This window comes from Saccopteryx leptura, chromosome 1 (genome assembly GCF_036850995.1).
Source record: "Saccopteryx leptura isolate mSacLep1 chromosome 1, mSacLep1_pri_phased_curated, whole genome shotgun sequence".
Classification (NCBI taxonomy): Eukaryota; Metazoa; Chordata; class Mammalia; order Chiroptera; family Emballonuridae; genus Saccopteryx; species Saccopteryx leptura.
In genome coordinates this window covers 209,746,149-209,890,327 of record NC_089503.1, presented here as the reverse complement: position 1 = coordinate 209,890,327, position 144,179 = coordinate 209,746,149, and the positions used below count along the sequence as shown (strand labels likewise).

At 38.4% G+C, this 144,179-nt stretch overlaps 1 protein-coding gene across 1 annotated transcript; it reads left to right on the top strand.

The window, feature by feature from the left end:
- The first annotated feature begins 46,314 nt into the window (after nt 1–46,314).
- Nucleotides 46,315–121,240, top strand: SLC7A11 (solute carrier family 7 member 11). The gene is made up of 12 exons (XM_066385231.1): nt 46,315–46,839; nt 50,677–50,803; nt 54,426–54,541; nt 62,548–62,673; nt 67,229–67,328; nt 76,065–76,109; nt 101,499–101,622; nt 103,495–103,598; nt 104,788–104,884; nt 106,724–106,873; nt 108,073–108,250; nt 118,201–121,240. The coding sequence occupies exons 1-12, from the start codon at nt 46,563–46,565 to the stop codon at nt 118,266–118,268; spliced, it is 1,512 nt and encodes a 503-aa protein (XP_066241328.1). The 5' UTR covers nt 46,315–46,562; the 3' UTR covers nt 118,269–121,240.
- The last annotated feature ends 22,939 nt before the right edge of the window (nt 121,241–144,179 follow it).

The window sequence follows — 144,179 nt, the reverse complement described above, 5'->3', positions numbered from 1 at the left end:
TCTCAATCCACTATTTTTGCTGTTGGGTAAAAGTGGTTGACCTCTGTTGGCCCGAATCTTCTGGACTATTAATTGATGCTAATAAGCCTGAACTCACAGGCTCTTTCAGAGAATTACACGAGATAACCAATGTGACAGTCCATCTACCTTCGTGAATGCTCAGTAATTATAAGTTCCCTTCCCCTACTCAACAAAGTATAGGTCATCAAAAATTGGGATTGTCAGCAGAAACTGCAGGTTACTGCCAACAAATTCTAGCCTAAGAATCCTAGATAATAAGAATGACATATGAAAGAGGCTATATTTAACTACTTTTGCCACTCATTTCTATAAATCACACACGTCCACCAAAAGCTTTTGATACTTCAACGAAAGGTGAAAAGTTGTAATTAAGTGGGAGGAGCCATGCTTTCAGAATTAAGCATGAGTAAGGCTTGTAAGAGCCCACAGATGGGTGAGTGTTAAGAAGCTCGTTAGCTAAGTGGCTCACTACGGGCAGGCACTTGGGGGAAAAAGCTCTTTCGTAATCCTAAACAATTTGTGATTTCCCCTTCAAAGCAGGATTTTCAAGGGGAGCTGAATATAACCTCTAATTCCACTCAATGTTTCATTTCTATTTTGTTTGCAAGGTATTAATTATTAAATGTGGTTCATATTGATAATTATCCTGCATCTTATTTATTAATGACTATTAAAGCTTAAACCTAATATCTTCAGAGGTTCTCAGGTCTCTGTTTTGAAGGTCATTGCCCTTTTTCTCTTTGCAGAACTGAGTACTGAGAAGGGTTCATGGCTTTGGGGCTCCAGGTCGATGGGTCCTGACGGTGTGATGACCCACGACAGTTCATTACCATTGATGGAGTTACTCATACGGCCACAGAGAGAAAAGTGGGCCTGCGAAATAGTGAAGTAATAGACAATAAATTATTACAGCAGGGTAGGCAATCATACGGAAGGGCAGTAAGTGACCAGAACCTAACAATAAAAATACGTAAAGTTTTTATATTGCTGATGTGTGTCTCCTTTTGGTTCTTTTTAAGAAAGACGTGTCATATTCAACCCAAAGTTTATTTTTTCATTTCTCCTTTGTGCCCTATCAGTGTAGACATGGCAAAAGAGGCAGGGTAATTGAGGTAAACATTGAATTTAAACCTCATCAGGCTGCTTCCTTTAGTCCTCATTTCTTCATCTGGACTTCACACAGGTTGAGAATTATAGCTGGTTCTTTACATTCAAGACCTCAGTGACATACATCGCAGATGGGTTGGGGAATAAGTTCGTAGCATTTTTACCGAAGACTTTTATTTAAACAAAAAACAATAATTATATCAATAAGTTAATCAATTATATATTCGCCGTTGCTGTTTACAACCTCTTCCCACCTCTCGACCAATTTGTTGATGCCATTCCGCCAAAAATCGCCTGGTCTGGTGTCAAAGAAGTTGTTGAGCCAGTTTTTAAGGGCCTCTTTGTTATAGAAGGTAACGCCCTTCATATGGTTTGACAGGGAGCGGAAAAGATGGTAATCGGTCGGTGCAAGGTCCAGAGAATACAGCGGATGCTGAAGGACCTCCCATTCGAGCTTTTGGAGTGCGGCTTTGACGACTTGTGCAATATGGGGCCTGGCGAAGTCGTGAAGGAGTATGGTTTGACCATGTCGATCAAGTCTTTTCAGTTGAATAGCCTCATTCACGCGGTGTAGCTGGGCAATGTAGAGCTCCTTGTTGACCGTGGCATTCTTTTCGAGCATTTCCCAGTTCTTCATCGAATTCAGAAGGCCTTCCACTGCGGCACGTGTCATCGACGTCAAAGTCGCCATTTTTGAACTTTGCAAACTATTTCCATGCTGTAGACTCGCCTATGACACCTTCTCCATACATGTCGCAAATGTCCCGGGCTGCTTCGGCAGCTTTTTGACCTCGATGAAAAAGCAAAGAAGAGCAGGTGTCGAAAATGTTGATTTTTACCTCCTGGGTATTCCATTTCTAAGCCTCAAAACTAATAAAAAATTAAATAACTCAAAAATACAATTAACATAGTTTTGTAGAGCAGAAAGAGTTTTATCGAATGAATACTTACCCTTTGCCAAACAGCAAACAAATCGTTGTAAAATAAAAGAAAATATAAAAATGCTACGAACTTATTCCTCAACCCAATACATTATGAGAGGCGAAAAGCTCACTGGTTTGTCCCACATGAGAAAAAATATATCATAATTCGCAAACAGTGTGGATACTGGTTTTAGAAGGAGAGATTTACTTAACAACAATCAACCCCTGTACACCTCAGGTGTCACAAGGCCCATATGGGCCCCATGGGACTACAGTGAGTGCCTCTGGGTCCTGGTCTCCCTCAGTCAGGAATGAACCCTCACAGTACTCAGCCCCATGCATGCGCTGGGCAGACATGCTTTTCTGCCCTGGGGTCCCCGAAGGTTCTCCAACAATTGTTTACCTGTGGGTTCCTGCTCCCAGAGCGCCCCTCTTTTGGGTCTACTCCCAACATCTCCAAAGTGACCCCTGCCTGACTTTTACCTCAACTGACAAAAAATCCGTAATGAACTTTTTCTCATGCATAAGAAAGAAAGCTTTCCTGGGGCTCCAGGGCTCAGCTGAGATTCTGAAGCTCCTACCCATCCTTGAAATTAGAAAAGCCGGTATCTTTCATCCAGGTAATTAGACTTTGCAGCTGCTCTCCCAGGCTTAGCGGATAGTCATCCCCACTCATCCAAGGGAAACCACGGCCCGTGGTGGTTTCAGTTTGAAGATCTTGGACTACATTTTCCATCATTTGTTGTTGCTGTTTGGGGCTGGTAAGTGCTCCTGAGAGTGTATCCTTTTGCACTTTTGTCTAGGAGGTCAAATATACTTTCAAACTTTGTAATGGTTTTACATTTACATGAGGGTTACGAAGGTAGCACAGAGAGTTCCTGTCTATTTCCCATTTTCCCTTATTGTTAACATTTATATTACTGGGTACACTGTCACAGCTTAAGAGCCAGCATGAGTATATTATTCTTGTTGGTTTTTTTGTTTTTCCCCCATTGGGGTTTTAAAATAATTATATAGAAATATAGTGCACGGCATGATAATTCGACATCGCTATACATTACAAAGCGATCACACCCCCCAAATGTAGTAACAATCCATCACCATACAATTGACCACCTCTGCCATTAGCATATTATTATTAACTGAATTCCACACTATATGGATATCACTTTTTTTCCCCTAATGTCCTTTTTTCTGTTTTAGGATGCACATTACATTTACACATTATACCTCCTTAGCTTTCTGTGTGGCAGTTTCTCTGACTTCCCATGTTTTTGAGGACCTTGACAATTTTGAGGAGGACCTGTCAGGCACCTTGTACACTGTCTCTCTGCTTGCATTTGTCTGAGGTTTTTTTCTCACAATTAGACTAGGGTTATGGTTTTTGGAGGCAGACCACAGGGGTCAAGTACCATTCTCATTGCATATATCAAGTATACTAGCTCTCCACATGAAATATCCCCTGGGATGTTCACCTTGGTCAGCTGGCTAAGGAAGTATTGCCAGGTGTCTTCACTGTGAAATTACCCTTTTTACTCTTTCCCTTTCCATACTCGACTCATTGGAAGAAAGTCAGTAGAGACTTAAGCTGCACCTCCTTAAGAAGGAAGTATCTATTTAAATTATTCTGAATTATTCTGTAAGTGAGATTTGTCATTTCTCTAGGTCAACTTTTATCATGAGAAACAATTAGACTAACACTATTATGCTCCCAGAAAATATATTCTTCAATATCTAAGAAAATTATAAAAAGAAACTCTGATATTCATGACCCATTTACTTCCATAGTTGGACTTACTTCATTCTTTTAAAGTGTTTTGGTTTAAAACAATCTTTAATTTTTTTTTTCTGCAAGCATTTATATACAAAATGTGCAAGGATCCTAGATAAAGTCAGACATTTTCTTTCTTATCCCACATTCGGGGTTCACAGAAGCCTGTGTTTTCGTTGGAGCAGACATTCAGGTTTTCAAAGTAAAGGCAGATTATTTTGACCGTGTGGTATGTATCTACAGGGAGACATGTTTTGATAGGTTATGCCTACTGGGAGCTCCAATGTCTTCCCTGCAGAGATCAGACACCCCAAGGGGTGTCTTCTTTGTGAGTCATAATCACTATATTTGGATTGGAACAGTGTGGCCCATGTTGGTGTGTGTGTTTGTGTGTGTATGTATGTATAATTTAATTTTAATTGTGGTCAGTCATTTTACTTGGTTGAGGTTAAGAAGACTTGATGTGTCTTTGGGAACAGTGATAAGTAAATATTTTTAAATGACATTGGGTTGATGAGGCTAGGCCAGAACTTGGTCAACTGGTTTTTTAATCCAACATTATTGATTTTAAAGATAATTCTGTACCATCAGTCAAGTTTCAGGTGTGTAATAGATAATTTTGAAAATGGGAAACATAAAAAGTTAATGAATTTTGAAAGAAAGCACAAGCTGTCCTAAAGCAAATGTTTTTCAATAAAAGAGATACTTTAAAAAGTTTTTAAACTACAAGCATTCTGTAACATGTTTTTGTATGTGCTGTTCAGGTAAACTGGCCCTTGGGGAAACAAAGGCTATTTGTGGAGTTGCTGATTTCTGTGTTGCAGAGACTTCCACTATGACCAATTTCACTCTACTAACAATTTAACAGCTGCTTCATAAAATTCCTGAAAATTTAGCAATCAACTTTAGGGAGTCCATAAGAGTAGGTTCCAGCATACAAAATATTTATTTTCTTTCTCTGGAAAAATGTGGATATGGGACCTACGTTGATGAAAGTATGAAATGTTCAAATTCTCTCTTCCAACGTACTTCTATTACTTTTCTGGTCACAGTCAGTATTGCACGGACAGGGCAGTGCCCTTCTGACTGTATGGGAACTGAATGAACTATCAACAGTTGTAACTTTGGGATTGTCCAATCACTTGTTAAATTAAATGCATACATTCTAAGTGCTCAGTTGATATCATGCTGATTTTCCCGCAGTTTTTCTCTTGACTTCCAAGGGATTTCCTCTTTCTCCAGCACTAGGCTCACAGCATCAGTATAACAGTCTCAAGTAAGCAGAAAAACCAAACATGAACTACATTTGGGGTTTGAATGCAGTATTTCCCCAATGCTACCATACCATCAGTTGCAAAATATAGCTTTGATTTATTAAAAGTTCTCATGGAAAATAAAATAACTACACTAAATATACTCATCAATCCTAAAATGCATCATCTTTCAGAAATGTGTGTGTGTGTGTGTGTGTGTGTGTGTGAAAATTAAGAATATACATCTTGGAATTAAGGACATAAAGCAGGTGATATATGGATAAGTTTGAAAGTTTTGGTGTCATGTGAGTAGACCTGTCCCAGGATTCTGCTTTTTTTTCAGTTGGGAGAAATAGATGTTTCCTCCTTCAGTAGTTTCAAATCATTGAAACTCTTATGTCACATCATTCATGGGTACTGTGTGGACTCTAAACTTCTCTGCTACTTTTTATCAGAGAATGAACTTTGTCAACAATTTTCCTATTCTTAGTTTTTTTTTTTAAAAATGCCTTATACCAGCCTTGTCTGGCTGGCTCAGTGGTAGAGTGTTGGGCTGGCATGTGGAAGTCCTGGGTTTGATTCCTGGCCAGGGCACACAGGAGAAGTGCTCATCTGCTTTTTCACCCTTCCGCCTCTCCTTCCTTTCTACCTCTCTCTTCCCCTCCTGCAGCCAAGGCTCCATTGGAGCAAAGTTGGCTCCGGTGCTGAGGATGGCTCCATGGCCTCCACCTCAGGCACTAGAATGGCTCCAGTTGTAATGGAGCAAGGCCCCTGATGGGCAGATCATCACCCCGTAGTGGGCATGCCAGGTGGATCCCGGTTGGGCGCATGTAGGAGTCTGATTGATCACCTCCCTGCTTCTAACTTCAGAAAAAAAAATGCCTTATATCATCTCAGTTTAAGCAGAGTTGATGACCCAATTTAGAATCTCATGCACCGATGATGAATGAAAATACCAAAGCAACCTTCATTCTGTCAACATATGAACCAGAAGCACGTAATTATATGCCCCAAACGGGCATTATTACCTTTAAGGTAAAACAACAAATCAGTATTTTACACTGGAAAATCTGTATTTCCCTTTCTTTCTTTCTTTTTTTGTTATTGGACATTCTTTTGTGTGATATGTTTTAAATTCCAATACTCCTTGGTAGCTCTATATTTCTCTATTTTTTTTTTTACCTCTGTCTATGTCTATCTGTGAATCCACCAGTTGATTGCTTGATCTATGTAGTATTTAAGGTGAATGCAAGAACACAATAATAGATTAAAAGTTTCAAGCATAAAAGCAATATTTTTTCGGTTAATTGTGCTGCTGTTACTAATATTATCTTATCCATTAATGGTGTAAGAACTTATTTATTCAATATATACCCTTGTTTTCCCCTTTCTTTACTACTAATTTTTTTCTCTCAATTGAGATCCTTATTTTAGCTATTTCTTAAATTTTCTGCTTATTGGGCAGGATGAGGAGTGTGTTAGTCATATAAAATATATCCTACCAGCATTGTGAGGACTCATTTAGGGGCAGCAAGGTAAAAATTAGATTAAACTATTTTTTTTTGATAATTTTGAATTTATGAAGGCAAAAGGAACAGATACTACATGGCAAACACATCATTAATTATTGCAGTACACATGCCAGCCTTGGGGTTAAAGAAGCCAAAAGGAGTTGGTTCTTAATGTATTATGGGAACTGTACAAAGATATATACATTTCAGAGTTCTACTCAGACCAACTACACTGGAGTCTCTAGCGTTTGAACCTAAGCATATATTTTCAGTACACCTACAAATCTGTTTCTAGTGATTTTTTTTATATAGCCATGTTTAGAAATCTCTGATGTATATCATATATAATCCATGGGATAAGTCAAATTAGCATTAGAGTTACCTGTTTTCTCTTTATTTAAAAGGCAAATATATTTCTTTCTTTAAATCTTTTTTTTCCCAGCCTGAGGTTTTTCAACAGAAAAAGTGCTTTCCATTTCTACTCTGTTCACAACTCTTCGGAACATCCACTCTGACACACTTCCCAGCTTTCCCCAGTCCAAACGTAGATAAACCATTTCCAGTTAGGGCAACTCGACAAAAGTAATTTATTGAGCCCTTAGCCAGTTTGCTAAGGGCTTCTTTCTGTATTGCTTCTTACGTTGAAACGAAGATCATTTTCATGGAGTCTTCCTGATGCTCTTGAAATCCTTTTCCTCCTTCATTTAAAGGGCCCCGCTCTGCAGTGCACTAAGCTTGGTGCAGGAGAAATATAAAGATAAATACCACAGGTGTGGCATTCTACTGGGGAGGTCGCTCAGTGTAAACTAAATAAGACTAACACTAGGAAAAATTCAGATCCATAATAAAAAGTGGAAAATTTTCACATCCCCAAAGCTTCTGGGGTGCTTTCTCTTTGATTTCCAGGGAAAGCTACTCAAGACCCTCATCCCACACATGGTGAGGAGTTCGGGTAATTTCTAGTATATCCAAGGATTCCTGCCTGCTGGCACGTGCAGTCTCCTGGCCACCTGCGTCTTCACCTCCAATTCTGTTCTGATAATCACTCCTCATCAACTTCCGCCTGTTTCTTCCTTGTTCTCAGGGCTTTACCAACTAAGTGTTGACATTTCTCCTAACATCAGGCTATGGTGTTGGGTAACTTGAAAATCTAGAAACAATGGAAGTTCAGTATAATACAGAAGAAGAGATCAACTAAATTTCAGTATCAGATGTTATTCTGTAATGCCTCCCTTTGGTCAGACATTCCTGGTGTATGGAAATCACTTATCTTAGATTTTTGGGGGTCCCAGACTTTCTACATGTGGCTGGATTTGCCCTCACTTGAACCAAAATCTACCTTTTGTCTCTATTTCCCAAATGTTTGAGAAAAGTTTCCAAGTCGTCAGGTGTAATTAAAGGTTGATGATACCTATTTCTGCAGAATAAATTTGACCCTTTTAATTCTAACCACTCTTCTCGGGACCAGCTTCAGAGCCAGTCAGGTTACAACCAATGAGCCCAGACAAATGTTATCTAAATCAGGCTGTCCTACTCCAACATCGATTGTAACAGTAACGACTTCTATGCTTCTCTCTCTCTGTCCATATTTGATTATAGAGAGAAATACAGAATAAAATAAATAGGGATATGTAGCTTTTAGAATGAGACCTAAAACATGAGAAGAGTTGAGAGCAAGGGAGGGTGAGCAGCTTTGTGAGGTTGGGGACCATCTTTCTTCACTGTATTCCTAAATGCTCACTTAGTTCCTGACACAAAATTGTCATCCGTTATATGCTTGTAGATTGAATAGATAACCAAGCACTTAAAAAATATTTCTGGCTGTTCTGGCCATTAAATATGAGTGCCAAATCCATTTTCCAAGTCTGGGAAACAGAGAACACCTGTGTGGGCTGAGCAAAGATATGTGGTGGGGTGTGGTCTTCTACTTAAGCAGGCAATTAATTTTTCAACATAATTAGTTATTTAATTGACCATTCACGTAGTGTTAATTCATTTGAATTCCTAATTAATCTCCATTTTATTTAAAGCATTTTATTTTTATACCTCCAATTTCTAATTTAACAGTAAGTGGTCTTGACTTTTGAAGTGCATTTGCCACTAAGCACACACATGTGCATTCACATAAAGAACTAGGGAAATTAGAGTCGTAAAGTTAGCCACCATGGTTTTTAAAAAAGACATTAAAAAAATAAGATGAATTTCATGTGACAGAATTTGATTAAAATACATGGATTATTCAAGTTTTTAATTTGTTTTTCTAGACTGAGGATCACAAAGCTTTTCCTGTAAGGGGTCAGACAGTCGATATTTTGAGCTCCATGTGACACCAGTCTCTGTCCCAACTGCCTCATACATGAACTGATGGACTTTGCTATGTTCTACTGATGCCGTATTTACAGAAATCAGCAGTGGGATGAATTTGCCCATGGGTCTAGTTTGCCAACCCCGACTCTAGACCCTGTCATGTGATTTAGATTTGTCTGTTGCCAGATCATGAGAACTCTTGCTTTTACATTTCTCTTCCTTGATTTACAGGTTCTCATTATTTCTGTCTTCACATATATAGTATATATAGTCTTTTGATCTTGAAGAAAGTTATTCTGGAATAGAATAGAAAATACTATTCGAACAAAGATATCTTCTTGCCTATCTTCTTTCGTACCTGTAGCCTTTCTCTTCTTCCACCCACTCTTATTCTCTAATAGTTCCAGGTATTAATTGCCTAGAACCCTGTGGAAGCCAGCAGTCCTGGTTTTATATTCCTCTGGTACCTAGAACTATAGAAATTCCCATAGCTCTTTTTTTTTCTATAAATTTTTAAGTAAGATTTTATAATTAAATATACAGTGGGGCAAATGCAGGGTTATAGTTGTTTGTTTAGAAAATAATGTGATAATAAATAGTAATACAAGAATAAACTCTGTATTTTGCACACTCACAACTGTAAGCCTACTTTTGTCCCACCCTATATAACATATTTTGACATAGAAATATGCATATATCATAAGTATACAACATAAAGAATTTTCACAGAATGATTTTTTATTTTATTTTTAAAATTCCTTTATCCCAGATTTTTAGAGATGGTCATACTGATTAAGAGCATAGACTTGGGAGCCAGATTACTAGGTTAAAGACCCAGATGTACTGCTCACTAAGTTGGTGACCTTGGGCACATTATTTAATCTTTCTCTGCTTTTTCTCACTTGTAATCTGCAAATAGCAATATTACTTACTTCATAGCATTCTTTCCCCCCAGCTTTATTGAAACATAATTGATATATAAACTGTGTACTTTTAAGGTATACATGTCGATGTGATACACTTATAAACTTCCAAATGGTTACCAATGCAGTATTAGTTAACACATCTGTCATCTCATGTAATGACCTTTTCGGTGTGTGTGGTGAAAGCATTTAAGATCTACTCTCAAACATTTCCCAATATACAATATATAGTATTGCTAATTATAATCGCCATGGTGCACATTAGATCTCCTGAACTTATCTTTTTTAAATTTATTTTTTATTTTATTTTACTTTTTATTGATTTTAATTTATTGTTTACATAGATTCTAGTGTCGACCCCAAATGCACCCTCCTCCCCTGTATTCCCCTCAACATCTCCCTTGACCCCCTCACCATAGTGCCCTCCCCTCTTCCCTTCAGGTTTATCCCATCCTACCATTCCCTTCCCATCTGTCCTCTTTTGTCTCTCCTCTGTCTGGTCCCTTTGATTCCTCCTCTGTCTCAATTCCATTCCTCAGTTCACATTGTTCATTGAATTCCTCAAATAGTAGGTCATATGATATTTTTCTTTCTCTGCCTGGCTTATTTTACTTAGCATAATAGTTTCCAGGTCCATCTATGTTGTCACAAAAGATAAGATTTCCTTCTTTTTCATGGCCCCATAGTATTCCATTGTATAAGGTCTACCGGAAAGGTCTGTCCGTTTTTGGAATAAAACAAAATACAAATTTTTCTTACCATAAATAAACTTTATTAAACAATATAATTGCCATTATTATTAATGATTTCTTGCCAGCGTGAGGGCAATTTGTATATCCCATTTTTGAAAAATGTTTTATCTTTTGATGCGAAAAAATGAACCAGTGCTTGTTTGAGATCTTCTTCATTTTTGAATTTTTTGCCCTTCAAAAAATTTTGTAAGGACAAAAACAAGTGATAGTCGGAGGGTGCTAAGTCCAGAGAATATGGTGGATGCAACAGACATGCTTCTGTGCATTTCTTCCTTGTTGAAATTCGTAAAAATTACAGTGGCATAAATGAACTTTATCAGTAACCATGGGTACACTATGGATTCACACATAAGACTAACGTGAATCAACTTTGTTTTAGTTAATTTGCTACATCTGTATGTATACATTAAGTGATAAAAATAGAGAGGCACACATGTGCCAAATAAACGTGCTTACGTGTCAAAACTTTTTGTGATAGAAACGGACAGAACTTTCCGGTAGACCATATATATATATACAATTGCTTTTTAATCCACTCGTCCACTGACAGACACTTGGGCTGTTTCCAGATCTTCGCTATTGTGAACAATGCTGCCATAAACATGGGGGTGCATTTCTCCTTTTGGAACAGTGATATGGTGTTCTTGGGATATTTTCCTAAAAGTGGAATGGCTGGCAAAAATTTGAACTTATTTATCTTATATCTTTAAGTTTGTAACCTTCGACCAACATCTTCCCATTTCCCCCACCCCTGTGCCCTGTGGAACTACCTTTCTGTGTTTCTGTGAGTTTAACTCTTTAAGAGTCCACATGTAGGTGAGATCACACAGTTAGTGTCTTTATCTGGCTGGCTTATTCCAGTTGGCATCATGCCCTCCAGGTTTATCCATGTTGTCACAGATGGAAGAATTTTCTTTTCTCTCACAGCTGAATAATATTGTGTGTGTGTGTATCTGACATCTCTTTTATCCATTAATTCACAGGTGACTACTTAGCTTGTTTTTATACCTTGGCTACTATGAATGATGCTGCGATGAACATAGATATGCAGGTATCTCTTCAATATCCTCATTTCACCTTTTTGGGGGTATGTGTTCAAAGGGGGATTGCTGGGATACATAGTAGTTCTACTTTTAGTGTTTTGAGGATTGTCCATAATATTTTCCATAGCGGCTGCACCATGCACATCCCACCAATGTTACACAGGGGTTCTCTTTCATTTCCTCATCAACAGTTGTATTTCATCTACTTTGATGGTAGCCATTTTAATAGGTGTGAGGCAATCTCTCATTGTGGTTTTGATTTCCATGATGATTATTAGTATAGTTGAGACACTTTTCATGTATGTGTTGGCCATTTATAGGTCTTTTTTTTTTAATTTATTTATTCATTTTTAGAGAGAGAGGAGAGAGAAAGAGAGAGAGAGAGAGAGAGAGAGAGAGAGAGAGAGAAGGGGGGAGGAGAAGGAAGCATCAACTCCCATATGTGCCTTGATCAGGCAAGCCCAGGGTTTTGAACCGGTGACCTCAGTGTTCCAGGTTGATGCTTTTCCACTGGGCCACCACAGGCCAGGCTATAGGTCTTCTTTAAAAAGATATTTATTCAGTTTTCCTGCCCATATTTTAATCAGCTTGTTTTCTTTTTCCTATTAAGTTATTTGAGTTCCTTGTATAGTTTGGCATATAATACTGCTTGCCTCATGTTCTTTTAGAAACTAAGTTTATTTTGTTGATTTTATTTTGGAAAGTATGGCATGAAATTGTTGAGAAGTTAATTTCCAAATTCAATTTTTTTTTCCTTAACTCCAACTTATTTAATATTGTTTACAAACCTGGATAATTTTGTATTCCCTTGTCATATGTATTAGTTTTCTATGACTGGCTGTAACAAATTATCTTACTTGCTAGCTTGAAACAATACAAATTTATCATCTTACAGTCCAAGTGTTGTACTTCTGAAGGTTAGATGTCCAAGATGGATCTTCCTGGGCTAAAATCAAGATGTGGACTGGGCTACATTCCTTCCAGGAGGCTCTAGGAGAGACTATTGTTTCTTGTCTTTTCCAGCTTCTAACAGTTGCCTACATTACTTGGCTCCTGTCCCCTTCCATCTTCAAAGCCAACAATGGCCATTCAAACCTTTCTCATATTACAGAATTCTGACACTTACTCTTCTGGCTCTTATTCCAAAGTTAAGGACACTTGTGGTGAATTGGGCCCATCTGGATAATGTAGGATAATCTCCCTATTTTAAATAAGTCAGCTGATTAACACCCTTAATTTTGTCTGCACACTTAATTCCCCTTTACTGTGTAATCTAAAATAGTCACAGATTCTGAGCATTAGGATGTGGACATCTCTTGGTGGGAGGGTATTCTATGACCACATCTTTTTGTTGCATAAGGAACAGTATATTAAAATGGATTAGGAAGAATCAGAAAGATAATAATTTTTTTAAGATCACACATTCTACGTCAGTGATGTGTTCATAATTTTTAAAAATTTTGTCTTCAAATTTTTCTGATTGTGGAGTAAAGACAATTGAAATACAAGAGCTGATTATTTACAAAGATATTAAATATACATTGAGATATAGGATTTTGAAAATTTGCATAAGAATTTTGACATCTAAAATATTGGGAGTCTCAAGCTCTTGAATTTTTTATTTGAGTAATTACTACTGAATTATTTCTGAATTTTTGTTTCCTTTTCAATAATTTTTATTATAAAAATATCTTTTCTTTTACTGTTTATACAATAAAAGTGAATATGCTTGCCCTTGAAGTAAAAGCATCATTCAAAATTAGTAATTACTTTCTCTGAAATATATTTTGTTGGCAAAGAATTTTATAGACCTATATCTCTGAGTCCTGAGTCTTTGATCACATGGTTCCTTAGGCAGCATCGTGAGTGTGATTTAGAAGTTAATCCCTCTACAAAATACTATGTAGTCTCAAAGAAGAAGGTGTTAAGCCCCTCACATTTTTCTCTTGCAAGAAATCAATAGATGAAGACTTCCATTCCATGTATTTAATTCATGAATGGAAAGGATATGTGTGGACATATTCTTACTCTTCAAAGATCTTAGGAGTTTGAGGACTGAAAGAAGAGGAATGGGAAAGGTGCACTGAATTCGTAGTCATTGACCCTGTGATCGCTATCCTTAAATCACTTACTTTTATCTTTGTTTCATTTTCCGAATTTACAAAATAGAGAGGTGGATGACTTGTACTTCAAGTTACCTTCCAGTTTCAGAATTTTATGATTTAAAGATCTCTTTTCTTGACTAAATGCTATTTAATCTCCAGAAATTGTCAAGATAGTTGTAAGTATCTATATAATTCTTCTCACTACTGACTACATCATGCTTACGATTGTCAGTGGGAATGACTATTAACTCAGAAAATGGTCACTGAGGAGCTATCCTGTGCCAGCTCAGAAAATCCTGAAGCACACAGGATATCCCTTAACACCCATTTGAGTATCAGTCTTCTTGCATGTTTATGGAAAGAAATGAGGGAGCATTTCTTTGCTTTGCTTCATCAACTTCCTTGGAACGCGGGGAAGAGGGGGTCTCTCTTACCACAGATCCTTGGTTCTACTTCTCATATTCCTGTTGACTTTCCCCAAGACTTGAAATTCCTAACTTTACTCAGTTCTAGACATTCCTTTTGCTTTTCTTTCTTGTGTAAAATAGCTATTCTACTTACTTTGTACCTAGAAGATCCTTTCTTCACAAATCTGGCTGGTAAGTGGCGTGCAAACACCCTTCATAGCAGTCACATGTTTATTTACTTATTTATTAATTTTCTGGTTCAATTTATGAGTTTACTTCCCTAACTTCACTGATCCATTTACCTTCTCTCTATGCTTCAGCTAAATGGATTTCTGTTCAGTACCTCCAACCCACTGAACTCCTTTTCACCATGAAGCCACAGCATATATTTAAAAGTTGACAAATGCTGAGGATATCACAACATTCCCGCATCACTAAGACACTTTTCTCTCCACTTTTGGACTGATACTCTTTGAGCACCTTTTCATATAAGAAAGATTTTATAGTATTTTCTATAAAGTATAGAAAGATAATTCAGTTCTTCTTTTGGGATGGTTGATTAAAATTTGTTTCCTATTGGTATTTTTGCTACTTACCCTTAATACCATCATGCCAATCTTTAGCATTGTAACATTTAAGAAAATTGCTTTAATGCATTTATAATTATGCATGCTCCTTTCTCAAGTGCATCCTTGACAGGAATCAATTCTTTTGACTAGATGTCAGTGTGTATCAAATTCTCTGCCTACAGTTTTAATTTATATAGTGACTGGAATTTTTTCCCACAGTTTAGCTTCTGACTCTGTTCATTTCATATCTCACTGCTTTTCCACCCACATGCTCTGGTTCCAGGTACCGGTGACTTTGCTCACACTCTGATCTGACGTCTAGACCTATTTGTGTCATGAAGCTGGGTGTGACCACATAGTGCAGTGCATTCCTGGAAGTCTCTTTCAGCTGGCAATAACTTTACCACACACATTAATGACTGAGAACCACAGAAATAGATCTCATTAAACCCAACATAAATATACCCCTGATTCAATTTCCACCTCCCTGGGTCCCAAACATGCCTGCCATTACTACGACTCCAGAGAAGACATTGGAATGAAGAGAGTTGGTAGTCTTTAGAACATATCTTATGTTTGCGAAATTTCCAAAAATTTATGACCATACAAACACTTTTTAAAACCCTGTTGGCACGTGAAGAGTCCTTGAAGCTGAAACTTCATTTGCTTCATGGTAAACCCAACCCTACTTCCCGACCCCTTCATCCTGAAGCACATTCTGCTTTCGGAGCGGTTGGATGTAGATAGGTTCTCCTCTGTGCTCAGGTCCCCTCATGAAATGTAGCATCCTGTGCCGTCTCCTTCCTCCTCTATAAAATATGCTCTCAGAGGATTAGCCTCTGCGAATATTGAGTCCTTTGCTCCCCCTCCCTCAGTCCAGGGGCTTTAGCAGATATTGAGAAAGACAGAGTTGTAAGTTTCATTTTTTTCTCCAGGAGATCTTTTATCTCTCAGGTAAACCAACAGGTGCAACTTGATATTTGGGGTGAGGTCACCCATATACTACAAATATTTGAGTCCTGGCCTTTCATTGGCCAGAAAAACCTCATGATGACTGGAACAATCTCTTTCCTCACTTGACAATCATCAGCAATGTCCTTAAAATAATATTGGCCAAAAAATTTGTTTGTATATTGAACATCTATATATTTATTTCATTTTTAGTCATCTCAATAAAGAATTACATTTTGAAATCACTTTTGGGCCACTGACAACTTTATTGTCAAGGTATTAGAAAGAGCTGATAATGCCTGTTGTATTAAATGAGGCCACCTTTGAGTAACCCCAGGTCAAAATTTTTGTGTGTTTTCTCTCTGACAAAGTGTGGGTAAAACATCAAAGTCAACAGGCCATCTCCTCAAGTCTGGGAATAAATGTTCTACCTCACATTGAATTCTGCTGCTGCTTATTTTTCACTTTTGAATTTATAATTTCAAAAGCATTTACCACCTGTGGTGGTGCAGTGGATAAAGCCTTGACCTGGAATGCTGAGGTTGCATGTTCAAAACCCTGGGCTTGCTCAGTCAAAGCACATACAAGATGCTTCCTGCTCCTCCCCTTCGTTCTCTCTCTCCTCTCTCTAAAATTAATAAATATAAAATCTATTAAAAAATTATAAAACATATACATATATACATAGAGCATAGAGTACTCCTATTATTTTCAGGCATTATAACAAAAACAATATCATGTCCCTACCAACAGTGAATGATTTTCCCCTACAAGTGGATATACGAGTGTTCAGATATTTAAATAGAAATCAAGGTTAGCTTGCTAATGCTTCAACTATAAGTTAGGACATAGATGCATATAAAATGAATTCTTTATGACTTCCCTACCAGGTTAAGCTCAGGTGTTTTTCTTCTGTTTTCAAGGAAAAAGAACAAAAGGAAATGCTGACTGAAAAGAGGGAGAGATCTAGCTATAGGGGGATGCTTCGGGGCTATAAAAATAACTAATTCACCTCTGCTATGGGGTTGTTGTGACAACCAATAAGGTGGAGCACATGAAAACACTTTGGAAAATATAAAATGTTGTAGCCTATTATAATTATGTTTGTATTTTATAGCTCTATGTCTCTCCATTTAAATATAAATATTGACCCAATAATCTTTGTATAGCAGGAGTTCTTATTTTTAAATTTTAAGTCGATTTGCTAAAATTTTCTTGGAAGCCTGATGCTTCTAATTATTTCCATTAAGTTAAATGTAGTTTTCTAAAAATAGTTTGCTCTGGGGCCATGCAGATTTTAGCAAACAGTACATCTGAGGACAGTTATTACTGAGAAACTAATTAAGAAGGCCAATGAATACATATTTATTCATAGCCTTGAATAAATTCAATAGACTAAAATGCAAAATAAAGATTTACTTGATCAGTGTTAGCTTACGTTATACCTTTCCTCTCCCTATTCTTACCTGCCTGTTTGTTATATTGACAATGACATTTTCTTATAAATTTCTATTAGAACATTTTCCCCATACAGTGGAGGTTATGATTACAGAAGTTGGTAGCATGTGTTTCCCCTTTCTTTCCAAAATTCACTTCAATATTCTAAATGAATCTCACATAATTAATGTCGAGGAAAAAAATGAGAAAAAAAGCCTTCCCCATTTCTGATAATTATGGATGCCTGTTTGTGGTTTGCAAGCCTAGAAGTTGTCAAACCTTGTGTTCAATTACAGACTTTGAATAGAAATTAAATGTGACAATGTATTAATTTTTAGTTATGTGACTTGTAATTAACACACATTCACATGTGGGTGGATATATAAATAAACAATAAATATATACATATATATATTTAAAGATTGGAACACAAAAGACTAGATTTCTCTTTTGCCATTTTATCATGTGATATATCCTGGTGGTAACAGTAAGATATAGTGGATAAACCAAGTATTTTATTTGTTAGATTATTTGAATTATGAAGAAATAATCCCTTTGCTTAAAGTGTTGGAGTCGCACACCTGTAAATACTTTTTAAGCCATAAAAAACATAGCCTCAAAGTTGCTGAAGATCAAGGGTACATATCAAAATAAAAAACAGACATAACATCTGAGTTTTCATTCTAGCCAGACACAGCCCATATTTCAGTTTATGTCTTTTCTAATTGATTCAGCAGGCCTGACACTGAACAGCACATAACAGCGCCAGTTTGATGAGGTGCGACCTTTCCTAAGGTCACTCACTGGGTAACGATAAAAACGCGCACATATGTTCCCAAGTCTAGGGCTTCAAAGTTAGACAGTGTTCCTCGCAAATATATTCAAAACTAACGTTTCCAATTCCTATACACTTTGAAGGTTTACTCTGCTGAAAACAATTTTCTTTGGAATAAATAGCAATATTAGAGATAGAATCAAGAAATTGTTGTAAGAGGAAATATGGAATTACTGCAAGTGCAGCAATGATTTTGCATTTCATTAATGAAACAAAAAAATATTGGACTGTAGAACGGGGGTGGTGAGTTAGAGAACTGGGGCATTTTCTTTCTAGCTCTGAGAGTCTGTAAGTAAACAGTAAAGATCAGTGCCCACAATGCAAAGCAGAGGAGCCAAATAGAGGCCCCCTTCTGGTACTCCATACGTTTATTCCTGTTGTGGTTTTCCCTTTCAAATCGTGTTCTCCTTCTAAACAATAAGTATCCTAAACAGGACTCATCAGATTTACATCAAGCAAATCCTTACTGATGAGAAATAAAGAGGACAAATCCAGAAAGGCAGCCAAGGTGCACGTAGGGATACCATCCTTGCTCCTTTTCCTTAGAAAACGAAGGTATTTGCATGTCGCCAGCAAATTCCTTAGCAAAACAACCTCTGAATCTGTTTTAAAGTGGTTCAAAGAGAAGAGCAAAAAATAATTTGATTTCCACTCTCCTGGATATTTTCCCTCCCACTGCAAAAAATAAAAAATCTATTTGGAAAAAGAATGTGTTTAAAAGCTCTTGTTTCTGCAGCCACTGCAGAGGTGGGGCCACGTCTGCACTCTCGCACCTTGGTCAGGCGTCAGAACCCAGGAGCCGCTAGCTGGAATAAATCTCCGCTATTATCCGAATGAGTTATTAATAATAATCATGATTGCCCCCGGACATCCTGGTCTTCAAAGTTGAATGTCCCCCCTGTCTGAGCATGTTTTCTAAAACCATTGATAAGCACAGTTGATGCGGACAGAGATCATTACAAAGAAACATTCCCTTCATAAAGTCTGTGCCGATGTTCGTGCTTGGAAAAGGGGTGTGATTTTACTGTGATGTATTTGTGTTTGATTTCCGCTTTGTCTCCTGGCTCACACAGCGTTTCTACATGGAGAGCAGAAAAGAGAGGCACAGACGCAAAGCGGAGAGAGAGAGACCTTGTCAGGAAACTGGGTCCCCTAATAACAAAACAAAAACACTCCTGCTTCTCTGAAATATATTTAATTTTTATAATTCATTTAAAGAAATAGTTAGTTTTTAAAAATACCCACTTGAAAAGCTATGTGCAATATTTGTATATTATTAGTTGTCCCCTAAAGTTTTCTTAATACAGAGATTATTTTTCTATAAAGATCAAGGAAATGTTTATTATAGGAACATTCTAAGTAGGAGAAGTTACTAAACTGCTTAAAGTAGCATAAGCTATAATTTAATTCTATCAGGAGTGTAGTTCTGTAGCATTAATTTTCAATTATGAAATATGAACACCATAAATATTAAATATACAAAATGGTGACTAAATTAAATTATTCTTATGAATAATATTTTACCAATTTTATGAAAATTATATAGAATGATAGAGATTTTTGACAGAATTTAGTAACAAGTCAAGATTATGTCAACCCACCCATTTGTAGCTAACAAAATAGAGATGGAGACCATTTGCCTAATGTCTCATTAGTACTTGGTGTGGAATGGGCAGTGAGGGTTATTCTTAATCAATTACACTTACTCTCCAGTGTAGAAGTCTTTCTAGGATGTATGATTGTCATAGGAATAGTCATCAAATATAAATCTAGTATAAGGATATTTTTGCATAACTTCATATTGGAAATGTGTGTAATATTTCGCAGTCACTCTGATGTAACATAAGTAAAATATCTTACGATACTCATGAAGGTTTTGATTCATGGCACAATACTTTCTAAATACCATGGTGATTTGTTATTTGAACACTGTGCACTCCTTGTGTAATTGGACACTGTACTTCAGTTATTAGACACCCAGCATACAACTTGTCAATGGATAGAAGGTATGCTTTTGTTTTTGAACTTCAGACCCATTAAATGGAAAGAAAAGAAGTAGTTTGAATATTGAATACTGCACTTCACAATTGTGTAATATTTAGTGTAGTTAGGAATTTGAATATTATAATCAAATTTTTAAATTAATTCCATTTGATAACAATGTCATCCTTTGGAGTATGTTGGCCAATGATGCAGCTTCTTGGCACCGGCATCTGTAGAAGCTCACAATTTGTAATAAATTGGGGCTTTGGAGAGAACAACTCAGCTATACAATTCCTGCTTCCTAAGAACCCAATGGAGAGAAAAACAGATACTTCTGAGCATACTTCTCAATATAAAGAAAAAATGAAGATGATTAAGAGGTCAGGGATTTTATAGGGAGGTTAGAGATTGAAAAGAGAGAGAGTAAACCCTTGAAAGCTACAGATAATAGGTAGACCTTGAAAGAAACAATTAGACACACCATGCAATATGCTTTCCCAGAAGTTGTTCCAGAAGTGAGAAAGGTTTGGGTAGGGGTTCAAAGGTCACTCTGAAGCAAGGAAACATACTGGCAGAGAGGGCATATAGTGCAGGTTAGTGTGAAATGAGATCAAGGGAGTGGAATTGAATGAATATTGAAGAGACGTGTGTCATCTCCTATGCATATGATTTATAATTTCATACGGTTCATACTAAACATGGAATTGTGGACAAGACAAGAGCATAGCTTCTGAAATGCTATAATTTAAGGGTTCTCTCTAACTGTAAAATGTGAATAATATTTCCACTTACCCAATGGTTAGCACTATTCAAATTCTTATTATGAGCCAGGAATTAGACATTTTTCATATGCTACCCCTTGAAGTAAGTTCTGATGCTCTTGTTGTGAGGATTACATGACGGGTAAATGCCAAACACTTAAGTGAACTTAGCAAACTCTCCAAAAAGTTAGCAATTAGGGCCATCTTAATGATACAGCCTTCAAATTAAAATAAACATAAGTCTAATCAAGATCTAGTTAAGTCATTGTTGGTAGTGATATCACCAATGTCAAGAGAGAAAACGAACAGTTACAGCTGCAATTATTGTGAATTCAAACCTCATTATAGTATCTGAAGATCAGAATGATAACTTTGTCAATGTTGTGATGCTTCACTATTATAGATAAACAAGTATTTTTATTTGTTTATTGTCTTTTGGGAGGTGCCTATTTTTACTGCATACAGATATGCCTTAAGAATGGGTTCCTGATGAGCACATATTTGTTTTTAGCCACCTAGTTCTTTTCAAAATAAATGTAATATAATAAAATTCATTGAGTATAATGAAAGCTCAGATACTGTTGATTTTAGCGGATGCTTTAAGAATTTCTACCTCTCTTCCACAGTGGCTTTGAGTGTCTTTGTTCCCTGTGTCAAGGGCTCCCAATAACCTTATCCTTCATAACCACTTTGTAGAAATAGTTGGGGACAGGGTTCTCTAACGTGTTGAAACAGGCAGTGATTCCAGGAGCCTAAAAGTTAATGATTTTATCTAAAGCTGAAAGTTGGCTTCTGTGTCTCCCTGGTCTGTGACATAGAGCAATTAGAGTTCAGCAAGATTGGTATCCTGATTCTGCTATCACCGGCAGGCATACATGGTGTTTCTTACCAACTGCAGGTGAAGAAAGGCAAAAGGTCAATGCCTATTGAGTATTCCCCCTAGAAAATGAGGAAACAGGACTATCTTTCATATTAGTTTTTGTAGTTGTTGATTAAAGTATAATTGTTAACTTAAAATCTTTGTTTTTTTTTCTACATTTCAAATATTATATTTGTGTATTGCAATTTAGTCAACTAACCAACAAGCTCAATATGAATACATGATAAAGTGATTTGCCAATTAGGCACAAGATTACTGTCCTAAAGAAACCTGGAATTGGGCAAACTTTAAGGATAAATACATATATTTTTGAGTAGGAGAATGACATGACTCCTCAGCTATTAAATATCCTTGGAGATTGTTGGAATTTATTTATATAATACATTCAACTCAACCTGATGGGCTTCATCTGTTATGATTAGGTTGCAACATTTTAGACGTTATTGTTAAAGATAATGTGTTAAACCAAAGGCCATATTTTAAAAATGGAGAAGTTGAGCTCTGACACTTTTCAGAAAACTCAAAGGGGAAGAGGTGGAGGTAGATTGCAAAAAATACTTTTGAGGCAAAAATAATAATCTCCATAAAAATGCAGGAATAATATATAGGCTGTGCTCCTATATACTTGGCTGGGGTCTAAGTAATTGTCTTTCAGACTGAGCATTTTTTCTTTTTGTTTTTTTCTTTTTCTGAAATGAGCAGTGGGGAGGCAGAGAGACAGACTCCCACATGCACCCGGCCAGGATCCACCTGGAAAACCCACTAGGGGGCGATGTTCTGGCCATCCTGGCACTTGCTCCATTGCAACCGGAGCCATTCTAGCGCCTGAGGCAGAGACCATGGAGCCATCCTCAGTGCCCAGGCCAACTTGGCTCCAATGGAGCCTTGGCTGTGGGAAGGGAAGAGAGAGAGAGAGAGAAAGGAGAGGGGAAGGGTGGAGAAGCAGATGGGTGCTTCTCCTGTGTGCCCTGGCCAGGAATCGAACCCAGGACTTCCACACTCCAGGCCAACTCTCTACCACTGAGCCAACCGGCCAGGGCCATTTTTTTTCTTTAGGAAGAGGCAGTATGCATATTGCTTTTTCAGGAAAATGAGCCCCTCAAGAATTCATTGATGGCAATTTAACTCTAAGTTCGAGAGCATTATTATATGCGATTTGATATTACTCATACAGAAGACTTTTTTTTCCACACATGGGAGATTTTCTTCATTTTTATTTTATTGCTTTCTTAGTATAGAGAGTCTGTGTTGACTCAAATATTTTATTCTCCCTTCTTTTGTTTTTAGTTTGTATTATTTTGAAAGTGGCTCACTGCCAGTTGTTGACTCTGTTACTTAGTTAACTTTTTTTACTTTATATTTTATTTATTAATACAGAGAGAGGAAAGGAGAGAAAGAGAAAGAGAGAGAGAGAGAGAATGAGAGAGAAACATTGAGCCATTGTTCCACCCATTCATGCATTAATTGTTTCACTCTTGTATGTGCCCTGACCAGGATCAAACTTGCAACCTTGTCATGTCGGGACTATGCTCTAACCAACTGGGCTACTAAGCCAGGACTTAGTCAACATTTTTATTTATTATTATTTTAAAAAATATTTATCTATTGATTTCAGTGAGAAGGGAAGGGGGACTCATTAATGTATGCTCATTATGTCTTGTAAGTCTTACACCAGTGCAGGCGAAAAGTAGACCTGATGTTTTTTAATGTACAGTTTAACTTCCTAAATAAGTCTTTTCAGGAAAATAGCAGCTTTTGAAATGGATTGAAATAAATAGATATTTGCCTTAACTCCAAACTCTCTTCTCATCCTTGATTTTTTTCCTGCCCAGTTTCCCGCGCCAGATAGTTTAAGTCCAACGTTCATTGATTGTTTCCAAACTGAACGTTTTTTGAGAGCCCTGAGGAACTAGTGTCATTTAAGCTCCAGTGGAAATATGATCATAATGACCAATCACAGCTTTATGCAAGTACATGGTATATCTTGCTTTGCATTTTATCCAGAAAGACTCATCTTAGTTTGCTGACTGTGATAGGCTAAAAAAAAATATCCCCTCAAAGATGTCCTTATTCTAATCTCTGAAACTTGTGGATATGTCACCTTATATTTCAAAAAGAATTTTGAAGTTATTGTTAAGGATTTTAAAATGGGAAGATTATCCTTGATGATCTAGATTATCTAGATGGACCACATAGAACAACAAGGGACCTTATAAGAGGGAGACAAGAGGTTGGAGAGGAGGAGATATAACCAAAGCAAGAAGTTGGAGTGATGAGAGGAAGAGCCAGGAGCCAAGGGAAGCAGGCAGCCCCCAGAAGCTGAGTAAGACAAGGGACCCAGATCATTCACTAGAGCCTCCAGAAGGAGCCAGCCCTGCTGACACCTTGACTTTACCCAGGTGAGGCTGATCTTGAGCTCACCTCCAGAAGTGTAGGACAATACATTTGTGTTATGTAAAGCCACTATGTCTGTGATCATTTGCTAGAGCAGCACCTGGAAGCCAGCACACTTCCTTACTCCCCTCAGATTTCTGCTCCATTGTCATCTCACAGGTAGGACTCTCTCTGAATCGCCCTGTAAAACCACAGTGCTCTGCCAGCCAGCCTGCCGCCTCTGTTGTCCCTGGAGCGTCAGTTTACGCTTCAGTCTCTCCGCAGTGCAGGGCTTTATCTTGGAGGGCAGCTTCACAGTACAGTTTCCAGGAGTCCGTGGTGCCCATCATGGCCGCGTAGTGATCCCTCACAGTTCTCCCTGCGCCCGCAGCCATAAATTGCAACCTGCAGAGCCCACTTGCAGTAGAGATGGCTGCTTATAGCTGGCCCCACTGAGCTTTTCGCCGAGCTCCTCTCGGCACTACATGCCTCCTCCAGCTCTCAGCGGTCCCCTCAGCCTTCTCTCTTCTTTCTCCTCAAAAGCTGCTCATCTATGGGGATTTCTGCTTTGCATGTCCTGCAGCCACTGACTCATATTTTTAGATTTGTAAGGGAACTTTGTTACTTAATTTAAAAAATTATTTATTGATTCTAGAAGGCGGGAAAGGAGAGAGAGAGAGAGAGAGAGAGAGAGAGAGAAAGCACCACTTTGTTGTTCTACTTATTTATGCGTTCACTGGTTGATTTTGTATGTGTCTTGAGCAGGAACTGAACCCACAACTTCAACGTATTGGGATGATGCTCTAAATAACTGATCTACCTGGCCAGGAGTTTGTTACTTAATTTTGTTGTAGGTGTTGTCTGTGTGGGTTTTGGGTCTTGGCTTGTTGTTTATATGGGAGATTCAGGGAGATCCCAAACCTATGCCCCCCACGCCACCTCTTCAGAATCTTTTAGTATCATTTTAAATATTCACAAATATGGGAATGTATTTTTTTTTTAAAAAAATAAATAAGGTTTGGAGAACCACAGAAAAAACAAAAATACATTCCTTATGGGTTTTGAAACCAAAATTATTAACTGACACATATTAAATAAATGACTGGCCTGGTACAAACTTCTATGGAATATTTTCCTATGACAGCCCTCTCTTCTTTAAGAGGGAAGTCGAAGACATTTCACGCACTATATGTTACGCACTGTGCTGATAATGTACATTGGATCACATATCCCTCCTCATCTCATGAGAGTGTGTGAGCTCCACGTGACAGGTAAAGAGACTTGGGTGAGATCAGTGTGTTTGACAACTAACGCTGTCAGTTTGGAGCGTTAGTAACAGGGTGGGCATGTGGGTGACCAGGAGCTGTCTCATTGCCCATGGGGGAAATAGCAACAAGACTTTCTCATCCTAACTCCAGAGTTTGGGAGGAAAAGTCATTACCTGTCCTCAGTAAAAACTGGGTTGAGTGACAGGGGAAAGAGTGCGATGAAGTGAAGAAGAAGCCACTATACTGCAAACAGAAGATACGTTGTCAGTTTTTAGCAAGAGTCAGCAGCCTATTAGAAAGTTTATGGAACTATTATTCAATCTATTGATATTATTCAAAATCTGTTGAATATTACTCAGCATTCAATGATTCTTAAAATACATGAAATAAAAGGATACTCTGAGTAAGCAAGGAGTACTTTGAATGTTCCTATACACAAAACCTTCCTATACACATCACCAATTGATTTTAACTAGAAAATGCCTTTTAGGCATTGAGACTTAGCCACTCACATGAAATATAAATTTCCCCAATAAAATTGCTTTCAAAAGTTGTTATCTATAAAAAGAAAGGGCATTTCCATGGAAGAAAGTATTATTTGTGTTATAAGGTACTTTAGTAAAAAGTAGATTCAGTTGTGGAATTCCAGTAGACCAAAAACATAGCTAAAAAAAGAGAGAAGGATGATTGAAGGATGCCAACCATCCATTTTTTCTAATTTATCATTTTCCCAAGTGTGCCATTAAAAATGTTCTCTCTGAAACTCTGAATGCCATAGATTACCTAGACCTAATATTTTTTTAAATGACAAAAATATTTTGATTGTTTAAACTCACAAAAAGGGCTGACTCCAGTTTCCTATTCTCTCTTCTGTTTAAAATGTGTCAGAGAAACAGGACTTAATGTGCAGGTTCTCCCTGCTGTCCAAGAGGAGAGTGTTCCGGTGAAACCTTCTGTAAGCCAGGATGACATGAAGCGAAGAAGCAATTACCCAAGGACACATCTTGCTAACAGATGACCACAATAAATTGAGATAAAGCACAGATGCTCACAGACAGAGTTCAAAGCTGTGGACTTGAGGCTGAGATGCTGCTGCAGTTCCCAGGGAGGGGCTTGGTGAGGCCACTCTAGCTGCCCAGGGTACGGCTACCTCTGTGAATGCTCTCTGCAGAACAGAGGCCATTAAATACTAGTCTCTGCAGACCATTATTTTCATTTTTCACCGTTGTTTTTCATAAAATAGAAATCCTCTTCAGATTTCTTCCAGTTAGTGAAAACAAGTACTAATGTAGGTCTTTCATGAAAGCCAAGTGGCATATACTGCATATTATACAATGTTATGTACCGATTTCACCTCAATTAAAAAGTTTCTTCCTTAAAAGATATGCTGTATCACAAAGCAAACTCTCATAAATCAGGGAATATAGTTGTTTGCTTTTTTGCATATGGCCTTCTCCAACTGTAATTGAAAAATAAAAATGTATTTTAAAAAACACACAAAAATTTGACTATCAAACACCCAGCTATGTAGATATTTTAAAAAATTTCTTTTTTCATCTTTTCCTTCCTTCTTTTTTCCTTCCCTTCTTCTTTCTTTTTTTTTCAAAATACAACCCAGTATGGACTCACTTTGGTAGGAAATTACATTTGACACTAATAGGTACAGTGTGAATCCTTCTTTCATTGGCATGGTGAATACCAAAACTTCAGAGCTCTTCTTGGTCCAGTTTCCAACCATTCTTATCAAGAAATCTAAGCTACAACAATGTGGTCAGATAACTGGCTGTGACAAATGTTTGTTCCGGATTCACTGACATGTTCCCAGGACTGACGCATGTGTTTGGATGGCTCCAGCCTGGCTTCCCTTTCCGGTTCTTTCACAAGATGTGCATTTGATCACCAGAGGGTTGGACAGGACCTATTGCCAGGTTACACTTTGCTTGTTAGCTTGGCAGATTGACCAGTTCAGAGTTTTCATGGGAGGCGCACAAATGTATGTAGTGTTTTGTATAGTTGTCACTTGAGTGGCCACTTTAGCAGTTCTTGTGTTTACTATCCCCACCTTTTCAACCAACATCTCCCCAGCACAAATGCACACACGCCCAGAGACTTGCACCATCTTGCTGATTTTTAGGGGTCACAACTGTGCTGCTCTTTCTGAGGTTTCTCATAGTCCTTGCCCATTAGCCAAAGTCTTAAACATATTTTTTCCTTTGTCCTCACATTGTGTTATGCCATATATTAGACTTCTAATTACTATTTTAGGAACTGGTAGATACACACACACAGATATATGTGCATACACACACAGAGAGAGGCTGAACAAAACTTGTATTTGTTGGACAGAATTTCATTATTATTGTACTAAAAGGCACTAGCCAGGACTTTAAAACTCTTTTATTCCTGCATATTTTACATTTCCATATAACCTCCTCAAGATCAACTGGTTCTGTTCGCTTTTGCTTTATTTCTTATTTTTATTTACAAAAGGCTTTCAAGATTGCAATAAGGAGGAAAAAAGAACCTGTTAGTTTAAAGGCCAGGAAAGAATTTTTCTTCCATGGAACAAATGCGTTTCTTGAGATGAGTGTTGGGATGGGCCGTTTGTTTGTGGAATGCCTCCAGTATGAGCACAGGCTGGGCTGGCAGTGAGGCAGGCAGCACAGAAACCCTGGTTTCTCTACACAGACCGTGAATAAGAGAGAAGCTGAAAGCAGGAAAGGCAAGACGATCAACTAACAACTTTCCAATAGTGGACATTTGGTAGGGGAGGAGGCTGTCCGCATAGAAGTCTCCAGTGTCAGAAATGGCTGAGGATACAGTGTGTCCGTAAAGTCATGGTGCACTTTTGACTGGTCACAGGAAAGTAACAAAAGACAATAGAAATGTGAAGTCTGCACCAAATAAAAGGAAAACCCTCCCAGTGTCTGTAGGATGATGTGGCAGTATGTGCGCATGCGCAGATGATGACGTAACACCGTGTATACAGTGGAGCAGCCCACGGCCACGCCAGTCGAGATGTGGATGGTACAGAGGAAAGTTCAGTGTGTTCTGTAGCTTGCTAAATTCGAATCCGTGACCAAAGTGCAACGTGAATATCGGCATGTTTATAACGAAGCACCACCACATAGGAATAACATTACTTGGTGGGATAAGCAGTTGAAGGAAACTGGCAGTTTGGTGGAGAAACCCCGTTCTGGTAGGCCATCAGTCAATGAATGATGAGTATGTAGAGGCTATATGGGATAGCTACCTAAGGAGCCCTAAAAAATCTGTGCGTGAGCCCACATTGAACTGCACTGAATAGGTATGAAACTGGGAGAGTTTTCCTTTTATTTGGTGCAGATTTCACATTTCTATCATCTTTTGTTGCTTTCCTGTGACTATTCAAAAGTGCACCATGACATTATGGCCACACTGTATATCTAATTTTTAATTGCAAGTTGTTCACATACTGCTTTGATCCGTGGACTCCTCTTCCAACTCCCATTGCATCTCAATTTCACGCTAATCTGCCAGACATGTGTACGTCTGTCAGCTGTGAGTGGTTGCTATTTGGGTGACTGGAAGAGGACTGGGGCAAGGTCCATTGGGGTGAAGAGGTGAGGAAAATCAAGAGAATAAGCCAGAAACAAAGGTGGAATCATGATATTAAATTGAGCAGAAATAAAATTTCAGTGCCAATAGTAGCTGGCAGAAATAGAGGCACTTCCTCTTCTCCCTTCAAACCTTTAGCATCTGAGTTAAGAGGTTTGGTGGCTTTACCGAAAAATGAAGGGATAAGGTGAAGTCAGTACCATGGACTGCTTCCCAGGGGCTGACAATTGCAGTACAATGCAATCTGTATGAGGAAGGAGCTGTGAGTATATTAATACAACAGTGTAAGTTTTAAATTGTGCACTTACGTTTATTGAGAACCAAAGGAGATAAAAAGGCATACAAGGGAAAGATAAAAGAGAGAAAAGAAAGAAATGCTAAGTGTTGAGAGGGTGCGGAGAAAAGGGAGCTCTCGTGCAGTGTTGGTGGAAATGAAAATTCTACTCTGGAAGGTAGTATGGAGGCACCTCAGAAAACTCACAATTGAACAACCATGTGATCCAGCAATTCTACTTTTGGGTTTTTATCCAAAGAAAATAATGACACTAAAATAAAGATATATGCAGTGTACCCCCAGGTTAATTGCAGTGTTACTTAGAATAGTCAAGATATGGAAACTAGTGTCTGTTGATGGATGAGAGAATAAGAAAGATATGGTATATATACATTTTATATTTTAATATATATATATTCCACAATATACATCTATATCTATATCTATCTATAGGGATATGATAGAATGTTATTTAGTCATAATAAAGAATAAACACTTGCCATTTTCAACAACATAGATGGACCTTAAAGGGCATTATGCTAAGTGAAATAAATCAGAGAAAGTCAAATATCATATGATCCCTCTTGTTTTGTGGAATCTAAAAATAAGAAATAAAGCCAAGCTTATAGATATAGAGAACAGATTGGTGGTTGCTAGAGTCAGAGGTGGGAGATGGGAGAAATGGAGAAACTTTTGGTTTGTTTGTTTGTTCTTAGTTAAATAAATCAAATTTGAAAAAATAAGAGGAAGAGGAAAAAAAGAGGGAGAAAAAAGGCATGTCAGAGTTTTCCTCAAGAGATCAAGCAACCTTTCTACCAGAACTGTTCTCATCTCTTACTTCTTTCTCTTCTTTTTTTCCCTTATTCTCTGCCTCCATCCTGTGTCCCCGTTCTTATTTTCTTTCTTGCAAGGAAAGAGAATGGCTGATGGTAGGAGTGCTATGTAAGGATTTGGAGGGAAAGAAGCTGTCAGTCAGTAATGCCTGCGTTCTCTTTGGTTTTACTTGTATGATGCAGAGAACTAACTGCGCATGAGTGCTGTGTGAGTTTTTGCATATTCAGTGGATGAAGTGTATTTGCATAACTGTGGAGGTGGAGGCTGAGTATGGGCTCCTTACTGAAGAGCAGGTCAGGACACAGTGGAGAAAGGGATAAGAAGGATGGAGGGAGGAAAAGGCTGAGTAAGGTTCCCAGGGATACAGCATTGGTTTTCAGGGAAAAGCAGTACTGGACCAAGATAAAGAGCACTGGTTGGCTTGACCAGGCAGTGGCCCAGTTGATAGAGCATCGGGCTGAGATGCAGAGGACCCAGGTTTGAGACCCCCAAGATCGCCAGCTTGAGCGCGCGCTCTTCGGGTTTGAGCAAGGCTCACTAGCTTGAGCCCAAGGTCGCTGGCTCCAGCAAGGGGTCACTCGGTCTGCTGTGACCCCCCGGGTCAAGGCACATATGAGAAAGCAATCAATGAGCAACTAAGGAATTGCAACAAAGAATTGAAGTTTCAAAAAAAAAAAGAAAAAAAAAAAGAAAAGAAAAAGAGCAGTGGTTGATGGTAACTGAGAGTGTGTCTGGACTTTCTTGGGGACATTATCACTGCCCGTCAAACCATCTGACTGTCATTTAATGCTCCTGTAGGTTTCCTTCCTAGTATTTATTGAAATTGCAATGAATTTATTTGTTGCTTCTTTGCTACTAGATTATAACCTAGACTGTAAACTCCGTGCAGGCAGGGATTATAAAGTGCTTATACAGTATTAGGCATATAATATTATTATTATCATCATCATTATTATTAACCACTAAGTATTCCCACTTAGTATAATGCCTGGCACATGATAAATATTCATTAGATATTTGCTGGAGAAAGGAATAAATGGACAGATACACAGGAGAAAAGCATAGATTAAAGAGATCTATGAATTGGGGTAGTTCTTCCAAAGTGGATGTTTTTATCTAACAGCTAAATACAATCAAGTATATGACTGCATATCATGTATATGCCTTCAATGGATGGTTGGGTAGAAAGAGAATTTGGTCAGCAAAATTAATTCTAATATTTACAAACATAAACAGATTTGAAAATCAATCCAATTTTAGCAAAATTGTACATATTTTTATTTTGCAATTTATTTTTTATTAAGTGAGAGGTGGGGAGGCTGAGAGACTCCTGCATGCGCCCCAACTGGAATCCACCTGGCAAGCCCACTAGGGCATGATGCTCTGCTCATCTGGGACTACTGCTCCATTGCTCGGCAACCGAGCTATTTTAGCACCTTAGGCTAGGCCATGGAGCTATTCTATGCCCAGGGCCAACTTGATCGAAACATTCAAGCCATGTATGTGGGAGAGGAAGAGAGAGAGAAAGAAAATGTAGAGGTGTAGAGAAGCAGATGGTCGCTTCTCCTGTGTGCCCTGATTGGAAATTGAACCCAGAATTTCCACACATGGGGCCAATGCTCCACCACTGAGCCAACTGGCCTGGGCCTTATTTTGCAATTTATTTATAGTTCTTTGTGATACCTGCTATAGTAGATACAGCCATCTTATAGAAATTGTTTTGGTGAGTTCTGGTCCTGAATTTTACATTAAGATTTTTATCTGACTCATAACTGAATTAACTAGATTTGATTTCTCAATTTATTACTTTTTTTTAATAGAGAAAATATGTGAATTTGTTTATGTTAGAGACAAAGATTCTACCCTCCCCTACGTTCGGTAATACCTTTTATTGTATTTGCAACTACCCTCTGGGAAGTTCGTTTAATAAGCATTTTCCCAGCACAAAGTGTGAAGTACAGTGCCTTTACCAACTTAGTCTAGTGAATGTTGACATAAATCATATTGTAGATATGCTGTCAGTAGTGATGAAGGGTGTATCCTTTTTAGAGATTATAAGATTTCCCCCTTCCTAACAGCACAAGGAGTGGAAATCCAAGTTGAGACTTGCCTGTGGCTAATACTGTAATGACTCAATACATGATTGAAATCAAGGCACATGATTCTTTTATTGCTTGAATTTTTGAAATGAAAATACCATACCAATTATGGCATTTCAGTTGTACATATGAGCCATGTTTACATTTATAACATAATTATCCTTCACTGCTTCTGAATATTTTCTCCAGAGTTTACACATTTTTCAAAAGAAATCACAATATAAAAAATTAAAAATTTTAATTACTGTACTCTAGGTGTTTTGAAATTGCTCACTTAAGAATGATTTTAGTTTGTTTGGGTTTAATATAACCTCAACCATCTGTTACACAAGAGTCCTTTCAGGCATTCCAGGGTGATTAATAAAACTTTACATTACAGGAGGTTAAGTACTCTCCAAAGTTCTTCCATGTCACAATTTAGGCTTTGTTGATAAAATAATTTCCGACAAGACTGAACACATCTTATGATGCCAAGTATTCCACTGATTACCTGACTGCTGTGTGCTATGAATCGTTACTGAAAGTGAAGGCGCTCACTGGCACTTTGGGTAGAGTTTGAGATGTCAGTTTATTCTGTCCTGTGATTCAGTCGAATTTTATTCAAACCTACAGAAAAGAATATTAAATAATACAGCAAATGCAGGTGGACAATTTAAACTTAGCAGATATTATTTTGCCATGTTTCCTTGATCTTACACTTTATTTTTATTTGAAACTAAACATGAAAGAAGCCAACAAAGGCTCATCATCCCCATAACTCTCTCCTCTCCTGCCTCTCCTGTGGTCACCACTCTTCCGGAGTCAGTTATATTGTCACGTGTATTTTTGTTCTTTTGCTACATAGAGGATAAATTCATAAACGATGCAAAATTGTGTTATGTACTTTTCCTTTACGTAAATGGCATCACACTGTGTGCATTCTGCTGCAACTTGCTTTTTTCCACTGAAGCTTGTATTTTTATGATGCTGATACATGCAAATTTAGTTCATACATTTTACCAATTGTATTGCATTTTATAGGAATAAAACTGCAGTTTATTCATTTCCCTCTGGGGAATAGTGAGGACGTTTACACATTTTTGCTGTTATGAACATTAGTCCGGTGAAAGATCCTTGGAAGTACTTGTCTCCTTTAAGCACTTGCGTGGGAATTGCTTTAAGGTAGACTGCAGAAAGTGAAAGTTAAAACTCATAGGCCAGGTGCAACTTCAACTTTTCTAGATATTTCTAAATTGTTCTGTATAGATTTTCACTCTTAGATCAATATTTAGGTGTCTTTTCCCCATATCCTCACCAACCTGTGCATGTTATCCATCTTAAATGTTTGTCAGCTTTAAAGTGGTGAAACATTAACTTTTCTTTTATCTCCCTGTGTGAAAGAGCTGGTTAAGATTTGTTACTCTAAGACCAGAAGATACTAATAGTTCTTTTTATTTCCTTTAAGATCTCAGTCATAAGGAATTACATTTATTGTACTCTTAGGTTCTTGATGCAAAATCATTATTAGTCCATAAGTGCCCATTTTTAAATTTACCTGTTTATAAATAATGTACTGGACAGTCATGAACTCTCAAACCTCCCTTTGCATTCTATAACTCTGAATTTTAGTGTTATCATTTCCTTGCCTCTTAGAAACTTAGTGTGTGTGTTATTGTTTCTGCTTGTTTTTGAACTTCATGAAGACAGTATCATATTGCAGAGCTTTTGAATCTATTTTACTTAACATTATGTGAGATTAAACTTGGTGTAAGCAGCTGTAGTTTCTTCATTTTCATACTCAATTCTGTGAATAAAACACTAACATTTGCCATTAGAAAGGAATTTGTTTTTTTTTGTTTTTTTGTTTGTTTTTTTTTTACAATTTTTGCTTTCTGTTTGTTCTTGCGGACATCTCACAGTGTGCATGGGTAAGCCTTTCTCTTAGTGCATTGCTAAGAGTAGAATCATGGATTGTAGGGTTTGCAAATTTCCAACTGCAGTGATCTTTGAAAGCCACCTTTTAAAGAGTCACCTGTAAAAGCCCCTGGAGCTGTGTCTGTTACAATTTTATAGCTCTTCCATTTCTTTCAGTGTCATTCAGGTATTCTCTGTCTTCACAGGTTAGTCTCAGTAGGTTAACTTTCTCTAAGGCTTTGTCTGCTTCACCTAGGTTTTCAATTAAATTTGAATCGAGTTGTTGATAATACTCACTTCTTATCTTTTTAATTCCAGTTGCATCATTAGTATTACGTCTCCTTTATCATTTATAATATTATTTGTGCATTCTCTCTTTTTACCCATTAGTATTAGCAGAGGTGTGCTTTTATTTTGTTATCCTTCAAAGAAAAATCTGACTTAGAGTTTATTGAACATCTTTATTTCGTCTTTGTCTTCTGTTTCATTCTTTTAATTATCCCTTTTTCTTTACTTTCTTTGAGTTTATTGTTTATTTCTAATTTCTTATATTGAACATTTCCTTTTTTATTTTATTTTTCAATTACAGTTTACATCCAATGTTATTTTGTATTATTATCAGGTGTACAGCATGGTGGTTAGACAGTCATACACTTTACAAAGTGCCCCCCCCCCCCATAATCCCAGCTGGCACTGCACACAGTTATTAGAATATGATTGACTATATTCCCCATGTTGTACTTTCCATCCCCATGACTATTTTGTCACTACCAATCTGTACTTCTTAGTTCCTTCATCATTTTCACCCAGCCCCCTAGTTCCCCTCCTCTGGCAACTATCAGTCTGTTCTTTGTATCTATCAATCTGTTTATGTTTTTGTTGTTGTTGTTTGTTCGTATTGTTCTCTATATCCAACATATAAATGAAATCATATGGTATTTGTTACTCTCTGACTGACTTAGCATTATGCCTTCTAAGTCCATCCATGCTGTCACAAGAGGTAAAATGTCATTCTTTTTTATGGCCCAGTAGTATTCCATTGTGTATACATACGTACCACAGCTTTTTTTATCCACTTCAAACATTTACTCTTTCATTTTCATTCTAATGTGCCCATTCAAGTCTGTGCACTCCCCTCTAAGTGAGGAGGCCTTAACAGTTCTCCATCAATTGAGATACAGTATTTTCATATTTATTTATCTGTAGGAATTTTTACAATTTCTTCTTATTTTTTGACCAATGAGTTTTTAATGGGGATTTTAATTCTTCCCTTTCCAAATTCCAAGTTAATTGCATTGTGGTCAGAGAACATGATTTGGATATCTTTTCTCTGAATAGTTGTAGTGTTTGTTTTATGGCCTAGTGTGTGGTCAACTGTGCTAACTATTTCATATCTCTTTAAGAAGCATATTTTTTTTTCAACTCTGTTTTGGATGAGACTGTGTTAGCCTGGGGTGTCTGGATGAGAAGCTTTGTTCATGTCTAGGCGTAACATAAGGTATTTGTAATCAAACCATGGACTGTGCACCTCTGAGATTGATAGGTAAACTTGGCACAGATGAGGTGATCCTAGCACTTACCCAGATTGGCTTCCATGCAGAATTGCTCCAGAATCGTGCATAGATCTGGAGCTAACAGAAAGCTAAGGGAACTCAATCCTAGTTCACGTGTTATGGCCTGCACTTGGTGAATTTGAACCTTCATCTGTGCTGAAGACTATGACTGAGGTCTCTGAGGTATAACTTGAATGCACTTTCTTCCTTCCCTGTGCTTTAGAAGGAAATCTCATTTGGTTTTCCCAAGTGGTCAAACTTTCAGTCAAACTTATTATTGCCATTTGTCAGCGAAGTGTTTGTATGCCATGTTTTCTGCCAATCATTTATTTATTTATTTATTTATTTTGCTTTGAATAGTCTGATTAAATCCTTTCTGTCTTAAATTATTTTTCTTTTCTTATAGATTTGCTTATATCTCTTTATATATTCAGGACTTTAAGTCTTTCTCTTATGGGAAATGTGAATATTATCTTTCAGACATGGCCTATTTCTATGGTTATGGTGATTTTAATGGGCCGAAGAATTTCAACTTAATGTGGTAAGTGTGTAAATACTTCTCTTAAATTTTTGTTATTTTTATTATCCTACAAATGTTATTGAGGGAATACTGTGTGCTAGGTGCTAGGTCCTGGGGTAGAGGAATGAGCATAATAAACAAAGTACCTACTCCTGTCTCAGCAGTGGTGATATCGTTGTGATGAAAAATAAACAGTGTAATAATGTAAAGAGGGGACTAGTATTTTATATCTGGTAGTAAAAGGAGGCCATTATGACTAGTTGTCATGGCAGAGAACTTACTAGGTGAATAACTAAGCCATTTCTCTTTCACTATTCACTAAAAATATCTTTTTTTTAATTTTTGAGAGTTAGAGAAAGAGAAACATTGATTTATTGTTCCACCTATCCATACATTCATTGGTTAATTCTTATATGTGCCCTGATTGGGAATCAAACCCACAATCTTAGCATATTGGGACAGTACTCTAAACTACTGAACTAATGAGCCAGGGCTCTCTTTCACTATTCTTGGTAGCAGCTTGCTTTAGGCAGAAATTGTGTGTTCTTTGAATGTTTGTGGATCTCTCGTGGATAACCTGTGTGTTTTTGTTCAGTTCTTATATATGATTTGTTTTAACTGCTGATTCATTTCTGTTAAAGAATTGAGTATTTCTTTTCTCCTTATGTTATTTGATGATAAAGATTGTTTCTAGAAAACTGTCCACTTAATTTGATTTTTCAGATGAATTGGCTTGAGTCTGCACCACTTATTAGTCTATAAACTTGTATTCTCTTAGTAGTTAATGACTCCTGTTTCTCTTTTACAAAGACCTACTTCTGCCTTTTCTCTTTTTTCCCTTGGTACATCCTATCAAAAGTATGATTAATTTGTTAGATTTTCATAGAATCATATGTTGCTTTTGCTATTATCATGTTTATTTTGTATTATCATATTTATATCAATTTATATTTTTATCATATGCTCTTTTCTCTGCATTCTTTGGAGCTTTCTTTATTGTTCTTTGTGATCATTTTTGTTGTTGTTAAAATAGTTATTTATTCACTATAGTTAAATATCAAATAGCTTTTAAAAAAGCATATAGTAAAAAGTTTTCTCCTACTGTTACCCTATCTGCTCAATTTCCACGTGAAGATTTTATGCAATCATTTATACACACCCACACAATTATTGTCCTTCCTTTGTTACTTAATATGACATATGTTATATCATATTGTATTTTAGAAATCTTTGTAAGCATTAAGATATTTGAAGGTTTTTAAAAGTGGCTGATTGATATTTCACTTTATAATTGGGTGTTTATTTAACCATTCTGGTTTTGATGGGCATTGATGTTATTTTGAAACTTTGTCTCTACAAACTATGATGCAATGTTCATATTTGGCTGCATTTGGTTTCTCTCGCTTTACACGTTTTTCCTGAACCATTTGAAAATAAATTGTCTACCTCATGACATATATGCTTCATATACATCTCTGAAGAATAATGATAGTCTCCTATGCATTATACCTAAGAAATTAATAGAAATTATTTCATATATCATCCAAACTATAATTTGAGATGAACTAGGATAAAACACAGTTGGAACAGGACATACTGCCTTGTGCTAACTCTTTGGCTTCCATATCTTTAAGTAATACATATATCCTGTTATTTTATAGTTATAGTTTTATATGGTATATATGAATTTTTTACTGTGGGAGGTGATTATTTGACTCTTTTGCCTGGTCCCCAGTCCATCCCTCTCACTCTCCCCATAGAGCTTTAGAATAGTATTGTTTATCTTTCTGGGAGTTAATAACTATCAACTATATATGCAGTACTGAATACTCTGTAACAGATAATGGATTATGCATTTTGAAATGCAGAAATAAAAATTTAGTCCAAGGTCAGAGAGCTCACAGAGTCTAATCAGGGACAGAGAAAATACAAATGAATTCTGTAAAGTAATGATTATTGTGATAAATGTTAGTATAGGAGCGGAGAGATTGAAATGTAGAAATTATAGGAATAGAATTGCAGGCAGAGGGAACAGCAAGCTCAAATGCACTAAAACCGGGGCTTATCTATTTTTAGGAATAACAAGCACTGAATGAGCAGGAAAAGTGAAAATTAAGAGAGAAAATCAATTGTTAGTTCCTGCATGTTCTTTTAAGCCAGGGTAAGCAAATTTTTTTCTGTGAAGAACCCCATGATAACCATTTTCCACATTGTGAACCATTCAGTCTCTGTTGTAGTTCTTTACGTCTTTTGTTGTATTGTGAAAGCAGCCAAAGAATATAGAAATGGGTGGGGTTTTAATAAAACTTTATTTACACAAACATTTCATAAGTCATTGCAATGACTCTGATTGTCTTACCCTGTTTGCAATGAAGATATTACTAGAACAAGGGTTGGCAAGTTCTCCAGGAGCTGAAAATTTTTTTTACATTTTTAAAGGGTTATAATACACACACACACACACACACACACACACACACACACACACACACACACACACACAACATTGGACAGAGACCATGAGTCCATGTGTGGCCACAAAGCTTCAAATATTTATTACCTGGCCTTTTACATAAAATGTTTACCAACTCCTGTACTAGATTCACAAAATCGAGTTGAATATTTTTTCTTCTTTTTTTTTCATCCTATTAAATAATGTCTCTAAGAAAGCGATTATTTCACAAAAATTAGGTAGGTTTTAACCTATAAACAAATGATGCCATGTTTTGTTTGACTTTTTTTTTTTGAGACAGGTAGATCCTTGCTTACCACTTTAAATGGTTATTTCATTTTTTAACTTTTCAATTTAGTCAATTTTTCTATTTCTTTTAGTGCCATTTCAGAATTTGTTTTCCAGAAATATGCCACTTACTCTCGGTTCTCCAGTCACTGGCACACAGCTGCTCATCACATTCCTTTGTTCTTTAAACCTCCAGCTCGTTAAGATTTTCTCTTCTTCATTTTACATTTAATTAATTTTCTAATTTTTTCTTGTTCAATTTTGTCAAACTTTTATATATATTATTAGTCTTTAAAATAATTAAAATTTGCTGTTTGAAATATTTTCTATTGCCTTTTGTTCTTATTTTCCTCACTTTTAGAATTATCTTTTTTTAATGTAATCTTTTTCTCCCAAATTTCATATTTGACTATTTAGCTTATTTACTCTGAATGCTTCTTATATTATGATTAATGTAACTTATAGCTTTAAATTTTTTAAAATAATTTTTTACTGTCACAGAAATTAGAGCATATATTTTTAGTATTCAATTTTAAGTATTTTGTGTCTATTTTTTTCACATTTCTTTTTTTTATATATAATTTTATTTTTTTAATGGGGCGACATCAATAAATTAGTATACATATATTCAAAGATAAAAAGTCCAGGATATCTTGTCGTTCAATTATGTTGCATACCCATCACCCAAAGTCAGATTGTCCTCTGTCACCTTCTATCTAGTTTTCTTTGTGCCCCTCCCCCTCCCCCTTTCCCTCTCCTTCCCCCCCCCCCCCCCCCCGGTAACCACCACACTCTTATCAATGTCTCTTAGTTTCACTTTTATGTCCCACCTACGTATGGAATAATGCAGTTCCTGTTTTTTTCTGATTTACTTATTTCGCTTCCTATCATGTTATCAAGATCCCACCATTTTGCTATAAATGATCCGATGTCATCATTTCTTATGGCTGAGTAGTATTCCATAGTGTATATGTGCCACATCTTCTTTATCCAGTCATCTATTGACGGGCTTTTTGGTTGTTTCCATGTCCTAGCCACAGTGAACAATGCTGCAATAAACATGGGGCTGCATGTGTCTTTACGTATCAATGTTTCTGAGTTTTGGGGGTATATACCCAGTAGAGGGGTTGCTGGGTCATAAGGTAGATCTATTTTCAGTTTTTTGAGGAACCACCATACTTTCTTCCATAATGGTTGTACTACTTTACATTCCCACCAACAGTGAATGAGGGTTCCTTTTTCTCCACAGCCTCTCCAACATTTGCTATTACCTGTCTTGCTAATAATAGCTATTCGAACAGGTGTGAGGTGGTATCTCATTGCAGTTTTGATTTGCATTTCTCTAATAGCTAAAGAAGATGAGCATCTTTTCATATATCTGTTGGCCATTTGGATTTCTTCCTGGGAGAAGTGTCTGTTCATATCCTCTTCCCATTTTTTCATTGGATTGTTTGTTTGTTTGTTGTTGAGTTTTATGAGTTCTTTGTATATTTTGGATATTAGGCCTTTATCTGAGCTGTTGTTTGAAAATATCATTTCCCATTTAGTTGGCTTTCTGTTTATTTTGTTATCAGTTTCTCTTGCTGAGCAAAAACTTCTTAGTCTGATGTAGTCCCATTCATTAATTTTTGCCTTCACTTCTCTTGCCTTTGGAGTCAAATTCATAAAATGCTCTTTAAAACCCAGGTCCATGAGTTGAGTACCTATGTCTTTTTCTATGTACTTAATTGTTTCAGGTCTTATGTTTAGATCTTTGATCCATTTTAGAGTTAATTTTAGTATAGGGGGACAAACTGTAGTCCAGTTTCATTCTTTTGCATGTGGCTTTCCAGTTTTCCCAGCACCATTTATTGAAGAGGCTTTCTTTTCTCCATTGTGTGTTGTTGGCCCCTTTATCAAAAATTATTTGACTATATATATGTGGTTTTATTTCTGGATTTTCTATTCTGTTCTATTGGTCTGAGTGTCTATTTTTCTGCCAATACCAAGCTGTTTTGATTGTCGTGGCCCTATAATATAGTTGGAAGTCAGGTATTGTAATGCCCCCAGCTTCATTCTTTTTCTTTAGGATTGCTTTGACTATTCGGGGTTTTTTATAGTTCTATATAAATCTGATGATTTTTTGCTCTATTTCTTTAAAAAAAGTCATTGGAAGTTTGATGGGAATTGCATTAAATTTGTATATTGCTTTGGGTAATATAGCCATCTTGATTATATTCATTCTTCCTAACCAAGAACAAGGTATATTCTTCCATCTCATTATATCTTTTTCGATTTCCCTTAACAATGGTTTATAGTTTTCATTATATAAGTCCTTTACATTCTTTGTTATGTTTATTCCTAAGTATTTTATTTTTTTTGTTGCAATCGTGAAAGGGATTATTCTTTTGAGTTCGTTCTCAATTGTTTCATTGTTGGCATATAGAAAGGCTATTGACTTCTGTCACATTCCTTTTTTAATCAAAAGATAAGTTGATAGTATATCTTTAAATATTTAGACATATAAAATTTAGTTTTTAGCTCTAAAATGTTATTAATTCCTAATTTTTATAGCATTATGGTAAGAGTGTGTCATATGTTAATTCTAAAAACTTCTTGGGGTTTCTCTTGTATCTTAGACATGGCTTTTTTATTAATGCTTTATATTTGCTTTAAATTAATCTGAGTTTTTTTAATTTGATGGATAAAAAGTTCTCTATAGAACTACTGTCCTAAGTTTATTAATCATACTCTTCAAATTTTCAATAGTTTTGCTTTTCTGTCTGCTTGATCTATCTGTTTTTGAGAGGATATTATACATTTTCAACTAAAATGCTTGTTTTTTAAAATAATTGAATTTTACATAAATGCAAAAAAGTACAAAAATGTGTGTACAGCCCATTGGATTATCATAAAGTTAAAACACTCAGGTAATTACTATCCCAGTTGTAAAATAATACATTACCAGGTCCCTAGAATTGACTTTGTGCCCCTGTCCATCATAAAAATCCATTCATCCTTAAAGATACAGATCAGAGTACTCACACTGTAAAGTTGTTTTTAAACATGATGTAAATTAAATCATTCAGTATGTATATTCTTTGCACCTGTCTTCTAACGTTATGTGGGTCATCTATATCATTATACACAGTTATTGTTCATTCTTTTTTGTTTTGTAGTACTTTATTGAATAAATGTATTCATTCTACTATTTATGAACATTTGCATTACTTTCAGTATTGGCTTTTATAAATAAAGCTCAATATGAATATTCTCATCTGTGTCTTTTGGTGTGTGGATGTCCTACATTTTTATTGGGTGTATTCCTAGGAGTGGGATGTATTGGTCCAAGGCAATATGTATGTTTAACTTAATAGATAATACCAAACAGTTTTGCTTAAAAATGTAACAACTGACACTCCCAGCAGCAGAATATAGGCATTCTAGTTGCTCCACATTTTACCACTCCTGGTATTGTCTGTCTTTCTCAAGTGAGCCACGATGATAGTGGGAATTAATACCCCATGGTAGTTTTAGTTTTAATTGCCCTTGTTACTGGATAGGAAATGGACCCGGAGCCGGTCTGTCTGGGGCCCACTGGTGAGGTGTGGGTTCTTGACTTCATGTAGGGAAGATTTCACAACACGAGTCCAGGTGATTATTGAGAGTACATTATTAAAGCTGGGGACAGAGCAGTCAAGAAAGGGCTTAGGATAGGAAAGGTAACAGAGGAGAGGCTAGGCAGGGCTGCTTTGGCTCTCTGGAAAGTCAGAGAAAAAGGAGCCTTGGAGACAGGAGCAGGAGAAAGCTTGGGGCATGCTGCCACTGCCCGTTGCTCGCCTGGTTGCAAGTCCTGGGGGCACACTTGGAATAAAAATGTATGGGCATGCTAGTGCCAGCTTCCCATTGAGTCATTTTGTCTTGAGGGCATTTTATCTTCCTTTCCCTGGGAATCTTAGGGAAAGTCTCAGGGCATGGGTCTCAAATATTCATTAGCTTCCAAGGTGTGTCATTCAAGATGTTGATTCATCAAAATATGCATAAAGAGGGGTCTGGGTTATTTTCTGGTTAGTTTCATTTTTTTAAAAATATCATCGAAGAGGGACCAGGGCTAAGGCCAGTTTGTTCTGGGACAGTCTGTAATGTGTAAACAACTTGCTTCTCAGTGTACTTGGTTAGGGAAGATAGAATTATGTAATTTATTACCTGGCTGTAAATTTCTCAAATTGTTTGGCCTTGTTTAATTATTTTGCCTCAGTTTCCCTTAAGCCACTTATCAAGGAATTTCCCTGCCTTACTGTTCTTCCTTACCTTCATGACTAATACTGTTGAGCAGTTTTAAATGTATTGTCTATGTTATCAAGTGTCTGTTAACTTTTATTGCTCATTTCCTAGTGTGTTGTCTTTCACCTCTTGATTTGAAGGGACTTTTTTATGTTTGCCAGTTGCACATACCTTTTCCCATTTCATGGTTCACTTTTATAATCTCTCAATCATGTCTTTTTGATGAACTGAAATTCTTAATTTTAATATAGCCTATGTATTCCTTTTTATGGTCAGTAATTTGTATATGCCTTTTAAGACATCCCTGCTAACACCAAGATGAGGTCTATATCCTGTTTTCTCTTAGGTTAGCACTGTCTGTAGAAACCTAATGTGAATCCCACAAATTTGAACCATGTATATAATTTTAATTTTTAGATAGCCACATTAAAAAACCTGGTGAATAATATACATAATAAATTATTATAGAACTATTCTTTTGTTCTTTCTTTAAAAATAAAATTTCAAATTCCAGTGGATATTTCAAACTTACAGAACATCCCAATTTGAACTGGCCACACTTCAAGTTTTGGTAAACACATGTGTCTAATGGCAGTCATTTATCATATCAACCCAGTGAAGGAGCTTTAAATGTCATTCCACTTACATTGGACTCTACCATCCGTGTGCAATTGTGTCGTGTGTGTGGCATGAGGTAGCAAAGAACTGAGTACTGTCTAGAAATAAAGGAAGATCTTCAGGATCCACAACCAAGCTGGGTCCCTTAGGAACTAAAACAGGGCTTAATGATGCTGGCACGTTCTAAGTCTTTTATCTCTACATAGTCTCAATTTATTTCATGAGCATTTTTCCAACCTGACAGTGGACAAGTTCCCCAGTTATTGTGGAGTCACATCTCGACAACTTCCAACAGATGAGAAAAGAGCAATCTAATTCTGTTTAGAGTTATTCCAGCTCAGGTCACATCCTATACCCTGCAATTGGGGAGATGATTATTTTTGGCCTGGTCATTATATTTATATCCCATATTTATAATCATGGGACAGAAATTATTTACCGCAGAGAGGAAGCTACCATAGTCTATCACTCTCTTCTTTCCTTGAGATGCATTTAGAGAGGTGGGGGTCTTCCTTGTGTGCAGTAAGCTCTAAATAAATATTTGTAGATAGTAGTAGAATAGTCTCCTACTTTGATGGGAGTGTTTAAAATAAGGCCTAAAGCCAGAAGAGGAATATAAATGCATTTGATTGGAACTCATTTTTATGATACACACATACATATGTTTAGAAAAGTTGATTATAAGGGTTTGTTAACACTGAGAATAACAGCATTTTCTTTGTAACCTGCATTTTTTCTGCCAATTTTTAGGTGATTAGAAGATACAGGTATCCTGGTGTCTTTGGTAAATACGCCAGTTTTGCAGAAATTTTGAGGGTGATGGCCTTCTTATTCCATAGTACAATCCTTTGGGCCATTAGTCTAACTTTAGTGATTTCTCTTTATTAATTTTTAAAGAAAATAGTGCAAAGGATGAGAATGTTATTTGATGTTAAAAGAACTTTTTCTTCCTCTAGAATTTATCTAACTTCCTGTCTAAGTGAGGTCTTGGTCTCAATTTATTAGTTCAGTTGTTTAGCACAAAATGTAAAATTTCAGTGTGGCTCTGTGCTAGTTAGAGATGGGACTTTGTTCCCTAGGATGCCAAATGTTCTACTCTTAACTCATATTTCTTCAGAGCTAACATGTTCCCCCTTTGGGGAAATTGACTCTGAGAAGGAGGATGAGACATAGAAAAAAAATCTTCCTTTAGTTTTTGTTTTAAGAAACTTCCAGCAAGATTGAATGAGAAAAACTACCCATTTTTGTTTTTTAAAAAGACATAATATCTGGGTAAAAATAGTTATTTTGACTGTAGAAAAACCCTGACCTGGTCCACCCAAAGCCAATTTTGTAGGGTTAGGTAGACAAAATCTCAAGAAAATGGTGTAGTCTCAGTTCTTTGGATGGTATTTGGAGTATTGATGTAGTATAATTTTCTCAGGTCCCAACATAACAAAATAGGTCTGATCTTCTCCACACTGCTTTCCTAGTGGCTGTTTCTTCCTTGTGCCATCTTGAACCCCTCCCCACTTCCACTTCTCACACTTGGTTTTTGTTGACATTCAGAAGCATGACTGACAGTGTGTGTTAGGATAATGATAACGTCTGGTTCGCACTGAATCCAAAGCCACCTGTACCACAGCCAAGCGTGGTATCTAGGATTTCTTTTCTTTTCGTATTTATTTTATGGACACTTGATTAAGAAAGTTAGTATGGATTCAAAATGTTTTGCCTTTCTTACTGTTTCAAAGTAAACAATCAAATCTTTGTTTATCTTCCTAATTTATTTTAAATGTATAATCATAATATAGCAATAGATCATACACTTTAGGAAAAGTAAAACACATCTGATTACCCTCTAAACTGTTATTCTGTGTATTCCATTTCAAGCTTTTGTTATGTGCATGTTTTTATGTCATTGTATTTATTAATTTTTAAATTAGTTTTTAAGGAATTCAATGGATCAGCATGCAAATAAAGAATATGTATCCTTTATTTAGTTTACAAGATCTCCTAGTGCTGATGAGAATCAAAGAAGAACTATTTCCCAGAATCATTGATTTTAAAAGTTCTCACACTTAGTGATTTGAAATACTTGTTTATAATTGGCAGTCAGAAATAATTCTTATCTTTGAATGTAAGGCTCACAATTGTTATGTATGTGACAACAGCTACACAGAATCATTGCAGCTTTGTAAATATTAGATTTGACTGTGTTGCTAGGAACACCCCAACCCCAAATAAAAATAAGCAGGAAACATTATAAAATCTAAATTTTGTTATAAACAGTGCAGCTCTGGGTTACAGAGTGTCATCAAAACAGTTGCGTGCAAAAGAAAAACAAAAAGGAACTCTACGGTGCTGTTGTGATCATTTCCTGTTTCATTTTTTACTTTCTTTCTTGGGTGGAGGAGAGCTTTCCTCAGTCCCTCACTAGGAGTTGCTTTAAATCTCTGGGAAAGTCTGTTCTGAATTTACTACTTCTGGATTGGTCATCATCCCTTTTAAGTGGCTGCTTTTGTTTTCTGAAAAGCTTAGGTCAGTTGAGTAACATGCTGCTACTGTTAAAAAAAAAAAAAAGAGCTGAGTCATGCTGGAGCCTTCTCTGGTGGCTGATGCAAACCTGGAGAATTTGCATCATCATTTCGCTGGAGTAAGTTGGTGTGACAGGCAGGCGCTTAAATACCAGCGCACGAGGAAGCTGAGCTGGGCTGTGATGATAGGCGGCGCGGCCACAGCGCAGGGGGAGCCCGAGGTGGAGGAGCGGGAGCCCCGGAGCACACAGGTGTTCCTGGGCAGTCACCAGCTAGCCGGGCAGGAGAAAACACACCTCCGAGTCTCCACCTGTGAACACTATAGCCCCGAGGGACAATCTGAGAGCAGAGAGCCAGAGATTGGTCAGTCACACCAAGAGACACCCAAGTTGAAAGTTTTAGTTTTTTCTTTTTTCCTTTTTCTTTTTTTTTTCCTCCCCCCACTCTCTTATTTTCCCCACCGCGTGTCACTACAATGGTCAGAAAGCCTGTTGTGTCCACTCTCTCCAGTGGAGGTTACCTGCAGGGCAGTGTTAACGGGAGGCTGCCCTCCCCGGGGGGCAAGGAGCCCCCTGGGCAGGAGACGGTGGTGCTGAAGAAGAAAATCACTTTGCTGAGGGGTATCTCCATCATCATTGGCACCATCATTGGATCAGGAATCTTCATCTCTCCTAAGGGCGTGCTCCAGAACACGGGCAGCGTGGGCATGTCTCTGATTGTCTGGACAGTCTGTGGGGTCCTGTCCCTGTGTGGTGAGTGCGGCTTCTTCTCCGGGAGGGGGGGTGTATCTACGCAGCTGGGCCGTTCTCTCCCCGGGACAGGGACGGCTTATTTGTACAGAGTGAACAACAGAGCAGAGGCTGCAACTGCACTTTCGGATTTTCCTTTAAGGATGCGAACTACCCAAACTCCTTCCACGGTTGGCAGGGTCCTGGCTTCCTTCAACTTGCTTCCTGCGGGCTGTCCTCGCTTTTCCTGACTAGGACAGACTATTTTCTGACTTTTCCCTGTGGTGACCAGAGCAAAGGCGGACTTTGATGACCCAGTGAAATGCCGGCGAGCTTTCTGCCCGGGGCAGTTGTGCTTAGTTATGTGTGTTTGGGGCATCGTGGCAGCTGGCACGCTGAGTGAAACACCTGTGAAGTGAAACTCGGCGTGGCCTATTTAGACACAGAACTGAGTGATCAGCAGAAGTTTGACTGATTTTTTTTTTTTTTTTTTTGGCAAAACAAACGGGTGGCAGTCTTTCCCTTCTTATTTTTTTTTAACTTCATGCGCTTGTCAGTTCCTAGTAGTCTTTCAAAAACCTTTGACGTGGAAGGATGTGTGATGCCACATAACTCAGTAGCTTTCACCAGTGGGTGTATTGCAAGGGTCTGAGCAAACTTCAGATTGTTTTTTTTAACCTTTCAGCTGTCCCAAGTCCTTATAAACTTTTGCAATATAGACAGTAGAGCTGGAATTGGGAGTTAGTTTGCTGTGCTTGTCCGGATCTGCATTCTTCATTTATAGTTCTGTTGGTCTCTAGCGACACAGATCATCTGTCCACCTGTTCACTGAACAGAACTGCTGGGAGGAATATGATCACTCACTGTCCTTCCAGATCAAGATTTCTTCTATTGATTAGACAATTAATAGGAAAGAGGTAATAAATGTCCCTTCACGAGGTGAACAGATTAGAAAGCCGCAGGAGTTAGTTTTAAAGGTGACACAACCCAGTGAATGGTTTAAAAAATTAATTTCCTGGGGGAAGTGATTAAGATATATTTGCTTTCCTCTGACAAATTACATGTTTTGATTCCAAATGACGCTGCTCTTTAAAGGTACTCTTTGTTACAACCGTAGGACCAAGTGCTAACCCTTGGCTCTACCTGCCTCAGTCCATTCATTCTTAAGGCCTTGTGATATTTTAATGCATTCATTTAAAGAACCCAAATTTCTGTTATTAGTAACAAGGCATTTTATTTACTTTTTTTAAAAAAGGAAGAAGGTATTTTAAATAAAACTAGTTAAACCAAAGCTTTAGTATAAAAAGTCCCATTGAGGAATAATTTTTTAGATTTTTAAAAAGAGATGTGATACACATACGGTCTGGTATGTGTATCTATAGACAAAGAGAAACCTAATTGTTGATTGTCTTTAATGAATTCACGCACCCTCAGCCTGCAATCTTCTATAACACTAGCTACTTTCAGAATAAATCAGTGTCTAATAGAAAAAACCATAATGACTTTCCTGGACTTTGCATACTATGTGCATGCAGCTCCTACTATGTGATTTCATTTTTGCGCACAGTAACAGTTAATTCAAATATAATAATAAAATGGATTGCTCTGAGTGTTGAACTAGTGAAAGTGGTGTTGACTTGTACTATGAAATATACTTCTGCAAAAGAGATCATCTTAAGCTCAGGGAAAAACACTAAAGGGACTGACTAAAGTTCCACCTGAGTTGGTATTCTTTGATTATGAATTGCAGGGAGTGAGACCCTGTATGAATCTATTTGTCGGTTTTGCATTACATTTGTCACTTAAGTTACTGGAAACTTTGTGTGTGTGTGTGTGTGTGTGTGTGTGTGTGTGTGTGTGTGTGTGTGACAGACAGGGATGGACAGACAGGAAGGGAGAGAGATGAGAAGCATCAATTCTTTGCTGTGGCACCTCAGTTGTTCATTTACTGCTTTCTCATATGTGCCTTGACAGAGGGCTACAGCAGACCGAGTGACCCCTTGCTCAAGCCAGTGACCTTGGGCTCAAGCTGGTGAGCCTTGCCCTAACCAGATGAGCCTGCGCTCAAGCCAGCGACCTCGGGGTTTTGAACCTGGGTCCTCCGTGTCCCAGTCTGATGCTCTATCCACTGAGCCACCGCCTGGTCAGGCACTGGAAGCTTTTTGACAGGAGGGCCTTCCTAACAGGAAACAAAGCAAAATGTAACAAAAATTTTTTCTTTTAAAACTCTAAAACTTTGGAACTAGAAGTATAGAATCTATATCTGTTTTACAATGTTTTTCTTTTTAAAGCCAGGTCAATACATGGATTTTTATATCCTGTTTTGAACTTTTTTATCTGGGTCAAATGAGAATTTTAAATGTAAACCTCATTTCTCCAGAACTCAATGTAACCTAGGGCAACCATCCTGGAGTTTCTGCAAAACATGCACAGGTCTAGGTACTGATTGTCTGGCAATAAATTCTGAGGTACTTATGACTCTTCCATTTTATATTGATGCTCCTCTGTACAGTCTACCAACATGGCAACTGGTTTTCAACACAGAGTAAATTGCAAATAGTTATAATTAGTTATAAATAAGCTAACAGTATCAGTGACCTCCCAAATCAGTCAGCAGACTAGTTACTTTAGAATTATCTGTGCACATTTTAAAATAATGGATTACTTTGGATCCTTCTATCGGACGCCTAGACTCTCTTGGTTAGAGAGTGGGTCTGGCATATGGCCTTAGAATCTGTTTTTTTGTTTGTTTTAAAATAAAATATTCTCCCTGGATAACTGATAAAATGCTGGACTCAGGAATAGGATAAGTGACACCAAGATTTCACTGAATATCTAAATTCTATTCATGTTGGACAGTTCTACCTGAAGTCTTACTGACTGGTGATAATTTCCCACACTTTTAGTCTCTGAGTAGCTCAAGGAAAAAAGTGTGTGATACATATGAGTACTTAGCAGTATGCTAGAACTTTTTATTTAATATCAAGATATGTATTTTCATTATTTTAATAAGTAATTATTCAAATTAATGGGTATTGCTGTATTTCATAAGGTGTTCATTCCTAGTGTCAGGTCCACTACTGCCTTTGGCACCCATTATTCCACTGATTCACAAAAAATGAAACTGAGGTTTTGGCAAGTTAAGTGACTAACTCATTTCCATGTAAATTGTATTGCTACATGATAAAAATATTTTATAATTAATTTTACCTAATGTAATAAATTTAATTCATACCACCTCTTTTACAAAGTATGTTATTTCAATCACTTGGAATTATATACTCTAACAACATCCAAGAAAATTGTTCTAAAAATAGAATATCTGAGTTAAAACTCATTTTTTTGACACTCAAAACATATCCTAAAAATAAGTGAAGCCTTTCAAAACCTGGAGTTTATATTTTTTCTGAAAAATAGATAACATCTTTATTTTGTGGCACCACGGAAATATTTATTAAAAGGGTTCTCTATACAATGAGGTCGCTTTGGGGTAATTTCTTATCTTGGTGGGAAGTTATGTTAGTATTATTGATCTCTTTCTCCTCTTTTTCCTTGTTCTCAGGTTTGCGATTCAAGATTCTTAACAATATGTTGTTTTAGAACATTTCAAGTTACTTTACCATTTCAAGTTAACTTACATTGTTTGAATAGAACGAACTAGATCTCAAATTTAAGGAAATTACCAGAAGAATTGGTGGCTCTTTACCAATTAAGTGACCATTATTGATCTTGAAATAAGGATGTCTCTTAGACCAAAGGATGTAGTAACATCCCTGCAATAGAAACATTGTTGTATCAGTTCTGCTGCTGATGACTTAGTGATATTTATCTTTGTGCCTTTTTATTATAAATATTTCACAGGAGCCATGTCCTATGCAGAATTGGGGACAAGTATAAAGAAATCAGGTGGTCATTACACATACATTCTGGAAGTCTTCGGCCCATTACCAGCTTTTGTGAGAGTCTGGGTGGAATTGCTCATAATCCGGTAAGTGCATAAATAGGAAAAAAATTAAGGGAAAATAAGACTATACATTACCCCTTTCTTTGAATTACCATGATTCTTTAAAACTAATTAAAATATTCATGTCACGTGACCATTTTGTAAACATATCTACTTCAGGACACAAAGTCTACAACTATCGTTTTCAATGCAGTTTCACCACAGACGGTAGTTTGCCAACCATGCCAAACTTTTAAAACTAATCTTCAATTATTCTCTATTACATTTTTAGGAAGGATATTAACCTAAAAAGACATGAAACATCAAAGTTTACCTTGATAAATCTTATCTTTTGACTGACCAGACAAAAAATCAAGTGCTATGCTAAGAGCTGGTGTTTTTATTCTTGTAGATTACACCACTAAGACATTGAACTTGACTCAGTTTTTGTGACTAGGAACTTTTCTTGCTTCACAACTCAGCGCGTCATCAAGTTTAATACTTTACAAAAACAGTGAGACTCTACTTGACATAAATGACTCACTTCCTCACATTAAACCAATGAGTGCACTACAGTTGCAAAAATCTTTTTGATTTTATAGTGATAGCAGTGTGTTCCTCTTCCTTATACTCTTGATTTACAATCAAACCAAGTTGTGCTAAGTCACTCTGAATAGTAGATTCTCTTCAGCTTCCTGGGAAACTTAATGTCATATGAGACATTTAGAGTAGCACAGTTCCTTAAGTTTAATTGCATTCAGAAAACATGACTTGCACATTCGCATTAAAGAGTTGAACAGAAATAACTAGCTAAACTTGTTATTCCTGTGAACTTACCAGAAATACGCAGCTGAGAGCTTCTAAGCTTTTATCCTAACATTTGTGGCTAAATGGCAAAGGCAGAGCTAATAAGCATAAACTTCATACTAATCTTGATCTTTTATAGTCGGAGTGTCTTTTTTTAAGATCTCTTTTTAAGATCTCCAGGGTAGTATTTATTTCTTTGTTAAATCTGTTCTCATTTTAAACAATTTTATTATTTAAAACTTGTTATAATAAAATAATTATCAAAAAGTACTTTGTTCCTTTTCTAAAGTCTGGGATTTTCCCCTGGATATGCCTTCTACTTTTTTCTGATGATCTGAATCTTACTCTTCAAAGGTCAACTTAAATTCCACCTTTTCCAGTTAATTTCCTGTTCACCCTCATTTATGGTATTTCTTTCCTCTCTAATTCTTCAGAAACATGCAGTCCCTGCTTCTCATTTGACATTAAACATGCTATCTTGTATTCTTATTTAATATTTTAGGTGTCTGTAGTGCTGGTTCCCTGTTAAAACCGCAAGCATTTCAGGCACAGAAGACTAGGTCTCACACGTTTTGTAATCCTTATACTACATATTTACTTCAGAGCCATGAGTACACTATATTTCGAATATGACTGAAAGTTTAAGGTTATACTATTTTGACTGCAACATCCTCAGCATCCCAATGAGTGCATTAGTGAGAGTGCTGGGCCATCAGAATGGTGGGCTTGGAAGCTGATAGAGCCGGGCTGGAACCCCCCTGCAGCCCTGTATTGGTTGGATGCCTTGGCTAATGCTCGGCATTATGATCAGCATGGTCCTTCTGTTTGCAGTAGCCCTGAAACAGGGCTCATTCATGAATTTACTCACCCCTCAGACTGCACCTGAGTGCTGATAGGCAAGTTAAAAGCTCTCAAGTGGAGTGAGCCATAGTTTCTATTTCCAAGTTGTTCACAGTCAACTGTTACTGTAATTATAAGATAGCTACTTCATGGTGTGTGTGTTTGTGTGTGTGTGTGTGTGTGTATTGACTGAGGAAATTACTTACATGTATTCTAGAAGCTCTTTAAATGGGTTTAAGTATTCCTTTATAATAATGGATTCACTTTGCTCAGTTAGTCTTTCAAACAGACAGGATAATAAATGATCTAAGGGGTGACAAGATATCTAGGTACTTTATCATTTCTTTTCTGTTGACAATACACAGGGTACCTAAATACTTACCATTAAAACATACTTCAGATAGTTACTCTTGCCAGAAATCATCTGAAAAACATAGATTTCCAGAAAAGAAACATCACACATCTGTACAAAACAGGGGCCATTAGATTGAATTCACACATTCACCATATATTTAATCTTTATTGGTTTTTACTACATGATAGACGTTATACTGAACACTGGGTATAAAATAGTGATTAAGATGGACACAGTCTTGTACTTATGGAGCTCAGGGTCAAGGGAGGAAAATAGTTATCAAGCAAGGCATCACATAAATGAATAGAAAGTTGCTCTATGATAAGCACTGTGAGAAGAAAGCCACGAGGTTCACTAAGAGAGTGCACCCTGGGAGCTCTCACACAATCAGAAGATTGGAGAAGTTTTCTGAGGCAAAAGATGATTGAACTAAGATCTGAGAAGTAAAAAATGGTTGCAGGGCTTCCAGGCAAAGGATATTCAGATCTTTCTGATGGAAAGAAGCAAACCAATGAAGAAGGGAACACTTAGACCAGAAGGAGCCTGGAATTGAAGGATTTTTGCATATCCTGAGCTTATGTTGAAAGCACTAAAATGATGTGATCAGATTTTAATTTATACATCAAAATATTTATTAATGATGGAGAACAGGAAAAAAATAGTCCTATTTGGGAAGAAGAAAGGGTTCTCCAGGAAAAGAAGAATGTCAAGAAGTTTATAGTGCGGTCTGGTACCTGCAGGCCATGGTTGAAACACATAATGGTGGCTGGTTTTCTGACTGTCTAGCTATTGAGCATACGTGTTGGGTAACCATGAGAAGAAAGAGAAGCCAGAGTGAAGATTGTCTGAGAAATGAGATAATCCCAGGGGGTTGTCTGTGTATCCAAGGAATATCCATTCATATGCACATATCTTTAAACTGAAAAGACATGTTATCATTTTCTCAGAAATATTTGAAGACTTAAAGGGGATTGGAGGAGGTAACTGTTTCGCTGTATACTGAACTTTATATTCTTATTTCATACATATTTTTTTTCACTTGTGTAAAATTACAAGCATATTTCTATTTTTCAGCTTATACTTTACATCTAAGTATCATGGAACTAAGAGTAATTACTTGGCTTTTTAAGTGTTCATCTTTACTGGAAAAATAATAATAACATAGTGTCAAGGATGTAAGCATATATTTGCAATGAATACTTACTACTTTTTTGTTGAATTTTGTGTTCATTTTTCTGACCAGGTCCCAACCCATTTTAGTTGACACCACGAGCACATTTGTACTGGGGCTAGGATTTAATTTTTGACTTGCTGATAAACAAGACTGCTTCATGTGAAGTTCATCTTTGTTAGGCTCTGGAGTAATGAACTAGACTTTTAAGGGAAAAAAATGCAAATATGACAGAGCAGGGGCATAATTGATAGCTCCAGCCTTGCTCCCAAGGAAATGTGAAGTTTAAAAACTATCCACCGAAGTTATAGACAATATTTTATTGGAAACTTTGGTGACAACCTAAGCAAATATGGCGTTCTAAAAATTCTCGACATTCATATTTAACCTGTTGCATACGTTGAAAAAAACTCCCTCATGGTAGAAGATGTTGAGTGAAGACATTGTCATTATTATTATTTTTGCCTAGTAACATAAATATATATGTTTTCTAGCCCTGCAGCCACTGCTGTGATATCGCTGGCATTTGGACGCTACATTCTGGAACCATTTTTTGTTCAATGTGAAATTCCTGAACTTGCAATCAAGCTTATTACAGCTGTGGGCATAAGTAAGTATGAGAGGCACAAACATGGGGGAATAAAACCCATACAAGTGATTAGAGACAGAGTTTCTTCAGACTTTTTGTATGGTGGGACTTGCTTCCCGCCTTTTGTTCCTTTTGCTTAGAATTCCTTGCCAAATTTGTGTTGGAAAATGATGGAAAGAATAAGTAGTTAGAATGATCTCTGATCTTAAATACATGCCAGCTCTCTACTGGGTCAGTAGCCATGATGGTTAATCTTTTCAAATAGGCAAACAAAAACCCCCTTGTTAGTAAAATAGAAATTGGATTGTATGTAAGAGAGATAATTACAGATGAAAACCCAATTATTTTATGGACTTTTAGTATTATGAATTCTCCTTCCACAGTAATACCATGCTGGGTTATACCTCATTTATCCTTATGGAGTGATGTTTATGTGTTGGGTGTATATGTTGTGTTCATACATTTTATAGCGTTAACAGCTGTCACTCTTAGTGTTATGGGTTTAGCTGCCCATTGGTGGTCATGCTGAGTCTTCTAACTATATTTGATTATTAGTAGTATTTCTCAACTAGTTTTCCTTATGGCCTCCAAATTAGTAAGTTGCTCATTTTTATCACTGGGCACAGATAGAAAAAAATGTAAAAGGAACAAAAAAGAGGATAATACACAAAATTACATAAGTGATATAAAGCAAAATATGGCTAACATCTTAGAAAAGTCTAGCTTCCAAATTCCTGCCTATTATGGGAACTGATAGCTTAATCCTAGATACTAATTGAATCACTGTTTTAAACATCAACATTTGATTAGGGCCTAAGTATTAAAACCACGTTAAGTGTCAATTTTATATTGGTAAAATATCTGTGAATAGATAATGTATTTTCTATGGCTAGAAAGATGAAATTATGTCATAAATTCGAGGCCTTTAGCAGAATTTCCCCCAGACAATTCTTGATAAATCTGATTTTTACTCAAGGGATGGACTAACAGCCATTGCTGTGCCCATTATATTCTTGTCCCTGGATCGACTGAGGCAGAATCATATCATGGTTATTGTATTTGAAAAGAGAAAGGTAGGGGTAGTGTTTTTGAGAGCTCTGTAAAGTGCCAGTAGAAGTTACTAGTTAAAAGCCGTAATCAGGGAACTTCAAACAGAGTCTACATAAACATTTACAAATCCACAAATATTGCCTAGTTTGGCCTTGAAATAAGCTGAATAATGACAGCACACTACTATTTTGGTAAGTCTCAATGCCTTTTTTCTCATTTATCCAAATTCTATATAAGAGAAAATGTCAATTTTAGGGGAGTAAATAGTAACCATTCAAACAAAAGTTTTAAAGCAAGTGTATATAAGTATAACTAAGTACTTTGTGGTTTACAGAACTTCTCTCTGTGGTAGAGATTGGTGATAGAATAGTTACCAAAGACACTGAATAAGTCTTGGATAAAGAGAGGCATTTCCTTCTACTTCTGCCAATAGGTATAACATTAGTTTACAAATCCCTATATTCTCTTTGCAAATTTAAAATTCCGAGGAAATGTGTTCCTATAATCAGAAACACTAAGAGAAAACCGGGGATCTTATGACTCAGTGGGAAGTAATGTAAACCGATGTCCCTTAGCTTTACTGGAGCAGTGGGAAGTGGGGGTGGTGAGAGGGAAGGAGACATTTACCTGGGGCAAGTCTCTCACAGTCTGCACTATTCAAAGTGAGGAAAGGTGACATTCTGCCTTTGAGGGGTGAAGCAGAAGTGAAATGTAGAAAGTCACTTGTTCTTTGATTCCTTGGAGAAGGAAATAGTTTGAAATCTCTAAGTATAGAAGAGCAAATCTGAAGGGTTGTGTTGTAATCTAATTATAGAAAAAAGGAATTTCAAGTGTTTTGGAATGTTAGTCAACCATTGCGAAACGAGAGGGGAAGGGGTGGAGAGTTACTGAATGCTAGTGTACTCCCTATCGCCTGCCTTAAAAAGTGCAGAGGTCCCTGACTGATAATTTTTCGACTTTGTGATGATGAACTAGAGATACACGCTCAGTAGAAGCCACATTTCAAATTTTGTTTATAACTTTTTGTGGGCTAGCAATAATTGGTGGAATATTCTCTCATGATGCTGGACAGCGTCAGCGAGCACAACCACCAGAAACCTGAGCACCAGGGTAAACATCCTACACCAGGGGTCCCCAAACTTTTTACACAGGGGGCCAGTTCACTGTCCCTCAGACCATTGGAGGGCTGGACTATAAAAAAAACTATGAACAAATCTCTATGCACACTGCACAAATCTTATTTTAAAGTAAAAAAACAAAGCGGGAACAAATACAATACTTAAAATAAAGAACCAGTAAATTTAAATCAACAAACTGACCAATATTTCAATGGGAACTATGCTCCTCTCACTGACCACCAATGAAAGAGGTGCCCCTTCCGGAAGTTTGGCGGGGGCGGATAAATGGCCTCAGGGGGCCGCATGCGTACTGCAGGCAGTAGTTTGGGGACCCGTGGTCCTACACTCTATGGTGGACTATGTTGCCAGTTTTTGTTTGTTTGTTTGTTTGTTTATTCTGAGCATGTTTAAGGCAGGCTTAGCTAAACTATAATGTTCTTAGTTTAGGTGTATTAAATGCATTTTGACTTATAATACTTTCAGCTTATAATGGATTTATCTGGACGTTACCCCATCGTAAGTACAGGAGCATCTGGACTCTATTTCGTTTCTGTCAAATTAATAAAGATTGGAAACTATGCTTATCCAAAGACCTCTCCATTGTAGTAAATATGTCAGGCACGTTGAAATGTAACTAGGAAATCTTATCTTCGTGTCTGACACTCCCCTTCAGCTCAATACTGACATGACTCCCTTCACCTGCTATGGGAACCCATGAATTTTCACTGTTTTTCTAATTTAAAGAAGCATTTAAGAAGTACATATGTTGGATATTTATAATGATACTTTGTCTGTTGTTCTGGTCTCCTGAAACTAAACCCGAAGGAAGCATACACTCAAATGGAAGAATATTATAATAAACATATTTTCTCAAAATATGAAGTCTAGTCCCAGATCCATTCCTAACAACTTCTTGGAGGCTATAAAGTTCAGTTTATAGAAGTGAGTAGACAGCTGTGCCAAGCTTGTCTTATCTGTGGGAAGAATTAGGGAGAGCAAACCAAATAGCATGTGATTGCACTCTGAGAAAAAATCAGCTGGTTCTACAAATGCGTTGCCATCTTTTTTTCCCCCTAAACCTGTATTATCCTGGCATCAGTAACTTACATGAATGAAAATCTAGGACCAGTTCTGTGCTAGCATGTCAAATATAGCATGTAGAGTGGATTTGTTTCATCTTCTGAAGTCTATACTATTCCTTTTCTACCGTAACTAAATCACCAAGACAGCCAATTCTTAGGTAGATATGCATAGTACGTATTGAAATATGCAAGTACTGCAGACAACAATCATTTTCTTTAGGAGGATGACAAATAAAATGTTGCATGAAAGTATCCTGAAATTCTAGCCAAGATAAACATGAACTTTAGCAGAGAGGAGGAGTCACCAGAAATCTGGAAGAACTAGGTGTACTAGTGAGATCATCTATGTCTTGAAGTACTTCCTCCTTGTCACCTGGGAACTAGTGGCAAAAGTATGGACTCTGGTGTCGGTCTACCTGGATTCCAGTCCTATCTTCACACTTACCTATGTGAACAGAAGTGTGTTAGTTAATGTACCGAGTCTTATCTGAAAAATAAGGCTAGTGATGGTAACCACATAATAAAGATATAACGATGAAATTATCCCTATGCAGTCTTTACACAATGTTTGCCATATAATAATAGTTTACATTTGTTACCAGACTAAAGGGGTTCATTTGCCTGTATGCATCCAAGCCCAATAAGATACAAGCAGAAGTTTGCAGCAAAGAAAGTAGGAGTTTATTTTTAGGAATTGGTCTGTGCCTGGAGACCTGTGAGCTAATGCTCCAAGACCTAGTTCCTGAATGCCTTTCAGGGGATGGCTTCTATAGGGAAAAGATCATTACTCACTGTGACTAAGGTGGTTAGAGTCATGGTCTCTACTGATTGGTCGACACTAGAGTAGGGGTTATTAGTCAATGCATCTGGTCCTGATATCAGCCATGGGGTCACTTTCTTTGGTTTTTCCACTTTTTTGAGCCCCGAACTGAAACACAGCTGAGGCCTAGGTATTATCTCTAGTTTGTCTGTGACTCTTCCTCTGTGTTCCTAAGGTTATTTGATGCTGATCAGAACCTCATTGTCCTGAGGGCTTAATGTTTAAGGGAGTGACTGTGCAGGAGAAAAGGAGACAGGTGACCTGGTGCTGGATGGGGCCAGCTTGAATAAAAAGGAAAGAAAGAAGAAAAGGTCATAGTATAGAAATGAAGTTTCTATGCGGTTACACATTTATTTAATGCTTACCATTTTTATTCCCAATAATGAGATCCTAATTATAGATGCTCTTTTTATTGCTGCACATCTTCTCCGAAATGAGTGCATCCAGGAAATAAATGGTAACAAAGAGATAAAGCAGCCCAGGCAGCTGTTACAAAAAGCAATGAAACAATGCACTTCAGCTCGACCAGGTAGCATCCATTCAGCATTCCTATCTTTTATCAGTATAGCATGAAGCAGTCAGAAGCCCATAGAACCTGAATTTGGGAGAAAACCCAATATAACCAGGTTCAGTAATTGCACTGTGCAAAAGCAAAGACACCCTGAACCACAGAAGTGCTGCAAGACACACTTGCTAGTCCTTAAATTACAGAGTCTGTCCTTAAGTTCCCCTACACATCCTCTTCAGATGCAATTCCCTTCAAATATGGATTTATCTCCGGGATTTGTACATATGGCTTTCCTGGCTGCATCTCAGTTCTTAGGAAATGGCTTCCTTTCCTTTCCCTTCCTTCCTTCCTTCCTTCCTTCCTTCCTTCCTTCCTTCCTTCCTTCCTTCCTTCCTTCCTTCCTTCCTTCCTTCTTCTTTTCCTTGTTCTCTTTCTCCTTTATCTCCCTTCCTCTCTATGCAACAGCTCTCTTCTGGCGTGAGTACTTTGCGAAATAGAGAGTGTTTGGGGATTTAGGAGCTCTGTTTAAAAGAACACAGTGCTCTTTCGTTGGTGGTGGGAACATGAGTTCAGTCCCCCCCCCCCAAGGTCAATGCTGACTCTTTCACTGAGAAAATAATCCTCTTCCTATGATAACTCATTGACCACAGAGTCGTTTGCATAGACTGTTTCCTGTTTGCATAGAAACAGGAAATCACTGGCTGAGGAAGAAGAGAGGAGAGTTGCACTATATTATTTTCAACATACAAATACTTTACGCTGGGGAGAGAAGAATACTTTTATTTTTTTATCTTTTCTCTGATAAAATGATGCACTCTGCCATTAACAATGGGCCTTTCTGTTTCTTCATGTTTTCAGCTTCAAACGTAGATAAAATTTTTCCTCTTCCTCCCATGAAGCATATTCAGGGCCCTGGCCTTTCAAGTCACTCTCATTGTTACTCCTCTGAAGCTTTTCTGCATTAGCAACTGCTGATCCACTTTGTGGAAGGAAGAGCCTTTAAGGGCTCTGCAGAGCCCTTAGAGTTTCCATCCTTGGGTTTCTTTTTCAAAAATGACAATTATTATTATTTTTTGCTTAAGAAAATGCTCCATGTTCATTATACAAATTATTACAATAATACAGAAAAATAAGTGAGAAAAATTAAAAAGTATTTAGTGTTCTATCATCTATAGATAGCTTTTGTTAATGTTTTGGTAAATAACTTTTTAGATTTCTAAAAATTTCCTTTCTGGCCTGACCAGGCGGTAATGCAGTGGATAGAGTGTCAGCCTGGGATGCTGACGACTGAGGTTCGAAACTCTGAGGCCACTGGCTTGAGTGTGGGATCACCAGCTTGAGTACAGAGTCACCAGCTTGAGTGTGGGATCATAGACATGACCTCATGGTCATTGGATTGAGCCCAAAGGTCACTGACTTGAAGCCTAAATTCTCTGGCTTGAGCCCAAGGTCGTTGGCTTGAGCAAGGGGTAACTGACTCAGCTGCAGGCCCCCAGCCAAGGCACATATGAGAAAGCAATCAATGAATAACTAAGGTGCCGCAACAGAGAGTTGATGCTTCTCATCTCTCTCTCTTCCTGTTTGTCCTTCTCTCTCTCTCTCTCTCTCTCTCTCTCTCTCTCTCTCTCTTTCACTAAAAAAAATATTCCTTTTTGTCCTTGTGTGTCTGTTTGTCTAGGTATCTCTCCATCTCTGTCACTTGCTGTATTGGTCAGTATTGTATCATGAACACCCTTTCGTGTAATAAATATTTCATTGTATCATGATTTTAAATGGCTGCATAGTAAACTATTAAAACAATGTATAATATGTTAATCAACCTTCCTTTAGAGGTCTAGGTTATTAAGTTGATAATGTTTGTACTGATTCTTTAATTCTGAAATGAGTTAGTGATTGTGTCAAACCATAAAAAATAAAGATAGTGCATTGCTGTGCATAAGGATAACTTCCTGTTGCAATTTTAGTTATGAGAATTCTGTGTTTTGTTTTATCACCACAGAAGTATCTTCATATTTCTCTTTTGGGGGGGGAATATACCATATAAAAATAAAGTTTAGAGATAAAAAACTGCAAATGCCAAGTATGGAGTAGCATTTTTTTGGGGGGAGGGTGTAACACGAAGCATAAGATTTTGTAATGAGCAGAAAGTTGAAATCTGCCGTCTAGAATGACTGCAGTCATTCTAGTGGAGTATAGGAGGTAGCATCTTAAAATATCACCATTCATTTCATGTCGTTTTGTTCTTTAAACTTAGTATCCAGGTCATGCATTCATTTAACAAAACTGTGTTGATCATCCTTCTGGGCCAGTCATGAAGCTGGACATGAGCAATACAGAGATGAATGCTGCTTATTCTATCCTCAAGGTTCTCATGGTCCACAGTGTGGGGAGGGTGGGTGGTCAGCAAGGGAAATTCTGCAGGCTTTGGACCCAGTGTTCATCCTACCCTGGGTATTCTTTTGGTTGCGACACCTTAGTTGTTCATTGTTTGCTTTCTCATATGTACCTTGACCGTGGGCCTTCAGCAGACTGAGTAACCCCTTACTCGAGCCAACGACCTTCGGTCCAAGCTGGTGAGCTTTTGCTCAAACCAGATGAGCCCGTGCTCAAGCTGGCAATCTTGTGGTCTCGAATCTGGGTCCTCTGCATCCCAGTTAGACGCTCTATCCACTGCACCACTGCCTGGTCAGGCTGGGTATTCTTTTGGACTCATCACTTGACAATGTTTTTTCCCCCAAGTCACAAAACATGTCTTGGAAGGCTCTTCCTTTAGGTTAAAAGTCACTCTTTGATGTGTGAGTTGGAAAATCAAAGGTGCTGGCTGAGACTGGTCCTGTGAGTGAAGACTAAGGTCCCAGCCAAGTTTTTGACACCTTAGTGCTTGTTGAGTGTGATCTTCCCAGCGAGGTGAATGAGCATCCAGTCACTGACGGAGGAAGAAGTTGCTGCCTCATCATCCTGAGGAGTCACGTTCAGCAGTCTGATGATGTGCTGTGATGACTTCAGGACTGGCTTAGAAGATACTTTTATATAATTATTAAGATACTAACAATGTTCAAAAAGAAGGAGGAGGAAGAGGAGGAGGAAAAGGAGGAGGAGAAAAAGGCAAAGAGATGACTTCTTACTGTCTGGAGGTTTTATCTCAAAGTTTCTCAAAGTTTAATGTGCACAAAAATCTTGTAGAGATCTTGTTGAAATGCATCTTTGTGTTTCTGAGGTCTTGGGCAGGACCTGAGTTTCAGCATTTCCAAAACGCTTCCAGGTCTGCCCACACCTCTGGTTTGCGAGGGCCCTTGGAGTAATCGGGACCTAGGATGTCTCCTGTCAGTGAGGATTTTCCTTTTGTAATCTCATCTGTTATATTTTATTTATTTATTTATTTACTTACTTACTTACTTATTTATTTATTTATTTATTTATTTATTTATTTATTTATTTATTTATTACAGCTGTGGTGATGGTCCTAAATAGCATGAGTGTCAGCTGGAGTGCCCGGATCCAGATTTTCCTAACCTTCTTTAAGCTCATAGCAATTCTGATAATTATAGTCCCTGGAGTTATGCAGCTAATTAAAGGTATGGACTGAAAAATGAATGCTTTGTAAAGGACGTATCTGCTTTTGGTCTCTTATAGCACTAACTTTCACTTGTACTAGCTGAATCCCTTAATCAGTTTCAGCTTGTGAAGCTTAGACTCTACCCCACCATCTAATTGAGACGAAAGGCTGCTACACAGAAGATGAGTTGGTATTTAGAGTGAAATGGCAGCCAGAGCATTAAGACGAGGGCAAGCAACAGAATAAGGCATCAGTGAATTCTCAGCTGTTTGAAGTGAGAACTCAAAGTGAAAAAAAGAAATCTGCTGTCAAACTACACATATGTCCTCTTCTTTTGACTTTAAAATAGTTCAAGGAGAGTAGTGAAGATTAAAGATACCTGGGAAATAATGAAAGGAGATTGAGAGTCCTTTTACTTTGTGGTTACTGATTTGACTTGAGGATAGAATCTTGACAGAAGAGGAGTCAGTACTGAAAACCAAATGCTATCACACCAAAATTGTTGTGTGTAAGGCCTGTAGTCACGGCCATCACAGCCAGGCACGTGCAGGTTCTCATTACATTCGGGCAGATGGTAGAGAAACAGTGAAGCCAAAAACTGGTGGGCCCTTCCTTTATTCTAGCCTTGCAACCAGCTGGTGAGTGAACATACACAGGGCTCCAAAACCCACTCACACATTCTCTGGTTCCACAACCAGGAGAATATTTTCTGGTTTTTCCTAGAATCAAAGGCCCCACTAGCCTCAATCATCTCTGGTTCTCCATCTGCATGCCTTCTGCTGTCTGCACAAACTGGTTTCTCCTTCAGCACCCACCATCTTGGCTTCCTTCTTCCTCCTTCTGCTTCTTCACAAACTTTTCTTGGCATGAAAACCCCTCCTCCAGTAACATCAGCATAACAGTAGTCCTTCCCAAGCAGGAAGGTAATCACAGATCACATACCTGGGCAGTGCCATTTTTAACAATAAAAGTGAGCAAACTAAAAAAACCCACAAATTTTTATAAACTCATTTGCCCAACATTGTGCAAACTTCATTTTGATCGTTACATTATTTTTCATGTAGACTCTGCATGTCTACAGAAATATAATGCTGTTTTCTGGGAGTACTTGCTTGCAGGGTTGACTGGTTAGAAAAATGAGATGGCTGAGGGGTGATGTCATTTAGAGTTTCAGTTGTTTTTGGGAAGGAGGCACATGCAATAACTTGGATTTGGTGGAAAGTGTTGGAAAAGAAACAAGCCCAGGTGAGTTATTTAATTAACGATGGGTATACGAGTAGGAAATAAATGGGAAAATGAGATGAAATTGTAAAGGAGTGATGTATAACTTGGGCATGTTAAGTATTTAATGTTTGCCTGGACATTGTCTGTTCCAAGAAAGGGAATTTATTGAGAAATTTAATGAAGCTGCAAATGAATTACATAAGGCAGATGGAAATGCTGCAATCCAGCAAAAGCAGTAGAGGCATTAAACAATAACAAAGTAGGAAAGACCCACCCCCCTGTAGCCAGGGAAAGGGAGTTGCTGTGGTCCATTTAATAAGCCCAGTGGGAGATCTTAGAGCTCTCCTGGCTCAACGTTTGCATCAAATCCAGCAACCTCGGCCAACTCCGAACAAACACAGTAAAGGAAGACAGGAGCTGGCTCTCCTCATTCATGTTGGCCTCCATGGAGCTGACCTGCCCATATTTTATCTGATCCATGAGACATGTAGGAAAAACCATCTCTTTTGTTTGTGCTTTCTTTTTTTCTGGGCTAACTTTTTAGTCTTCTGTAAGGAGTCTCTTCTATTTTTGGAAAGTGCAGAAGCGCTGGGTCATTCACCCTACATTTAGTTCTGGTTTAGGTTCCAAAAGATGATAGATCATCCTTGAAAATGAAGGCATTTTTTCCTACTTTATCTGTTTGGTGTAATGGAAGACTGTAGTCAGCTTTTACCACTTAACTGGCGTGTGTGTGAGGAGGAGGGTGCCCAGATGTCCCACGAACTCCCTGGGAGCAGAACTCATGAGAATCTTTTGGATCTTTTTTAACACTTGACAATCGAATGATCCTTTAATTATGGTAGATCTTATGATATCAATGCTTAATGTGACCAGACTTCCTCACAAAGCTAATCTGAGAAATGCCCCCAAAGTATTACCACATTTAAAGTAAGTTTTAAGGCCTGACCTGTGGTGGCACAGTGGATAAAGTGTTGACCTGGAATGCTGAGGTCACCAGTTTGAAACCCTGGGCTTGCCTGATCAAGGCACATATGGGAGTTGATGCTTCCTGCTCCCCTCCTACTCCCTCCCTCCCTCCCTCCCTTCCTCCCTCCCTCCCTCTCTCTCTCTTTCTCTCTCTCTCTCTTCTCTAAAATGAATAAATAAAATCTTAAAAAATTAATTTTAGCATTTTGGAGAGCACTCATCACAGGTAGATTTACTCTATTCCTACAAAATAGTGATTTTTCTCTAAGTCGATCACATATTTTTCCACATTAATTTGAAACTCCATCCTGGAAGGAAAAAAAATTTTTTTTTACTAGTATAGATTGTGTATTTCTGCTCTAGTCAGATCCTGAAAATAGTTCTATCGTCTATATTTATTTAGGAGAATTTGTTGAACTTCCCTTTGAATGTCATACTTTCATAGCTGAAATATCCCTGAAGTTCAAAAATGCCTCTCGTTTGAAATACTTTCACAGTGGCACTTAGCAGAGCCTGTGCTTGGGACCTGATCTTTATGAATTTTGGTTTCTCTTATTCATGAGTCAGTGCAGCACTCTTAGGAATAGTGTCTCTTTAGGCCAAGGAGACCACAGATCACGATAAAAAAAACAGCAGACGTTTTTATCTGAATTTCAGCATTTATAGTTCCCTTTCATAAGGACACAGAGATGTTTTAGTAATGCAGGAATTTCCAAATTCACCCTATCATTTTAATAAATGAGCTACATTTGGGAATTGGATGCTTCAAGGGAAAAATCATTTAGTGTGTGACTCAACATTCTCCACTTTTGCTCTCACAACTCTCACATATTATATTGATATATATATTGTTGCTAGGCAACCCAGGCAGTAACTGAGATTTGAGTGAACAGAGGGGTCTCATACACATCTGCCACCTTCTTTAATTTACTTATGTTAAGACCAATTTTGAAACAATGTCACACTTTCTGTTTGGGTAATCTCACTTGCTGTTTTCTTTGGGAGAGACTTCTTTATACTTAACCTCAAATATCGGCTGACTACATCTGAATTCTTGTTTTTTTGGCAGTTATCCAAAAATTATACAAGAAAAGGGCCCATTATGATTCTTAAAGTAGAGAAAAAACGTGATCAATAAGAGTTCAATCCACATGCTCATGTAAAGTTTGTTAAAATGTATCTGTTTGAGAGTTCGGTATAATTTATTTTCAGTGTTTCTAGAAGGAGCCCAAGTACCATTCTCTAGGAAGAGCCAGTGCGTTTTCTATGTACAGTGCCAAAGAGTAGATTTTTGGTGTTTTTTTTGTTTTGTTTTGTTTTTGTATTTTTCTGAAGATGGAAAGGGGGAGAGACAGTCAGACAGACTCTCGCATGCGCCTGACGGGGATCCACCCAGCACGCCCACCAGGGGCGACGCTCTGCCCCTCCAGGGCGTCGCTCTGCCGCGACCAGAGCCACTCCAGCGCCTGGGCCAGAGGCCAAGGAGCCATCCCCAGCGCCCGGGCCATCTTTGCTCCAATGGAGCCTTGGCTGCGGGAGGGGAAGAGAGAGACAGAGAGGAAGCAAATGGGTGCTTCTCCTGTGTGCCCTGGCCGGGAATCGAACCTGGGTTCCCCGCACGCCAGGCCAACGCTCTACCGCTGAGCCAACCGGCCAGGGCTAGATTTTTGTTTTAACTTTGCGTGCCATCTGGTCTCTGTCACAGCTCTCCTACCCTGCCATTTTAGGGTGACATCAGCTACAGACTGATAGTGTCAATCACAATTCCTAAACCAGTCGGCCCAGCTACACTCTGATAACACTTTATTTACTGAAGAAGCTTGGGGGGTGGGGTAGAACAGATTTAGTTGTAAGGTTTTTCTTTTCTTTTTGGTGCCTGATGAACTACAAGGGAAAAGCATAAAGTGAAATGATGTGAGAAGGTGAGTCTAGACTTTCTTACCACCTCCCCCGTGAGAATAGACCCATGAATATTTCTTCCCAAGCAGCCCGTTATCTCATTTTAAGGACTTCTCTTATATTTCTTAAACTATAGGTTACCAAAGATCCTTTAGTCTTCATTCATGATTAAACTCTGTGAAGAGTAGAGATACTCAAAACAAGGATTTAAAGAAAATACTATTTTTCTCTTTGCTATAATTTTATTAAAAGAGAAGTGAGAAATACTGTTAGTGGTGATCAATACACTTTTGGGATCCCATCTCTAGAATGGATACAGTCTTAAAAGACAACACTGGCAGTGAGCAGAGGGTAAGAAGCCTGCTCCGGAAACAGTATAGTTTATATCCAACCTCCCGTTGCCCCCTGCTGGTGTTTGTGGTTGAAGAATGAATGACAACCAGCTCTGGGAAGGTCTTCAGATCTTTCTCTTGTCATTGCAGGGCAGACACAACACTTTAAAGACGCCTTTTCAGGAAGAGATGCCAGTATTATGGGCTTGCCCCTGGCTTTTTATTACGGAATGTACGCATATGCTGGCTGGTAAGTTGCTATCTCCAGACGGTGGTTTGGTGGTTCGTCTGGTTCATTAACTCCTTCGAGCACCTTGGCGGGGCAAGTGGGAATCCTCAGAACCCAGTGCAATTTACTTTCCTTGAAGTGAAAAAGATGGTGCAGCTCCCTCCACCGGCCTGGTTCCTGTGCATGTGACTTAATGCAAAGCTAACTGAGGTTTCCAGTCAAGGTGACCATTAGATTGAGCCGAATGTTATATTTAAAAAAGACACACACACACACACACACACACACACACACACACACACACACACACAGCAAACCAATGCTGAGCTTTAAGAACCAGTACAAATCACTTACATGTGCGGATTAGTGATGACCTAAGAATGGCATGAGATGTTAGAGATTGCTACTTTGCTTGTCAAAGGCCTTTCTGCTGACACTTCAGGGTGTTTACAAACAGTGAATGATTGATCTTTCTCCACCTTCCCATGAGAAAAAAACAATTCAGATATACAAATCAGGGAGATGTTCCCAGGAAGTCCAGCGGTACTCTAAAGGCAGGGAAGGAGAAAGCCAGGTAATGAGGTCAGTTGTACTAGGTCATCTGTTACACTTCAAAGGCCCTGACAAATTCCTTAAAATGTTCTCAACATTTGAAAACAAAATATGCAGCAAAGTTCATTGAAGTCACAATGCTCTGGGGGTGCCATTGCTCTGAGGCATGTCCACCTGGGATCCGTTCTGGTTGAAGTGTTAGAACTTTGTATTCACACGCCTCACTCTGTTTGGGAATTTGAATATCAATAATTGTGGATGAGACTGGGATTTTTCCTAAATAGATTTTATTGATCTAGTATAGTGGTTTTTAACCTTTTTCATCTCATGGCACAGAAACAACTGAAATTCTGCGGCACACCAAAAAACATACCACATTTTTTGCTGATGTGATCAAGCAGTAGGGATAATTTTGATTCATTCACACTGGACACCTAGTGTGTTGGCTGTTTTATATATATATATATTTCACAGTCTAAGGGAAAAGAGGTCAGTGCCCCTGACTAAACACCGGTAGAAAATCTAGTAAGATTTAGTTGAAGTGACTATAGCTAGAAAGCCTGCTAGGTAGAAAAGTATTATTTAAGCCTCAAAATCATTGTAGTCAAATTAAATTTCACTGTTTAGGAATGATTAGTAGCAGTATTTCTTCTTTATTATTTATAGAGCTAATAATTGTACAGATTTAACTGTGAGATTATTCTATGAGTCCAAAGATAGTATTAGGAAACTGCACTAGTTCAAAAATTATGTAAATGCATTTTAAACACAAATAGAATTTCCTTTTATTTCTTTAGTTTTTAATTTCTTACCTCCCAGCTAATGCATGGCATAGAAAGATTTATTTCAAAATAAATGGATGTTTACCTTATTAATCTCATTGAGTTATAAAACTACGTATAGCATTAGGGGAAAATTAGGAGAATACAAGAATTTAAAATTTTAACATGGCTTTTGAAGCAAAATATATTTGGAGGTCACTGGAAGATTATAGCTCCAAGGAGTATAGTGTAAAATATTTGTATATTGCCGGAATATTTTTATAGGCATTTTGTGTAAGCCTTAGTCTTGAATCCCCTGGTATTTTGAAGTCTTTTTAATTTTTGTCCAAAGCATAAAGGGCTCCTGGGGAGAGGAAAGAACAGGAGCTGTGATCCCAGGGAGAGCCACAGAATCAACTATTCTATGGCTATTCAGCCTGGATCAGAGCTCTGGAGCCCTGGGGCGTCAGCCAAGCTACTGAGAAGGTCACCAGGAGGCTCCAGAGAGAGGTGGGGAGGTGACAGAAGCTTTCAGCTAGAGCCAAATGTTGGGAGCCTGGCAATATTCAGTTGGGATTGTGGAATGTGGAGATCGTCACAAAGGAGATCTGATTAATTCAGTTGAATGAAGTTTCTTTTGCTTGTGTGTACCACGCATCTGTTCCCATGGAATATTAAAATCTTCTACCTAACTCACTCCCCCACCACCAGCACTGAATATTCAGGCCACTTGCTTCATGTGGAGCAAGTCCCTACTTCTGTAGGCTTTTGATGGCTCAGATATTTCTTTATGAATAAAGACTATATTCATTTTGAATTATCTTATTACCTTAATATCTTTTTCTTGATATTGAACCCAAAATGTTACTCGTTAAAATGATTTTAAAAAGACAATGTAGATGGTACAAACAACCTTGATTTAACACTTGCGTGAAGTGGGCAGACTCCATTCTCAAGGGTCCACAGACCAGCACAATAGAGTGGAAGCTTTTGTTGGATAAAGAATAATGAATAAGGAAGAGAAAAGTAGAAAATGAATAGGGAACAATGAAATACGTATGAGCCCAGAATTGGCTTGGTTTGGGGGCATTGAGCAGCTCCATGTTGGGCTTAAAATTTTATCTCCACATTATTTAGAAAGTAAATGGGATTTACATGAACCTTTATTTATAATTAAAAAAATTTATTTTTATTTATTGATTTTTGAGAGAGGAAGGGAGGGGGAGAGGGAAAGACAGTGACAAGAAGAGAGAGAGAGGAAAGAGATATGAGAAGCATCAACTTGTAGTTGCTCCACTTTCACTGTTCATTACTTACTTCTCCTACATGCCTTGACTGGGGGGCTCAAGCCATGCCAGTGACCCCATGCTCAAGCCAATGACCTTGGGGTCATGTGGATGATCTCGCACTCAAGCTAGCAAGCTGGCCCTCAAGCTGATGATTTGGGGGCTTCAATCTGGCGACCTCAGTGTTCAGGGTCAATGTTCTCTATCACTCTATCCACTGAGCCACCACAGGATAGGCTTCTTTATTTATACTTTTACTCATATAATCCTCATGTCCACCCCCTTTTTTAAAGAACAGAAAACTGTCTATTTTCTAATGTTCTTGAGGATTCAATCATAATACAGGAAATTAAGGCCAGGATTTTAAGTGAAATGTTATCTGATACAGGTGACTTAGGGAGGAGACAGATAAGTAACTCTATTTCTGTAACAGGTTGTTATGCTACCTGAGTGCTGCCTTGTGGATAAGTAGAGTCTGGTTGTTAATCTACGGCCATCAAATCTTAGAAAAATAAAAGCTGTGTTTAGAAGAAATAGTCTGTTGGCTTGGAGTTCAAGAGGAGAAGTTAATATCTGGATATAAATGGAACAAGAGGGAGACTAAAAGAGCCCCAGGGAGAGGGGTATTTATTCATTTTCCAAATGTGATGCTGCCTCTCTGACCTCTCTTTGACTTTCATGATGTATTCACAAGACTGAGCTGTGGAATTATAACTAGGGTGCTGCGAGTGAGCGTGCGCTCCCTCCGCTGCTGCAGTGCCAATGTATGATGAGAACAGAAAGCATGGTTGGGCACTGCACAGAGGTAGGACAGAAGCAGTGATTGTCCTCCGAGCTCACCCACCTAGGGTGTGAATCACAGCAGGCGGGACCCCAGTTGTCCTGGAGGTCTTACTCTGTTGGCAATTCTTCTCTTGCCCGTTGAATAGGAAAAAGACACTGCCAACCCTGGGATGTGAATACAGTAGGATTTTGGCTGTGAGGAATGCAGAGCCTTTTCAGAATGATAAAAACTCCTTCAGAGAAACATGATGAGTGGGAAAGAAATCATTAACCCGGCCAGGTCACAGAGTTGGGTCAGAACAACTTTAATTTTCTTGCCAATATCTGTATTCAGAGAAATATGTCCATCAGTTTCCCTTGTGACCCACAGGAGCTCAACCAGTTTCAGCCCAAACCTGATCCAAAGTTAAATATTGGTTGATGGGATTTTTTTTCTTTAAAGTGTGTGATAGAAAATAGATTTTCAGTGTCTTTTTTTTTCTTCCTTTTAAATCTTGTCCTCAGTGGATTTGGTCTTTCTAAAGCACCTGCTGCAATTATTTTATACCATTGTGTCAAATCTAATCTAAAGAATAAGCTTCTTTTTAAAATAATTCCCGTAGTTGGATCCTGGGATGCATTGTCAGCATTGCGGAGCCTCTTACACACAATGGTGGCAAAACTGGAACAATAGGTCTTGTGAGCATTCTCTGGGGGCCGTGGAGGAGATGGGAACCAGGACGCATGCTCTGGACTCATTGCTGGAGGCCAGGGGAGCACAAAGTTGTATTTCCCACAGGATGAGAATGTTTGCAACAAAGTAAGCAGCTTTCTCCTTCCCACCCCTCCCTGCCCCAGCCCGTTCTTTCCCTCTCTTCTCTGGAGCTATACCACATATTAGAAATTGTGTGTTGTTTTTTTTTTATTATTATTATAGGTATTTCCTTTCTTGCTTTAACATGGTTGGAAAAGACATCTCTAAAACAAGTGTTAAGTAGGAACTGGTTATTTTTGACATGAGGGACCTAGAAATATTTCTTAATTGGTATGCTCTTTTTTGTTTTGTTTTGTACATTTGCTTCCTGTACTTGCCATTGCTTTGGGCTTCTAACAAACACATCAGATCCCTCACAGTGCGTGTTCCAGGTAGAAGTATTGATTGCTGGTTGCCTTCCTGGTAGAACTACAACCTCTATTGTTAGAAACGTACACTCTCGTCATTAAAAAATATCTTTGTGTTTTTTTTTGTTTTCTTTTGTATTTTTCTGAAGCTGGAAATGGGGAGAGACAGTCAGACAGACTCCGGCATGCGCCCGACCGGGATCCACCCGGCACGCCCACCAGGGCAATGCTCTCTGCCCACCAGGGGGCGATGCTCTGCCCCTCCGGGTGTCGCTCTGCCGCGACCAGAGGCAATCTAGCGCCTGGGGCAGAGGCCAAGGAGCCATCCCCAGCACCCGGGCCATCGTTGCTCTAGTGGAGCCTTGGCTGCGGGAGGGGAAGAGAGAGACAGAGAGGAAGGAGGGGGGTGGAGAAGCAAATGGGCGCTTCTCCTATGTGCCCTGGCCGGGAATCGAATCCGGGTCCCTCACACGCCGACGCTCTACCGCTGAGCCAACCGGCCAGGGCCAAAAAATATCTTTGGCTCCTAACTTTTTGGATCAATGGTAGCGGTCCTGTTTCCTCAGCTATTCACATGTTTCTACTTAAAACATATCTTGAAAATAATTAGACACCTTAACCTTGTTAAAAGAGAGATGGATGCAATTAACAATTTTAAAAGTAAAAATTGATTCCAATTGGGCAGCATCTTCCCCGATTTCATACAATTCCACCTCCAAGGAGTTGTACAAAATGAAAGAGTTTTAACAAGGAAGTTATACTAGATTGAAAAGCAGATTGATGATTGCAGGGTTACTTTCCTGTTCAGATAATCTAACCAGCTCTGGTCAGACAATTCCTGATTGACTGGTTTCAAATTTCCTTTCTGGGAGAGCTGAAAATATAATTAAGTCTTGGTGTGGTGACATGAGGCTTAAGCAGAAGTGACTCCATTTTGGGCCTGTTGTACTGTTTTGAACAACCATGAGCATCAATTGCCTTCTTGTTCATTTAGATAAGTTATTTTTATAAAGATGGAATATGGCCTTGGCCAGTTGGCTCACTGATAAAGCATTGACCTGGCGTGCAGAAGTCCCTGGTTTGATTCTGATCAGGGCACACAAGAGAAGCAACCATCTGCTTCTCCACACCTCACCCTTCCTCTTCCCTCTCTCTCTCTCTCTTTCTCTCTCTCTCTCCCCTGCAGCCATGGCTCAATTGGTTTAAGCATATGAGCACCAGGCACTGAAGATGGCTCCATGGAGCCTTTGTCTCAGGTGCTAAAAATAGCTCAATTGCCATCATAGCCTTAGATGGGCAGAACATCAGCCCCAGATGGGGAGGGAGGTGGGGTTGCCAGGTGGGACCTGGTCGGGGCACATGCCGGAATCTGTCTCACTATCTCTTCTCCTCTCACTTGGAAAAGAAGAAAAAAAATGATGGAATATGAGAGGCTTACTCATCTTTAAATCACAAGGACACTTAAGTATGATATGTATATTAAAGGCTAATAGGCTAATATTCTAGCCATTTGGTTTTAGATTATGGAGAATGTGTACCTAACTGAAATATATTGAAAATATATACTTTTTTTTTTTTTTTTGCAGAAATTTCCAAGCCTATGATAGGAAGAGGTAGAAAGGTCTGCCTTTACATGTTTGGCTTCCCCATTGTGGCCCCTTGGTTGTCCCATGTTCCCTACCCAGTTGTCTGTGTGTGCGTATTTGGGAATGGAGTCTGCCTCAGTCTTGTATCTTGGAACCCTGAGAGAGAGCTACAGGGCTCTAAGTGGTCTCCAATAGTCCAGGTAGACTGGAAAAAGAAGTCAAGGACGCAAGGCAGTAGACATTCCTGAGTGATGTAAGTAGGGTCACAGAGTGAAGAAAAGGAGTCTGAATCTTTCTAGGGCCAAAACTATAGGGTAATATTTGCAACCCCATAGAACTAGAAAGTGTAATATTTTGTGCCCAGTGTACTCTTGTCATGTAACAGACCTAGAAAAATATTTAAGACTTGGGAAATACTTAAAAAGTTCTGCTCTGTAGTTATCAACTTATAGTATAACGACTAACAGTGTGCCTAAAATTAGCTGCCTAAATATACCAAAAAGAAAAACATCAACTTCAGAGTCATGTGGCTTGAGGTTATTTGAAGAGATGCATACTAGAGGAAAGTGAATTGAAAGGGTGAAGTGCAAATTGAGAATTTATTATCTTTTATCTCATTTTCTGTTCCTACTTGCCCTCTGTGTTTATATTTAGAAAGTCAATTCCCTAAAACTGAGCCTTGCTATTTTCATACTTCTGTTGCTCTACAAGTTTTGATGGACTAGGCCCATGATGGCGAACCTATAATACGCATGTCAGCACTGACACACGTAGCCATTTTTGATGACACGTGGCTGCATGTGGCCGCATACCAGAGAAGTATGGGGCCGCATGCCGAGAAGGATGTTTCATCCTCAGCTCCTGCATGGCCAGGTGCAGCCGAAGATAAAACATTTGCTGTAGTTAGACACTCTGTGCCGGAGGTCTGTAAGCCAAAACATTTTTGTTATTTAAATTATAAATATCGCAAAATTATGTTTTTTTTTTCTCAAAGTGACACACCACTTGAGTTATGCTCGTTTTTTTGGCAAATTTTGACACACCAAGCTCAAAAGATTGCCCATCACTGGACTAGGCACCACTACTAAAATCTGGTTTCTCGCCTTGGCTGGTTGGCTCAAGGGTAGAGCATAGTCTGGCATATGGATGTCCTGGATTTGATTCCCGGTCAGGATACACAGAAGAAGCACCCATCTACTTTTCCACCCCTCCCCTTCTTGCTTCTCTCGCTCTTCTCCTCCTGCAGCCATGGTTTGATTGGAGTGAGTTGGCCCCGGGCTCTGAGGATAGCTCCATGGCCTCTGCCTCAGGTGCTAAGAGGAGCTCAGTTGCCAGCATGGCCTCAGATGGGTAGAACATCAGCCCCAGTTAGGGGGGAGTGGGGTTGCTGGGTGGAACCCAGTCAGGGCACATGCAGGAGTCTGTCTGTACCTCCCCTCCTCTCACTAAAAAAAATAAAAATAAAAAAATAAAATCTGGATTCTCAGAAACCAAAGTCCACATGTACTTAAATTGTATTCTCCCCACACCACACTTGATACTGCTGAATACTCAGCTGTTACTCGTGTCCCTGTGTGTAGCTTTCCTCCACACCCTGTGCCCATGTGCTCCACTCAGTCTGGGATGTCCTCACACCACTGGCCCAGGGTAAATGTTAAGCAGTTTTGAACACTCTACTGGGCTGACGCCTGCACTAGAAAACCCTTTCTGACCTGCCTGTCTGTGTTAGATCATGCCCCAGCTCCCATGGTGCCCTTGTGTGCTCCAGCATTGCCTCCCACACTGTATCATGCTATTTTATGGACCACCCTAGAAACCATGAGCTCCTTGAGTACAGAGCCTATGTATTTTTCTACTTTCATTTCCTCAGTGACTGACACATGCTCATTTCATCTGTTGCTGGGTGTGGGATGTCAAATATGGTAGAAAACAGTTGGCAGGAAACAGGCACCTACCCTCTGACCCTGCAATCCTATCCTGAGCATATTACCAGGAGAAATGAATGCATGGTTTCCAAAGGACATGTATATGGTGTCTGTATCCATAATAGGTATGAATGAGAAGTAATCCCAGTGTGCATCAACAGTATCTACTGTTCCATTCATACAGTGAAAAGCAACAATGGGAAATAATGAGTCAGGCTACATCCAACAACATGGAAGAGACTTGCAAACACAGAGGCCAGCAAAAAGCCAGAGGCAAAGCATAAGAATTGCATAGTAGTCATACACACAAATATCAGCCTATTGTGATGAAACAAGCAAAACCAATCTATGGCGATAAAAGTCAGAAATGCCATTATCTCTGCAGGAAAGTGGAGGAGGTGGTGTTACTGGAAAGGGCTAAGAAGGAGCCTTCTAAGGTGCTAGGAATGTTTTATCTCCTGATCTCATTGTTGGTTACATAAGTTTATAACTGTGTAAAATTTCTCATCCTTATACGTTAAGATGGGTACACTTTACTGTTTGTATTTCAGACTTCTATAAAATGGTTATATAAAAAATAATTTCATCAATAGGGTTATAGGAAAATGATTTGTGGGAGCCTTTGGTTGTGGAACATTTTCATCTTACTCTGTTTATAAAATTTTAACGATTCTCAGGTTGATTTTAAATATTTCAAATTTGAGACTTTGAATTATGATCATAGAATATGTTAATTGCTTATAATTTAATTATATCTTTTTAGGTTTTATCTCAACTTTGTTACAGAAGAAGTAGAAAATCCTGAAAAGTAAGTAGCTATATTTACTCTGAAATATTTATGAGGAATAAATGTAAGGTTATGGAGTTGAAAAAGAATACTAAAAAAGACATTTACTGTAGGCTAATTGGCCCTGGCCTATTGGCTCAGTGATAAGGGTGTCAGCCTGGCATGTGGATGTCATGAGTTTGATTCCTAGTCAGGGCACACAGAAAAAGCACCCACCTGCTCCTCCACACGCCCCCCCTCTTGCTTTTCTTTCTTTCTCTCTCTCTTTCTCTCTTTCTCCCTCTCTCTCTCTCTTCTTCTCCTGCAGCCATGGCTTGATTGGAATGAGTTGGCCCCAGGTGCTGAGGTTGACTCCAAAGCCTTGGCCTCAGGCTCTGAGAAGAGCTTGGTTGCTGAGCAATGGAGCAACACACCATATGGGCAGAGCATCATTCCCTAGTGGGCTTGCCATGTGGATCCCGGTTGGGACATGTGGAGGAGTCTGTTTCTGCCTCTCGTCCTCTCACTGAATGAAAAAAAAAAAAGTGTAGGCTAATCAATTTCATACTTATCATCATTCTCTTAGGCAGATAAAATTTATTTGATTTTATCATGAATTAGATGCCAATAAATTTGTTCTATAGTCTATATTCAGTACTAAATTATATAACCTGAAACCATAAAAGCATAAAGTTAAATTTTTGCTAACCTGTTTTATAAAATTATACATATAATTTAACATGGACTTAACAAGGTCTTCGTTTCACACATAGGTAATAACAATGTTTCAATATACACAAATACTAAATATTAATATATTAATTCAGTGTTTTTTTATTGTGAATAAATTTCCTCATCTCAAAAAAGTGAAACTAATAGCACCTTAGATTATTACTGTCAATTTTTATTTTCTAGATGATCATTTGGTGTTGTTACTATTATTATATTCTTATTTTAGGAACAAGGTAAATGTTACTAATATAAGAGTGTTTTCTGTATTTCAATGTCCTAAGCTATTCTCTTTCTTCATTATTCTTAAAAGAAATATTAAAAATTCATACCATATTGAATCCTCTTCTCTAAACTTTCAGTACTAAAATGGTATAAGCATTTTATGATCTCTCCTATTCTTATATGCAGATGCCATGGAAAATTTATATTTAGAGAAAATGAATTGTATTTTAAAAGAGAACCATAAGATATAGGAGTTTTATAATAATTCTAAAGTAACTATTGAAACTGATGGAGACTAAGATTATTGCCACTAGTTACATTGGATGAAATACTTTGATTTTCTGGAAATCATGATTCTTCAAACTTCATTAAATATTCCTAGAATACTTTTAATTTGGTATTGTATTTTAAGGTCTTAAACTAAGGAACTTCTCAGGAGGGACTCAAAAGAACCTCTGGATTTTTAGGTCAAGATAATGAGTTTTAAAATTTATGTTAAAGAAAGACATGTCTGATACCTTTTTTTCTTTTATACCAAATGCTCAGATGCATGGAAGATTTTGTGTAACACTTAGCCAATACATTTATTATCTCAAAATCAGAATACGAGAAATCTACAAAATCCTCTTAATGGAAACTGATGATTAAATTTGTATTATGTATTTATCAACCAAAGAAATTCAAGGTTTTGAGAAATTTATTCAGTGTATTAATTTTAAAAATAATATTTCTGAACAATCAGTCTACTCTAGGCATTTGAAAAAAAAGAATTTTTTTTAAACACACACAAAAATGTTTTGGGAAATATTTATGGTTGACTATGAAGAACAGATGGTTAATTTATGTGGACCTAGTCCAGATGTATAATTTGTATTATTTTGTAGGTAGCACAGCTCCAGAAATACCTTTCATTACAAAGGAGAATAATTATAATTTCATCTCCTTTGTGACAACGTGCAAAGATAAATGTGTTTCCCAATCAGGCACGGGGGCATGTGTCCAGGTGTAGGGCAACGTGTAACTTTCTGGCAGCTGGTGAAATGAATCATCAGCTGCCGGTACAACACCTTTGAGTATCCCCCTCCACCTAGGCAATAAATTTTTCCTAAAATGGTGATCCAATAGAAAAAGTGGTCGTTAATTTTGATCAGTGAAAATGTGGTTTAAAATATATAGAATATAGAATAAGGTTTTGTGATCAAAATTGACGAGCCTTTATGTATAATTTAATTTCAGTGGAGAGCTTTTAAATGACATAACATTACTCTGTGGAATCATTTCTGAACTTCTGTTACTGACACGACTTAGAGAAGAGTTCTGTAGGTATGCTAGCAAGAGAAAGATAAACCAGACTGACTGAATGAAAATAACTAGTGCGTAACTTCTTTCTTGTATTAAAGTCTCACCAAACTTTTCAAAGTTTGTAAAACACCAATCCTAAAATTTGAGGTAAAATTCCTGCTATAGGATTACAGTTATAATGTTAAAAAGTGTTGCATGATCTTTCTCATAATGTTTTCTTCTCTAGGAAGAGCTTTGGGTCTATGGAAGTAGCAATCCTGTAAGAGGAATTTTACATTTTTCATGTGAATATATAGTAATTATCATTGAAACTTTGTGATGATATAAAAACACTATATTGAACAATTATCAGTATCATGGTGACTGGCTCCACAAATGAATATATTAAAGTAAGAATAGTATCATATTTTGAGGAGCATGAAAGTCCAACCTTTGGATCGTGAAGGTGATAGAATCCCAAGGAATACCTGAATTTTAAAACATTATGCCCTGTCCTCCCCAATGAAATGTAGTAATGATTGCTGATGAGTACATTTATTTTTAAAAAGCAAACTGGTTTTATTTCCAAATCTGATAGGTTTTGCCTATGACATTCCTTTGGTGGCGACCACAATCTGTCATTGTTCAAAAAGTTAAACAGTGCAAAGAACTATCATTGAGATGTATCATGTTTGTAATCCTGCTCTCAGATGGATAAATCATGTCTGATCATAATGAAAGCCAAGAAATGAATTGCTTTACTTTGACCTTGGGAGTCGGAGATTAGTTGGCTTGCCTATTAGACTTGTTTCGATGTTCTTCTCACTTTATTTATTCCTTCTATTCTGAAGAGCTGGCAATAGGAGACTTGGAGGAAGTCAGTAAAGCTTGATATCATCAGTCATTTCTGAAGAGCAGGCTATCAACATGCTCTGAATAATCAACTTTAATAGAAGGTTTAAATAATCAGAGTGTCATGTTTAATTAATACTCTGCCTGCTGCCAATTTATATTAATTGGTGCCTGAAAGTCATCACACCTTGTACCAATGAGAACTTAAAAGGAGAGAAACTTGAACTGGGAAAAATGTCCACAGAACTTTAAGGCAGTGTGATGGATCAGACTAATTCATTAATGGTCCATAATCACATTATTTTCATTCAGTTCAGATGTTACATAAATTCTTTTTTATATGTTTTTATCCTTATTGACTTGTATTAAACTAGAGTAAAGAATATTTGGTAATAATATTCTATTTTTTATAAGGCCTATTTCTTATAGGACATATAAAACTATTAACCTGGTTCAAAACATAGCAGAACAAAACAATTTAAAAACCCTGCCCAAATGTGCTGTAGTAAAGTTGCATAAAAGAACCTTAAAGGTTGATTTGAAGTCTTTGATCTTGTGTTTTGACATTTTAGGGGTGCAGTTTTCTATGAGAGATAGATTTTCCTCTTTATATGTTTTATAGCTTTCTAAATTAACAGTTGCTAAAAAAATAACATAAATAGCACAAAATGTCTAAACTTTATATGAAGAGATTATGGCAACATTACATTTTTTAATTTTTTAGTTGCAAAGTAATATTATCTACATTTTTAGAAAACTTGCCAAGTTTCTTTTAAAAATTCTCAAATAATACATGTTCTTAAGGTATGTAAATTGTCACAGAAAGTTGCCTTGTTATAAATAAATGTATATAGAAAAATCTAGATTATTAAGCAGAATTAATTTGTAAGTGTAGCTTTCAAATTAATCTCTTAAAAATGATGTTTTCTAATCAAGTTGATTTTTTTTTTTTTTTTTTGACAGAGACAGATAGAGTCAGAGAGAAGGATAGATAGGGACAGACAGATGGAAGGGAGAGAAATGAGAATCATCTATTTTTTGTTGTGGCACTTTAGTTGTTCATTGATTGCTTTCTCATATGCACCTTTACCATGGGGCTACAACAGACCGAATAACCCCTTCCTTGCTCAAGCCAGCAACCTTGCGTCCAAGCTGGTGAGCCTTGCTCAAACCAGATGAACCTGCGCTCAAGCTGGCGACCTCGGTGTCTTGATCCTGGGTCCTCCGCATCCCAGTCCAACGCTCTATCCACTGGTCAGGCTCAAGTTGACTTTTAAAATTAAATTTATACCCAAGTTTACAAAGATTTCTTTGGCAAAATGAGGCAACTTTTTATTAGTAACAATAAGGCATTGTTAGAATTATCTTAATATGTGCCAGTGCTTCTCTTCAATTGATGAAATGATTGCTACCTAAATTAAATGTATTCGATTTGGTGTATTTTTTCTGGAAATGTATATAAAAATTTTGCAAATCTATTTTTAAATATGTTTCCCAATAGGAGTATAATTATAGTTGTTGAACCACTGAGGCAGGCAAAAGGTCAATATTTGGCCAGATGTCACAGAGAATAGATGATTCCACATTCAGAGAACAAGGTCATCAAGCTACTTCTCCTTGCCTTTGCTCAGTCTAAAAATTCCTCACTAGTGGAACATGTGGTTGATGTACCCTGGGATCAAAATTCTTGCATTTCTCAGCTTCACATATGCACAAAAATACATTTGGCTCAAACACAGTTTGTTCATGCAAGGCCAACATGTTCAATAAGTGGTGCAGAAATTATAGAATTATAATATTTTATCAGGCAATAATCAAAGAAGACAGATATTAACCTTTCAAGTGCTTTGTGGAAGCTATTTAGGTTTCTTTTTTTTTTTTTAATATTAAGGATTCTAACCCCATCTTGACCCAAAAACTTGAAGGTCAGTACTTTTAACAGCTCAACATTCTTTTATATTAGTTATTTCTAAATTTTAATTTTAATATTATTGATGTTTATATTCTGAATAGAGACTCATAAACTCATGCTTTAAGAGCAATGATAGTGACTGATTTGGTTTTAACCTATGTTTCTGTTCCACTTAATTATCCATAATATATTTTTAAAAATTTCCGATTTAGAGGGGGCTTTGGATATTATCTAATCTAGCTTTCACCACTTGCATGGGTCTCCTCTGTAATATCTTTACACAGATATAATTCATATAAAATAAGATGAGTACCTGACTATAACTCCCTTGAACTAGGCACCAGTATTTTCATTTACATGGGTTAATTAGCAACCTGCTCATTTCTAGAACCATTTCAAGCTTTGATAAATTGTGGGTTGGGTGGCCACAATCAGGTGGGCTGAATGCTGTGACTGTAATAGGCATGACACAAATGGGAAATTAAGTGACACACACCAGAGATAATAGATTTAGAATCCTCTTATCTGAAAAGAAATACTTTCTACAGTCAGAAGTAATACATTGGCCACTAGCATGTCTCCTGCTTTTGAGTTTACGCTTTAGTAACTCCCCTCGTTCATAGTCTTCTCATTTATGCAAATCAGCTATCCTTCTCTCTGCCTGGATTTAAAAGTTAATGATTATACCCAGTAGGTGGCTCATAAAAATTTTTTTATATTTTGAATTATTTTTGGTGAAAAACTTCTTAGACCACTAATCTCTGTTGTGTAGCCTGCTGCGTGGCATTCATTAAGCTCCAATGTTGTTTTTAAGATTTTCACAAAAAATAGAATAATATCCCACATTGTTTGTTATAGGCAGAGAGAAGATGCATCTGGGCCATTGTAGTCACACTTGCCATGCACTGAAATAATTTTGATAGTTTTCTTCTGGTCATATTCAAACACTGACATGGCTTATTGATCTACTTAGGAAAATGACCAACATTTGAATTTGTATGGGTGCACAGTAAAACTGTATTACCAATGTAAACACCTCAAGTGGACTGAGTGAAGTCAAGTATTTCCAGTAAAGAAGGATTTCCTTCACTTTCATGAACTGTAAAAATATTTACTTTCTGAGTCTTGACAATAGCACTAGTTCCGGAAATCAAAACTTGAATCCTGCCTCCTTTTAACTAGCTGTTTGACCTTCGACAGACCTCTGAATTGCTTCTGAATCTTTATTTACCACTTTTAAATACAGGGCAATAATCCCTATACTATAGTTCTCATGGGATCATGAGGATAAAATATGTGAAATTCAAAATGTTAATGAGCTTGACAAGTAATATATAAGCACCATCTGCAACCAAAACCGGTATTCTTCAAAGATTAGAATATTTTATAATCTTTGAAAAAAATCAGAGGATTAGCATAATTGTTTTATGAATGTGGGTGCATTTTCTACCCATACGACCTATTAATCAGCTTGAAAAGTTGTTCTGCATCATCAGCAAAGTGTTGATTATTAGTAGTTAAAAGGTTCAGAAAATGATGAGAACTACTTTTTATTTAATAGTCTCTACCCTCTTTCAGGTGGCTATATGCCCATACATTATAATCAGAAAGAATTTCTTGGCAGATTTTTTTTTCTTTCTGAACCAAATATTTATATGGCCACACCCACAATGTCATCATCATACTGTTGGCTGATTGTGTGGATATAATAGATGGACTATTTGTACTTTCACAGTAATCACCTATTTTTAGGTTCACTAATCTTACCAAGAAACTCCTTCATGAAATCTGACAAACAAGGTCTTAATCTGAGTTGTTGGTATCATATATTTAAATTGTTATTTTTATTTCTAGAAAAGAAGCAATTGAGTTGATTGATACAAAACAATCAAGTGTTAATTTACCCACAAATGGGATTTATGAATGTTAGCTTAATTAAAAAATGTATAGCATTTATTAAAACTATAAACAGTAATTTTTAATTTGAGTCTTCAATGGATTACAGGGAAGCACTTCAGATTATTTTTAATAATGTGATATATTATTTTCATTTTTCAGTTGAGAAAGTTGAAGCACAAAGAAGTGAAGTAACTTCTCATCATGTTTCATATAATGCATAGACCCTTTGTCTGGCTCCAAAGCTCATACTCTTTCCAACATGCCATTTGGTTTCTTTTGGAGGCAAAGCAGAAGTGACCCGTGGGTGTGTAGGGTGGTGTAATGGCGGATTAAGGAAGTAACATTTCTTTGGGAGAGGAAGTTGGAAGAAGAGTAGGACTCAGAAAGGTAGAATAGAGAAGTGAAGGCATCTCAGACAGGCAAGGGCAAACATAAAGCCGTGAAACTGCTTAATGGTTTCAGGGAATAATATATAGATTGCTCTAGCTAAAGCAAGGGATTGTAAAGAGGAGAAGACAGATGGTAGTAAGGAGTGGATGCTGGGATGTGATAAACCTTAGCCACTATTACAAAAGTTTTACAAAAGTTTTGGACTTGATCCATTGGCCAATGCTACAGGGTATGGGTGGGGAGGTATGGTGCAAGTTTTTGATGTCTATGAAGCAGTGCTTGGGGAAGATGGACCTGATGGCAGGTTCAGTGGGATTTTTGTTGTTGTTACATATTTCCAGTTTAAAGAGAGTTGTGGTCTGAAAAGTCACATTTCAATCATCTTTTATATACTTAAAAAGTAAATGTTATTGAAAAGTTAATTGCTTCCTAGAGTTGAACCATTGCTAGAGTCAACAAGGTGACAAATCACACAACAGAGAATTCTGACAAATAGCACCAAACAGTCCCCACCCAAAGATAGGGACTCTAATGCTTCGAGAGAAAGAAAGAATGACTCATCCTCCTGTTCAGATCCTCTCTTCAAAAATATAGAGTTGTTTTGTTTTTAATGAAAAAGAGGCTATAATTTATTCTCGGTGCCAATGGAGAAGCAAATGAGGTCAAATTAAATGAGGAGAGTTCATTTTAAGATAAAATGTATATTCAAAAGTGTTGAAAAAAGGGAATTTGATTAGGCAGTGGAATTCTGAAAAGAGAGATAAAAAGGATTATCATTTAGCCTCAATTCTTTAGATATGTGGGTTGAAAAAAGTGAGGCAGACCATTGTCTGAGTTTTCTTTCAGTTCCACAATATTATAGTTCTATTTTTAGGCTAGTGAATGTATAGGAACCAATGTGAGAAAGCATGTCCTACACCACAGGTCTGTGTTGTTGGGAAGGGGTGTCACATACTAGGAAGACAAAGGACACCCTCGCTTAGATTTTAAGGTCAAATAAAAATCTAAGTCAGAGTTTGGGAATATTTCAAATAAGATGTGTATTTCAAATCTGACTTTTAAACATTTTGAATTCTAGGGGAAGGGAAGGTTAAGGAGGAGAGGGACATAGCATTCCAGTCTAGGACAAGAGTCGGCCTGGGAGGCAAATGGCACTAGCAGGCACAGTGAGATTCATCCTGGTATTGTGAAAAGATCTCTGAACTTGGAGTCAAGTGACTAAATTTATAATCCTGGTCCTGGAAATATTTAATTTGTGACCTTAGCTACATCCTTTATCCTCTCTGAGCCTCTGATTTCTCAGCTACAGAAAAAGCATGGTAGAAAAGGCTAATTCTGAGTTTTCTTTCGACTCTAGTATGTGCTTCGACTCTTAGATGACATACAGGTACCTGGTTTGGGAGCATGATCAAGGGAGAGAACCTTAGGCAAGAGATCTGTCTCAGGAAGAAAAAAAAAATGTCAAAAACACAAACAGGAGGGATTCTGTGGCCAATTTCTAGATCTCTGGAGGTTCGATAGGACTAAAGTGTTTTGAATTATTTCAGAAATGGTAAGAAGGTTGGATGGACATATGTGGGGGATGAAGCCAGCTTGGCATCCCAGCACAAGTTTAATTAAGGAGAACTTAATTATTAGATCTGAAGATTTAGGTTTAGAGCCAAACTAATAGGCATCTAATTCAGTGGGGTCACCTTTTAAGGTCAGGGTCTGTGATAGGTGGAATGCCCCAGGAAGAATACAGATGTTAATACACATGTTAGGGTAGTTAGTAATGTGGGTGATGATAAATTCTGGGTTCTACTCACTATTTTTATGACATATACCTACAGAAGGTATAAAATGGTATATAAATCTCTGTGGTACAGGATACTCATGCTAGCCTTTTACTCTGTGTTTATTTTTCTCAAGAGTCTGGACATAATGTATATATTGAGGGATTTGCCTATGCAGAGAAATATCTTCTCTGATCTACTTTAAGCATTAGCCATTTCCATTAATCCAGTTAGGATTGCATTATATTTATTTATTTTATGTTGCTTCCCTAACAAAAGAGAAAGAAAGAGAGAAAGAGAGAGAGCAGGAGAGAGAGTTTTGTGGCAACTTTAAAAAACATATATTTATTCCTTTACCCAACTGTTAAGTGGGCATTCTAATGCCATTTTACAAAGTTTTTGTGAGAATTAGAAATAATTGATGTGTCTGACAATACCTTGCTTATAGTAGATACTTATTTAATGGAAGACCGTTTGGTTTTTATTATTGTTATCAAATATCATACCATTAGCTCATTTGTAATCTAATAGGGACTATCAAATAGGGATTTATGAATGTAGACAGGTTATTTCTTTTGCGCTGCCTGTGTGTTGTGTTTGAAATCCATTATGACAAGGTAAAAGACACCCTTATTTGAAACAGAAATTATCTCAGTCTTGGCGTTAGGTATTTCTAATCTCTAACATGGAGGTTGTTTTTCAAATACATATAATACTTCATTGGTTTTCTAAGGAGACAAACTCATGGCTTTTAAAAAATCTGGTGGTTTTCCCAGCTAACTATGTACTACTGTGCCATAGTCTCATTTTTTCCTTTTCTCATGTTCTCTCTCTTTCTTACAATTTAGATGTGGAACAGATGGAGACAGTTATCTGTGACAAAAGCTTAAAAATATTTCATACTATGCATATTAGTTGAATATTTAGTGGGTACTGTTTTATATAGTAGTATGTACAATATTATATGGAAAACAGTTTATGAAATGAAGTCTATGGCATAGCACTAATATTTGTAATAAGTGAAAAAAAGTAAAGTTTTTAATATGTAACACAAAATAAGAAAGAGACTAAAACTTAAAATGAATGAATGTATCAGTAGTCATTTCTTGATCCTTGTAGACTACCCACCAGACAGTGCTTTTTCCAGGCACCTTAGGTCTCTCTTCCTCCAAAGTGTCTTTCCTGTTGGCCTTTCATGATGTCATTTCTCCTTTATCCCTGACATTCTCCTGTCATGGTCATTCCTTAGGGATAGACATCAAAAGATATGATAATGTCTCTGAATTTTAAATTGTTTCCATTTTATGTGACCTGTGTATACAAATAGTTCACACACTTCCCTTCTGTTCACACACCGGCATGACTGGCCTAGTTGATTAGTTTAATTCACTGTCACCATTAAAAGCACAATGAACTTGACCTTGAGAGAATAAACCACAAAGGCCTGGGATGTTAGAATTGGAAGTAACCCTCAAATTGTCCAGCCCTTTCACTGTAAAGATAAAGAAACTGAAGCCATAGAGATGGATTGGTTTGTCTGTATATACAAGGTAAAACCCTCATCCCATTCTATCTTCTTTCCAAACAGTGTTGTTGACTACAAATCTAGGAGAGATGGATATGGCAAGATTGTAGCCTTGAAATTAGCTGGAGGAAGAATGTAATCATTAGGAGTGACCTGTATGTCCTTTGAGAATAGAACAAAATTGCTTTTAAAAATGTGTAAAGCATTAACATTTGCCGGCATTCAACTTTCTAAAGCTGTTATTCAAACACATAATGGAAGAGGTCCTACACTAGCAGAATTAAGTAATTTATTCCAGGTCGTTTACTGAAGGTCATCAGTTACAAGATTAAAACAGAAACTTTATGCTTAGGAAACACTGAAATGATAAAATATTATCAGGAAATAGCTGCTTTGTGCTTTCTCTAACATTTTTACAGATATATGGGCGGATTCTTAAAATAGTCCTGATAGCACTTTGGGGGGCAATATTTATTCTTTCTGTGTTGGTCATGTAAACAATCAAAATCTCACTTCCTATATGCTGGCCTGAGGCAAGCAGAAGAAAAATTGATACAGAAGACAAAATTAGCTTTGTTTTGAGCCAGAAAATGACAAAGGAAATGAGTAATAGAAATAGCAAGAGGAGATCATGATTTTAAAATCGTGTTTTGTAGCTGCCCAGGGTCTGGTGGAAGACGGGTTCAATGTGTTTTAACTGTATGTAAGCGTTTGGCTCTTTGGTCCTCAGAATGCGGTACCTCTTGCCAAGGAATGGTGACCAAGTTGCAGAGGTTGGGAGAATGCAACTGCACATTAAGCTCAGTGAGGTCGCTCTCGGAGCCTCAGGCCTCAGAGCTGTTTGTCTGTATGCCGAGCCACAAGCACAACTCTGACTTGCAATGGGGAGGAAGCTTCAGTTTGGGTCTGTAGGTGCTTTTCAACCCGTCATACATACATATGATGCAAGCCTGTGATTAGGCAAAGCCGGCGTTTCCTGTTCCTCAAATGATAGCTTAAGTCCTTTTTCTGTTGTTGACATTTCCATAGCAACTCCTGGGCCTAACCCTCACCTCTCAGCCCTGCCTTCCCAGCTCCACCTGTCTGATCCAGGGGCAGGTGCCAAGAAGCAGGAGATAGTTTTGATTGTTTTTGTTCTCATATTTCTCCTAACAGACTCAGCTTATTTGATCCATTCTTAAAGGACTAGAGCACAAATCTCCACCTACTAGGTGTGGTCCAATGATCCATTTGGTGAAGTGATAGAAAGGAAAGCTATTTTTTAAAAATGTATTCTGTACCCCAGTAGAAAAAGTCAAAGTAGAACATGACAATTTTCATATATTTTGCAATAACAGTATGTAGCCTGTCCTCGTTTATTTTAATAATAATAGACGGTCAGATTTTCAAGTGCCAAAACTTAGGTAGAAGAAAATGAAAACCACCTATCATCTCGTATTCATATCAAAGTATTCACTGAGATTATTCTGATATTTTGGTGTTTTTCCCTGTGTGTGTGTGTCTGTATGTGTATGTATGTCAGCCATGCATGTATGTATTGGATCATAAGTGTATACGTGCATCTTTCCTTAGCACCTTGGTGTTCTGGAATATACTTGCTTGTTTACTGTTTCCCCTAAGAGGACCAGAGCCTTATCTGTGTCAGCAGCTTGAAATCACCGCAAAGTCAGCCCTGCCACCCAGATGTGTGTATCTCAGCTCACCCCTGGTTCTTTCTTTTCATCTAGACCTAGCCCATCTTTTTCATTTAATGTCATTTCATTTAATTTTCATAGATCTTTAAAGTCTTAGTAAATGCCATTTTTAATGGTGGCATAGTATTCCATTGGGTAGATATTTCATAGTTTTCAAGTTACTTTGGTTGCATTATCTCATAATATGTGCTGATATAAATATGTATTCTATATGTTGTGGCTAAAATTTTTATAGTCCAGAAATTTCTTATGAGTTCTGTGGTAAGTTATTAAGTTGGTTTCTTCTTTTCTTTCAGATTAAAAAATAATAATAATAGCTAATTAAAATAACCTACAAGGTAGCTGCCAATAATATTAGACTTAACTCTTTTCTCTTTTTGCTCTCTTTGTTTTAACCTCTGAATTTTACTAATAGAACACTTTTCATAATGATTTTCTGTTTTCCAGAATATTTTGCATAGTACCACCACATGAATCAATGGAAACATGCAAAAATTATTTTTTATGATCATTTTTGTTGTTGATACTTCCCTATGAGGGATTAAACATGAATGAAATCAATTATTATATATGTATCCAACAAGTTGAATTTATATTCCTGAGAAATAATCCTTTACCACATAGGTATAAACAGGGTAATACACACAGTTCCTAAGCAACATATATTAGAAAGAATAAGAACGTATTTTCCTTTGCCTTCCTTCTTCTTTTCGAACGAAGTATCTGTGGGAAAATATCTGAATCATGTTTTTATGCATCTCTAAGATGTTTCCTGCTCCTCTTACAAAATGAGAAAGGCCGTGTTAGATTATTTCGTCACTAGTCTTTGTTTTCTCATAGCAATTCCAATTCGCTTGGTTACCGTCTATACTTCTGTGTGCAAATTACCATAAAACACAGTGGTGTCGCTCTCTCAGATCCAGTGGTCATTCAGGCAGTCTAGTATTTTGTCCAGGGCTGGGAGCAGCTGCAGGAGTGTATCTAGAAGTGAGACTTTCTCACACCGTTGCCCTGCCTTGGGGACATCATTTCAGTCTGCGGTCCATTTCCATTGGCCACTTCCTGTAGCTTCTGAGCCCTGATTGCTTCCGTGGTTCTGACACCCTGTTTGTCCTGCCGGTTCCCCAGGGACGGCTGCCCACCAACTGTGCTGTGCTATTACCGTTTTCTGGGGAAATGTTTATGTGTGGCTGCTGTGTTTGATATTAAATCAGAGATGAACTTCAGGAGGTTTCCTGCTTTTTATTAAAAAACGGTTTTGGCTAGGGGCTGTGTTATGCTGTTCATAAATCAGGTGTTCTTAGAGATTTAATAATTTACAATTCACATGAGCCTTTGATGGAATAAACATTTCTTTTCTCTGTTAAAGCTGCTTCTTAACTTTGCTTTTTTACCTATTTATTTTATTTTTTTTCTCATCACCGCTTCCATTTATTATTATATTTTTAAGTCTTCTTTGGGGAGGTTTGCACAGATTTATCTCACGGCTGTGAAAATAATGTAAGAGGAAGAGTCAAAACGATAGCTTAGCTTGGTTGAAATCATTTCACTATGGCCAAGTTTTGCGTGTCTCCCCATCACTACTGCCAACAAGCTTTTATTTTAACTGTCTTTTTAAATCCCAAGTTATATATTCTAAAATGATATTACCTCTCTGTTTTAATGAACCATTTTTTTTGAGGACATGTCCTAGAAATAAGAGGTTGGTAAACAAATAAAAATAACAGAGGCCAAGGAGTCAGGGAATACCACATATGGTTACAAGCTACATGAGAAACAGAATTACCCTCCAAGGTGACAGTCCTGACCACCCCGCTTAAAATGTTTGCACTAGAGATTTAGAGCAAATACTTTGCAGGCTTTTTTTAATGCTCAGTGAGTGGCCTTAATTTCTTAGTAGAATTTGGTGAATATGAATACATAAAGACATGTAAAAGAATAGGAATTAGACAATGTTTGTTCATTTGTTTGTTTCTCATTAAAAACAGTAGAGAATGGAGAATACTGGGGTGCTTGTTAAAAGGAGGGAGGAGTTCTCTGAGTGGGAGACTTTGATCTGAGACTCACCAGCAGGACTGAAGCAACCATGTGAGGACCCCTGGGATGTTGGCGGTGGGGGGGGGGGGATGCAGAGCTGGGTTCTAGGGAGAGAGCTGTCCATGTCTTATCCTGTGGCAATTTGAGATTTCACGTAAGAATATATCTTTTGATGTGGTTGGTATCTTTATCCCTTTACTTATAACAATGCCTGGCATAGGGAAGATGTTTGATACCAATGGTTAAATGAGTGAGTGAACTCTATTTAAAGGACTTTGACAAAATGCATATGGCAGTACCCTTAATAATATTACTGCAAATACTCTCCTGAAATTCAGATGAATTTTAAAATATTTGTTTGAAATAAAAGTTTTGATAAACGTAAAGGTATAAAATTTAGCGACTTACAAAGACAATCCATGATTGTCTATGATAAAATGCTCATTGTATTTGGTCCTTTGGAGGTCTGACCTAATTTAGAGATACCATTTCAAAATCTGGAAGGGGGACAGACCACTTTTCCTTTCAATGGTCTTCTGTAATGACCCAGTTTTTTTCAGCTGGGCTGCCACTGTGAAGCTGTAGTGATAGAAGGTGGTTTAAAGTGCTGGTGTCCCCGGCTGGGGACAGAATCATAAGCCTCAGAACACAGGAGAAGAGATTGTAGAGCCGGCATCCTTTTCTCTCTTCTGATTGACAGAATAAGGCAAGGGTGGCCGTTTCCTTAGGATGCTCTGATGTATGAGCCAGTGCTACACTGACTTTTCCAAATATTCTGTTAAACAATCTTCACAGATTCATTTTATTTGCTAAAGGGACCGAATAATGAACTTTGCAGGGTAATGGACTTTAGATCTTATTAATTCAACACCTTCTTCTTTTTTTTTATTTTTTATTATTCATTTTAGAGAGGGGGGGGAGATAGATAGATAGAAAGAGAGAGAGAGAGAGAGAGAGAGAGAGAAGGGGAGGAGCAGGAAGCATCAACTCCCATATGTGCCTTGACCAGGCAAACCAGGGTTTTGAACCGGCAACCTCAGTGTTTCCAGGTTGACGCTTTATCCACTGTGCCACCACAGGTCAGGCTCAACACCTTCTTCAACGGACGAAAAAGTCTAAGCCCAGAGAGCTCCAGTGACCTCCTGTGTCCCTGCTAGGAACTGGGACAGGGCTAGATCCCTTCACACTGCAGTCCAGGGAGTTCTCTGAAAGCAAGTGAAAGCAAGTTTCAAAGGCAAAACTCCAGAGAAGAGATGCTGCTAAAAGAATTTACACTTAGGATAGTAGATATAACTTTTTTTCTTTTCTTGGCTGTGAGGTTTTATTCAGGTAAAGAGGCTGAGGGAAACTATGGAAGAGAAGGGAAAGGAAGTGGCACGTGACTAGAAGGACAACCTCTGCTTCCCCGTGACAGACAGTCCCTCCGCCATTGTGCACCATGGGTGACCGGGGGACATTATCCCTGGACAGAGGTTTGCCCAGGAACCTTTGTAGTCTAAGAAAAGGCATAGTAAATATAAAATGAAGGCACAAAGGCTTATTTTTCAAAAGACTTAACTTTTGAGCTGAAAGATAAAAGATCACAACATTTCCATTTCCGCTGGGAATATGAATCTTTGTAAATGGACAGCCCAAGAAGAGGAGAGGAGAGGAGAGGGTGGGTGTGCAGGGGGGCTGCCATTCAGTGGGCCTTTCTGACCTTTTCAGGGAGCTGTCAACCATTCCCATCACAAGTCTTCATCATCGCTTTCTTGACGATGACATCTCATCTCTCTAAACCGGCAGGGTTCTTAGCCCGTCAACCCTATCTCCTCATCTTCGCTGTTCTCTACTGCTCTATGGAGCTGCTGTGTCATGTTCTCTGTGGCCCTGTCATGCGGATTTACCTCTTTGACTAAAGCCAGGCTGTAGATATTGGCTCTCTTATCCCTTCATAGCTTTCCTACTAAGAATTTCCCCCTCAATTACCCTAAGAGTATAATAGGAATTTATTGCATTGAAAAAATATTTTCAACTTTATAGGATCATATGAATTGGTTTCATAAAGTGTCTATATATGAATGACACTTTATGAAACCAATTCACATATTTTTAATACTTTAATAAGCCATTATTGGGTCCAAAAAATGACATAAGGCATAATTTGACTTGTAGAATCTAGAATAGTCATTTTCAAACGATTTGAAACAGGGTAGCAATAGCTGCAGAGGAAGGGAAGGTGGAGGTGGGATTGGGGGCAAAGGGTGAGGAATAGGGGTGGAAAGAGACATTGCATGGGCCTGGGGGGGGCACAGTGCAGTGTGTAGTTGGGGTTATTTTAAATGGGACACTTGAAACCATGTTAACACAATAAATTAAAAATAAATTTAAAAAAATATTTGAAAGCTGGATTAGTTCGGTTGTCTGGCAGAATATTGATACATAAAACAAGTAAAGAAGACTGATCTGCTTTAAAACAGAGTAGCCTGTAATCCTATCAATTGTCCAGGTAGATTTCCATTTCTCTATTTGACCACCTGAGAGCAAAGTGAAGTGATTATGAATAATTAGATAAATCATTATTGGTCAGGAATGTTGAATAAATTCTTGGTGGCAGAAGCAGTAGTTCGTTTGCCCTGGTTGAACGTCCCATGTTTAGCTGTTCCATTTCCTATTGTGTGCTGATCAGAAATGTGCTGGACCTGATTATGTGTGTGGAGTAGAAGTGTTGTCAGTGTCTTCAAAGATATGTGTATATGGCCTGAGGGAATTTTGACTCTAATTCCCATTTACTATGCCAAAGTGAGTATATTTATTTTATGTTGTCTTGTTTTTAGCATATTAATTTAGCATCACATTGTTTTATTATGTGTCCTTGGGCAGAACAAGGGGCAGTTGTGCTTTGATCTTTGTCGAATTGGTGGCCATTGTCGGATATACAGGAGGTTTTAGATTTCGCAGTAATAAACAAGGGGCTCTATCTTTGCTCTGTTACTGGGAAGTTTGAATAATAAATTTTTCACTATCCTCGCTTTTTCAGATGCAAATGTGTTTATTTGATTTTGTCATTTGAAAAATTATTTTAAGAATTTTATATATTACATTCTGGTCTCTTATAAGACAAATAACATAATGTAGGATCCATGTTAAGTCTTATATATATATATAAACCAATTAATTGAGATTCACAAAAAGTCTTGATATAATGAAGCCCTTCATTCTTTTATTAGGATAATACCAGCTCTATAAACAAACCACAGATTTTTAATGGTTTTAAACAACAGAAAGTTTAATTAAATTTTTTTTCATTGATTTGAGAGAGAGAGAGAGAGAGAGGAAGGGGGGAGTAAGGGATTTTCCATTGATTTGAGAAAGAGAGAAAGAACATCAACTCGTTCCACTTAGTTGTGCACTTACTGGTTATATGCCCTGACTGGGGATTGAACCTGCAACCTCAGCATGCTGGAACAACATTTTATCCACAGAGCCACCTGGCCAGGACCAAAGGTTTAATTATTAAATTAAGCAACAGTTGTCCACTGTTAGTGTCCCTGGCTGACTGGTAGGCTTTCTTCCACAGGTTGATTCTGTCACACAGACTTTCCCCAGAATATGGCTTTACCATTCCTTGGCTCACAGTTAACAGAATGGCGTAATAAGAACCCACTTCTAACCATCTTGGCCTTCAATTGCCACATTAATTAACACATAAGAATGAGTGACATTCCCACCTAGAGATAAGAGAATCTGGGAAATGTGGCCTATCTGTTACTTCTTAGGAATGACTTCTAGTTTGGAAAGAGGAACACAAAACTGTGGTGGTCAGTTAAGGGTCTCAACCATGCATGCAATGATAGTTAACTTGGTCCCTACCACCCACTAGTGGGCGTTCCAGCTTTCATGGTGGGTGGTAGCAGAGCAACCACAGTATAAATAAAAAGATAGATTTAACTATAATAAGTTGTTTTATAAATATTTATTCTGCCAAATTTACCGAAAATCTGACATAAAGTACTTGGTAAGTAATTATTATTATATGTTTTAACTTGCTATAACTCTGCTTTATAAATTTTATAAAGTAAAGTTATTTCCCTACTTTATAAATCACATTTACTGTGGAACCGGTGGGTGGTTAGAAAATTTTACTACTAACAGAGATACAAAAGTGGGTGGTAGGTATAAAAAGGTTGACTACCCCTGCATGCATGTATCTGTATCTCAAGAACTACGTTATAAAAAATGGTTCACTGACATGTTGCATTACCTTTGTTACCTTTAGACTGAATCCCGAGGAAAAGAATGAAAATTTAAAAGACGTATTGATGGGAATGCAGCATAATCAAATGTCAAAATAACTTAGAGATGTTTTCTCTGAACATATGTACCCTGATTTATCAATGTCACACCATTAAAATTAATAAGAAAATAAAAAATAAAAAAAATAAAAACAGTCACAGAAATGTAAAGTACAGCATAGGGAGTCTAGTCAATAATACTGTAATAACTATGTATGGTGTTAGTTGTGTACTAGACTTATCAGGGTGAACACATTGGAAGTTATAGAAGTGTCTAATCACTACGTTATACACCTAAAACTAATATAATACTGTGCGTCAACTGTAATTGAAAATTTTTTAATTAAAAAAGTATTTTACTAGCTTTGTAACAAAAAAAGACGTATTTTAAAGACAACATAACAAAAATAGACATCAAACGTTAGTGTGAAACTTACTGTTATTAAAATATTTTATCTCAGTCATTTAATAGCTAACATTTTATGGGAAACCAGTTTTGTTTTTGTACAATCAGACTTGCCTACTAATATCTTTATGTTTATCCGTGATAAATATAGACAACTGTAATATACCTGGAAGACATACTCTAAATCTTTATACTATGAGAAAAAATGAGATACAGACAATGTAAATTTTTTACGTGTATGAAATGCAAGCAAATGAAAATTTGCTCTCGAGTTACATTTTGCTGAATAATTTTATGTAGGTGTGAATTAATTCTATTAGTAGGATTAGAAAATAAAGTATTTCAAGGAATACAAATGTTCATACTAATGCTTCTGATGGCTTATTGCCCTGCTTCTGAATTGGAGTTTTAGTTCATTTTTCCATGTGGTTTTGCTGGACCTTTCTCCCTCTTGTGTATGTCCATGTGCACATTTCCAGGGGCCTCTCAGCCCTACACTCTTTTCATCTGTGTCTGCTCATTTCATACATCTCCCTATAGGTCTTTCTGTCTTCTCCTTCTGTTTGTGGAGTTCTTCATCTATGGACAATGGAGAATGGTGAGATTTAGATTAGACATCAGTGGTATTGAAATGTAAAATGTCTCAGTGAAAACAACCATACAACCATAGCCTTGACAATGTTACTGTCAGAGGCAGAGGGCAGGTGCATAATGCTTGAAATCTGTGGGATCACCGTGTACCTTTATGTGACAATCAGCTTCTCACTTCACTATGGTCAGCCTTGGCCCAGGAATAGTCATTAAGTTGGAACAATGAACCATGAACCTTTAAGGATGTTCATAAATAGGTTTATTGAATGCATTCTTCTTCTCTCGCTACCTTTTTTTTTCCCTTCTGGTACAACCCACGCCATTTCCCCAATGACTTGCTGTGTCTCCTCAAGTGTGTTTCTTTTAAAATGTTATTAACAGCCCAATTCCCACGCATGGTGGGTAACCACAGATGTAGAGATAGCCCTAAATGACAATGAGGCAAAATCACTGAAAACACCTGAAGGGACTTGTATAATCCCAGTCTGTAGTCTAATTGTTTCAAGCCTGAAAAGCTATCAAGAACACTTATTTGTAATTCAGTCCCTGCTAAAAATATCAAAATTACATAGTCAAGTAGAACAGTTCCACGTCTAGGGATCCCTGGAGAGTTTGGAATGAGTAATAGTCAGGGAACATATGTAAAAATGTATGGAAGAAAAATCATGTGAATGAAAAATATAAATTCTCTTTGAGATATACTCTTTATGAGCAACACATGACTGAAGTTTGAGGCGTGATATAAAATTAACCACAGGGGTAATAAAATAAACAGTAATTCTGCAAAAATAAATATTGTAAATCCAAAAAAGAGATGCTTGAGTAATTTTTGGGCCAGATCTAAAGAAAAACTTTCAAGGTCTCTTTTGGGACATTATAAAGAAAGTATGAAACAAATATGATTCTAAAATGAATGCTTGGAATCAAAATATACTTAATAGAACTGGAAATACTTTATGTTGAAATGAACTTCACTTATGTTTCAATCATATAAACAAGTAGTCCCAAGTTTACTAATAGAATTAAAAAATACTTTGAAAAACCCTGTTTTCTCACATATTACAAATTTTGCCATTTTCTTGCCCTTTTGAATTCTACCTTTTATTCTTCCCTCTATTTTCCTGAATGACAAATACACGTGTTAAAATCTTAATGATTTTTAAATAGAAAATATGAAACATCAACTACTTGTCTTAAAAAGTTCCAGAATGCCCAAGTACCCAAGAGTAGGTTTGACCAGAGCTATCATTATGTCCGGCCCCATGGCTCAGAGACAATTTTAGATGTCCCAGGATCATTGAGTTCTGTGTTCCCCATTGTGTGTACCTAACACCAGGGATCGCATGGAACTTATTTTGGTTCCCACAAATCTCAGAAGGTTTTATTTAAGTTATAAAGCAATTTTAGTATTACCCTAAACGCAAGTGATTATGGAATTACTCATGTGGGCTGCATATCAGAAATTCCTGTAACCTTCAGATGTGCTCAACTCTGTGGAGAATCAAGCTAGGTTTATTCATTCTCTTTTAATAGTAAGATTCTTTTTTTTTTGCCAATATGAAGCCCTGGAAACAGTGGTTATTTCTGATGCATAGCATGTTTTAAAATGTAGCCCATGCTGCATGTGTATTTTGTGATGACTGTTAGCTACTATACATAGACATTTATACTTGGCTTAAATGTGTCCTCTTATAACAATATGATACTTGTGTTACTTATATAAAATATAATACATGTTTGTTCCTATGTAAGAGTCCTAAGGACCTTGTACATAGAGTTAAAGTAGGAACAACTTTACAAGATATCCTATGGATGTAGAACCTAAGGTTGGAAGAGCTAGTTCAAGTCCTGGTCCTCCCACTGACTGCTTTTGTGACTTTGACTATGTCACTGAACCCCTCTGAGCCTTGATTTTCTTGTTTGAAAACGAGGGTATTACCTCCCATTTCAATGCGTTGTTGTGAATTTTGCTTAATAATTGTTAATACTCTAGCTCATTCCACAAAGGATTTGAAATGACAAAATGTATATTAAAGATAAAATATATAGTGCTTCAAATGTAAACTGTGAGTCTTTACTGTTGGTGCCATTTGGATTCCTGGGGAGGTCTAGCCCTTAGTATGAAAGTGCTTCTAGGCAGATGTTTCAAACTTCCATGTAATAATTTCAAATGAAACAAATATTAATCCATAAATATTTGTTGACATAGACTGGTTATAGGTGCCAATTTCAGGTAAACTTTTAAGAAAAGAAGACTAAGACCTTTTGATTGAAGACTATTGGCAAGTAATGACAATATCTTTTAATTGAAGACTATTGGCAAGTAATGACAATATCAGATTTTCATATACTTAATGCCTATTATTTGGAATATATGTGTGTGTGTATAATATACATACACACATATATTTATTTGATGACAAAAAGTTCTTAGGGCTTAGGTAACTCTTTTTCAATACATTCATATTTTGTTAATCAGAACAACCATTCACAAATACTTGAGAAAGAGTAGACTGCCTAGGTGTGTGTTATTTTTATCCAGCTTAAAGACAGTGGTTTTGTTGCGCTTAGAATTAGTGGCTGCCTCACAGTCATGCAGAGGCTGGGAAATGCCAGTGGCCTCGCAGTTGCTTTAATTCCTTTTATTATCATGTGCCATTCACTTTCATCTTGGGTTACTAACCATGCTTATCTGCACTCTGCATCTAAAGCCTTCGGAAAGATGGCTGTGGCATAGCCTAGTAGCTTTTATCAGCTCACCCAGTGGCTTGTAAGCTTTGACGCTAAGAAACCCAGGACTTGACCACTGGTGCCAAGCCCTTCTGGACAAGTCAGATGCTTCCCTCAGTCACTGACTGCTGTGTATTTCAAGGCAGCCAAGAAGCTCTTTCCTCCTTCTCTGTGTCCGAGTGAGACAGAACCTCAGCACAGAAAAGAGAGGCTGTTTTTACCACAACCTCTCCAATTCCCAAGGGCTTAAATTTACCTAGAGAGGAATTGCTGGGCGTTTAGGAACTGCAGCAAGGTTAGATTCTCTCTTGTCCTATAGTTTAAGCTCCCCTCTAATATATTTAGCTGATTGTAAAACTGTTAATCTAGTTCAGTTTATCTGACAAGCATGCCATCTTTTCTTTTTTTATACTAAAGTTGCCTAGGGAAATTAATTAAGTTAGCCTCTGTTGTCTTTCAAATTTAAAAAAAAAAAAAGAAAGAGAAGAAAAGCAAGTCTACTTCCTAAACAGGGAAACTATACATTACAGCTCCCAATACACAGACAAACTATAAAAATCATGGAATAAGGCTTTGTCCTTCCTCTGTAGTAAATGAAGCCGCATTTCCTGTGACTCCATGAGAAACACGGTCTTGATACGAGCTCTCCAGTACACATTCCATTCAGCAGTTATGATCTCTCTAAAAATGAACGGGTCGTGTTTGCGGACCCGGGTGCAGCAGAGAGTGTACCCGTTCGTGGTGAAGGTGGTTTGACTTCCAGGTGGGCTAGATCTGCCGCTGAATTCTGTGTTTCCACTCACTAGCTATGCATCCTTGAACAGCTATTTAAATTCCCTAAGACTTCATTTCCTCGTATAAAAATGGTAATGATGTTTCCAACCTACAGGGTTCTCCAAGGATAAACTGAGGCAAACATGTAAAGTGCCTGATAACATTTTAGGTGCGTAACAGACACCACATAAATGACAGCAGCTGCCAGTGGTGTTTTTGTTATCGACAAGCTGATAAAAAAAAAAACAAAAAACAGAGGAAAACTAACCTGGAAGGTTACATTTTTTTCTTTCTATTATTTTATTTTATTTTATTCTATTTTATTTTATTTTATTTTATTTTATTTTATATTTATTTTATTTATTTTTTTAGGATTCCTGAGATGGACTATCATCTCCAGGCAGGAAACAGAGAGAAGGGGCGGTGGGTTTGGAAGAGTCAGGCTGGTATTCTAGATTCTGTGCTGGGAACCCACAGCCCAAATTGGAGACTTACTTCTTGTTACCATTTTACAGCATCATGTGATGACACAGGCCTGCCCGTCCTGGGCGGGGTAGGTTACTTCACTGCACTGAACCATGTCACCTCACTTTTTATTACCAGGACCATGTCATTGCTTAATTGTGTCTTAATTTTATTTCTTAATACAGTTCTTAAAAGGGATAGAGAGTCTCTTTCTCTCCTACTCTCTGTTTCTCTCCTCCATGGAAAGAAGTTTGGGAAGATTATCAAGCTGGAAGGATTCTAGCTTAAAGTAACACAGCGAGCGATTAAAAAGCTGCCTATAGAACCTTCATGTTCATCTTCATCCACTTGTTCATTTGCATATACCCTTTCTCTCAAAGAGACAGAATTCATCTTTAATTGCCTAGTGCTGTGCACTCTGACGTATTTAATTGGCCCAGTGGTTTCCTTTGCTTCAACTGAGCATTTATCAATCACAACGAGCAATGCACGTGATGGTGCTAAGAGAAAATTCTACAAGAACCTCTTCACACTAGGGAGGGAACACATCTGCTCCTTTCATGTCAGAATGCCAGGATTTAGAGGTCAATGTGTTTCTCCATCAAGGCTTAAGGCTTTGGGGATCAGGGAAGTGTCAGGCTCCAAGCCGTGTAATGAATAGCAGTTGCTGACTGGCTAGGTTTGCCTGTTCTCCGCAGGGGACAGTGCTGTTCAGCATAATGAGAGGGGACTTAGTGCTGCAACACGCCCAGCTTGAGGAATGAGCCAGGCTGTGCCTCCCCTGCAACCTCCCCCTTTTTTCCTGGTTCTGAACTGTATGTTCGTCTTGGAAGAAATTATATTGAGGTCTTCATTAGAGGCACCCAGCAGGGTTAAGGAAATAGCTGCATGGCTGAAAAACCCAGCAGCCCTTTCTTCAGAGAGCTCAAGGTTTAAGTTGCTTGAACTGGAAAGAGTCTGAAGAGGTGATTATGTTAAACAAGTAATGTGTATTGGTAACATGGAATCAAATTATTAGGGTCAGTAACTGCCTGGCTTTCCCAGTGCATGAAATGAAGATATCACATTGCATTCGCACTGGGTGTTTCTTGGTGCCGCATAGTGTCAGCACTGTCCGGTCATGGGTACCTCACAGCACGTCACCTCTAATTTTATAAGATTATCTGCGCTGTTGCTTTAATAGATATTCATGATCTTAAGCCTCCTTTGCACTCACAGCAGGGCTGTACAAGGTCATTACCGTGAGCACGTCTGTGCTTTCTGTGTTCTAAACAAAATTATTATTCTCATCATTTAGAAAGGTAGCTCCATCCTGCTCTCACACTTCCAAAAGTATTTTGGAAGTAGTATATGATGGTAAGGGAAGCTATTGAAGGGAAAAATCCCCTGAATGTGACTGACCTTCAGGGGGACTCGTATTAGAAAGGTGTCAGGGCAATGAATTAGTATTAGAAAGGTAGAGAGGATACTGATTCTGAAAGTGTGGTTCCCTGGTCAGCAGCATCAGAATCACCCAGGAAGGAATTTGTTAGAAATGTAAAGCCTACTGACTCACAACTCTGCCGTGAGCTCAGCAGTCTGCGTTTTCCAGAGGATGCATGCTCAAGTTTGAGAAACATTGCTCTAGCATTTATGGAGTACAAGTACGGGGTAGACTGATCTGTTCTGTGGGTAGAGCTGTGGAGACAGGACAACTGGAGTGTCTGCCCCCATGGACCTTATTACATTTCAAAGGAACGTGTAGTAGTACTTCACGGTATACCGGACAGAGCCTATATTTATCATGCATGCCATTGAAGTTTCTGTTATCTTCTTTGGTTTCCGAAAATGACTAACAAAAGATGATTATGAGCAATTCCTTGTGCATTCCAGAACTATCCCCCTTGCCATATGTATATCCATGGTCATCGTCACCATTGGCTACGTGCTGACAAACGTGGCCTACTTTACGACCATTAGCGCGGAGGAGCTCCTGCTGTCGAATGCGGTAGCGGTGGTAAGTCCAAGTTGGGGAAATGCCAAATGGAATGTAGGTTAATGAGTTGATGTAATTTTATAGTAGTTCCTTCCAGCAAAATGGGTTTTGAAATTCAGTAATCTTTTCTTGACCTGAATGATAATGGGTATTTAAAATTTTAGAGCACACGTTAGCATATCCCATTTAACTGATGCAACTAAAATCCTATATCTCTATAGTGTTAATTTCATGTAAAACTTTTCCTCACGTACATGCTTGAAAACCCATTTCCACATACACACGTTGGATAGAAGGTGTTATTCTTCCAACATGTCTTAAAGGACAGGAACACAGTTACTGGATTTAAAAGAATGCATTTTTGGTATGCAAATTGCAATTTAATCTATACTCTTTCCTGCTTGTATTTTTCCCAAAGTACCCACTTAAGAATTTTCAAGTTATTTCTTCTAGTATATCCTTTTGAATACTAGTCATGGGATTTTATTAATTTGGGGGAATACTGAGTTATTTAAGGTTAAACAGCTATCATAGCTATAGCACTTCTCAGAATATTAAAGACACTAATATGCATTTTAACTCCCAAAGAAGTGGATACTCATAATTTTACACTTTCCAAAATTTATTAGACTTCTGGACCTTCTTTGCTCCCAAAGGTCATGTTATCGGACTGTTATACTGTGACAAATACTTCTATTTTGTATAAAAACTGAAGTGGTCAGAGAGCCTTCATTCATGACCTTGTAACAATGTGTTCTACTTTGAAGGGGGAAAGAATAGCTTCTCCTCATGAGAGGTCAGTTCCTTTGCAATCGCCACTATTCCCTCCTATCAGCAGCGTCCATGTGAACCTATGTATGAGAGACTGTGTTTAAAAAGACTTCAGCCACTCCTGTAGGTCCTGGCAGGCACCTATTTGCACAGAGCTTCCTGACATCGGTCAGTCATCTCATCTTCCCAAAGGGCTGCACTTTTTTACTTGAGCCTTATGTGGTCCATGAATTACACGGCACCAGCTGCAGCAAGGACAAGAGTCACATACACACACACACACACACACACACACACACACACACACACTGGTTTTTTGTTTTTTTTTTGAAAATACATCCTTTATGCCATGATATAAAAGGAAATGTCAGAAGTTTTGTTTATCTGTTATATTTTCTTCGGCTTGATTTCCTTGGACTTGGATTTGTATTCTAGCCTTTTTATAGGAAACCACAGAAGACATCACCAGGTAATGGAGATGGAGGAACTGATTCGATAAACAGATTCAGCTGATGTGGTTATTCTGGGAGAAAGATTTTCAGACCTCACGTAGATAAGATATAAATGACTAAGTCATCAAAAAAAATTTTTTTGCCACACTTTTATGTTGTTAATGGTGGGATTGGTATATAAAACGAGTATGTACCAGTGGGCAGAATAAAACATGCTGTTGATAGTTGCCGGTTGAGAAGTTGTCATACTTCTCAGGGTACATTTGTGCTTCGCTTTCAAGATGTGGCTTTCTAGGCTGAGGAGAGGCTATTCTGCAAAAGGATGTCTGTCTCCAGAAGCAGAACTTCTGCAGGAGCTCTTTCCAGAATCATAGAAGATTTTGGCCATAGTTGATATAGATTTCATAAATGGATCATTGCTTTTTGAAAATAGAGGAATGATGCCTCTTTAGACCTTTGCCTACATTTTTACAACAGGCAGTGAATGCCGTGGTACTTAATTTGGATTATTGTTTACAGAGTTAGTCTGACCCTAACCACTGAGAAGGATTGCAAAACATACACGTATCTCTAGGCTAATAAAATGTCATAGAGGGAGTCTGGCATAAATTGTTTCATTGTATCCCACTTCCTGGCAGAGCATTAATTTGTATGTTCTGTCTTTCACTAGACCTTTTCCGAGCGGCTATTGGGAAAGTTCTCCCTAGCAGTTCCGATATTTGTCGCCCTCTCCTGCTTTGGCTCCATGAATGGTGGTGTATTTGCTGTCTCCAGGTGAGTGAGTTCAAGCATTTCCAGAAATGCATTTCTGTTTTTGAGACTGGATGTGATAAGGATAACTTTAAAAAGAAATAGTGCCTCCACGTCTGTTGTTTTCTTAAAGGGACATGCAAGATTGAAGTCTTCCGGCAACTATCAACAGCATGTTTTATTCTGCCCATTAGAGGGCACTGCTCCCCTACCGATAGCCTAGTCTGAAGCTGGGCATGTGGGCATTTTTTTAATAGTATGTCTACAGAGTCTAACAACAGCGTTTTACTTCTGGTGATAAAATCTGTTGTTTCTCTAAAGGTGACAAGAAGAAAAGTAAAGTAAGAAACACCAGAAATCACCACCCCACTCCATCTGTGTTCCTGTTGCTTTCTTTGATGCAAAAGCCCCTGTTTGTTTTCATATGAGATTAAAACCCAATCAGATAAATGTGAATGTTAGATGTGTTCTCATCCTTAAAAATGAAGGAGCCAGTTATTGATGAGAAACATGAGTTTATTTGGGAGTAGCAGAGGAATTGCAATTTGGAACGCGCAAACAATGGCAAAATCATAGGCGAGTCCGGAGAACAAAGGAGAGAGATGTGCTTTTATAGAGGAAGGGAGATAGCTGGGAGGGTCAATTTTGATGGAAAGGCCATCGGAAGACAGTGAGAGTTCAGGGTTGTGGCTTCTCGCCAGCTGGTTATTGCTGTGCAAGGAGAAAATGCGTAGTGAATAAATTCTTCCTGTTAAGCTTCCACTTCAGGCATTCCCAACTCCATTTTAAGTGAGGTTTCCTTTATTTATGTTCTCTCTCTCTCTCTCTCTCTCTCTCTCTCTCTCTGTGTGTGTGTGTGTGTGTGTATGTGTGTTGGGTTGGATTGGATAGACAGCACACATACCATACTGGGAACCTAGAAGGAAATTCATCATCAGCTATTTATACATAGAGAGAGCTATGCTGAGTCAAATGTTGCTATTGTTTCTCCTCAGAAGAACATAATACGATGGCAGATTTTTATAAAATTCGAAGTCAGATTTCTCATGATGTTCCCTACCTTACCTGAAAAGTAAAATCTAAGTGATTTCCTAAGAAATGTCAAACCATTTGGTATGAAAATGGATGCAATTTTTTTCTCTGAGGTTTTCTGTGGTTTTCCTCCTGCAATGATCAGTTACATAGTCAACTCCACCCATTTTTCTCTCATCAGGTTGTTCTATGTTGCATCTCGAGAGGGTCACCTTCCGGAAATCCTCTCCATGATTCATGTCCGCAAGCACACTCCTCTGCCAGCTGTTATTGTTTTGGTAATACATATTAACAAGTATCTCTAGCTGCAACCTCGAGTAACAGGCTAGCAAGGATGTCACACCGGACTTCAGAGAGTGCTTACTTTCTCATTCATTGCAAAACCGGCTCTCCGTGTATCTTGGTGGAGTTTGGGAGGCAGGATGCTTTTCACTGTTTCCCTCGATCCAGTATTTCTGATGAATAGTTGATGCTTTGGTGCAATAACTGCATCACCTTTGTAGGAGTCTGTGAGGGCTCAGGGAAAAGCTTAGCTTGGCTCCTGTCATCGGCATAGGACCTCGAAGGAAAGGATGCAGAGTAATAAGTCCCAATTCCAGAATGACCCAGATGTTTCATCCGAGGGCCCCTTATATTGAAATGCACACAAAATTATAGAAAAAAAAAACACCCTGTTGCAATTCTGGACAGTGCAGTGATTCTGTGATAAAACGAGAGACATTCGAGAGCGGCCCTAGAGGAAAGGAATGAAAGCCCCAAAACTTAAAATTGAGTTGTAGAATTTTTGATGCAAAGAAGAATGTCTGTGAAAGGTGGGGTAAGGAGTATAAGTCCCCAAACACCCACTGGCAATGGTGTTGTCCCTTTGACCTACCACTTTGTAACATTTTCCTCCAATGGACTCTGCTGACCGGAGCACCATAGAATTCATCGAACATTTTTTTTTCCTGTGCATTTCATTTGTTTCCTAACGTTTCCTTGACATTTCTTTGTACACAGACCTGTCTGTGAGGAACCTGGGAGGTAGTGGTCACTCGCAGGGACAGAACGTATTAGTCCGTGAAGAGGGCTTTGGTGTTAAGCCCCTGCCATCAGTCATGCTGTCCTTGGCACGTGCTGCTGCGGGGACTTGCTGTGCTGATCGCTGCGCCACCTTCTTTCCTGCGGGCCCAAGGGTCACCCATGGCAGGCACGTGGGGTGAGGGGAGTGGGGCAGGAAAGGTCAGCGTCTGGCAGCGGGGCATGACAGAGGCACTGCAAGTGTCTGTGTTTCATGTGTGCAGAGCCATGAGCTCATCACACCCCCTCAGCAGAGCTTTCCGCAGACTTCCCAAATAGGGTGCACTTTTTATTTTTTCTTATTAGTTATTTATTAATTCTCTCAGTTTCTGGGTCTTTCCATTTTGAGTCATTGGTTATGACTTTTAAAACACAGGTTCTTCTGTTAAACCTATAAGCAACTAAAAAGCAAACATCCCGATAACATTTTTTTTCTGAACACCTGGTAGGGACGATGGCCCTCTCGTTCTGCTACTGTGTGTGAAGGGGTTTTAAGAACAGAATAGCCCTGGCCAATTGGCTCAGTGGTAGAGCGTCGGCCTGGCATGCAGGAGTCCTGGGTTCGATTCCTGGCCAGGGCACACAGGAGAAATGCCCATCTGCTTCTCCACCCCTCCCCCTCTCCTTCCTCTCTATCTCTCTCTTCCTCTCCCGCAGCCAAGGCTCCATTGGAGCAAAATTGGCCCGGGCGCTGAGGATGGCTCCATGGCCTCTGTCTCAGGTGCTAGAATGGCTCAGGTTGCAACAGAGCAATGGCCCAGATGGACATAGCATAGCCCCCTGGTGGGCATGCCGGGTGGATCCTGGTCAAGCGCATGCAGGAGTCTGTCTCTCTGCCTCCCTGCTTCTCACTTCAGAATAATATAGAAACAACAACAACAACAACAAAAAAACCCAGAATATAGAAAGGGGTTAGATTTTAATCATAATGGTAGTTTATCAGTATTAATTGGCAAAGATGATAATAATGTCTAAGAATGTTATTGTTGGTTATCACCTGTGTTCTCTCTGGCTCACCAAGCATGATTTCTGTCCCCCCTTCCCCCCCCCCCCACCAGTATCCGCTGACGGTGGTGATGCTCTTCTCTGGAGACCTCTACAGTCTTTTGAATTTCCTGAGTTTTGCCAGGTGGCTTTTTATTGGACTAGCGGTTGCTGGGCTGATTTATCTCCGGTACAAATGCCCTGATATGCATCGTCCTTTCAAGGTAACCTCAGCAGTCTTGATGGGTTTACATAAATCTTCCTCCTGCTACCTGGTCCTTCCTATGTCATAGCTGGATGATTGGGAGCCTGGGCGGGGGACACCATCCTCTGTCATAAAGCGTTTAACTCTTGCAGACAGTGCTTTCATATTGCATTGCCTTTAGCTTGCAAAAATAGTCCTTCACATTTTTGTTATGTGAGGTACTGAACTTCGTAGATTATAGTTTTGAAAGAGCTGGTGTTAACAGAGGATGTTTGTTAAGCTGGTTTTTCCATGATGTGTCCAGTGACCCAATCAATTCAAATTATGGGATACTTTGATTTGTCTTTATGCTGAATATTTGTGGACAGCCAGACTGGGAACAAGTGAAGCAGGTGCCTATAGAATTGTGTCACTCATTAAAACGAAAAAGGATGCCCCTCTACAAAATAGGCATTTTGAATATTTTAAAAAGTTGTGACTTATTACACTGCTCTTTGTCTATATTCTCCACCCCAGAGGGAATAAAAATCTAAAATAGAAAAGGAAGTAAAGCTATACTAACTTAGCACTTAATGGGAAGCACATTGACCCAAGGCGAGCATTTCCTTCTGAGGGAGCTGAAGAATGTGCTTCTCCTCCCCTTCAGCCTTGAACGTTCATAGATTGATTTGACCTGACTACTTATTTGCTTTTAAGAAATAATAGGTAAGCTTGTCAGTTACGTTGTCAGAATTTGTATCTAATTATATCCATTGCCTCATCCTGGTGACATCTTCATTAGTGGTTGAATAGGAGTTGGCCTGTTTTGTTCCTGTCGTTTCTTATTGTGACTCTCCAACAGAAAATCAATACACTCTGAGAGGATTTAACATGTAACTAGCAGCCTATGGTCTTCGCTCCACATTAAATTGGATTCTAATCATAATTATCAAAGAGTCCATCTTTTAATATCAAAACCAGAAATTATGGTGGTTCTTAACGAGTAAAGTAATGCAAACAGAACTTCTCTAAGGAAACACACTTATCCTTAGATTTTATTCTATACAAAGATTATTTTATTTAAAAAAAATGAAGGGAGTGCCCCTTTAAAGAGATTTTGCCACTAAGGAAAGGTAGGATGGTACTAGTCACCTGATCATGTGACCGACATCCTCATCTGGAGCCACCGTTTGTCCCTTGCACTGTGCGGAAGTGACTTTTTCTCCCATTGTGTTCCAGGTGCCACTGTTTATCCCAGCTTTGTTTTCCTTCACGTGTTTCTTCATGGTTGCCCTGTCCCTTTATTCGGACCCATTCAGTACGGGCATTGGCTTTGTCATCACGCTGACCGGGGTCCCTGCGTATTATCTCTTTATCATATGGGACAAGAAACCCAAATGGTTTAGAAGAATGTCAGGTAAGTCTTTTAAGCAGTTTTAGCACCTTTTCAGAGTTCGTGTTGTAGAAACTCATCTATGTGTACATGCCTCACACGCACATCTTAGCATTCAAAACTCTACGTGAGACCACTGCTAGTTTAGATATGGGATTGCATTTTAATTAAAAGTGGAAGAAGGAAAAGGTGGGGGGGGGCATGTCTAGGGCACAGCCACTGAATCCTTGAGGGCAGCGTTTAGCGGGGTTGCTTGGTCACTTCTTAGGAGACCAGCCATCTTAGGTAGGATTTTATCAGCAGTTCTGAAAATGGCCTCATTGTCCTTCTGAATCCTTTATTGACCTAATTATTCTTATTCTGGGTTGAATGCAGTTTAGTGATTCTGTATCATAACAGACTACTTGATGAGTGATAGGAGATTTGGTGGGGAGTTAGGCAGAGGCCTGTAGAGGTCTTCCACATCATGATTATATCCCCACTCTATACAATAGGCCTGGTAAGTCCCATGGGGGTCATCAGACCAGCCAGAACAAGGAAGAGAAGATGAACAGCTCTCGTTCATTAGGTGATCCTGTGTATGAGCATATATGTGCCCTTACTTAGTCTTAAAAACCCTTCTGAGCTAGGAAAATTATTATTTCTGTTTTAAAGACTTTGAGTTATAGCATGGGAGAATTTCTGTAGCTTGTTCCAAGTCATTGAGATAGTAGGTAGAAGAGCTAGAATTCAAACTCAGGCAGCTTTGTATTTTAGAAAAATCATCTTGGAGACAGGGAGGATGGATTAGAGGGAGTCGAGGCTAAAGACAGAGAATAGAGTTTGTCGATAATCCTGATGAGAACAAGGAGGGTCTGAACACAGGCCGGGCCAGCAGGGCCCCCGAGAAAGGGAAGATATTAAAGAGGACACACGCACAGAGCTTGGTGACCAGGTAAGTGGAGGAGGGTGAAAGTAAGAAGTAGTAAGAAGGGTGAAAGCCATCTGGTGAGAGCCCAGCCCTCTGTCGGGGACCTTGCTGGGTGAGCCCATTTTCTTCTGTTGTCATCTTCCAGTCCTCCGCAAGAGCCGCATGCGACGTGGTGTCAGTCCTATGCCCACGGAGGGGGGGGGGGGGGAGGGACTGGGATGCGGGAGGGGAGATTTAATTTTCGAGAATTTAAACCATTGAGCTTGGATTTGAAGTCACAGCTGCTGGACTGCAAAACCTGTGCCTTTTCCCGATTGGGGGCAGAGAGAGAGAGGCGTAAAAATCACACAGCCAGAGAAGCAGATACGTTCCTGCTGGCGAGCGTGAAAAACAACTTTTGTTCTCATTCATTTTGATTGACTTACTTTACCATAATTAATTTTTAAAAGTGTAGCAAAATGTTCAGAGAGCTTTCTGGTAAAATTGCTAATAAATAATGTCAGTGCTACTAACAACAAAATAAAAGAAAACAGCGACTTGGTGCACATATTGAGTATTCACTCTCGCGTGTACCACACGAATTCATTTAGAAGCCAGCCGTTTAAAATCGAGTTTCGTTATGATTCTTCTTTATTAGCTTTTAATTGGTATTTGATGTCTTTGGTCCTTCTTTTTGCCATTTATTTATATATACTGTCTATAATGAAGTCTGTTTCCTAACTGGCAACACTGACAGTGTTCCCCAAAGAAGTGTTACTATAAAAGTTAGGTTCTTCAAGTCTAAACCTTAAACACAGGCATCTTGATGCCTCATGGGGTATCCAATCTCTATTTCCTGTTTGATCCCATTGGTTTTCTGTAGAACATTTTCAATTACGTTTTTGCAGTTGTAGGCAAGATGATTCTGAAAAAAATTTAAATAAAAAGTCTTGTTAAATAGTATTTACCATTAGGATGGCTTTCCCCATTACCAATATTCAGGATGGGTTAATACGCATCACTGTGAGATCTGAGTCTGTCTCAAATCCTGGCCAGAGACGGTGAAAAGCCTTGAGCACCATGGAAAACCAGGGGAGTTTAAGACAAAAGAGTTGGACCACATTGAGAAGGGAGCACAGGGGAGGAACAGATTCCTTGTTTGCTCCCTATTCGTAGGTGGTTTGTTCCTCCTGTTTGTACTGAGCTGTGAAACCCTTTGCTGTTGCTAAATGTACGTATTTTGTACCTTTTTATTGTCAGTGCACACCTCCCACTATTATTTCCCATGCTTGATCTTTCTTTCTTTGTTCCCCTGCTCATGTAATTTTAAAGGTTTGGGGCTTTTTTTTTGTCCATCTCTAATGATGTTTTGAACATCTCCAAGGACTCCAAATTGAGTGTCAGCAATTTGTGAAAGTCGCAGGAGTGTAGTAGTTCCATAATGGTTATCTGGTTCTCAAAAATGTCATTTAGTCTTACCAAAGAGCGTGGCAGTTCTGCCTCTAAACTGCGGTCATTGCCCCCCTTTATCTTTATAGCTGCCTTGAAAGTCCTTTCTCCATTTTTTTTGATTTTCCTCTTAGGCAGCATTCTTGTAATAAAATAAAATAAAAAATCATAGTATTTATGGCTGTAATAGCAAGTAGTTTCCTAGCCTTTGGCCAAAACAAAACACTCACAAAACAGCAGAATCCTGAACTAGAATGTCACCTCTTCCTCCAACTGCCTTCTTGTTGTTAGAGACAAACTCTGTGTGGACTTGGAGGCCAGAGAGCCTCTGTTACAAATAGGTTGTTCAGGGATTTAATAGCAAATGGTCTTGTTGGGTAGCATTCTTGAGCCTCCATATTGTCATTTATTTTTGCCATCATGCCCTCAAATCCATTAGCCCTGTGAAACAATGATTTATCAGAGCACATCTTACTTAGGGAATTTCCATAAAAAAAAAAAATGTGAGGCAACCCAACAGCTCCCAGAAAATGATGAAAGGCTGTTTGGTCCGGACAGACAGGACATGTTCCGATCCTGAGGATGGGAGGTTCTGGGAAATTTGATGAATTTTTTCTGGCCACAGGATGCCAGTATTGAACCACATTTTGTTTGATAGCATTCCTAGGGTGAAAAGAAAACGGGCCCCTGTGGGAACAGTCGGAGACACAGAAAGCTCTTTCCTACCTTCTGGACAGAGTGCTTCATTCTTCTGGCTGTTTATTTACTTATTTACTCATAGACACGCAAGCTTTGTGCTCAAGGAAAATGGGGCCGGTACCCCAGGGACACTCAGGTGCCTGGTGAGCCTGAGATCGGCCAGGCCCCTGCAGCACTCCACGTGACTGTCGGGTCTATGAGCCATGGCCCTCTAGCCCGAGCCTGCCTGGGGTGACTGCGAGCTGGTCACTCCTGCTCAGGGCACTATATGCAGGGGACAGCTGTATTTAAACAAAATGTTTGATTACAAAGACTCCTACTGGGTGGCACCAATAGAATGATTGTATCCATCTCTGAGGACAGTGGTGAAGCAACTCCAAAGTCCTAAAAGCATCAGTGAAGGCAGTTGCCTGATGTATGGAACAGACGCTTCACAGAGCCTGCCGTGCTCCACATGACATTAGTGAAGCTTGCCTCCATTTCTCAGGGGCCCAAACCATCTCCATTGTTAGGATAAAATGACACCATTCACATGAAAATGTTCTGAGGCCTTTTTATTTTTTTTAAGGACATACTCTTATTCTTATCTTGACCTCTGGGGAAGATTGCTTTTGTGCTAGTATTTCACAACCTGTGTCTGTGGAATCGGGGATGGGACCAGGCATGGTTGGTAAATCACAGTCTGCAAAGTCAGTTGTTTCAACTGCTTTCAGGAACCCCTGCTGAATGTGAGAGGTAGAACTGAAAAATACGACAGTTTGGTCTTGTAGCTTGTAGTTACTGGAAGCATCAAATGCACACTCACTTTACTTATATAAAGAAATAGTATCATGGGCTTGATTATCCGCAGAGCCAAAGGCCTCATATGAGCACGGGTGTAGTTGAATGCCACGTGCCTGGGCTTTCCTGGGCAAGCAGGAGGCTTCCACAGGGGCTCCCTGGGCTCTACTGAGCATCCATGGCTGAAGATAACCCAGAAGAAAAAGTGGGTGTGGCTCTAGCAGCTACTCAGAGCCCAAATCAGTCACTCCACCCAAACCTCCTTACTGAGGGCGATCATCCAAATCTTGAGATTCCGAGAGAGCATAAGACAGCCCCAGGAGACATAGCACTGATTGGGCATGGAGGAGGGGAGAGGCCTGCATGTGCAGAACCAGAAGAGAAACTCTTTGGCCCCAGATGTGCTATTGACTAGATTCAAGATCTAAGCTGAACATTCAGGAAGGAGGTGGAACACTAGAAAGCAGTAGGGTCTCTAAGTTGCTCTTCCTTTGGACCAATGAGGTGTTGTGACCTGGGCAGGGCTGGTGTACCTAGAATACAAAAACACGCTTTGGAAGAGGCTTTGGCTCTGGACATGGAGGACACACACACTCACACACAGGGAAGTTATGGAGATGCGGATAGTTCAGGTACCTGCAGCAGACTTCTCCAGGGAGGACGGAAAGACTGGTGAGGATGTCAGGTTAACCCCATTGCTTTGCATTTGGCCACTGCAGATGCCTAAGACCTCTTGTTTCACCCTATCCGATGGCTCTAGCTCCTTCTCTGCCCTCATAGTAACTCTTCCTACTATTGATTGACACTTACTCTGCTACGGTTTGCTTTTCTGGGGATAATTTTACCATTTCCCTGTCCTGAAAACATGGGCTTTTACTGCTCTTCATGTTCCCTTGTGCTTTGTGTACATCTCAATGTAGAATGGGCTTTGACAAAGTATAATTTATTGAAGAAACATTGACATAGAGTGGACCATTTGCTAGAGCTGTGCTGGGGCCTGTATAATTGATGGATGGTGTAAAAATTACTCTGCTGAGGAAAACAACTGTCATAAAGCAAAGGATGAAAAAAATATACCTTTTTTAAGTGGTACTAAATATTGCTTGGAAGGGATTATTACCAGCGACAAATCATAAAAGAGGAGAAAGACTGGCTGGATGAGAGGTGAAGTAGGTCAGAAACCATTAGGAGGGAGGCTCTCGAGGCTTCAGGGCCAGAAGCAGTTGGGAGAGGTTCCGCAGGGAATGATTACAAAGAAGAGAGGTGAATGAGAACTGACGTCTTGGGGGACGAGAGTCACCGAGTTCTAGGACTGCTGAGATGAGGTGACCTTAGACATCACCTAGCCCAGTGCTTCCTACAGTTCAGTCTCTATCAGAATCACAGGATTCTGGGCCCCTCCTTCAGTTTCCGAGTCAGTAGGTCTAGGAGGGAACTTGTAAAGATGCTTTTCTGATAACTCAGCTGGTCTGCGGAATATGCTCTGAGAGCCACTGACCTAGTCCAAGTCCCTCGTTCTTCTGTTTTTAATTCATTTAATTTTACGGAGATGTAGTTGACATATAACACAGTATAAGTTTAAAGTGTCCAGTATATTCATTTGCTACATTTATAGATTGCAATATATACTATAGTAGCATTACCTAACTCCTTTGTCATGTCATGTATTTATAATTTTTTTTTGGTGTCTGTTGAGAACAGTCAAGATTTAGTCTCTGAGCAACTTTTATAATACAGTATGTTGACTGTAATCACTATGTTGTGCATTAGAGATCCAAAACTTATTTATTTACAAGTTGTAAGTTTGCACCCTTAAACAAGATCTCCCCAATTCCCCCACCGCCAACTACTGGCCATCACTGTTCTATTCTACTCTTACAAGTTTAGTTTTTTGTTTTAGATCCACATAGTATTAGTTGTTTCATATAGTTTTTGTCTTTCTCTGCCTGGCTTATCTCAGCATGTCTTCAAGGTCCATGCATGTGATTGAAAATGTCAAGGATATTTTTTTCCTTCTCTCTGATGGTTAAATAACACTGGTGAACAAAATTTTTGTTGCATCCACAAAACACTTGTTCTTACCTAATTCAAGTGTGTTGATCTTAAATCTGACATTAGTTTTTCTCTGTAAGCTACAGTTTTTTTGCAATTTCAAGATTTTAGGTTTTCATCTTATTGTAAAATTTTCATTTAGTTTAACATAATGAGTAGAATGTCTTCTTGGGCATCATCTTTATGAAAATATAATAATTTATATAATGCAGTAAATACACTAATACATTAAAAGATTGCATCAGAATTTGTCTACAGTTTCAAAATAGAACATATTAAAAACACTTATTTTAATCATAAAATTTGTGCAAAACCTGTTTAAATTCTATTCAGGCAAAAATTTGCGTTTGTAGCTCTTGCATTTGTGTACTTGTTGAGGACAATCTTGTTTGATGCTCCATCAGTAGTCTGCTCATCACTAACAGCTCCAAGATTTTGGGGAAACTTATCAAGGTGACTGTTCAGGAAGTGAATCTTAACGTTCATGTTACATCTAACGCTGCCAAAAGCCAACATTATCCTTTGAACCAGAAGTTCATAGTTTTCTGCTTTTTTTGTTGTCAAGGAAGTTCTCTGTAACTGCCACAAAAGACTGCCATGCTGCTTTCTCCTTCTTATTCATCTTCCTGGCAAATTCTTCATAACGTATGAGGGTTCAAATTTGAGGTTCATTGAATACACCTGCTCTTATCTTCTTGAAAGACAAGGCAGGAAAAGCAGAAATAATATGTTGAAAGCATTCACTTTCTATATTCAAAGCCTGAACAAACTGCTTTATTAAGCCAAGTTTGATGTGAAGTGGGGGAAAATGATCCTGTCTCAATTAACTACAGGTTCATCCACAATATTTTGCATCCCTACTTCCAGAGAGCTTCACGTTTCGGCCACTCCTTCTGTGTCCAGTGTTTCTCCCAAGCTCAGCTGTCCCACAAACACAGAAAGCAAGGATACTTCGTGAAACCTCTCTGTTGTCCTAGCAGGAAATTTACCATTTTAAGATCCACACAAATGATCCAGTTATGCTCCTCATACTTCAGAAAGTTGAGGACAATTTTTATGTCATTCTTACTAAGTCATTCAATTTAGGTTGGCTAAACTGCTGAGGGGTTAATGACTGCTTGGCATCAGAAGAAGACCCTTCAGATTCTACAACCATTTTCTCATGTATCTTATCAAAATACACTTGATCACCATGTTAACTTTCTTAGTCCTTAGAAGAAATAAAACCATTGAAAACTGGAACCGGGAGTGTCTCAGAGTGTGGGATAGGTTGTATTGCTGAAGGAATATTAGGATATGTGATCATATGCTGTTTTTTTCTTGCTGATGCCCTTTGTATGGATCAGACAGAAATAACAGTCACTGCTGTGGTCCTTAGGTTCATGCCAAAGCACGGGAATACCAAAAGGCATTTCTTTGCATTTTCCTTTTGTCCAGTCACGAAGCATTTTCTCACAATTATGACACACAATATGAAAAGCCCAATTCTTGTCTTGATCGCCAAGGGGAACTTAAAAATAGACAATATATGCACATGTCACAAATGATGAAATATTGTGCCTTTGACATTGAAGTGTGTAACAGCCACATATATAACAGAAGATATCAGGACTATTCTTACATTTATGCCTAGTTGAAGAAGCCATGATTCAATCTTAAAACACAATAAGAGGGTGTTTTTATCAGATAATAATTTTTTACATTTAAAAACTACAATTATGTAAAAGTGATGTTTGTAAAACATTAATTGCCTTGTGGTTATGTTCAATCCAAGAGTCGTTGCCCCTTAACTCCAATTTAAAAACCAACGCATGCCATTAACTGTAACAAAAATAAATTAAAATTGCATAAAAACTAGAGCATGCACCAAAAAGACAGATTTCAGATTTGGAATCAGCGATGCAGAAATATATAGAAACAATTCTAAAACCTCATGCAACAGAAAATGAAAAATAAATTGTTCTCCAGTGTAATATTCCATTGTGAGTGTGTACCACATTTTCTTTATCCATTCATTTGTTGATGGACACCTGGGTTGCTTTCAAATCTTGAACATGAGTGTGCAGATATCCCTTCGAGATACTGAGTTCAGTCCCTTTGGATACATCCTCAGGAGCAGAATTGCTGGGTCATATGATAGTTCTATTTTTGATATTTTGAGGAGCCTGGAACCTGTATACTGTTCTTCATAATGGCTGTTCCAATTTCCATCCCCACCAACAACATATAAGGGCTTTCTTTCCTTCTCATCCTGGCCAACATGTTTATCTTCTTTTTTATATATTTTATTTTTGGAAGAATATGGATTTTTTTTATTGCTCCCCTTATGGGAGTGTATAATTTGACTGTTCCAGGCCAGCAGGCCTCTAGGCTTCTTCAGTCATCGGAATCCTGCTACCCTACACCTGTCTCTCCATCCCTGGGGCAATGCCACTGACAGTGTGGACTGTAGACAAGTCTAGTCCATGAACTCCTTGGTCACAGTACCACAAATTGAGTCATACCATCTTAACATGTGTGAGGTGACATCGCATTGTGGTTTCGTTTTGCATTTTCCTGATGAACAGTGATGTTTAACACCTTTTCATATCTGTTGGCCATTTATATGTCTTATTTGGAAAAAAGCATCTATTCATGTCCTTTGCCCATTTTTTAAAAATTGGATTATTTCCTTTTTCTGCTAGTAAGTTATCTGAGTTCTTCATATCATTTTGGATGTGTGCTTTGCTAACATTTTTTCCCATTCTGTAAGTTGTACTTTCAACTTAATGTGTCCTTTGCTTTGGAAAAGCTCTTTAGTTTAATGTAGTCACATTTGTTTTAGTTTTTGTTGTCTGTGTTTGGTGACTTAAGCAAGAAGTCATTGCCTAGACCAGTGGTCCCCAACCTTTTTTGGGTCATGGACCAGTTTAATGTCAGAAAATATTTTCACGGACCAGCCTTTAGGGTGGGACAGATAAATGTATCACGTGACCGAGACAAGCATCAAGAGTGAGTCTTAGACGGAAGTAACAGAGAGAATCTGGTCTTTCTCTCTAACTGGGGGGGTGGGGTAATGCGGGAAAATGCTTCTTTTACACCCTATATCAGTGGTCCCCAACCCCTGGGCCAAGGACCAGAGCCATTTGGTACCAGTCCTCAGAGAAAGAATAAATAACTTACATTATTTCCATTTTATTTATATTTAAGTCTGAACGATGTTTTATTTTTAAAAAATGACCAGATTCCCTCTGTTACATCCATCTAAGACTCACTCTTGACGCTTATCTTGTAAGTTTGACAATTATATTTAAAAATACCAGTTTTTACGCTGGTCGCGTAATTTTATTTTGTGCATTTATTCGTCCCACCCTAAAGGCCGGTCCGTGAAAATATTTTCTGACATTAAACCCGTCCGTCCGTGGCCCAAAAAATGTTGGGGACCACTGCCCTACACAACCATCCTCGACTTTTGAGCTCCATCAGGGTTTTGCTGCTGCTTCTTTGTTGTCTAGAACTTTTCTTGAGCTACTCTCTTCAGTTTGTAGCTATTTATTGTTCTTGTTCTTTTTAAGAGGTTGATGAGCATTGGGACCCCCTGGCCCTTTATCTTGCTGACGTCACTCCTGCGTCTCTCATTTCTACAGATGAGGCAAAGGAGGTCCTGGCAGATGAGCTGCTTTGCTCAATAATACACAAAAAGTTTGAGAACGGAAGTCTTATTTTGATTCTTCTGAATTTGCTGTGGAATTTGTTGTAATCGCCTAGGTGCATAAACAACAAAGCAGTTTTAAACTGAATATGAAATGTGTTTTTAAACATTTATTCCTATCTTGATCCTGTTGTCTCAAAATATTTTCAACCCTCTGTTTCATAAACAAAAATCCTATTTTAAGAAAATATTAACGTATGCTTACTGAAAAGCCATCATGAGAAGTTTTAGAGGTGACACAGAAATTAATTGAGCATGATAGGATTCTAATGAAGTACAATATTCTTGAAAGTGCTTTATAAAATAGCAGTTGTGCGTTCTCAGTATTTAACCCCAAATAAATCACATTTTTCTGATTTTCAAGCATTTCTGATTCCTGTGCATTTGTAATTTTTCTTTGTTATTTCTTTGTAGGCAGAATAACCAGAACATTACAAATATTACTGGAAGTTATACCAGAAGAAGACTGTCATAAATTATAAACTATGCACTTGAAATCTTGGCCATCTATCCTTGGCTTTGTTTCTGACCCAAGGGTTGAAGCAAAATTGGACGTTCACTTTATTTTATGAAAATCTGGAGGATTACAACTTTGGTGATGGACTAAAGAAATCAGCTATTTATATTCATATCTTTTAGTGTATTCAGACTGGTTTCTAAGAAATTTAGTTATAACTCTGTGTAGTTATGGAACGTTGATATGCAACTATACCATGAGTACACATTGATTCTTGAGTCCTTGCTGCCTAGCTGTTGAGGTTAGGGGAAGCCTAGCTGTCAGGGAATGGATAGTTGCTTCAGTGGTCTTTCTCTGTAGCATGTCTTACCATGGCTAAGAACCTTCAAATTGAAGACTGGGGTGTTTTCTGTATATATGGGTTTTGTATAAAACAATTTTTACATATTATAGATGACCATACTGTGAAAGTGTTTTCTATTTTTCTAGAGAAAGGAAAGAAAAAATAAAAAGCATACATCATCAGTATGGACAGAGGAGAGAAAGAAATGTGTTTTACATCGCCATTGCCTGGCTTTCCCTTTGATACCAACTCAGACATCACTCATCTTTTAAGAGATGATACCCAGGGCATTCTAAACAAAAGGCAGAGGGGATGTACCTAATTTTAATGAGTATGAACATTAAACAAGAAAGTCTAGAAGCTATGTTTATGAGAGAAATTTAGGAGTTATGTTTAAGTAAAAATCCTTGAGAATGTATTATGTTGGGATTTTTTTTTTTCATTCACTATCCGGAAGCTTCATGGCTATGTGACGTTTTATTTTCACATTGGCTTATCTGATCAGGAAAGGATGTAACACCTTTCTCGGCAAAGCCAGAATCAGTTAGGTATAAAATCCTCTTAAGCACAATCACCTGTTTCATAAATAATTTACCCTTGATAAATATATCCAAATATATGCATTTTCAATTCTTCAAATTATAGTATCAACAGAAGACAGAAATCACCAAGAAAGAAAATGCCCCAAATATTATACCCAACACTGTAATCATGTCTATATGCAATGATAGCAATTCTGAACAATTTTTTTTCCATTTCATAGTTATTTTTACATGGTGATGAATTTTGACAGGTTGTACATTTCCTTTATGCATTTTATAGTCTGTTAAAATATCTCTTTGGATAAAGCTGTCCAGCTCAATTAGAAAAAGACATATATTTACATAAAAATTGAGGAAGGAATGTCACTGCTAAATAAGATTCACAACTTATGTTTCTAAAAATTTTCCACTTCTATATCTAGGCTTTGTCAGTAATTTCCTCACTTTAATTACCATTGGACTTGCAAAAGCGATAACTGATAAATTCACTAAAGGAAGTAGAAACTGTATATGCATGTGTGTATATTCAGACAGGTGTTATGCTAGCTTTAGAAAATGATGTGCATTTTTCTAATGAGAGTAATCATGATGAACTCTGTTAACTATTATTTATAAACTTCTAAGGTTAAGTAGTTTCTAATAGCCAGATTATGTTTTATCCTTTAGTAATTTTGTCCATTTGAAAATAAGGATTTTTGAAAGAATTAGACTAATTAAAACCATTAAGGGAAGATGTGGAGCTCACAGACAATTGACCAAAGAGGTAATGATAATTTATAATCTGAGGCAATGCCAATTCATAAATTTCAATTTTTGTTTTTGATAACATTTAGTATATATGAAAGGTTGACATTTCTCAGCCAAACCCTAGTATTTACATCTCTAAGTGAAATCATTAAGGTTTTTTGTTTTTCTCTTGCCACTGTGTTTCAAAATTTGACCTGTTATCTTTACTTCCTATATATACATTTATCCATATTGTTGCCAGAGATATAAATAGGTTTCCTTTATATTCTTCTTTTTTGCCATATAGGCCAATATAATCTAACCCAGAAAACTCTTCTTGACTTTTTTGTGTAATGGGAAAGAAAGGGTAATGTCTCACGAGAGGTTTGTATGGTTCTTGATGATTCCTGAGGCTTATGTCGGCAGATGGGCCCCAGCATTTTACTTACTTGCCTGTTTTAGGTTATCATTTCTCTTTTATTTTATTTTATTTAAAGATTTCATTTGTTCATTTTGGAGAGTACAGAGAAAGAGAGAGAGAGGAAAGAGAGAGAGGAGAGGAGGGGAGAGGGGAGAGAGAGAGAGAGAGAGAGAGAGAGAGAGGGAGAGAGAGAGAGAAGGGAGTAGGAGCAGGAAGCATCAACTCTCATATGTGCCTTGACCAGGCAAGCCCAGGGTTTTGAACTGGAGACCTCAGCATTCCAGGTTGATGCTTTATCCACTGCTCCACCACAGTTCAGGCTTATTTCTCTTTAAATATATCATTGTACAGACTAAGTAGAATACATATTCATTATTCTTTCCATCATTATCAAAATGATTTTTCATTATTAAGTTTCTAATACCATTGTAAGACCATTTTAACCAGATAGAAAAATCAGTGAGTAATTTTTAAAAAAGGGATGGAGATTAAGTTACACTTTACCTTATGTTTAGGATACACCATGACAAGACACAGGGTTTCTCTAGTCGGGGAATCAATATTCATAATTGTTATTTGTGTCCTAGAAAAGATGGCCAACTCCAGACCAAACATAAATGGTAGGTTGTATGCACACACACATGCTATGTGCTTGGACTGTAACTCTCTAAACCCCGCTGGCACAAAATTAGGACACATTATTAGGATGTGTTATATGTGCATGACAGTTTCTCTAACACTACATTGACACAAATTTTCAGATTGTCTTATGCACTTGGTAAAACTGTTTCCCCAATTGCTATTTGATATAGCAACAGATGGTTAACATGACTATAGTTACATCCCTCAACAGAATTCTTCATGAAGTGTCATTGATCTTCAGGAGACTCATTATTTTATCTCTATTTGCATGATATCCTCAAGATGGGAGGGAGTCTTGATTTGTATTTATACAATTACCAATATTCTTAGTGCAAAACTACCACTTAGGTTTACCTCCTTGGTAGTCTCCCCACCCTTTCTCTTTTACCATTGGCTTTCAAATATTACTGGAGGATGGTTACAGTCTCCAAATAGTTATCCTTCACACATGTGTATTTCAGCTATGCAGATCAAGAGCATATTTATAGAATCAAGAACCATCTTACCAGTTTTATAGATAAGAATCCTCTCAAGAAACTGGAGCATTAGGCATCTGAACACCATACAAAAATGGATGCACTGGTTTCAAAGTGAACATACTTTTTTTTCCCTCGACATATACACTACTGATTTTTATTGAAGTGTGATTTTCAAGTGAATTAATTTATTGGTCAGAAGACTTGCTTGCTGAATCCTTATTACCTCTTGTTGAAGCCTCCAGAGGCCATGCTGAAAGCTCGAGGAAAGCTAAAGACTAACGCCCAGTTATTTCCTGCAGCAGCGACTGTATTTTGAGCACCCTGTGCAGTGGGGATGTTACAGCTGTAACGGTGGTGTTGAGTGGGCTGACTTGCCTGAGGATGGTGAAGTCAGACCTCACTTGTTCCTACTGCTGCTTCGGCGCATGCTCAGAAGCATATTCATCTCAATGGGTAGCAATGCAATGTGGTTCCCTGGGTCTAAGTTCAAACTGTCTGATTTGAAAGGATCTGAGTTCCATTTCCCTTAGCATTTCTCCAAATTTTCATGTAGTCAATAATGTAATATAAAAATATTACATTTAAATAGAAAAAATAGTTTGGAGAAGTAAAAGAGATTGTTTCCTTGAATGTATGCTTATAACAGAATAGAATTGATCTATATTAAACTACTGTGTATATTCACAATTTTAAACACTACCGCATAGCACTTCTTAATCATGCCAAAGCAAAAAAACTATGTGTGTATGTATATATACAACTACAGTTATCACACAAACCAGAAGAATCCTCCCCAAATTTTAAGTAGTCTCGGATTATTTTGATCCTTTCCTTGGAGAAACAGTTTCCCTAATAGTTTTCTCTTGTGAAGGTATTACTACTGCCATAAATCTAGAGCTAAACTATTAATACTTACATTTGAAAACCAAGATCTTCTTTTCATATCGTCCGTGTTCAGAGAATGGCATATTCCTTAACTCTTTTAGGCAATTTAAATTGATTGCAGCACAATAGTAATGAGTTTACAGTGGTGCTTCCCAACTATTTTGAGAATCTGCAAACATGAGCATCAGAGGCACTAAGAATATATAGCTTAGAACCATGAAATCGAGCGCTTCCTCTCTACGCCAAACTGGTGAACACACATGTAGTTGGGTCTTACTGTTGTTAAATGCTGGCTACCTGTGGTTTAGCATAAGCATAAGTCGGAGGAAGGCAAGTCACATGGCTGCCTGGACTGAATGCTTGGAGAACTGAATTTGTCCCACCCTTCTGACAAATTTTTGACTCAAGATTTTACAGAGCTTGGTTTTCGCTTATAGTGTGGATGAGAAGGTAGTGATGCACTGGTAGAGAAGGTCTTTAGTTACTGACTCAGAATTCATCTCATGATGAATCTTTCATGTTGTTGTTTTTTTATAGTAGGTATATCCGTATTCACTTTATAAAAATGGGCTTAGTGAGCTTTGTGTTAAAACTTGACTTAGCAACACTAACTTCTTTTTCAGTTATCTAGGGGTAGAAAAATGTGCATGTGTGTTGGTATGTTCATATTAACATATCACTAGGTACCTTATATGAATGTATGGAAATGCCTTTTATATTCTGTGTCAAGCATCACTGATTTGCACCAATGGAATCAATTTAGCCCAGTGGGAAAGCGGTTACTCTGGAGGGTTGTGCTGGCAGCCATCTCTCTGATCTGTGATTACAATATGATTTATAGACCAGCTATACCCCTTAACTTGGGTCTGGAAAGCATTTGCTGTGACCTTGTACCATTCCCCTAATGGAGGTGGCAGGGCCACGGTGGATTTGGCCTGGTGATCTAAAATACAGGAACAGAGAGATCTAGCTGAGGAGGAGCAAGCCTCTGTGTCCTAAAAGGTCCTCATCTGTGGTGGGTTTCTTCACTTTGGTGTTGTGACGGTGAAACTTGGTAAAGGGGAGTGTGTGTATTTCATACAGATTTTGCACAATGTCTTGCACTGATAAATTCCTAAAGAGCAAAACTCCTTTTCAGCACCTACATTCCAATCATATCTGGAGTACTAAGATATTGATCTATGAAAATATAAATGGTGCAGAGGGACTTTCATTTGTGGATGGTGTTGTATTTCTTGGGGTTCTCTGGCACTGATGCCTCTACCGGCATGGGATATGTGAAATAAAATGGATTTTTATACAGCTTAATGATTTCCTTCTGGGGAGAGTTCTGGTGCAGAAATCACACTGCCAGATGGTGTTTATGGGCTATTTGTGTAAGTGGTAAGATACTATGAAATAAGTGTGATTTCATCTGGTGGAAACTCTTGATACATATGTTTTTGTACAGAATAAAGTTTAGTGCAATATGATGGCACTCGATTTTGCATTGAATTTAATTTTAATTGTGTTTATGTATATGTATACTTGTCATGCTTCTAACTGTTTCAACTTTTGTATATATATTTGTACATATTTTTACTTGGAAATATTTGAATTGGAAATTAAACATTTGATACTTTATATAATAGAAGTTATGTTTTGATTTTCTTAATTTAAGTCACTGTACATTTCATTCAATTAAAGGTTTGGGTTTTAATGATCAGATTTATCTACCATTGATTCTGTGAATTAGTTGGTGTCACCCTCTTATCATCAATTTCCTGTACTTAAAACTGAAAGTTGTGGCAGATTCAGTAAACACTGTAGATACTTTTCTTCCTCATGACCTACAACCATCTGTCCCCTGGTCCAAAATATCTAGCAATTTCTTTCTTCTGTTTCCACTTGTCCTAGTTCAGTCTTCTTATTTCTTGCCTCTGAACAAAAGTCTCATCTCTTGTCTACCTCTCATTCAGCTGTCACATGTTTCTCCAGAATGTTCATTCTGAAACAGAAATGCTATAAAAATTGTTAATGGTTTCACATTACTTTTCCTGGATAGATAAAACCCAAGCTCCTTCGTATAACACAGGGCTTTCCATACCCACCACCTTTCTCCTGCTACAAACAACTTCTTCTACAATCTCTCCAGCCATAGCAAATGTCTTTTTCTTTTTAGTAGTTTAACAAAGAACAGATGCTATTATTTTATTTGACACACTGCAGTTTCCTACAGAAAAACTCCTCCCCCCATTCCCATCTCCTTCTCTCATATCTCAAAATTCTACCCAGCATTCGAGATGGAATTCAAAAGTCACGACTTCCAGACACTTTCCCCAATCTGGTTCAGGACCTGACTCCAGAACCCCTTCATGATCTGGGGCACATCATTCTATATACCTGTTGGCCATTGGTATATCTTTTTGAAAAATGTCGATTCAGGTCCTCTGCCCATTGTTAAAATAAATTTTAATGGATTTTTTATTCTGTAAAGTTATATGAGTTCTTTATATGTTTTAGATATTAACCCCTTATCCTATGTATGGATTGCAAGTATTTTCTCCTATTCCACACATGGCGTTTTCATTCTGTTGATTGTTTGTTTTACTGTTCAGAAGCTTGTCGCATGTGTTTATTTAATTTTCTTTTGTTGCTTTTGTTTTTAGTGTCATCTACCAAAAAAACATTGCCAAGACCAATGTCAAGGTTTTTCTCTATTTTCTTCTAGAATTGTTATGGTTTCAGTTTTTACATTTGAGTCTTTAATCTATGTTAAATTATTTTTGGTGAATTGTGGGTATTATAAGGGTTCAGTTTCATTCTTTGCATATGGATATCCAGTGTTTCTATCAGCATTTACTGAAGACTTTTCTTTTTTCCAATGAATATTCTAGATCCCCTTGTTAAATAGTAGTTTACCATATATGTGTGTGTGTGTGTGCATTTATCTCTGAGCACTTGATTCTATCCCATTGGTCTGTGTGTCTGTTTCTATGCCAGTACCATACTGTTTATCACTAGAGCTTTGTAATACACTATAAAATCAGGAAGTGTAATACCTCCAGCTTTGTTCTTCTTTCTCAAGATTGCCTTGGCTGTTTGGGATCTTTTGTGCTTCCATAAATTTTAGGATTATTTTTTTTATTTTTGTAACAAATGTTGTTGAGATTTTAATATGGATTGCATTGAATTTCACTTGAGGTCATACGAACATTTTAACAGTGTTAGTTCTTCTGACCCATGATCATGGGATATCTTTTCATTTATTTGTGCCTTCTTCAGTTTCTTTTATCATTGTCTTATAGTTTGCAGTGCATGGGTCTTTCACCTCCTTTGTTAAATTTATTCATATTTCACTGTTATTTGAAGCTATTGTGAATAGGACTGCTTTTCTATTATTTTCAGATAGTTTGTTGTTAGTATACAGAAACAATTTTTGTATGTTGATTTTGCATTCTGCAACTTTAGTGAATTTATTTATTAGATCAAATAGTATTTTTGCAGAGTATCTAAAGTATACTAAGAATATGATTATGTCATCTGCAAACAAAGGCAATTTTACTTCTTTTCTGATTTGGATTCCTTTTTTACTTCTGTTTCTTGCCTAATTACTCTGGCTGAAACTTTGTTGAATTCAGCTATGTTGAATAGAGTGGAGGGATTGGGAACTCTTGATTAGTCCAGATCTTAGAGGAAAAGCTTTCAAACTCAATTATTTTAGTTCTGGGTTTGTCATGGATCACCTTTATTATGTTGAGGTATGTTCCAATTTGTTGAGAGTGTTTGTATAATAAAAGGATGCTCTATATTGTCAAATGCTTTTTCTGCACCTATTGAGATCATATGATTTCTATCTTTCATTCTATTTGTATGTTATATCATACTCATTAATTTGTGTATATTGTCCCATATTTGCATCCCAGGAATAAATCCCACTTGGTCATTGTATGTAACCTTTTTAATGTGCTGCTCAATTTAGTTTGCTAGTGTTTTATTGAGAGATGACAAATCTTTCTTCATTAGGCTGAGCTCCCCAGCCAGATTGTGTCACTGGCTGGACGCTGTATTTAGCCTGGGCTGAGGGCTGGGCTCCATAATTGGAGAGTCAGCTGGCTGTGCTCCACTGTTGAGTGAGGTCCCTGGCTGGAATCCTGGGTGGAGCAGGGCTGTCAACTGTACCTTATATTTGGGTGTGGCTGGAGGCTGTGCTTCGTGATTGGGCAGGGTTGCTGTCCAGGCTTCCTGGATGGGCGTGGCTGGAGGCAGTGCTCCTGACTGGGCAAGGTGGCTAGCTGGGCTCTTTGCCTGGAAGAGGCCACTGGCTCTGTTCTGCAGTTGGGAAATATTGTAGGCTCAGGCTCCAGGGCTGCCTGGGATCACTGGGCTCCCTTGCAGATGGGGGGGGGGGGTTATGCTCTGCAGTTGGGCAGGTGTGCTGGCTTGGCTCTCTGCCTGAGCAAGGCTGGAGGATGGGCTCCTCAGCTTCCCAGGTTCTCTGGCCAGGCTTGCTGGGAAGGTAGGGCTGGAGCCCATGTCCAGCAGTTGAGTGGAGCTGCCGACTTGCTTCCCTGTCTGGGTGTGGTTGTAGAATGCGCTCTGCCACTGGGTCAGCCTGCTGGTTGTGTATCCAAACTGGGAAGAACTGCCAACCAAGCTCCCTGGTCAGACAGGGCCACTGGCTGGCTTGGGTCTACAGATGGGCAGAGCTGGTGTCTGGGATCTGCGGTTAGTTGCCATTGCCAGTACGAACGCAGTCAGCCAAGATCTGCACACATGTTACCATGAGCCCTGTTCTTCTCCCCCATCTCTAACTGATCCCCCCTACGGATCTCTGAGAGGCAAGACCTAAGTGTCTTTCCTGAAAGCTTCTTGGACTGTGCGGAAGCTGGGCGTCTACCTCTGGCTCTCCTTTATCTATTGGAGAAATTATAGCCAGAAGGACCCATAGGTGTGGCATTGCCCTGCCTGAAGGAGGAGAGATACAGTCCAAGTGAAACCATCCCTTTTATCCTACTATGCAGTTTTTATTGGTTTTTGTTTCTCAAGGTGGGTGCCTTAGCCTCCCCCCCCCAAGGGTCTTCACAAAGGCGTCTTGCCTATGAGTAGTTGCTAGATGCTCTTTATCTGAGAATAACTAAAGTCAGGAATAACATATTTTGCAATCTTGCTCTGATACAATTTTTAATACCCAGGTTTCTCTTACTCAATATTCCATTACCAGGTGTTTTCTCTATGAATTTATAGTGACATATTGATTTCCTTAAAAGAATAATTTGATATCATCCAGGTATGCCTAATGATAAAAAAAGGTTAATGTTAAAGGTCTATGATTATTAGTTATACACTTTCTCAAATTAAAGCTCTCAGATTTCAGCAAGAAAGTATTGAATTGAAGGACTGAAAGGGCAGAAGAAATTGAACAATGGTTCAATTTTTTTAATAGATGTTATTTGTCATTTTTATTAAACTTGGTATTAGCCATGTGCTTTGCATTGACTAGTATACTCCTCACCACTCTCGGTGAATAAGACAGATGACAAGTCCTACTTCCATTTTTGGATTAAGAAAATATAAGTCCAAAAACCTAAAATGGCTTGCTTAGAGTAACAGAGAAAGTCAAAGAGGTCAGATTTGAAATTCAGATTATCAAATCATTCTTCAACTCCAGACTATTTAATTGAAGCATTTCTTAGGTGAATACAATTATTTGTTTTATCTATATGTCAATCAGTCATTCAATAATTATTTTGTATCTCCTATGCAATTTAACAATGAATTTTATAGTATGAGACATGCACCATGATTCCTCAGCTCTGGGAACTCGCAGTAATTCAGCTGGGATAAAGAAGGATCTTTGCCTGACCAGGAGGTGGCACAGTGGATAGAGTATTGGCCTGGATGCAGTGGACCTAGGTTTGTGAAAACTGAGGTCACTGGCTTGAGCACTGGCTCATCTGGGTTGAGTGCGGGCTCACCAGCTTGAGCATGGTATCATAGATATGACCCCATGGTTGCTGGCTTGAACCCCAAGGTTGCTGGCTTGAGCAAGGGGTCAGTCACTCTGCTGGAGCCCTCCCCTTTCCTCAGTTAAGGCACATATGAGAAAGCAATCAATGAACAACTAAGGTGTCGCAACAAAGAGTTGATCCTTCTCATCTCTCTCCCTTCCTGTCTGTCCCTGTCTGTACCTCTCTCTGTTTCTCTCTCTGTCTCTGTCTCTCCCACTAAAAAGAAAATAAAAGGAACTTTAGTAAGCCACAGGACATACCTTTTAAATCAGTATGTGATTAGCTGTGAAATTGTGTTCCAACTGTAAATGCTTGAGAAGATACAAGTGTTGGGCTTTGTTTTTACCCTTTAACGTGGAGGGGCAGGTCAGGTGGGCAGAAGTTGCTTTTGGATGGGTGTGGTTTAGAACCTGAGAAAAGGCATGTATGCAAAGCAGACTATGCCTTTGGTTCATAAACAGAGTGAAGCATGAGCAGGGTAAAGGATAACAAATACAGAAATGTTGATTGTATCATGTCTACATATGGCAGAGCCTTCAAAGCAGGAAAATGAGTTTGATCAGAAGACGGAGGCCACCAAAGGCACTTATGAAGGGAATACTATGTTCGCTGTGGCACCTGCCTGAGTTTATGTATCTCCTCCACTCAGGAGAAACACTCAAGACAAAGACTCAAATCTCTTAGTCACAGTTACAATATATTTTAACCCCAAGCAGAACACAATTACAGCCCTTGACTCTCAGGTCCCTGCAAAAGTGAATGGTTACCTGCTTTTGAGGAGGTGGAATTTCCAAAGACTATACTAGCTATAAAAGCTGTCTTCCTTCTTCCTTCTTTCCCTTCCTCCCTCTCCTTATCCCCCCTCTCTCCCTCCCTTCCTCTCTCCCTATAGACATACATGCGCACAAAGCATGAATGAATCAAATTAAAAAGAGTAAAGTATAGCCATGATAAAATAACTAATATTTACCAAATCTGTGTTATGTGCTTTTAACACTATTCTAAGCACAACTCATTAAATCCTCGCGACTTTCTGTAATCCACATTATTACGAAGAAACTGAGGCAAGTTGACATTAAGTAGCATGTCCAAAATCACCCAGTAAGTGTCCAGCACATTTTAGTTGTTTTTAAATAAACGCACTTTAAAATTATTCCTACTCTGACCCAATATTTTATTTTCAGTCTGCTTATAGTTTTGAACTTTATTTGCTTATCGGGCAAAAGCAGAAGAGACTTCTATTAATGGGAGGCTTGCTGATGGGCATCACTGGTTGTTTAGGAAACCCCTTTGGGCACTGTGCCTACTGGTGTGCACGTGGACAATGCCTCACCTAGTGGGCAGATGGCGAGTAGAAGTATCATATGAGAGGTTCTCTTACCACCGGAAAATCCTGCAAATAGTAAAACAATCCGAGTCACATGATAGGCCTCATCTCTACAATCCTGTCATGAGGCCATGGCTAGTAAGTATAATTTTACTTCTAATGAATAATTCCGACTTCCCCTTATTTTCTTGTTTTTAGAACTTGTTTTCATAGGAGTGGAGAGAATAACAGGGAGATCTAGATGAATTGCCAGTTTTAGTTGGAGATTTTAGCATTTCTTCAAAAATCTTTCAGATTGAACTGACAAGTTATAGAATGTGTGAAAATCACAATTAATCGTATATCATTAGGTTTATAATTATATGTATGTTTTATATTAAATTTTACTATATATTTCATATAATTAACTATAGATAAATTGTATATGTATATGCAAAAGCACACATATATTTAATACCTGAAAAAATATTATTTTCACAAAAATTGAATTTCTATTGGGTTTAATGGAAACGAACTAAATCTCAATGAAGCAATACTTTGGAGGCTATGGCAATAATATAACAAAATTAGGAATCAATAACAAAAAGATAGCTTTCAAAAGTCTGTTCTATATATACTGCTAAGAAATTCTAGGGTAGAAAAACAATGCTTAAAATTAGATGTTAATGAAGAAAACAGCAAGCCAGCATTTTGGGGTTACAGCCAAAGAGCTCAAAGAGAGAAATTTAGAAGGCAAGGGGCATGGCGATGTGTATCCAAGGGAACATAACGCCCCAATAACAACAAGACAGCAACAACCTGACCAGGGAGGGACTGCGCTGCTGATGAGGAAGGACCATGAACGAAGAACTGCTTCACGGTGTTTTTCAAAGACAAGAGATTTGAATGAATTGAATAATACAATGATAACGTGTCACATTAAAACCAGTTTTTATAAAAAGAAGGGGAGTTAACAGAGAATTAAAATGACATTCAGCCCTGGCCAGTAGCTGTCTGTTCGAGTGTCATGCTGATAGGCTAGCCCTGTAGGTTCCGTTCGGTCCCGTCAGGGCACACACAGGAATCAACCAATGAATTCATAAATACATGGAACAACAAATTGATGTTTCTTTCTCTCTCTTTCCCTTCCTTCCTCTCTCTCTAAAATTCAATAAAAAATAAAAATAAAAAACTTTCTCACTTAGCTTGCCTGGTAAAATCTCTGACCGAATAATCTGAAGTTTCTAGATAGAGTAATTTTCAAACACTACCAACCATGGATCATAAGATACTCCCCACCATTTACCTTTAATGCTATAGTTAAATGAGCAACAAAAGAAGCCTTTAGCTGGGCTTATTACCTTTGAACTATTAATAAGATAAATGTGGCCATGAAAGAGCATTCCAGAGACTTTCATTTGAGTTGCAAATATGAATATGGATGTTAAATTACTGCTTTCTCCTCTAAAACCTTTTTTACTTCATTTATACTTTTACATTGGAAATCTACCATTGCAACCCTGATGTGCTTTGTATAACATTTCCTATTTTGGACACATATTCCTGGTGATAAATAAACTGAATGAGTTGGTAACGTTTTATAATGTGCTTTGAAGTTTCTTTCCCTGGTGACATACGTTGCTATCACAGTTCCTCAATGTCATTCCAATTGCTGTTCAGTGTCCCTTCCCTTTGCTAGAAATCTTTTTATTCATGTACAATATTATGTTGTTTAATTCAACAATTTTATTTCACAAATAATAAGCAAGGACTAGATGCCAAGTTGAGTGTTGTGCACTCAACCATAAAGCACAGTTTTTCTTTAGTAATTAGCGGTCTGAAGCCAAATAGATGTAATATGCCGGTATAAGACAGTATGTTAGGGAACTGACAGAGGCAGGTATGAGGCATGATGGGGGCATTTAATGGTAACATCTGATCTCACTTTCAAAGAGGAGAGATGAGATCCTGGAGGACATGGTTCATAAACTGAGATTTACAGCTCACCAGGCAAAGTGCCTTTTGCCACGTATGGTAATGTAGGTAAACATAGTCATCGGTGCGAGAGCTTAGGCTGCAAGCCTTTTTGATGGCCATTATAGCACCACACGACAAAGTGGAAACATCTTTGAGACAAGTCAGTTAATTTACAAAGCTGATAAGGGATGAGTGAAAGAGGAAAAAAAGACAGGTATTTAACTTAGCTGATATTAAGAAAAGAGATCTCATGAACTGAAATGAAGGACAGGCATCATACCTGGCTTTACTGCACTTCGCAGGAGTTGTGTGTTTTACAAACTCAAGGCAGGACCCTCCACCAGCAAAAAGATTAGGACTGGCTTTACCATGGTACTTGCTTATCTACTGTGGTCTGGCACGTGAACCCAGGAAATCTCGAAGGTCTGCCTGTATTTTAGGTGTGAATGTGTGAGGTGTATGCCCCGTAATAGAGGTTGAGGTGCCTGTGGACCTCGGAGCCATCAGGAGATGCCTCGCAGGTGTGTTGCTGTCTAAACCTGAAGCCAGGGGCATTACTGGGTTGGAGGTTTAGACTTGGATGTTCTGGCGTGGAGGGAGCAGAGTTGGGGACATGATGGGTGAAAACGCAGAGGGAGAGTGTGGGGAAAACAGCTGTGTTAGGCTTGCTTACTGGTTTACCGGTTGCAAGCACTGTGCTTGAGTAGTGTGCGAGCACGTGGCAGTGCCACCTGTGTATAATCTCTGTAAGGCTGTGGGTGCTTGTGTTCAAGGCAGACGGGGGATTGGGGATTGGAGATTGGGGATTGAGGATTGAGGATTGGGGATTGAGGATTGCCTGCCAGCCAGTGTGAGGGGCCATCCTTGCTGTTTCTTTGCCTGAGAAGCTGTTTCCCTGCCTGTGGGCTCATCCGCCTTTGGGAGACTCTATTAAACCGAACGGCCCACTGCTTTCCGGCTCCGCAGTTTCCCTGCTGTCTGCTCGAACCCAGTGGGGCCTCGGCCTCCGGCATTACAGAGACCGAGAGTGAGAAACATAAGAGGAAGGTAGCATTGGGAGCGTTTGGAAAGTAAGCAGCCTTCAGTGTCAATTGAGGAGGATTTGTCAGACCTGGAGAATCAGCTGGGAGTATCTGGGTGCCAAGGGAGCAGGCTGCAGTGTGGGGTGTACACCGTTCTCCCCGGAGTCCCCCTGCGGGTTACCCCGGTCACCATAGTGGAGAGGGGTGAACCGATGGAACTCCACGCCTCTCAGCAAAATTAGAGTAACCATGCTGCTGACTTACCAGTTTATGGTTTCTTTTTTTTTTTTTCTTTTTCATTTTTCTGAAGCTGGAAACAGGGAGAGACAGTCAGACAGACTCCCGCATGCGCCCGACCGGGATCCACCCGGCACACCCACCAGGGGCGGTGCTCTGCCCATCCTGGGTGTCGCCATATTGCGACCAGAGCCACTCTAGCGCCTGAGGCAGAGGCCACAGAGCCATGCCCAGCGCCCGGGCCATCTTTGCTCCAATGGAGCCTTGGCTGCGGGAGGGGAAGAGAGAGACAGAGAGGAAAGCGCAGCGGAGGGGTGGAGAAGCAAATGGGCGCTTCTCCTGTGTGCCCTGGCCGGGAATCAAACCCGGTCCTCCGCACGCTAGGCCGACGCTCTACCGCTGAGCCAACCGGCCAGGGCTGGTTTCTTTTTCATTGGGTTTTTAGTTGAATAAAGGGCTTTGTGACGGCATTGTATTTAAAATCAGGAAACCTCTGCAGTAGAGAATTTAAGGTCGAGTGACTAATGAATATCACACTGTGCGTGGCTAGAGTGTGGTGTGAATGTGGAGCCCAAACGAGGCAGCCCCTCACTCATTATTTCTCTCAGGCTGAAAATTATCATAATTATCGGGGAGTGTTGTTGGGTCCCGGTGTAGTCACAGCCTCATGTGCACAGCTCTGTTGTGGCACGTCTCATACTGTTTCTGTTTTTGTTTTAACTTTCCTGTGTCCCCCTCTAGATTGTAAACACACTACAAATTTCCACAGTGGCCTTCATCTTTGTGTTGCAAGTGTAAAACAAGGAAGAAGAATTTATTCACTACACCACCTCTTAAGGAGGAAACTGCTTGTCTTCCGGTGGAGAGAGACAGACCTCAGAAGCATGCTCAAGCAAGCTGTGGAGCTTACCAAACGCTATGCAGGAGAAAGAGATTGTTTTGTTCCTGGGGAGGAAGATGAGGAAAATGAAGAAGGAACAAAAAATTAAGTGAAAACAGAAAGATAGCAAAGAGAAGGCAAGAGATGTTGAGATGCAGCTCTGGCCCATAAATTGTCAATAATGTTTCAACACTTATAAATCCTTTACTGTAAATGAATCACTAATAGAGGTTCTGAATTTTTGGTTGAGTTAATGTAGAGCAAAACAGAGACAGTGTGTATGGAGGAAGTATTTGACAGCAGTGCTGGGAAAATGTAATATCTGGGAACTGGAAGGGATCATGAAGAGGCTTTGAACTTGAACAGGATAAGGGTATTTTATTTTAGACCAGTGCTGCCCAACAGAAATATAATGAGTCGCAAAAGGTAAGCCATATATCTAATTTTAAATGTTCCTGTAGGCACATTAAAAAAGTAAAGATAAATAAACAGAATTAATTTTAATAATATATTTTATTTAAAATATATGCAAAATATTTTATTTAAGCATGTAATCAATATAAAAATTATTAATGAACTATTTTATATTCCTTTTTGCCCTAATTCTGTAAAATCTAGTACACATTTCATATTTACAGTAGATTTTAATTCAAACTGGCCAGATCTCTAGAACTCATTAGTCACATGTGGCTAGAGTGGCTGGCATGTTGAATATAAAACAAGCAAACAAACCAACAAAAAACAAAAAACCCCTAAATCTCCACAGTATAGGTAACCTGTGACCAATGTTAAGATTTCATTTTTAGTGCTCCTTTGGGATTGTTTGAACTTGGACTAAACTAAATATGACCCTGAATGTGGACTGATGCTTAACCAGGAATACATTCTCCCCATAGCTGCCTAACTGTTGGGTGCATGTAAGTTAGGACTCAATAGCATCAATGAAGACAGTTTTGATACATAAAGACACATGCAGCCCCATGTTCATTGCAGCATTTTTCACAGTGGCCAAGACATGGAAACAACCAAAAAGCCCTTCAATAGAAGACTGGATAAAGAAGATGTGGCACATATACACTATGGGATACTACTCAGCCATAAGAAATGATGACATCGGATCATTTACAACAAAATGGTGGGAACTTATAACATTATACGAAGTGAAATAAGTAAATCAGAAAAAACCAAGAACTGTATTATTCTATACATAGGTAGGACATAAAAACGAGACTAAGAGACATTGATAAGAGTGTGGTGGTTATGGGGGGGGAGTGATAAAGGGGGAGGGGGGCACAAAGAAATCTAGATAGAAGGTGACGGAGGACAATCTGACTTTGGGTGATGGGTATGCAACATAATTGATTGACAAGATAACCTGGACATGTATCTTTGAACATATGTACCCTGATTTATTGATGTCACCCTAGTAAAATTAATTTAAAAAAATGATTTAAAAAAAAGACAGTTTCTTGAGGACAAAGGGAATGATTAGTCACCAGGTCTTCAATCCAGTCTTTCCCTTTACCTGAAAATGTCTCCAAAAAGGAATAAAGGGAAGCCAGTCCAGTCCTCTTATAGACATTCTAATTACAGAACCCTGGGGGAATGCACTAAGGTATTTGGTAGCGGGAGAGCCTTTGATCTAAAAGGAATGCATTGAGCAGATGCACCTGGTCTGTCAACGATTGCTCATGGCAGCCTGGACTTTGGGGACATGGGATCTACAGATATGTATGGGTTTTTAGGAAATGTCACGAAAGGGTATTAAGTGGAGATGTTTTATGACTAAAAGAGGTCTCCTCTGTGTCATAAGTAGTGTAGTTGCATACATCATTAGTGATCTCATACATTACTCGTATTGTGTGGTATTCCATGTGGCGAGAAAGCATCAGAGGAGTTGCACTCAGGGTACTAGGCTTCTCCTTGCTCTGCCTGTGCCGTGCATTTTTTTTTAAACTCAAAACTGGGTAGAACTTGAATCTCTGGCTCACGAGCATCTAGTTTGATAATTTAGTCTTTTATGCTTCTTTTTCATTAAGAGATGGGAACATTTAATACGAAGAAAATGAAGTCTATGAAGATGTGCTTAATGACTTGATTACTAATGCAGCTCTAATTACTAAGCGAGTACTTCAATGCCTGACAGAGGTTACTTTATCTGGAGTGGTTGTTGTTCTGTAGGGTAGCTGCTGGCTGCATGTGGTGATTTAAATTAAATAAAATTAAATAAAATTAAAAATTTAGTTCCGCACTTGTACTTGCTCAATTAGCCACATTTCAAGTGCTCAGTAGCCACATACGGCTGTTGTTCTATGGACATCTCTGTTGTTGCAGAAAGTTAAGCTAAACAACCTTGTTCTATAAATTAGAGATATTATTGGGAAACAGAGTGTCACAAACTTGAGAGAGGCTTTGTTTTGGCTCAGGATATGTCAATAAAATGAGGCAGAGGAGGAGTCAGGCATGCAACTAGGGAAAGAATTTGTTTTGGCCTTGGTGGATGAAGGAGAGGGCCAGAAAGGGAAAAGGTGTAATGAGAAGAGAGAGGCTGGGAACGGGAAATGGGAGATGGCTGGACAACCTGCCATCCAACTCCATCCTTGTGATTACCACCTTTTTAATAGCACTACTGGATTTGAGACTAAGCAGGTATGAGTGTGCATGCGTGAGTGTATGCGTTGCTGCACGTATACTGTTAAATGAACCAAATTTCAGAAATGGATCGGTTTGGAAGCAGATAGCACCAAGATCAGGCAGGAGTCTGGATCATAGCAATTGTGAAAAAAGGCTTTGGCTTTTCCAGTGTTTTAGGATTTGTGATTCAAGGTCCCTAAGAGAAATAGAAATGATGCACTTAATATTTTGGTTATATTAGTACATTACTGATGTCTGATGTAAAATAGTCTCAATAAGATGGTCGAATACATGGATTAATCCAGTACCAATTGACTTTCTTTTTTTTTTCCCAATTGACTTTCTTAAAAGAATTTGTGTTCACAACTTTTAGTGTATGGAAAGTTAATTCGCACAATTTCTATGAGGTTTTTTTTCTTTGTTTAATCCCTTCACCTTTTTCACCTAGCCTCCAACCTCCCTCCCCTCTGTGAGCTGTCAGTCTGTTCTCTTACCTATGAGTCTGTTTCTACTTTGTTAATTTTCATTCATCAGACAGTGTTTCTTTATGTTGGATTTATTGCTGTATGCAACACCCTGAAGTAACTAAGTTTTCAAAAATCCAGCACATCTTCAACTACAGAATAAACCATTTAAGTCGAAAAGGATTTTGCAGATCCCATTAAGTTGGAAAAAAAATGCAAAAAGTAGGTGATATGAACACATTGACCTTTTTGACTCCTTGTAATAAAGGCAGTTCTATGCTTGATCCTAGCAAACCAGTCCCGAAGACTGACTTAAGTGCTGAATTGTCTTGTGTGGAAACTGGCTTAGATTCAGTGTTACTGAACTATACAAAAAGCTAGCTTTCATTCTGTTTATGCCTTTGTCATTTCCTTCAGTGTTCTAGTGAAAATAACACATATGAAATCATTGCTGACAGGCCTAGAATTTATCTTCTATTATTTATTGTGATGGTCCTCTCTCCACCCACCATTACACTCTAACAAGTCAAGTGTCAGTTAAAGGGATGTTTAAGACCTTGTAATTCACAGCATGGTATCTGTATATCTGTTCTGACTATATTAATGGCCAGAACTTAATTCAAATGAGTTAAAGCATATTATTGTGGAAGCATTTATTTTTATTACTTTACTGCCTTGTTAAAATTTTTTTGGCCCTGGCTGGTTAACTTAGCAGTAGAGTGTTGGCCTGATGTGTGAAACAATTCCCGGTCAAGGCACACAGGAGAAGTGGCTATTTGCTTCTCTACCCCAGCCCCTCCCCCTCCCCTCTCTTCCCCTCCTTCAGCATGGCTCGAATGGTTGAGCAAGCTGGCCCTGGGTGATGGCTCCATGGCCTCACCTCAGGTGCTAAAATAGCTTGGTTGCTGAGCAACAAAGCAGTGGCCCCAGATGGACAGAGCATTGCCTGGTAGTGGGTTTGCTGGTGGATCCCAGTCAGGGCATATGAGGGAGTCTGTCTCTCACTCTGTCTCTCTGCCTCCCTATCTCTCATGTAATTAAAAAAAAATCATTTTTCTATTCCTCCACCGCTTCTCTGTTCTTTTGTAAGTTTTAATTACAGGATATAATTAGCTAATAAACAGGATTATATATGCACCAACCAGGTTGATAAATGTAGAAACTACCACCACACTCCCCAAGGGATTAGTGCATATATGTGCATCAAATGTCTGGTCCCACATTTTCTAACCTGTCTACAACCACATCAGCCTTTTCCCCTTCAGCTCTATCCAGCCTGGGTATCCTGCTTTTAGAGAATGGCATTACCAATGTATCTTTTTGCTCATGAGCAAAGTGGCTATCATTCTCACTGTCACCCCCACTCTGCCTCATACTTATTATATTTGGTAAATTAAGAATCTAATTGTACAGCGAACAAGATAATTTGAATGCACCTACATTTTCCCCCTTCATTCTCTTTTAAAATTATCTAGATTGTTTGTATAAATGTGTGTTATTTATGGGTGATTAATTATATAGACTTTAGTTTTTCTTTTACTCACAGTAATTTTGTTTCACAATTGAATCAGCCATGACCTTGACTTTCTAAAATCTTACTGTGTTTGATAGCTTTCCAGTATTGAATAGGAAGGGAAATAGAGACTTTGATATATTAAAATATGGGTTTTGCTGTTTTTCTTAAATTGTCTTCTATAGAACTCTGATGAGAGCCTAGATATCTATATCAAAGGTAGACTGAAAGTTGACATACATGTTAGAATCAGCTTTCCCATAAATACCTATACTCATATCACATCCTATGCTGTGGTTATGGCCTCTCAAAGGAGCTAAATCCCGTTTCCCGGCACAGCCTCTTGGCTCCTGATTCAAGAAGAGATAGAAATACTTCACTGGATGATCCTCTAGTATATGTGTTACTCAAAGCCAAAGATGCATTATAATCCACCTGAAAATGGACAGGGGCCCCCTCTGTGCTGAGCTAGAGTAGTCTGGTACTCGGGAGGCCTAAACATCCTCTTTCCTATAGATGATTGAACCATTTATATTTTCATTCTCACTTCTTTTAGGATCCTTTCCCACATAACCAGGTAGCGCGAGTGAGTAGAATGGGGACGGGACAAGTTAGCTCCTAATAAAAATTGTGGTAACTATTCTCTGTCTCTTAAATGTCTTGAGTATATTCTTGGCCCTGGCTAAGTGACTAAGTGGATAGAGTGTCATCCCAGAGTGCCAAGGTGGTGGGTTTGATTTCCAGTCAGGGCATATATGAGAAGTGGCCAATGAGTGAACAACTAAATGGAGCAACTAAGTGGAACAATGAGTTGATGCTTGTCTCTTTCCATCTAAACCATCTAGGTCCTAAGAACCTAGACGACATGTCCTATCCTATTATTTTCTTTCTGAAGCACAAGTATGTTTAAGAATTTCTAATTCAAAGCACATATCCACCAGTAAGCAGAAGAGAGTGTAGACATTAGCTGCCTATTTGAACATTTTCTTAGGCATAGAAAATGATTTTTGTTTGTTTGTTTTTGAATATATTTACCTTACAAAGGTGAGTTATGAGAAAATGGAGTCAAGAGACTCGAAGAACCAAGAGAGACACATAAGGGAGAGGAGAGAGTTGGGGAAATGGGAAGGAGGAGCAGAAGGAGGAAGGAGAAGAAGGGAAAAGGAGGAAAGGAGAAGCAAGAGAAAGATTAGTTTTATAAGGGGTTTGATCATGGGCCATTAGTCCATGATCCTAGGAAGAAAGGTCTAAAAAAGGTACACTCACAGTCATTCACTAACAATGTGACCCATAAAATAGCCTAGGATCAGAGCATTTTATAGCAACACTTCGTTGTGGAAAAGCAAAGCTTGTTTGGAGCATTCTGTAGCCATCCCTTGAGACAATCGCAGAAGCTAGTTGCTGTGTGTGGAAATGAAGAGATGGATGCTCAGAAGGATGAATTAGGGTATTTGTTTTTAGATCTACAATCTTTGGCTTTTATTTATCACTATACTGCCTTTATTTCAACCAAGTGGAAGTTATATCATCACATCATCATGCATAGATTTTATGAACATTAATAAATTCTATCATGTAACAGATCTTCCAAGAAACATGCATCTGAATTATCAAATTAAGAGTCACAAAATGGACAAAGCTAACACTTCCAATATACAGTCCTTTGTCATACTGACAGCTTTACTCACTAGTTGCGTTATTCTACACGTAGCTTGTACTGGAGCAATGCGTTTGTATCATAAGGGCTTCTCTGGCTGCTACAAAGCTTCCTTTTGAAAACACTTCAGAAGATATTTCTAACTTCAAAAATAGAATTCAGGTCAAATTATGAAAATTAAAACAATCCTTAAATCAAATCTGAGCATGTAAGAAGCAAGTGAAATTCAGCATAGGAAGAAAAGTTCAAGCACTCTCCGAGAGTTTAAGAGAAAAAAAAGATAGCATTTTCATATAAAAAGAGAATTCTTTACCACCTTAATCCATTATTAAAGGTAACCATTCATCCTCCGTAATCAGATCAATTTGTGCTGAAACTTTGTTCTATATGTGTGAATTGGAAGTGATCTTATTAGTGTTCTACTACATCAACTTTGATAAAATCCCCAATCCATTTCAGTTAAGTTTCTATTGATCCACTTAAGAGATCAATTTGGGCTTGTTCGATTCCTTTGTCAAGGGATTTCATCTGGCTTGAATTCATGTTATGAAATATATGTGATTTAGAAATGTAAGATGGAATAAGAAAAGAGTCCAGATGAGTGCTGATAATTGTTTGGACTGGAGTTTTTGCATTGGAGCATTGCGAGGGCATTGCCAGTTAGGTATAGGCTAGATACAGCAAGAGGACAAGGGAGTCAGGGTGACTTTCAAAGTATTTACCATCATACCTGCCCTCACTTCCACTAGCGATTATGTTTCTAGTGTCACTGAGCAATTGGAAATCTATTTGTCAGTCAGAATATAGTTTTAGTTTTCTTCTTAAATAAGATTCACATTGACGTATACTGACTTTATTAACTAAATATTCCCTTCATGCCTATTTTTCAGTTTTCTATTTGTTTCTGCATTTCACCCTAATTTGTCTTGGAAGAGAAAGAATGGCTTTCGAAATATGCAGAGATCCAGGGGACAGTTACCGGTGCTCTGCCCAATACCCAGTTTTCTATCTCCTCCCTCCCTTCAGGAACAGGTTTAGAAGTGGTCCTACAAAGAGTATGGCCCAGAAACATGCCTTTTTCCTACCTAATTCCAGTCCCTTGTTTTTGGAATAGATGGAGAAGTCCCTTAGCAGGAAGCAGTTTCCAAGGGCTTGTCTTCCACCTGGTAAAGAATGGGTATGATGTCCGCAGGGACTCTGCATGTATTACATTGTCAGGGAAGTTCAAAGAAAGCTGAGGACAGTCAGGTTTGAAGGGAGGGAGTAAATATGCTGTAGGAAAGTCAGAGCCTGTCATTGGTGGTCCACCTGTTATGTAATGCCATTGTACCCATCATGTTTCATGAGAACAGGGCAAATATAAGTTCTATGGGAATAAAAGATTGGTTAGAATTTGTGGGAGAAATTAAACTGCAGACTAATGTGACAGCTTGCTGAGAAAGTGTTGTGTGGAAGGGGGATGTTGGAGGACTATGGACATAGTTAAGAAAAGTCATGAGCCTGACCAGGCGGTGGCGCAGTGGATAGCATCAGACTGGGATGCCGAGGACCCAGGTTCGAGACCCCAAGGTCTCCAGCTTGAGCGTGGGCTCATCTGGTTTGAGCCAAAGCCCACCAGCTTAGACCCAAGGTCGCTGGCTTGATCAAGGGGTTACTCGGTCTGCTGAAGGCCTGTGGTCAAGGCACATATGAGAAAGCAATCAATGAACAACTAAGGTGTTGCAATGTGCAACGAAAAACTAATGATTGATGCTTCTCATCTCTCCATTTCTGTCTGTCTGTCCCTGTCTATCCCTCTCTCTGTCTCTAAAAAAAAAAAAAAAAGAAAAGAAAAGTCATGAAAGTATGGGTGCAAGCAGACAAATGAGTTTTTGTGGTAAATCCAAGAAACTAAACCCTCCTTGCCCCCCAGGTGGCCAAAGTGGAACTGGATATGAGAGCACATACACGGCCATGGGTTCTAACAGCATGAAAAAGAGAAGGAAATGAGGAAGAAGGAAGACAAGGCCCTGGGCAAGGAGTGAAATTAAGATGCTCATTGTCACTATTTTTCATTTCAATTATTATTAATTATTAAAGGTAAATTTTTTAAAGAGCTCTGTTATGATACTTCTCACGTTTGTTAGTTTCCTAGATGAAGGGCCATAGGCTAGTTAACAAGTTTTTTCACCTTGACATACATAGATTTTGGGGGGTTCAACTTGTTTTATTCTAAATATCAGTGAATTGAGATGTGGTACGTTTAAAAGACCCATTTATTCTACCACAATTGGTCCAGATAGCATTCTGTCAGACACCCAAGCTCAGCACTTTTCCCAGTTACCAATTCCTCTTTTAGGGGATATTTTGACTTCAATTGCTGTCCAGCTCTCACACTCTGAAACTCTTTGACCCTGTAACTGGCCTTTTTGACATTTGCCTGAGCAAATCCACCTTTCAGGGCTCACTCTTCAGAGGTAGGATGGATTCTTGTTTCCCTGGAAACCATGCTGGAAGAGGTGGGTGACAAATACCATTTTCTGTATCCTCACGATGTAAGAATATTCATCCTTGCCTGACCGGGCGGTGGTGCAGTGGATAAAATGTCGGACTTGGATGCGGAAGACCCAGGTTTGAGACCCCAAGGTCGCCAGCTTGAGCGCAGGCTCATCTGGTTTGAGCAAAGCTCAGCAGCTTGAGCTTTGGTCGCTGGCTCCAGTAAGGGGTTACTCGGTCTGCTGAAGGCCCGCGGTCAAGGCAGGTATAAGAAATCAATCAATGAACAATTAAGGTGTTGCAATGTGTAACGAAAAACTAATGATTTATGCTTCTCATCTCTCCGTTCCTGTCTGTCTGTCCCTATCTATCCCTCTCTCTGACTCTCTCTGTCTCTGTAAATATATATATACATATATATATATATATATATATATATATATATATATATATATATATATATATATATTCATCCTTAACCAATTTTACCCCAAAATTCTGACAACCTCTTGTATGTCAATTTGGCAATTTGAAGAGGTGCAAAGGAGGACCAGAGATGACCCCTGTAATTTAGCATGATGTAAGTGTCCAGTAATTCTACCGACTGATCTGTTTTCTTGTGTCCCTTTCAACTACCTGCACATCAGCTTTATAATTTGAAAAGTCCTACCCAAGTGGATAGATTAAATATTCAGTTCAAATGTATTCCAGAAGAAAGATAAAATAAAGGGTGTGGAAAGGGATTAAGTGTTGTTTTTCCACAATGATACGTGAAGATAGGAAAAAACCTTGAAGTGGAATCCACTTTTCAGGAGATGGTGGCTCTTCTACCATGGTGTTTCACCTTATGCCAGGGGAGCGTTGAGAACAGAAGTGCATTTGGGTGAATGGCAATACAGATAATGGCAGTGAAGCAGCACCAGGTTTTGGGGGACATCACAAGGAGACAAGGGAGCGAGAAGAAGGGCAGTGAGTGTGGGCTGAGCCCGCAGAGGCGCTCTACCCTGGACCACCATGTCTCTGCTCTGCCCGATGCCTCCTGTTTCCTGCTGCCGAGCGCTCTCCAAAACACCCAGGGACTCCATAACTTAAAAAAAGTCATCTGAAAAAGCTGTTAGAGAGGGAGTTTGATCTTGAAAGAAAGGCTTTAGCGGAAAAGGTGTCATGTCCGTAGATCGTGGTGGAGCCTTAGGAAAAAAGCACCCACCGGGTCACATCCTGGCACCAGCCTCGAGTCTTTGCCCAGCTTCTTTCCACCTCCTTCTCAACAGTTCTAACCCACTACAGACACTTAGTAATCAGCAATTCAAATGAACTTTAGCCAAAGTTTTAAAACCACAAATATGGAAAAGAAAATGAGGACATCAGAGTGGTCCACGGCCACTCATTCACATGATGCACTGACTTTTCACTGGAATCTAGAGCACCATATGGATGCATTGAATGAGCTGCTTCCCCATATAAGAACACTGATGTGGCAATGCTTTGTGCATCTAGGAGAAGAAAATAGTTCCAAGAACATATTTACTATGAGAAATCAGCTCACAGGGCCAGGAAGAATCCATATGTTCAATAATCAGTTATTTTTCCTACTAGTCATAATTATTTCCTATAAGTTGTAATTACCAATCTATATATTCAGAAATAGAAGGAGCTCAGAGGGAGGCTTAGAAAATGCAAAGGAGAGGGAATGCTCAGGGAGTGAGGTGTGGGAGCAGGTGGCAGAGGCTGGACGAGGCGTTC

Coding starts and splice junctions, on each gene's coding strand:
- SLC7A11 (XM_066385231.1), top strand. CDS start 46,563: ATGGTCAGAAAGCCTGTTGTGTCCACTCTCTCCAGTGGAGGTTACCTG. Junction 54,542..62,547: donor TATTACAGCTGTGGGCATAA/GTAAGTATGAGA, acceptor TATTTATTACAG/CTGTGGTGATGGTCCTAAAT. Junction 67,329..76,064: donor ATGTACGCATATGCTGGCTG/GTAAGTTGCTAT, acceptor ATATCTTTTTAG/GTTTTATCTCAACTTTGTTA.